Below are 144,179 nucleotides of genomic sequence, written 5' to 3'. Positions count from 1 at the left end.
TAACTCAGAACATAACCTGCCCCAGAGCAGGTTAGCTGTGCAGTGTAAGTTACTATGGCAATGAACGCAGCTAAAAGTCAAGCTACTTTCATGGTACCCAAAACCCAGAGTTGGTGCAAACTAAACTGAAACTTACCTGGCTAGCCAGCTAATCCGGCTTCATGGTACAGGCCCCAGGTTGAGCTGACAGAATGATAATAATAGGAAAGCTCTTAGCATCCACTCAGAAATATGTTTGTTTTTTTTCTTAGAAACAATACACAAGTTGAAATAAACTTGTATAAAAAGAGACTATATTTGATGCAAATAATCCTAAACTATGCTACTAACACTGACAAACTTCTGTTTTCCTCTCACATACTGTACGTCTGATATTTCTCAACATTAGTGGCTGTGTTTTTGCCAGTCGGCCCATTAGCAGGATAATGAGAGGAAGAGAGCTGGCTCTGTGCAGCTCGTTTCGTAATGCTGCATCTGTGACTCATAGCTCAAACACTACAAACACACATACAAATCTCATACTCCAGCATCATACTTCCATCAGTCTGTTTGACAAGCCTGACACCACTTGTTTACGTCTACAAACAGGAATTAATATCATGCAATAAAAATGAGAGGAGGGAGATGTTAGAGTGAAAGATTTGGATAGATGAAGCGTTTTTTTCTCCTCGTCAGAGGTCCAGGGTCAAGTTTCCGATAGAGAAGTCATATCTTAATGTCTACCGTTTAATGTGACGGGTTCTGCGTTTATACATGTGTGCGTTTGCTCCCATATTCACTCCCCACACTGTCTTATCACCAAAAATTAGTCCGAAAACAGTGCCTGTCAAACAATGTTAAGGTAATGAGCGGTTCTGAGGTTGGTTCTGACCCACTCCCAGGAAGCCTTGATATCAGTATGGCTCAGATGGAGCTCTCTTGGGCATCTGCAGCATTGAGCTCACGGCGTGGAGCTGATAACCAGGCAGAGAGGCAGACTGGAGTCCACCGAGTGTCTGCCCAGAAGAGGGAGAAGCCCTATCGCAGCAGTGATAGCGAGGACATGGTGACTGCCTCTAATGCAATATGTCTCATACTCCTACGTTATGATACCAAACATGACCGCCTCCCTATTCTCACACAAAAACGCACATGGCTTTCTCACTTTTCTATAGATTTCCATCCACAGAGAGGCCTATCAGTTCAGATATGGAGTCCCTATTAAACAGTGTCATTTTACAAATCTTTAATATCTGAGTTCTAAAGAAATCCACCATGTGCTGGTGTTAAAGAATGGTAAAATTGTTCACTTTTTTTCCTCTAAAAACCTAGAACCAACACACATCTCTAAAAAACAAACAAATAAAAACTATAATGTAACATCAAAAACAATGAGCCAAATTAAGAAAACAATATACTCCAAAAACCAAATTTAAGTTGCCATTCACTGAAAATTTCAATATCAGCCCTATTTCACTATGGTATGTTTATGAGAGTTTGTGAGAGAAGTGAGTGAATCATTCATGAATTAATTGTTAGTAAATGAATTTTTGTTGATTGAACTGTTTCTAAATGAATGATTCATAAATGAATTGTTTGTAAATGTGCTGTTTTAAAATTAATTAGTAAACGAATCATTCATAAGTCAATTGTTCTTTTGATTCAAAACGGTTCGATGGATTCATAACTTTTCAAACTGGAAGATGCACTTCACTAATCAGACTAACCTGGCCCTCTTTTTTTTTTTTTTTTTGGAAAAAGATGGCTTCTACACTTTGAGTATAGAAGCCATTGTCACCAATGCTCTCTGTGATCTATTTAGGCTTACACTGCTTTTGGTAAATGCAGCCCTGGTTCTCAAATTCAACATGAACATCTGCAACAGACTGCTGGAAAGGACAATTATCAGTGATTAGAAACTTAAATTTCAGTCTGTTCTTCACATATAGCTAATGTTTTTTTCTTCACAAGAATTGGAATATATTACACAAATCACATATGATACTTTAATGGTGCTTTTGTGAGCTTGAAAGCTCCAGTCCTCATTCATACGATAGTAACCGCATGTAAGAAAAGTAATTCTTCAAAAAACTTCTTTTGTGTTCCACAGGAGAAAGAAAGCCATGTGGGTTTGAAGTAACATGAGGGTGAAATGATGACAAAATATTAATTTTGGGCTGAATTATTCCTTTAAAATGCCATTTAAAATGGTCTGATCTGAATCTGTGGCTTAGAGTTCTTGCCCATGGACTGCAGTATTTGTAAATCTTGGAGGGAAATGAATTGAGTTTCAGAGCAGAGACTGAACCCCCAGAACTGCCACTTCAAAATCCTTCATCGCTCTGTCAGATGGGGTTGGTCTAATGTGCTCTAATGTCTTCCAAAAGGATGTTACTACAGGAAGGAAAACGAGGAGAGAGAAGTGGTCCCTGGGGTGGGTGTGTGTGTGTGTGAACCTTAAACGTGTGCATCAAAGCAGGCAATGGTTCAAGGAGATGTTGCAGTAAGCACCGAAGTCTATCAATCAATAACATACTTCATTACATACTACACACATTTACCTAAGATAATCGTTCAAAAGTTTGAGGTTGGTAAGATTTGTAATGTTTTTGAAAGACATCTCTTTTGTTCAAGAGTATTGGTATTTGATCATATATACAGTAAAAACAGTAGTATTGTGAAATATTACTGCAATTTAAAATTACTTTTCTATTTGAATATATTTTAAAATGTAATTTATTTCTGTGATGGCAAAACTGAATTTTCAGCAGCCATTGCTTCAGTCTTCAGTGTCACATGATCCTTCAGAAATCATTTTGATATGCTGATTTGGCGCTCAAGTAGCATTTATTATTATTATCAATGTTGAAAACAGTTGTGCTTTTGTTCTCTCCAGTATTTCTTTATCTCCATCTGTTCTTACCATGGAATGCAATATCAATAACAGTGACCCTGAAAAGCTAAACTGCTAGATATTTTTCTTCCTTTGAACATATCTGTTACCATTTTGTTTAGTTGGCGGTATTTACGTTTTTATATTTGTTTATTGTCTGTCTAGCACAGTGGTAAGTGCGCGTCTGCTTCTCAAGAGACCAGCTGCAGGCGTTCTACGACACTTCCCATGTTCACAAACGCTCTCTCTATGGAGCTGAAGCTTCATTAGGTATTTAAGCTCTGTTGTACAGAGATGAGGTGAACAATGACTGATGATTGAGGCGTTTTATTTAACGCCAACACTTGGGGATAGTCAAGACTGAGTGATTCATGTATAATGAGTCTTTCTCTCACTCACTCACACATACACTCACATAGACACACACACACGGATACATATAAACACCTTATACATTTTCCGATTCCTCCCCATGGTCCTTTCATCCTTCTCTCGCTCTGTAAACATGACAGAATTTAGTAGATGAACGAAGTTGAACTCATACAGTGTGGAGTAACACTCATGCTAATGACATTCCTGTACACATACACACCTAGATAGTTACTGCTGTCTCTCAAAGCAACAGTTCACATAAAATTAATACATTTTGCCATTCACTCACTCTGCTGTCATTCCAAACCCACCTGACATTCTTCACTGTACAAATGTTGTTGCAATTAGTTACAACTTAAAGGTGCAGTAGGAGATCTTGGAAAACGCTAACTTTAGCCTGAGAGCACTGAAAGCGAACGTCCCACCCTCCCTGCAATTGCCGTCCAAAGCCACGCCCCCTGAAGACATGTATGCACACAGATCAGACGACCAGAGACAACATTACTACAATACATCATGTGTTATTCACCAGTGAGAAAACTTCACAGTACAGTTAGTAAAAGTACTACAATACCCGGAAAGAAGATCAGGTTGTTGATGTTTGCCTGGAATTCTCGCTCTGTCTGCGTAGCGTACGTGAACGCACTGATGACGTATCCTGTCTGCGCAAACCAGAGGTATGCAAAATCACATGTTGACAGGCAGTAGGAAAGCCAATCAAAATGCTCGGAACAAGCATTTTGATTGGACGAACATTTCTTGGTCCTACACCTTCCACAGAATATATAAACACATATAAATATATTTAGACCACTTAACTTAATGATTGCTATCGGGATGTGAAGAGACTTTCAACCAGCATAACAAAAAATGTTTCTGAAGACAATCACCAATTGCACCTTTAAATATCCAACGTAACTACACTTATAATTTTAAGTCAAGCATGAACACTTTAAGTTGAAACAACACATTATTACTTACGCTAATGTTAAATTTTAAGTTGTGATAACTAAATCACAGCTTTTGTTAAATATATTTTGTAGACTGTCCATGCTGCTTTTTTCCTTAACTGTATTTATATTAGTGAAAACGAATCGAATCACGAATCAGACAGCGCCATGTCCGACGTCATCCGCCGGAAGGGCTTCTGCTTATGACAGTTAGATCAAGTGAGAGAGATGTGTTTATTACATTTGAAATATGGATATTTTTCTCACAAAAACGCATGGATTCGCAACAGGAGGCCTTTATTCATCCCCCAGAGCCGTGTGAGGCACGGTTTTTTATGGATTTGTGCACTTTATTTGACGTGTTTTGGACTGTTGAACAGAAACACCCGCTGACTGCAATGATAGAGCTTTGAAGAGCCAGGACAATATTTAATATAACTCCGATTGGATTCATCTGAAAGAAGAAAGTCATATACACCTAGGATGGCTTGAGGGTGAGTAAATAACAGGATAATTTTCATTTTTGGGTGAACTAACCCTTTAAAATCACTATAATACCTTTGTATTAGCAAATCTCTAAAATATTCACTCTTTCATTTGCTTCTGTGTTCAATTCAAACATGACATCTAGACACAACTAAGAATTATATCCTTTTTCCTTAAATAAAAATTTTAATTAGAAACAAAATGCCAACTGCACCAAAAGCAAAGGAAGTCCTCTTTAAAACCCTTAACAGAATATATCCTTCCAGAGATTCTTTAAAATTTGGTCTAGATTTTAACAATTGCTCTTTTTGTGATGAATGGATTGAAACAACAGAACATTTTTTTTATGATTGTAAATTTGCTTATGCTGTTTGGGAGGATTTGCATTATACTGGTTATACGTTCATCAATTCCTCTGAATTAAAAAAGGAAAATGTGATCTTTGGTATATTTGTGCAAGATGAAACCCATGATTTAGCAAGTAACAGTTATTATCCTTAGAAAAGTATTTTTACATAAGAATAGATTTCTGAAAACTTTACCAAATTTTTATTGGTATTTTAGATCATTATTTCTCATTGTTGAAACTAATGAAGAAGAACGCTTTGAATTACTGTAATTTAATAGAGGAACTAGCATAAAAATTCATCTCGACACGACTATTGCACCAGGTTGAAGCCAATGACTTAACTTCATTGGTTCTCAAGTCTTGTAACCAGTCAGCATTGATTTAAACTAATTTGCATTAAACTCAAACTCAATGGAGATTCAAGAGCGACAACCTGCTCCATTCCAAACATAAACTTGAAATGAAAAAACTGGTCAAATATCTTGCCAACACGTGAATTTTTCCCCTTAAACATCACTCCAGTTTCTCTTCAGTGTAACCTCAGTATCCACTACACGCTCCAGCCAAATATTTTGATAACTGTCAGCGAATAACTTGCGCAGTAAATCTGCATCATGGCCAGATTTCAAACTTAGTTTATCTGATTCATCCACATATTCGCTCACGGTGCAGCCGGTCAGAGTTTTTCCAAACAAGCACAAAAATGCTTAATGTCTCCAAAATGCATCAAGTCTTCCTGTCAAGATGGTGGACAGAGTTCAGTCCGAGTGTCTGTGGCGGAAAGAAAACAAGTTGAGTGTTTGAGCTACACTTCTTAGGAAACCTCCTCGGGTCAAAGTTCAAACTATCTCTCAGAGCATGTATCTATTCCAGTCCCTCTGTACAAGTTCTCTGCATCTTTTGCTTTGTTCTTTTTAGTTGCTCATGTTTATCTTGAAATAATGAAATATTAGCTATTTTAATCTCATTGAATGCCTCATAGATTTGTATAGATGGATTTGGCACACAAGACCTGTTTGACACACAAGAGAAGTGTTTGAAAGGAAATAAGGAGTGTTATACAGTTGGAGTGGATGTGGTGTGTGTCTGCATGCACGTGTATTTGTGTAAGAAAGCTTTCAATCTATCATTTTACTAACAGTATGATGGTTCTTATCTCTTTTCCTCGTGATTAAAGATAATAAACGCATATGCGCTTCCCTTGTGTCTTTTTCCTTACAGTCTCTCATTCATCTATCTGGTCTACACACACACAGGTGTCTGAGAGGGGTTAATGCATATGTGCAGTCTCTCATCCATACACAGCTGCGCAGATAACTTTTAACCCACACTCTACACACACACGTTCAGCATGATGGATCAGTTATCAGAGGCGGTTGGCGGATGAAAGTGCAGTTCTTCTCATTTTAAAGACGACGAAAACTTAAATATGAGAGAGAATGTAAAAACAAGGATATGCTGGATAGGATGACTGCTTAGGCAAGCACAAATCTGGCTTTGATTGAGGCCAAATTGGAAAATTCAACTTTTATAATCATCTTTTCCCATTCATTGCTTTCTAAACATCTTGTTCTCATTGAGAAAGAGTTTCTAAGGGATGCAGAGAACATGAATCATTTATTTAGCCTATTTTAGTCACCTAAAACAAAACCATTTTCTCTTCTCTTGTAACAGAGAAGAGAAAAAAATGGTATTGTATCAAGGCTTGTAAAAATCTTTTAATGACATTCACATAGGTGCAATAATCCAGCACAAAGATAAAACAAAACAGTTGCTCAAAATAAAAGTTATTTACCCTGATTCTGTAATGCAAACGTTTGCACTTGTATATTGTTTAATATGCCATTCAATGTAGAACCAAGGAGGATCATTAGGATTACATTCAAAGCCTTTGCAGTTATTGACAATGTTTAAATACGTCAAAATACTGACGGAGTAAAAGAAACAATTTCTTATACAGTTTCAAACATTTATATTACAGCATAACTATGGGATGCTCTACATACACAAACACTATATCTATATTTTTAGAACAGTAATTTATTAAATATACTTTAATAACAAATATATTGTTTAATAACTATATTTCATAACTTTAATTTATGCAGTTCATGTATATAATATACACTACCTTTATGTAAATTAGTACTGTAATAATTGTAAATAAATAACAGTATAAAAATGATGTATATTGTTTTATATATATATTAGTGCTGTCAAACGAATCCAAAATAAAAGTTTTTGTTTACATAATATATGAGTGTGTACTCTGTATATTTATTATGTATATATACATACAAACACATGCATGTATATATTTAAGAAATATATGCTGCTTATTTATTAAATATATTTATATATAATATAAAATATAATAATGTAAATATATAAATGTATATACATGTAAATATTTTCAAAATATATACATGCATGTATGTGTATTTATATATACATAATAAATAAACAGTACACATATATATATATTATGTAAACAAAAATCTTTTATTTTGGATGCGATTAATCACGGTTAATCGCTTGACAGCACTAATATATATAGATAGATAGATATATAGATAGATAGATAGATAGATAGATAGATAGATAGATAGATAGATAGATAGATAATTAACATTTTATATTTTTAAATAATTTATTAAAATGTCTGTGTATAATTTATAATAAAAGTATAATAAATTTAAATTATTTAATAAATACTTCATACCCATTTTATATCTATTAAAATGTCATTTTAAAGAAATAATTGTATAAAATTTGTATATTGTTATATATAAAATAAATACATTTTAATAAAATTATTATTTAAAATATATATGAAGATATTCAAAGTTTAGAATTAAATAATTTCCAGTTGATGAAAAGATTTGTAATACATTGGCTAATTCATGCAAATACAGTGAGAGAGAGAAAGAAAGAGGGTTCCTGAACTCATGCAGTCACCCACGCATTGTAACAGGATATGAAACTTAAGAGGAGAAATATAACTCTCATGTGAATGAGTCTGATGATTAATCTCTCTCTGTTGGGGTCACTCACATATTTGAAAGATTTTTATTGGTTATGGTTTTGAGTTTTAATAACATCCTCAGATCTAAGAGGTGAATTGTTGTGTCATCTGACCGTTACGTTCATTATGCTCTGGATCGTTATGATTCCAAATGAGGGCTGCCATGACAATGATGAAGGATTCTTTTCTAGGAATTCTTTTTCTAAAAGGGTCCAGCCTTTGGCTGACTTACACAGGCCAACATTAACACACACACACAAATACAAAACACACAAACAAGCACAGAGAGAATATAAAGGTCATACACTGGAACAAAAGCTAAAAATAATCTTTCAGAAATTAACCAAGTATCAACAGCATAAACTGCATTATAACTTGTGTTGGATAAAACTTCAACGCACTACCCCCTGTAAACATAACACACTCTCGTTACGTGTGCACTTTACTGCAGCAGACAGTGACGTATGTGTCTGAGGTCAAACAGTCATTCACCGTCTTATCTGTACTGTCTCACCACCTCAGTCACTCACTGGGGTTCACCAGACCACAGATATTTTGGTACTTCCAGTGCAAAGAAAACAAAATCTTGTACAATCCCAGCCAGGGATCGCTTACACTTCATATGCGTGGTCACTGACTGGCAACTTGTATTATGTCATGCCATACAAACCACCTTATCTTTAATAGTGATTAAAACAGAGGTTGCACACTGGGCACATACACACTATACTACCAAATACAGTCATCACTCTTCTTCTGACTGCTTAATCACAATCTGTACACACAAACATTTTTCACACTACATTTAACCTAACATTCAGATAAAGACCAGGGTTAACGCAGGGTAACTACCACTTTACCATGGGTTCTTAAGCATAACAGTGTAAAACAATGAGGCGCGAGACTATTACAGCGAGTCATTTAGCAAAAAACAACTAATCATAAACTGCCTTTTTACTACCATTTATTTTTTAATATTTTTAAAAGAAGTCTCTTATGCTCAATAATGCTGCATTTATTTGCTCAAAAATACAGTAGAACTGTAATACTGTTACTGTAAAATATTATAGCAATTTAAAATATCTATGTACATTTTATTCTATGTTTTAAAATGTAATTTATTCCTGTGATGGCAAAGCTTAATTAGTATTTGACAAAATACAATAAAAACATATGCATTATGAATATTTTACAAACTACCTGTTAAGCTACACATTTAAAATACCATATTATTAAAAATACTGGCCAAATCGATTATGGGTTTATCTCTACTACTAACTAACTAACATCGAATAAGATAACCCAGGATACAATACATTTAACAATTTAAGATGCAAAAGCCCAATAGACTGACAACAAAATTGTATACCCGAATTTACTCCTGGAAAAAAAAAAAAAAAAAAATAGATACTGACAGCCAATTCAACACAAAATTTATTAAATGTCTACAGAACAAGACTGAATAACTAGCTCATAAAAACAGTGATTTCACTCTTTTTTGGGCAATGATTGTTCTCTTGAGGCACGGTCCTATAAAATATTAAACAAACAGCCAAAACTTTGCGAGTTTGGGAAAGTAGGAGTGACTCCTGCAGTCCATCCACACACATGCAGCATTAACTAATGCTTTTGTCACTCGCAAAATTTGCAGTGCATACGTGGCACAAACTCATGTTTAGTTCCACAGTGCAAGATGTAGTAGATTTACAAAAAGTGTCCAGCTTTGTTATTTTTTGAGCAGTTGAACTCAGAGGAGTTTTTACTCACATAAAAACACTCGAGCCTGAGTGACAGCAGAGGTCAGGGAGAGCTGTGACATCACTCACAGTTTTAGGGGCCCGACTGACGTCATGGCCTTTCCCTCCCGCTTTTTATCAGTTTATTTATCTCAAGGAGAGGATGAGAGAAAGATAGAGAGGCAGAGAGGAGAAGAGAGAGGTGTTTGTGATGAGAGAGGCTCGTCTTTATAAACACATCTTCATTGCCTTTCTGGCTCAGTCCAAACACAGCCAGAGCACCACACCCAAGCACTCCATCGCCATTGAAACCAGCTGACCTCTGACCTCCATCTTCACCTGTGCCAGCTCCTCGACCAAGCCTGAACTTCCTGTTTATGAGCATTTAACAGAAATGCCACAGAGAAGCAGGTAGGTGAGGAGTCAATGGCTTTTAAATGGCTTACAAAATAGCTTAAAAATATTCAGTAGTTACTGAATGTTAAAATACTTTCTTCTATCCTATCTTAATGTGGCAAGACAAATATAAGTAAGCAATTCAAAGGGTGATATCCCAAAACGTGTAAATACTTTGGCGCTATAAAAACACTGCTCTGTTTGTCTGAACATCCAAAACAAACCAACAACAGCAACACTGGCTTAACCAATGGCGTGAGTTTGGGGGAGGTACCATCTGATTAGTCAACCAATAGCAGAAACCGGTTTGAAAACGCATGCCTTATCCAAATGCCCACACTTGCAGTCTTGGACACTTGAGAGCGCGTGCACACAACAGGAAGTAAGTGCGCAAGACTGTCCCAGGTCTTAAAAGCACCAAAGCGCAGTGCCCTAAACACACTCTAAATCCACACATCTTGAATACCGCTCCAGAGTGCTATTCAAAGCTTAGCGTATCCCATCATGCATCATGATCTGGAAATAAATTGTGAGACTTTTTGCAGAGATCTCACAAAAGGTCACGGAAACCTTTCCAATGTAAGTTAAAAAATTAGATATTACAAATAATTTGGTAGTAACACACAGTGTGCAAAGATAAATATATTTATTTTTGTACAACATCTGCTTTTTAATTATTTAATTAGAAGCACCACAAATTAAATTGTGCCATTTGTTATAGAGACTACGGAACAGACATTTAGAAGTTTATTTTAAAATGAAAAGTATTGAAACTAAAAATAAATCTCTGTAAAAACTTGTATTTTTACAACACTTCAAGTGTGTCTCATCAGGTAATGAAAAGACACACACTTCTGGTCTTCATGCTCACTTGAACATTTGGGCCCAAATACAGGAAATACGTCAAGTTGTGAAGTGGTCATGTGCAAAGACCGCAATTGTGGGTATTTGGACAGGGCATAAGTCACTATTTTCCCATTTCACCAATCCCATTCCATTTGATTTATTTTAATTATTTTACATATTTTGGGATTTAATAGAGTAAGAAGCTGATTCTTATGTAAATGATTGAACTACATTTAAGCACTGATCAGCAAACTTGTGGTAGAAGTAAGCAGTATGTGTCGATGGTCGTGTGTGATTTAGCTGGTAAGAATGGATGATGTAAACACATGGAAGTTCCCAGATCTGTGTTTATGGCTGAGACAGAGTCTGTTCTCTCACACTCAGATCCTACGTCTGCTCTCTTTTTACGGCTTAGTGCTGAAACACCAGACACTCCAGTGTGCATAAATCTACTGCCTTTAAATCACTTGTAGAAAATAAACCAGTGCATAGAGCAGGTGTGTGTATCTTTCTCTCTGACTGTGGTTGTCTCTCTTTCTTTTTTATATCACTTTATCTTCCTCAGTCCTGCGCTCTCTTCCTGCTCTCTTTTCTGCTTTGCCAGATGTGATAAAGATGCAGAGATCTGAGAAGTCTCGCTCTCTATGAGTTTACGGCACAACTGCTCACAAAGCTGGGAAGTTTTTCCATAAATTGCTTCTTTATTTACAAGCTATCAGGAAACATCACATGTTGGCTGATTTATATTGCACAAAGTCAAGGAAAGAGGAAAAAGTAGTAGGAAATGATCAAACTGTTAAAAACAAATGAAAAAAAATAATGTTAGATTAAGGTGAACGGCACTTTTTCAAGTGACGTAGGAATGTATAATTTGTAATTACTGTATATAGAAAATGCATGCATAATAAATTATATTAGTATAATGTAAAAAGTGTATATTCTAATTATTGCATCCAAAAAATAATTTCACATCCAGAAAAATAACAACATACACATTCATTGCAACCTCTATGCCACAGTTTGAGAAGCTATAAAATAATAAAATAATGTCACATAAAATAATTTAACATTGAAAGAATTCGATCGGTTTGGGGAAAAACACGGCCTAGAAATAAAATAAAATAAAAAATTAAGTCCCCAAAGTAACGGCGCATTAAGTGTCTGATTAGTAACATTACCTTTACGTTATCGTATGTTTACGTATATCACCACTCACTTTATCTAAATATGTGAAACCGCACTACGCCCATTCCTGTTCTGGTGGCCTGAGGAAGACCTGATTACTGGAAGTGGTTTTATGCACATTACTTCATTTATTTACCTGAAAGCCCTTGAGATAAAGCTGTAAAAACAAGGCCAAAAGCATTTTCATCTGTAAAGAAGAGAATCTCTGAGATGGCTGCTGCCCAACGCATATCATTACCCAGAATGCATTACTGTAGCACAGCAATCCCAGTGTTTGGTTCCTGTGATTTCTGCCCAATGTAAACATGGAGTGGAGGGTCATGCTCCACCCCTCCTTGTTTACAAATCGCCCTCATTACCTCAGCAACACATCCAACAGTACAAACAATGTTTAATATGACATGGCGTTTCAGCATCTCTGTCTTCAAACTAGACAAAGAGGCGTCCAGATGCATTTGATTTTACTTTTACAAGGGTTCTAAAGGGTTCCAGAACTCACATCCTCCTGCAAGCTTACGCTGTCCAATGCCCCTCATCTAACCCCAGACACTCTCCAACGAAACCGACCCTTTCTTAACCTGCGCGACCTTTAATGTCCTCTGTACTAGTGCAATATGCAAATGGTGCGTCATGCTGGTATTAAGCCATGGAGCTGTGTTTATGCTGTTTGGCAGAGTAGATAACAGCGATAGCACTTCCTTTTTCTGACCTCCAGAGCGGTAAACAAGAATGATGGCTCTGGAATCGACTGGAGTAAAAGCAATGGTTATTTTTTTCCCCATCCAAAAGATGAGCGGATAGGAGAACAGAAGATCCGAGAGGATCTTGGTGGTCGGGGCCGGGCAGGGCTCCTAGAGGAGCAAGGGAGTGATGGAGAATGTGTTTACTCTGCCTGTTCTGTCTGTTTATGTATCTTCTATCTTAATGAACAACGTATTATTTCTCTCAGGAAGAGAATTTCAGTGATGCTAAGGTCTATTTTATAGTCTATAAACACACTTAAGTCTCTGAAGTTGCAGTGCGGCAGGGGGCGCGGCAGACGTCGCTTGTGGTCTGACACTGCACTAACCTGCTTTAAATCTCAAGCTTTATAGTAAACAGCTCTGGACATCTCTACAGGGCTTTCCACACACAATTTATTTTATTTACTTCAGTATATTTCTGCCAGAGAGGCCCTTGAGATTTCACAAAGCCTATCTGGTAACCAAGGAGGAACCAAACAACAGCACTGAATCACTCTAAAGCTATTGTGCTGTTTTGCTTGGAAAACATCCAGTTTGGACAGAGAGTCAAGGGTCTTGGAGTGCAACAGAGTTCAGGCGAGCCCAAATTAGTAAAATCAGAATGACTCGGTAAACACTTTGGAATGAAAAATTAGGGAAGGATGAAAGTAAAATTGCCTTTCGTGTTTAATCGACATTTAAAGGAATAGTTCACTTAAAAATGGAAATATGCTTAAAATGTACTCACCCTCAGGCTATCCAAGATGTAGATGAGTTTGTTTCTGAATCAGAACACATTTGGAGAAATTTAGCATCACATCACTTGCTCACCAATGAATCCTCAGCAGTGAATGGGTGCCGTCAGAATGAGCTGGTAAAAACATTAATCCACAATTAATCCGCACTCCAGTCCATCAATTAACATCTTGTGAAGCAATAAACTGTGTGTTTGTAATAAACAAATCCATCATTAAGATGTTTTTAACTGTTGCTTCTGGACGAAATATGAGCACATAGTCCATAATAATGCTTTCTCAAAAAGTCCACCCCCCTATTGTTCTCCCACATCTAAATCCACAGACACATTTGTTTAGAACTGTTTTCAATTGTAAACAGCTTGTTCTGTGCATATTTCTTTCTTGATTCAGACGAGACAATTTTTCACTGCAGAAAATAATATTATGGATAGTTCACTCATATTTTTAGCTGGAAACAGTGGTTTGAAGTTAAAAATGTCTTAATGGTGGATTTGTTTCTTATAAACACACAGCTTTTCACAAGATGTTAAATGATGGACTTTTACTGCACTGGACATTAACTGCAGAGGATCCATTGGTGAGCAAGTGATTAAATGCTAAATTTCTCTAATCATTATTGATTCTGTTATCTCCTGTTTATCACTGTGAGTCTGCTTTGAAATAATCTGTATTGTTTAAAGCACTATAAAAATGAAGGTAACTTGCCTTTCGTGCAGGGACTTTACTGTTAGTATCATATTATGTAAATTAGATTTATCTGAGGCTGGTTCAGCGCATAATCTAGGTGTCACAAGTTTATTCACTGAAAGTGCCGAAGGTCCATTCAGACAGCTGAAAACCCTCAATTATATCCTTTTCTCCTAGTCATGCAAGAGTGGCTACTTCAATTTTGCTGTCACCTTTCCAGAAACCACAAAACCACTAACAATGCTTTCTGTCCAGATGTGTCCACTTCGGACGAAAAATGCTGACCCCCTTAAACCTGGACCTGAGACAGGACAAAATAAACACAGCCGTGGAAAGCTGTGAATAATATCTTGGAAAAAAAGTGTCGGACACAATGCCGTACTGGACGATACCGTCGGACTCATGGACAGATGGCCAATGTACAATTTTTACTAAGTATGGGGGAGATTGTAACAGCAATTGTTTAAGTGTTAAGTAATTACTTTGGAGTTCAACATATTCAGAGGTATTCACTTATGCTGGAGTGCAAACTTTTCTTACAAAATGTGTTTCTCCTTGTCAATCACTTGATTGGTTCAACTTGGTTTAACAACTTCGGGTACAAAAGAAGTGTAAAATATTTAATATACCCAAATAGCATTTACTTCAGTTGACGCATGAAATCATACTACACTTCAAACTGATAGTCAGCTTCGTCTAGTGAACTCTCGACGTCTGCAAATGTGTTTACAACAAAACCATATTTCATAGTATGTTACCCATATTCATATATTAAATGCAGCAGCCCTATTGTTTTCTAGAGTAATTATATAATAAAAATAAAAATCCAAGTGAGATGGAATTCATGTACCAAGATTGTGACAGAAAATAAGCACAGTGAGTTAAAATGAAAAAAAAAACAAAAGAAAACTTTAATACCCTCTGGCCCTCTTTGTTTAGGAGTCACACTTGCTTCCTTCGCGGTCAAAAGTGACCGAAACCTTGGAAAGTAACTTTTGTTTTTTTTTTCAGGAAAATCAATGTAATATGTTTTTGTTCAATAATATTTTTTGATTATTATTTATGATTTTGAGGGAATTTTATGATACTATGCAATATTTATACAATTTTAATGAGCTATTTTCTCCAATAGAATTAATATATATTTTTTAATTCTTTATTTATTTACTATTTTTTAATAAATGCAATATTTCACATTAAAATAGAGTGAAGGCATTTAAAATCAATTTTTTTGAACTGAGAATTTTTTGATTGGGCCATCTGGAGGCATTAAAAAAAGAAAAACTTTTGTAATGTTGCGTAACCTCTTGTATTAGCACCCTATATAAATATATATAGAGGCTTTTGGATTCCTGTTGTTTTTTTAGACAACATTTATTCTTTTTTTTTTAGGATTTGCTATTAGATATTTATCTAGACATTCTAAAAGACTACTTTTTGTCAAGGTTTATATATATATTTATATATTTTGATTAGATAAGTATCAGGTTTTACATTTACGTTTTAAAATCTTGTTAGAAGGGGAACACATAGAAATCATTTTTGTTACTCAGTATTTCATAATTAACAACAAAACAAAATAAGGAATAGATAGTGATAATTCAAAACACTTTATACAAACATTTTGTAACTAATTGATATTTTATTCAATGTAATTCAATAAATGTTAACATATTTTCAAAATTTGCTCTGTTGCAGTCTTACCAGTTCATTTCTGTGTATATATGTATGTGTGTGTGTGTGTGTGGCTGTCTATTTTGCACTCCTAATATTCTAGATAGTCACCCCTTGATTGCTGCACACTTTTTTCTGACCAGATTTGTAGTTTTTAACACCAAAAGATTTGGTGTTCACATTTTTTCGTATTTCCCATTCATTTCCTATTTCGGTCATTGTTGACCACGAAGAAGTCAAGTGTGACTATTTTTTTTTTTTACCCTTTAACATATCCGAATCATGTCCGTGATTTTTGTGTGTGTTCATATTGCTAATGTGACAAAAGTCACCAAGTGTCATCTCATTCCGATGAAACTAAGATTTTTAAAATTTCTAAATTCTTCAGTCAAAAATGACCGAAGAGGGCCAGAAGGTTAAGACTCACCTGTGTCTTTGTAATGCTGTTTATCTCCTAGTAGGTGAAATGGAAAGAGGGCCTTTAGGATGAAGGCTGACTTTGATACGGCTTGATTAAAAAAAAAAAAGAAAAGTAAATTGTGTGTCTGGACAAAATGTGCTGACAAAACATAAAACATTATTTTAAAAAGTCTTATAGAAATGACCTATATGTTTTGTTATTTTTTTTAAGGATTCATATTTATTTTCTGTTTATTTAAGTCTACCTTCTAATTCAATAAATTTGAATTTACATGAAATATAGTTTTTCCGCCAGGAATGTTGCCATTTTAACTAATGGCAGGTAAAGTTGTGGGACATATTTGGCCCATGAGAGGGATATTTTAACATTCTGATTATTACATTCAATATCATTATCCAATTTTAAAATATGCAAAGTATATTATTATTATTGGCACAGATGAAGGTTTCTTGTACCAAAAGCTGGCACTAGTAGGCAGTCAGTTGTGAAGGAAAATGTGTGTTCTACATTAAAACTTGTGTCGCGTATTTCCTCCCATCCGTGTGGAGGCGCTGTAGTGTGTTTGAACGGACAGTTTCTCATCTCGCGCAGGAACTGAGGCATCCTTGACAACAATCGCCGGTTGTCTGCTGTTTATGTGTTGACGCTTTTGTTTACTTTTGATGTTTCTCCGACCGTAACTTTTATTCATATATATTTTAAAACATTTAAACACGCGTTTTAAGATCGTCTAACCACGTTTTATAATAATAAGATTCTCTCGGACGCACCGTTTGACTCCCCATATCAGTCAAGTAAGGGAAAGTTTATTAGCTCAGTGTGTTTGCTAGTCATTTAGTTATTAACTAAACCTTTCTGTGTTGTTTAAACTAATTTATGGTCGCTTTTGCATGCATATTGACATTTATCTCTAACGGTGCAGCTGTTATTTAGTGTTTGAGCTGAAATAGCTAGCATGCACTTTTAATGTTATTGTCTCCTGCTGATGCCCGTGTTGCTTTAATTTGTGATGAAATTAAATATTTTACAATGAAACGTAAATCAATTTCTTAGGAGTTGCTGCGTTGTTGTTTTGTAATTTGATCTGTTCAAAATTTGTGGACACAGCTTGTTTGCTAAAATAGAGTATGTAAAATAATGGCTGCTTTGGTATTTTTCAAGTAGGCACCTCAGCAGCTAAACTTAAGAGCTTTTTCACTTTAGTACATATTAGTCATTTTAACAGATGCTTTTATTCAATGTGACTTCGAGGATCATTCCCCATTGAAACGCTGGGGTTAAGTGCCTTTGTTTGAAGCACAATGGTCATAGTTAATGAATCACCACCTATTGTGGGTATTAAACCTAGATAACATTTGGTTACCAGTCATTTAAGACAGGTACAACTTAGCTTTAGCTAACATCAAAATGTAATGTAACACCACCCCAGTACCTGGAGAAAAATTCTTACATTTATGTGTTTTGCAGGTTTTGTTTTGTAACGTGACATGCATCTGTAAAAGGATTGTCAAGCTTAAAACATCTACAGCGGCTCCATGGAACCCAGTAATGATGTGGCGCTTGATATCATCATTACCAATGTCGTATCTGTCTTCAGAACCAGGTGCCATCTAAACCTGCGTACCATCGGCCTAGAGGGGACTAATGTCATCTACAAGCCTGAAGTGGGAGTAAGTCTAGACAATTAGACCTTTGGAGATGAGTTGTTACACTGAAGCACCTATATGCTGGATTTATATATGTTAGCATCATGGAAAGATTAGTTTTATTACAGTTTTATTATGGCCTTAAACACTTAAAAAATGAACTCATTTCGTCATCACTAATCATCACTCAAATGATGTATAAATGTTATTGTCTCAAAACCTACTTGCCAAAATTTAAGTCATGTCTAAATGCAATTTAAAACCCTGTTTAAATCTTTTCCAAAAATGTAAAATGCATAAAGTTATCAACTTTCAAACAGATGTTTGTTTGATCATTTTTATTAAAATAGGTAACAGAGTTGAATGGTTAAGCCTGATGAATGTGGCTAACATATGTGACCCTGGACCACAAAACCGGTCATAAGGGTCAGTTTATTGAAACTGAGATTCATACATCATCTGAAAGCTGTATAAATAAGCTTTTCATTGATGTATGTTTTTTTTTTTTAAAATTTTATGATAGGACAATATTTGGCCGAGATACGATTATTTGAAAATCTGGAATCTGAGGGTGCAAAAAAATTTAAATATTGAGAAAATCGCCTTTAAAGTTATCCAAATAAAGTCCTTAGCAATGCATATTACTAATCAAAAATTAAGTTTTGATTTGTTTATGGTAGGAAATACACAAAATATCTTCATGAAACAAGATCTTTTCTTAATATCCAAAGAAAAATCGATAATTTTGACCCATACAATGTATTGTTGGCTATTGCTACAAATATACCCGTGCTACTTATGACTAGTTTTGTAGTCCAGGGTCACATATTTGAGAAACAAAATGAGAAGATTTGCAGGAGAAAGGGTCCAGTTGATGTTATTTATTTATTGAAGACTTGCAACTTTTCCTGCTATGTCAGTTGTGTTACATAATCATTTAACATGTCTAGTGTTTTTATTACAAAACATGCATTTTGTCCCTTACAGCTTAAAAATAATGTAATGGGACACCAACATGTACACAATTCATGGAAAGTGCCATCATGTTTTCACCTTTTGCTCAAAATCATCAGTTTCAGCAGTATTAATCAGTATATGGCCAATCATTAACGCATGTTGTTGCTTATGTTTTGTGGATGTTTTTCCAGAAAGTCCTGATGAAGCTGCGGAAACCACGGATCACTGCCTCTATATGGTCATCAGGGAAAATTATTTGCACTGGAGCAACAAGGTCTTACTAAAATCTGCTTTTCAATTCTCAGAATACTAATAAGCCAAGAGTTGTTTGTGCTACTGAAATTATCAATGTCTTCTAAAATCCTATCTTTTTTCTGTCTGGTGAATTTCATGCATGTTTATTTTTGTTTAGTGAGGAAGAAGCCAAACTAGGTGCTCGACGGTTGGCCCGCTGCCTGCAGAAGATTGGATTCAAGGTGTCTAAATTGATTAATAGCTATTGTAAACAGCTTTGTAGAACTTCTGAATGGTGTATTAGTGTTATAATCTCATCTGCAGGTGAGATTCTCGGACTTTAAGGTTGTCAATGTGTTGGCGGTGTGCTCCTTGCCTTTTCAAATCCGTCTCATTGAGTTCACTAAGAATAACCGACCTATTGCCAGGTAAGACGTTATATTTGCTCTCATGGTGTTCTCAAACTCCACAGAAATTTCATTATACCTAATGCATTTTAATAGTATGTGCATTTGTGTTGTGGATGGCTAGTATTAATGAAAGCAATTAAGAGACAATGGAGTGGCTTTGTAAACATACAATTTGTGCTCGTGCTCGTTTACATTTGGTATCAACATCCGTTTTGGGCCAATATGACAACTGGTCAGTGGTAAATACAGGTTTAAACAGTTAGTGATTGATGTAGTGGTGAAATCAGAGACCTTCCCTTCAATGAAATCCAGCCACAAGTGGTCACAGGAGGCACATTTGAGATGCATGTTAATACCAGCTGTGAACAGTAATGTGCCTCGCCTGACCACTTGTGATCGGATTGCCAGAGACGGATGTTAACACCGGCTCCAAAGGAACCTTAAGGGTCTATAAAAGGGGAACAGTGTTCTCTAGTGGTGAAACGGTGAATTGAGCAATCTCAAAACATGCCAAGGAACATGTTCTCCTACAGCCGTACTGCAGGTCTCAACACTATATTTGTGTCCGTGTGTATCTTTAGCTATGAACCCGAGATCCATCCTGCTGCGTCATACAGAATTAAAAACCTCAGGAGTACAGTGCAGGTGTTTTCCACAGGCAATATCACTGTTACAGGTAAATCACTCACACAGCATTCGCTCAGTATCATTTTCACTACCATTATCTGGGATGTACTGCAAACATCTGGACAGTTGAAGAACCTTTGAATACAATGCCAGTCTGTAATATTTAATGAATTCATATTAAAACTACCAATAAACATGACTTCAGTGTCAAGTTACGTAAAATTTTTAAATGACCAAGACTTCAGTGCTTGCCTCTATAGAGCTCATACAGATTACTGCGTTAATAAGAATTATTCCCAGATTATTTAGCCACATTACATTAAAGGCAGCCCACAGGACTCCAGCTGTGTAAATCATGAAGGTCTGGATATGAGCAAATATAATATAGTAAGCTACAATGAGGCTCTGGAGTCTTTTTATTTGTTTAAGATTTAAATGTTTTTATTCATCCGAGATATTAATTAATAATTGCCTTAATGTTATTATATGTGCAGAAAAAATTAAATAATATTGTAGCATATTTTACTTAATATAATAATAGATCAAACATTTCAGCTTAACCTTTCTAGGTCTAATTTCAAAACAAATCTTAATTTTTTTTTTTTTTTTTACTTTATTTTTACTTTTTTACTTATTTTTATTTTTGCATGGTTTGAGTTGGATCAATTGTATTTTATATTAAAGTGTAAACCTATTTAAGAATCCTTTCATGATTTCTGCATGAAAACATTTTCACAAATATAACCATGAATAATTAATGCAACCCACTGTTTAGTACCTGTTTTCTTGTAAAATGAAAAGCTGAACTAATGTTAGATCTTATCTTATCAATGACCGTCTTTCCCTCTCTCTAGGACCAAATGTGCAGAGCGTGGCATCCGCTGTGGAGCAGATTTATCCTCTGCTGTTTGAGTGTCAGAAAACACTGTCATAAGCCACACACACACACACACACACGTAGGCACCGGTTTGAAATTAAAAGCACCTTATCATTGAATGTTTTAAGGCTTGTAACTGTTGTACTGTATGTGTCTCCAAGGCAGCTTTTGCCATTTCACGTCCAAGCGGGTCTGGGTCGTGTGTTTTCAGAGTCATGCCTTTGAACCTTGACTTTGGTGTTCGGACCCCATGTTGATTAATGACAACCTCTTAACGCTCAGAAGAGGACCATTAGTGCATTGACATTGTGTTGCTGACATTGTGTAGTTTATAAACACTTGAATTAACTGTATTATATAATGCATGGACACCAAAGTAAAACCTTGTCAAGCAGTGACATTTAAGGATCGCGTTTTACTGAAACTTCTTGGAAATTTTAGCTAATTTGATTCTAGTAACATCTTTGGAGCTCTTTTATTGATACTATATAAGCCGGAAGCAAGAAGTTAAAGGGCAAACACTTCACATTTAAACAGCAGGTGATGTATATATCTGGTGTATACTGTGGACAAGAACACTCTGGGTTGTGAAGGAGTTGTTGGTTCATATGTTTATGTAGTATGTGAAAACTTTTGTATTTTATAATAAACAAAATAAAATAATCCCTATATTAAATCATCGCGTCTGTGTCTGTGCAAGAGGAATACTCATATTTAGGGCCAAAGGTCATTCACAAAGTACTGCATGTCCACTGCCTCACTTAATAGTTTTGTAACTATTTTATGTTTAATTTGATTATTCTTTCATATTTAATGCTTTTATCATGTTTAAATTCAGTCTTTGATTTTACCGTTTAAATTTCATCCGCACAAACAAGTTTAGGCCATCCATATTCTAACTCTATGCATATTAATCACAATGGGCTGTTTGAAAAGCGGTTATAAGCAAAGTGAAGGAAAAAAAAAAGTTATTTACGTAGTACTCATTTTTCCATGTGTGTTTTTTGTTTTTGTTTTGTTTTTTTGACGCTCTTCTGTGGCGTGACAGATCGTGTAGACGCCTCAGCGGAAATTAAAATATTTGGTGCGAGTAAATCAATCATCTTTTCATCTGTACTAAATATACTGCGGGAAAAAACATGGATAAACTTTAGAAGGTCATAAAAGATAAAATACAACTTACTGAAACGTATCATGCCTCATGTATTCGCTCAATGAGTGTTTGAGCCACCGTCGATAAAACAGCTTGTGAACAACATTTCACGTGACATTACATTTACCTCAGGGAAGTCATTTAATTTACATAATTCGCTGGCTAACGGAGGGAAAAATCTATAGAAAAGCATATAGCTGCAATCTTAACTTTATTTTTGTTTTATAATCACCAAATGTGTTTTTAATTAATTCTGTCAAAAATTTCAATGCAAAAAAAAAAAAAAAAAACACAACGTGTTTTTAAGACAAAACGAGCAAGAGACAAAATCACATATTTTTTATTCATAAAATTTAATTTTGTAATATTACATATTACATTGCCGATTTGCAATTGTGTAACCTGATTACATGAAGGCATCTCCTGCCAGAGAGACACCTTCACATGTTGTCTATATAGTAGTGCTCAGCACACAAACACTGACATGTGGCTGGGCCATAGAACTTGGCTTTGACTTGTCATGGCATGTTTATGGTCATGATTGCACAATTTCCAAAGTGTTTCATAACAGTAAGCGGTACATTTTCCATTTAAATCTCATCATCTCTCAATCAGTACCAAAACTACTTAAAATGCATTTTTAAAAAAGAATACAAATAAATCAGATTGGCATAGGCCTATAAACTCTTCTCAACTGACCCATCATGCCATGGGAAGGTTTATTAAGCTACATTATAGCCATGACAACATCAATCAGTTTATATCTCTTCAATACTTTGAAAAGTGCAGTCACAGGTTTGTCTGTCCTGTAAATTGTCAGACGGCACCAAGAACAATCAGTTGTTTGCAATACCCTTGTGCTCTTCCACTCTTCATCTAGGTAAAAAGTCAAACATTTGCGAGGGCTTTTTCCTCCTGTGAGGGTTGTGCTGTAGCCTCGTGTTTTCTTCTATCACACAGCAGTCTGCTGCTCAGGTGATTCCTGCAGAACAAGACCCGTGTCTGATCATTACGATGATGCACTTTAAAACAAATATCCCGGAGGCAAGTGCCAAGTATATGTAAAATGTGGGTGTATGAATGTTTTTAACCCTCACACCACTATTATAAAGTAAGTTTTAGCCGAATGGGGTGTGTAACTGTTGTAGAATAGGTTGCTGAAAAAACAGTTTATCATCCCAAGTCTCTATGCTATTCTATATTCTGTAGGCATAAGTCTCTCCCTCATTGTAAATCTGTAGGACTTTTTTAACCATATATATTAAAAATGTAATAAATTAAAATTAACATTAAAACATTCGCAAATAAATAAAATCATTTAATAAATATAATAACTTATTTTAATTAATAAAATCATCTTCCATGCCAAATAATACATTTAATAAGCATTGATGCCTTAACAAACACTATTAATTTAGGGTGACCAGATGCCCTCTTTTTACTGGACATGTCCAGGCTGGGATTTCAAAATCACACAAAATATGTAGGTTTTGACCTTGTTTTCCAATTAACATGCTTTTTACAGTTCTCATACATTATATACTTGTTTTTTGCATTGTTTGATCCATTCTCTGTTTGGTTGATAATGTACAATGCCTAACTACTTTTTAGTCACCCACTTCAGCAAGTTTGAGGATAACAAAGCCAAAACTCAGACATTTTAGGCAATTTAGAAATCTTTCAGGACATGAAAAAGAGGATGTATGGCCATCCTAACTAACTGACTTAATATGAGAACAACACAAGTCAATGGGTCAGTGTGTGTGTGTGTGCGCTTACTTCATGGCAAGCTCCTTAGATATCTGTTCCAGTGATCTGCCTTTTGTCTCTGGCACAAATACAATCACAAACACCACCAACACGAAGCTCATAGCAGCGTAGGAGAAGATCACGGTGGGCAGGCCGATCCTCTCTACAACCACAACACATTTCAGTAAATGACTTCTGAAAAACACTCCTTTCTGCTTTCTGCTGTCCGTTTATTGTTCTGTGCAAAACTTTGTAAGTTTGTTTTTCTTTGTGTTTGCATTCCATCTCTGCAGGAACATCCCCACAGGTGGCAAATGAATGTTTGGCAGACTGCCTCTAAACACAATCCTAACTCCATCCACACTTGGCGATCATTTTCTGAGAACAAAACATTGCTTATATTGTGTTTTGGATACTGATATTGCTATTTACCTGTTTCAGTGTTATGTTATTTGCTTGTTTTTAGGTTAATGCAATATATGCTTGAGTATAAAAATGCTTGAATGCTATGGAAAGTACTTGAAATACTTCCTTTGTTTACTTCAAGATAGGATGAATAAGCAGTTGTGAAAGTTAGGTTCCTGAGTTTGATGCTTTGTAATCAACCAGAGGATAACAAGAGGGTACAAAGAGGTGAAGACAGCGAGCAGCTAATCATCTGATATGTAATGTAAATACATATGATAATATATATGAAAAATAAAAACATTGTATTAAGCCTATCTTTCTTTTTTCTACCATTATGTCATGTTAATTTGTAGTGACCTTTTCACAACAAATATTATTCCAGAGAAGATTTATAGTTAACACAGACAGGCTTAATTTTTTACTTTTTAAATTTTCCACAGACCCCATTGTGGACCCTCTGGTAACCCTCTTGCAAGCCCCTTGAGGTACCTGGACCTGTTTGAAAACCTTTGATTTAAATCATTTTGGCTAGCTATAGAGCAACGCTTGTAGGCTATGGGAACAACATGCTGGGTTAAATTCCAACATTAATAATCATTCCACTGTTTTTCCAGAATAGTAATTGAATCAAAACAACTCATCCTTTTTACCTTGTTAGTTAATGATCTATGGCAAAATTAACTGCGCTCTTACATAACTCCTGAAGGGACATTATGGTGTCTGGCTTTGTCAGACTCTTTTTAGAAATTTAATGACATTCGTGTCTGTAGCACAAACAGTAAGAGAGATTTTGTACTTAGGCTTAGGAGTTTACCACTAACCTTAAGTTTGAGAAAAAGTAACAGTGATGCTCACTTATTATAATATTTTCCTCCTAAAAGTGTCAGATCAAGGACCCAGAGTACAAAAGTGTCAAATCAGCAGTTGCTTACCCCATGAGAAAACACAAATTAACTACTTATCTAAATAGAGACAGCCTCAATGTTCTTGGTTTTATTAGATGACCTTCAGAACCCAGATACTGATAAATACACTGACTGCATCCTGCAATACAACTGGGTCACCATGATCTACTGATCTCATAGCTGTAAATAACCCTTCACTCTGTGTTTGTGTGTGTGTTACCTGTCAGAGTAAGGAAGGTCATCGATATGAGCAAATTTGTGGCCCAGTTAAAGGCAGAGATGACGGACACAGCCTTTCCACGGATGCCAGTCGGGAAGATCGCACTCAAAACCACATGAACCACTGCAGATTGATGATTACACAAAGACAGAAATAAATTTAGTTAAAAAAAACAGCTTATAAAGCTTTTCACAGAAATGCAACGTTACAAGAATAGTTCACCTTAAAAAAAAACAGTTTAATCAACCTCATGTTGTTGCAAATCTGAATGACTTTCTTTCTTCTATAAAACACAAAATTATTATTATTTTAAGATTATCCTGGCTACTCTTTTCATTATTTCATTATTATTTCAACAATTTCATGATAAATTCATTCTTTTGAGCCTGATAGTTTCAATGAATCGTTTGAATGATTTGTACATAAAAAGTCCCTATTTATTGCAACTGCATGGCAAAGTTCTAAAATAACTACATTATTTAAAACCTTTCTTTTATGATCCAAAGAAGAAACTGGTGATTAACTGATGACAGAATTTTATTTCGGATGGACCACTGCTTTAAAGGAACAGCTCATCCTAAAATGACAATTTGCTCACCCTCAGGCCATTCAATATTAGTTTGTTTCTTCATCGGAGAGAGCAATATTATGAATAGAGGACTCATATTTTAGCCAGAAGCAACAGTATGAAGTTAAAAATGTTTTAATGGTGGATTTATTTATTACAAACATGCAGCATTCTGCTTTACAAGATGTTAAGTGATGGACTGGAGTCGTGTGGATTTACTTATGGATTATTGTGAGGTTTTTATAAGCTGTTTGGACTCTCATTCTGACGGCACCCATTCACTGAAGAAGACGCAGTGGTGAGCAAGTAATGTAATGCTAAATTTCTCCAGATCTGTTCCGATGAAGAAACAAACTCGTCAACATCTGGCCTGAGAGTGAGTACATTTTCAACTGATTTTCATTTTTGGGTAAACTATTCCTTTAACAGGACGTTTTTGTTTTATGTGACAGTATGAACAGTGACTGAATCTTACTTGGTCCCAAGCTGATGGAAAATCCAGCTACGTATACCAGCAAGCTGACCAGAGAGATCCATTTCAGAGAAGGTGACTCTTCATTAACATGAAGAGATTGAAGTGCAATTTTGGAACTGTCTTTTTCAGAACCCTCAGCCAGTTCCATTAATGCTGTCCTATAATCAGGAGTGTAGTTTAAAATCCAGTGGTCCTTAGTGTCATTAATGCTGGTGAGGAAAGCATTTGTTTTGTGCTTGTTTTGAAGTTCATGGTAAGAAGACTGGTACAAACCCAGTGGAGTGTTTGTCTGGAAATCAGTCTCTTCTCCCGTCCCAAAAACTGTGAGGTTTGCTTTATTAACGGGGCCTCTGCATAGGCTAGAAACATGTGTACGGCTTTGCATAGTAACAGCCCCCAGTGTTGCTGCTGACAATGTCATAACAACGGCGCCAACACATAGTAAGGCTTTAGGCCCCACTTTATCCACTAGAAAGACTGCAGGAATGGTCCCGCCCACTTTAACCACACCAAACCTGTGGATGCAAGAGTCGCTGCCTCATTCCCATGGAAGCCCACGCTGCTGAGAACAGTCGATGCATATGCTAAAATGTTGGGCTGTCCCGTAGCCTGCTGCAAGAAAACCAGTGCAGCACCAACAAGCAGTCTCTGAAGCATATTGTCACGAGAACGGAAGAGGTCCAGGAAGCCGTGCAGGCGCTCCGCCCCCAATGCCATGCGTATCGCCCGAAGTTCATCCTCCACCGCTTCTACTCCTTTGATTCCTGCACGAAGACGGAGGAGAGTTGCGTGAGCCTCTTTCTCACGCTGCTGGGCCAGCAAAAAGCGCGGACTTTGTGGCAAAAGTGGCATGATGCCAGCTTGCAGCAAAGCAGGGAGCAGCACACCACCAAATGTAAACCTCCATCCATCCGGGACCCCTGCGAATGCCCAGCTCAGTCCAAAACCCAACAGCATCCCTAAAACTACCATCAACTCATAAACACACACGCACCTCCCGCGCCAGGTGGCTGGTGCCACTTCTGCAGCGTAAAGACACGACGCTGTGCCTGACAGCGCAACTGCCATGCCGACAAGCATCCGCCCGACTACTAGCGCCCAAAATGACACCACACACACGCTCAGAAGTGTACCCAACACACACAGCAGCGCCGTGAGGATGATGGAGAACCGCCGTCCGTAGCGGTCCAGGATGGTGCCACCACCCAGGGAGAGGAGGAAGGCTCCAAACAGAAGAGAGCCAACGACTTGCTCCTGCTGCGGGCAGGAGAGAGTCAAAACATCCCTGAGTTGAAGCAATGCTCCTGATATCAGACTCATCTCATAGCCCATCATCAACCCACTCAGGCAGGCCACAGACACAGAACACAACACCAGCGCTGCACCATTGCCTACAGAGATAGAGAGAGAGAGAGAGAGAGAGAGAGGAGAGTACAATATAAGACATTTTATATTGAAAATAATATTATAAAATACAATATTATATAATTACATGATAATACATGTATAATACATGCCATGCAAGCACCATAACAAAGTATGTAAATACATTAATAAGATTCTCAAACTACTACAGTACAGTATAACTAAAATAGCTAATGAATATGGAATGTTAGTCAAATCAGTCATCACAGAATCGCTTGGTTCATTGTGTTCACAGCAATTATTGCACACACAATCTCACATGGCTTTGTTTTTCAAGGTCTGTTTCATACTGTAAAAACAAATCTGTAAAATAGCGCACATAGGGCACATATTTTGAATTTTGCACTGCACTGCATTGTGTTTTATGATTAACAGCTATGTCCTCCGAAAATTACCAGTACATTTTCCTTTTTTTCTTTCAGCGTACAAACAATTTCACATTAAGCACTGGCAAGCGTTTGAATTGCTTTATTGCAGACCTTATAATCATCCCAGATAAATGATAAAACAGTCGGCACACAAATCACCTTTATCTCCAATATACCTGACTATATATGACTGCTTAATTACAGCATCACAGCTGTCACAAGAAATTTACAATATTAATAAAAGGGTTCCATTAAGTTATGATTTGTATTACATAACTGTTACACAACTAAAGCAGCATGTTTTAGATTACCTTTATCATTTCTAACCAAGTTGTGAAAAACACACCACACCACACACACAATAGATTTAATTTTTGAGTTATAATAATCAGAAAAATTGTCAGTCATAGTCATTACTAGATCATTTGAATATTTGCATTGAAATTTTACAACAGAAAGAGCTTCTAATTTTAATTTATTACCACACAAATGATTACTTATGAAAATAAAAGGAAAATCTATACTTTACTTCAAAGATTTTCTATCAAGTGACAAATCTGTTTTAGTCAAGTTTGACTGGACACAGATTTTGACATCAAAAAATAAAAATATGGGAAGGTTTTTCTGTTGCCTGTGTGATGGAGTACCTACCTGATTTTGCAGATGGGCTTTTCTCTTGATATTTTTGTGTGTCCTGATTCTGTAGACATGTTTTGCTCTGAGTATCAGAAGTTATTCTTATGGACTCTTCAGATGTGTCCATGTTCTTCAAGGGTTGTGGTACAACTAGAGTAGGTGGACATTAAACAACAATTACTTAAGAAGAGGTTCTTAATACCCGATCAGTTGATCATGCATTTCACCAGCAATAATATTAGCAATGAAAAGAACACAGATATGACAGAACACATTTGTAAGGAAACTTCAGAGCTCTCCTAGATCTCGACCACAACACTGAAGGTATTCACTGAGATTAAACCAATAGAAAAACTTTTCAAAGCATAGTCTGCTTCTTAATAAGAAGATCATCATTCAAGCATAACTCTAATAAGCACTCAAGTAACCACTGAACACTGGTTCTCCAGTTCATGGAAGCTCATACTTACTAACAAAGCCACAATGGGAACACCACAACATGCATAAACAACTTTATTTGCTGCTGTTAACACACAAGTATAACATTATGTCCCAATTAGGAATGCACAGCCATTGACCATCTTGGATTTCTCAGTGCCATTACTGTAGGCGCGGATCAACTAGTAGAACCGTTTTTAACTATTAAGAGCATTCAAACAGATCGTCCGCGTTTTGATGCCAACATTACCTTTTTAATGTCAATAACGGGGAATGCTGTCTATGAAATCATCGCAGCTCTTCGACTCTCTCCTCCCGGTGGCAGTAACTTATCTGTCCTTGTGTCGACACACACACGTTCCTTGTTTTGGAAGGCACTGTGACTTAAACTCCGCCTACACTGACCAATGCAAAACAACGAGACTGAAAGTGTCAAGTAAGCAGAAGGGGTTGAAGAACTAAGCGGAACTAAGCAGCTCTTACTGAACTGTGTTCATAAATTAATATGTATTATTACACTAGGAAATTCAGCGTCTTTCGTGTTTGGACTGAAGGAAATAGGAAATAATGCAGTGGTAAAAACTTTCTGTTTAGTGAAGAAGACTCCAGAATATGAACGTATAGAATGTTGTCAGCTGTTGCGGTGTATGATTCATTCAGGAGTCGATAGTTCGGTTCTTTTGATTTGAATCGTGGAGTCAGTTCTTTTCGATGAATCATTGAACCGGTTCGGACTGAACGAGTCAAATCGGGTCGACCGATTAAAAACTTGATTCCTTGAACACTGAGGGAGTTAAGAACATGGTGAACTGAGGGAACTGGCACCCAGCAAACACAGAACACAGTTCTCCTAACGTTTTGGGAAAATTCTTTGTAGTTTTTTTTCTCTGCAAAAGAAAAGAAAGAATGTTCTGGAAACCAGAAATTGTTAGCTGAGATTGTCTTTTTCAAGTCAAATACTGTCATGGCGGAGCAACAGTTTTAAGAAAATATTGTCAAATAGTTATGCTTACAAAACCTACCTGAATATTAACACATCACGGTTTAATTTCAGAGACATCTGAATGTAACTATATCGCCCGCTTGAGTAACGTTAGTGATTTATTCCTGGTCTAACGCACAGCTATGTTTCGGCAGAAGAAATGTAAATAAAACGTTCTGTAAGTGGTGTGTTTGTGACTTGTATATTGCACAGCCGAATCAACACGCATACAAACAATTGTCATGGTTGGACCACTTTATTGAGTTCTTTGAAACGAACTGTTCAAAAGATTCGTGGAAACGAGTCGGACTGATCGGACTGGTGCATGACTCGCTGAGTTATGCAAGTGATTTTCCTTACTTCAAATACCACACCCACAAATGTCGACAACACCGGGACAAAGCATGTATTTGAATAAGAAAACTGACTGCATCTTAATTTGTTCAGGTGACACAAATAGCTGGTACACAAACACTTCCGTTGCAGCTTCATATAGCTGTTCTTGAGGGTAGAGTTCACAACCCACCGCGAGAATTTACAATGAGCATTAAAGCCAGACTTTTCTTTTCCATTCATACATAGTCGAGAAGTTTTGCTTCTCATCTTATATTTTTTCTTGCTTTTTCATGTTACCCATTTTGTACTGCAATGGGCGAGTGATATCAGACTTATATAGCCTAATGGAATATAAAAACTTTGATAACAGATTCGCATTCATGATCATTTGGGTGCAAAATCCATTCAAGTGTATAATGTACACTACTACACATTAAAATAGAGACCTACCATGAGATGTAGCTATCTTCAGTAGGGTGAATTAGGGTACCTACATTTAGACCAGGAGTAGGCAAGGGGGTCCTGGAGTGCTGCTGTCCTGTAGAGTTTAGCTCCAACCCTAATCAAACACACCTGAACAAACTAATCGAGGTCTTCAGAATGACTAGGGCTACAGGCAGGAGAGGGTTTTTTTTTCAGGGTTGGAGCTAAACTCTGCAGGACATCAGCACTCCAGGACCGACATTGCCTACCCCTGATCAGTGGTCTCAAACTCAATTCCTGGAGGGCCACAGCTCTGCAGAGTTTAGCTCCAACCAGCTCCAAATCACACCTGCTTGGAAGTTTCTAGTGATCCTGAAGAACTTGATTAGCTGGATCAGATGTGTTGGAGCAAAACTGTGCAGAGCTGTGGTCCTCCAGGAATTGAGTTTGAGACCAATGGTTTTAGACAGTCATCAAATGGACAAATTTACTTAAGTTCACCACATAATTTAATTGCATAAGTAATTAATAGATTGTAACAATATATAAACATATGTACTATAATATAACTTTTAACCTGATTGAAAGTTAACTTATGGTTGTGATAATGTAGCAGAAATGCAATATGGCGGTCTGCTGTGTCACAGATGCAGTCTTTGGTTTGAGTCATCAGACACTGTGTAAACTGCTGCGGTGTGTAATACTTGAGTAGCTGAAGCTGTGGCCTTTCCGTTGCCTACATATATAGACATAACCATAGACAGACAGACGTACTGTACTGTCTCTAAAATAATCATTGTAAAAAAAAAAAAAAAAAAGAAGACCACCGTGTTTGTTATTTCCAGAATATCTGCTATTGCAGTGGTTCCCAAACCTGTCTTGGAGGACCCCTAGCCCTGCACATTTTGTATGTCTCCCTTATCTAACACACCTGACTCAATTCATCAGCTCGTTAGTAGAGACTGCAAGACATGAATTGGGTGTGTCTGATAAGGGAGACATAAAAAATGTGCAGGGCTAGGGGTCCTCCAGGACAGGTTTGGGAAGCACTGTTCTATTGTAATATAGTGCCATCTACTGGCCAGATAATTGTAATTACATTGTAATTACATTACAATTAAAAGTTCTACGGCAAAGACTGTACGTGGCTCAGTTTGACAAGGTTTTTTCTTCAAAATCTTCATAAACCACCACAACTATTTTCGGCAAACAAAAGAAAAAAGAAAGAAAAAAAAAATATTTTGTCACACCAAACAAAGTGAACAGAAATGAAATTATATATACGTACTTTGGTTTATAATAACTTCATTACATATACATTTGCATGTATTTACTGTAGCAGCACATTTTACTGCATTTTCTTGAAGGTTTGATCATGTTCAGGAGAAAAATATGTGTCCAATCGTTTCAAAAACAACATTGGGGGGCGCTAGTGGATAAGAGATCTGAGATTGTAACTCACTCCGTTCTATTTATCAGCACTCTTTTTATTGCAATACAGCATAGTCCCTTATAAAACAAACATATTTAAATTGTGAGATTTTATGACACCACATCACATATCTGTAGGTTATTGATAAGTGTTATATTTAGAAACCTTTTATTATCCTTTACATAGCCATGTTGGCCAGTTGAGCAAAAGTATCTTTACAGCTAGTAATTAATTCCCTGTGTGTGTATCCTGCATAGCATGTCTCTGAAATCTCTTAAAAGCAATGCTCAGGTTTACCTTTAACAAATTACCAGTCATTTCACAGATGCGTGACCTAGTTTAAGGCCTCAAGTGCCTCAATTTGTAGTGAACTTGCTCAGACCATTACACCGGGTCTCAGAAAAGCAGTTCCAGGAGCTGCAGTTAATACATACAAACATTGACAGCTGCCAGAGAAATTAAAATTATGGCTGGTTAAAGATGGGGTTCAATGTGCAGGGATGGCGTGTGTACTGGGTTGGGAAAGTAAAATGACGCACAACACTGTACTAAAAGCAACCTTTGGCTAGCTGAGGAAACTGATGACGTTGTTTCATGGCATGTGATGTTTGTCCGTTTCTGAAATGATGTTTGTTACATTATATGACCTAATGATTTAGTTTCATCTACAGACAAAAAGAAAACGGATGCAAAAGTTGTTTTGGGGAAAAATATCCATAAAGTTTTATTGCGAACCAAACAAGGTCACATGATTCAAACATTTTACAATTTTACAGTACATTTATAGTTACATATAAGCATACCTTAAGTTTTTGTTCCATATACATTAAAACTAATACATAGACCTTAAAATATACAAACAAACTTAAATAACCATACAGTCATATTCCATGGAATGTGATGTTCAGACAAACTGGCCCATTTCTGAGCTGTACGATTACTGTACATCCTAGGAGGCTGGAAGACTAAGGTAAAACAGAGGCGTCTGATTCCTTGGTCCAAATGCGTATCTACACACATTAGCAGCACATCCCTCTAGCACCTTCCGCTTGAGTCAAAAGAACAAGAAAAACACAAAAAAGGAACTGCTCTTTAAATTAGGAAGATAAATGTGCAACTTGATCCCAGATGCGCAACTCAAAGATCACAAAAACATCAGATGCTGACATATTTTAGTGGTTTTAGCGTCACGTTGACTGTATTTATATCCGACACAGACTGACGTGCCAGATCACATGATTTAGATTAAACAAACATGTGTGAAGGGGTGTTAAACCGAAGGCACGTACACACACGCACACACACATCCAATCCATCCAAAACAATGAAGTCTAGCACTGACAATCCTATAAAAGTAAAGAAGCTGGAAATAAATCTCAAGAAAAGAAAAGTACATAATCGTCCATCAGCATCAATCTTCTCTCTCTCTTTTTCCCCATCTGTCTCTCTGACACAACCCGGGGTGAAAGCGGAGGAGAAATCGTGCATTTGGATGCAGTCAATGAAGATGACAAGTCTTTTTTTAATGTGTAAAACTCAGGCCTTTTAACAAAGGCCTTTTGAGCTGCCGTACGCCATGTGCAAATGCCCCCCAACTGGAGGCAGGGAAATGAGACAGGGTTTGCTTTTCTCATAGTGATGCACTACAGGTGTGATTCCATGGGAAAGCGTTTCCATGGTAATGAGCTACAGGTAAGAGTCTATGGGATGGCGTTTCTGCGTCGATGGGCTACAGGTAGGAATCCATGGCAGGGGCATAAGAGAAGCCTAGGAAAGCCTCGGCCGCCTCAGTGATGCTGGCTGTGGCTAGAGCGCTGTCTGGGGAGCAGCCAATTGAATTTGGCACCGGCTCGTCAGTGAACTCGGGGTCGAAGTGCCGCAAGTCATTAGGCCCCGTCTGAAACAAAACACATCAAAATTACACGATTGAAATCATTCTCTGCATTCTCTCATCACAAATCAGGTCCTTTTTATCCATAACACCCAGTGCTATGTGGTAATAACTCAAAGTCAACACAGAAGAGCAGTGAAACGTACCACGTTGGGGTTGAAGGGTGGCGTGAGCTTCTTTGCATTTAGATCATCCCAGTTTATTGGAGAGAAGAACACGTGGTTCTTGATCTCAGTCTACAAAAGAGAAATAGAAGATACATTAGATACAAGAGCAACAAAACTGCTATTTAATAGGATATGGCTAATATATTTAATAGCAAAAACTATATACATGTATAAAAATTCCACTCACAAAGTCATCAGTGAAGCCCAGTCTCTTGGTTCTGTCTTTTTGCAGCAGGCCCTCCAGCAGGTGTCTGGCAGCGTTAGATATGTTGGGTTTGAGCTGCAGTGGCTTGTTCAGAATGTTATCATACATTTCTGCTGTGTTACGGCTGTAGAATGGAGGCTGTGGAGAAACCATAAAAAGCAATCAGCAATCATGTGAAAAGCCAAGTACTCAAGGCAATTTCAATTCAATTAAACTAATTAGTTAAATACATTCAATTAAAGGCATGAAATCAATTCATTTTGCTGGAATAACTCACCAGGCCATATAACATTTCATACAGCACTGCTCCCAAACACCACCAGTCCACCGTCCTGTCATACGGCTGCTTGTGTAACACCTCTGGTGCCAAATACTGCAAGACAGAAGGAGAAACATCAAGATGAGTTAGCTTACTGACTGCAAATGCAATGGCACTGTTTGAAAGCAACCACTTAAAAGTGAATGTTATTTACCTCTGGTGTTCCACAGAAAGTTGATGTCGTTCCATTGGGTTCTATGTTCTCTTTGCACAGGCCGAAGTCGGTCAGGATGATGTGTCCTTGAGAATCCAAGAGAATGTTCTCAGGCTTCAAGTCTCGGTACACTATGTTCAGTGAGTGCAGGTACCCCAAGGCGCTCGCAATCTCGGCTGCATAGAACCGCGCACGCGGCTCCAGAAAGCATCGCTCCCGTTGCAAATGATAGAACAGCTATGGAAAGACACAGAGAGAGAGGAGAGCGATTAGGATGTGAATTCCATATCCTGAATGGCATACTTAATCAAGGCTTTCTAGACTCCACAATCCTGAACAATGGCAGGAAATGAGAACATACCCCCCTACGCAGCCCCTCAGAGACGTCTATCGAGTTAGACCGAGTCTAAACCATCATAGCTGCTAAATCGGGCTCCCCTACCTCACACACTTTCCCCTCCCAGCCATTTCCTGAGGAGAGTTTCCTATTCAGAGCCCAGCCGCTCCTCTTTGCTTCTCATGACAGGATATCCTTTTTCTGTCTGCATCTACCTCACTGTCTCCAACATCTTTGACTATTTTATTGTCTCTTTTGTAAATATTGTTTTACTCCCTACTGTGTGTAACTTAAAAAAAATGCAAATGAAATAACGCACCTCTCCACCATTGATGTAGTCCAGTACAAAGTAGAGTTTATCAGCAGTCTGAAAGGAGTAATGCAGGCCCACCAAGAAAGGATGCTTGACATTCTTCAGTAACACGTTGCGCTCAGACATGATGTGTTTCTCCTGAGGTCAGAGGTTAGAGGTCAGGATAAGAGGTCAACCAGCCATCTAGAACTACTATGTTGTTATTAAACACATGCATTCTCCAAAGCCCAAAGCAACTGTCACTAAGGAGTGAATTCCATACCTCTTTCTTCTTCAAGATGGCTTTCTTTTGCAGCACCTTGACTGCATAGAACTTCTCATCGCTCCGGTGGCGGGCCAGAAGAACCTTTCCAAAGCTGCCTTTTCCGATGACCTTGAGGAAGTCGAAGTCTGATGGTTTGGCGGTGGGGTTGGAGGAAGGGCCGAGGTTTATCTGTTGAGAAGGACTTGGCTGGAGAGGAGAGAAAGATGATTAGGCAAATATGATTCACATATTGTTTTGTAGAAAGATGCATGATGCATAAACGCACACATGCTTTCGTGACATAAATAAACGCAGATTTACCGGTGGCGAAGGGTTGCTGTTCATCAGCTCAGCATCTTGTGGAGGTGTCAAGTTCAAAATGGACTGAACCTCAGGACTGCAGGAAGAAAAGACCACTGATGATTAGATGCATGGTTTTAACAAGAACAACTTGGCAAACAAACAAAGAGAAATGTCTGAATATGAGTACTTATTATTATAGTTATATTATTCTAGTTACAATTTTATATTACTGCAATAATTATTTTAACAACAATAAAATGTCAAAAAAGTAAATAAAAACAAAACATTTTTTATACCTATGTTCTATTTTGTAAATAAACACATATTTGGAATAAGTTTGCAAATACATACATTTTCTTTATACATGAATGCATATTTGAAATAAATATGTAAACGTTTACATTTTCTTTACAGATTTGCATAAAATAAACTTACTGCTTGCATGCATAAGAGTTTGTGGAAAGCTTCTGGATAAAGTCATTCAATCCCATCTTTCTCTGTTTCATAAAGGCTGCACATAAAAGAAAAAGCAAAGAGAGAGAGAGAGAGAAAAAAAAAGTCCATTAAAAAGCTAGATCACTTAATATTCTTCCCATTCAGTGCTAAAGTTGGCTCAGGAGATTCCATTCATCTGAAAAACAAAGCCTACCACTGAGATTAGCTACTAGTCCTCTTGTTTTAGAGTAGGTCAAGTCTGGAGCTGGGACGCCCGTCTCCGTTTGGATTGTCATTGCTGTAGTTTTCCACTCCGGGCCCGTAACCAGAACGACACAAAGCGCTACTGAACTCCTACACTACTGTTCCAACTATTTAAAAGGCAAGGGGAGGAGGCTAGATTGTGTTCCGCTAAGAGGCGTGGCTTGGCGTGCGTTCTTAGAGAGGAGGCGTGTCCTGACGCAAGTCTCTGTATGCGGGGGCGTGGCCTGGCGTATACACCGCAGGTTATAGCGGAGTCAGCTGTGACGTCTATGAGGGGCCAGCTGTGAGTGAAGGGCACACGAGAACGTTACGCCCCAAAATCTGATGTTATGTTACATACAGTTGAAAACAAGATCTCCCCGGATATAACAAGCTGAGCAGGACTACATGTTCTGTTGACAGGAACGTCAAAAGGATTCAAAATTGAGTCACTGTATTTCTTTCATAAACAAACCTGCCTGCCTTAGAACACAGTCTTAATACAAACAGTCTTGCTACACATTCTCTTTGCTACTTTATCGCAAGTGTAAACAATGTACTCAGAATGTAAGTGTACACGTGCAAAGATAAAGCAGAAAAGATTCGGTTGATTCATCACACCTGTTCAAAAGACCTCCTAAAACAATTCCCATCCACGTGTGCACAACAGTCAATGAGTCCCACTGAGTCCCCCTTTTTTTTTTTTTTTTTCTTCTCAAAGCCCCATTTTAACCGTCGTGACAGATGACGCATGAATGAGACAAAAGCAAAGGGACTCGAGCCAAACTTCAGCACTCACTGGAAAAGTACTGACTGGATTAACGGTGAATAAACCGTTCCTTTGTGTGGGGTCTTTTTAATGAATCGGCTGAACTTGTTCACTAAATAGTCAGAACGAGTCAGTCGGAGCCGTTATCGAGTCTACTCACAACTAACTCACTGAACGAATAACGTTATTAAAATGTAGTAAACGTTAAATACGCGGCCACATATGATGCATTTTAAGTAAATTTGCACACCGCGATGTCAGGGTATTACTGCATCATGACATTCGAATTGAACTGTTCGAAAGAACCGATTCTCGGAAATGAGCCGAACTTCAAGTAATTATTTGTTTCTAGGAAAATTCAAGCATTCTTCTGTTTTCTTCCCTTCTGTCATTTTAGAGCCCGTATCAGTAAATTTACATAAGATCATGAAACGCCCTAGTCTGCCACAGTTATGCAACTCTATAGCCTGCCACAGCAGACTATTAATTAACGTCATTTAAAGTTACTCATTCAACTCATTAAGTTATAATAAAAGCTCAGAACTTAAGCCTCAAAAAGATTTAAACTCATAAATGGTTGGGTTGTGGCAAAAACCATTTTGATGTTAACCGCTTAGTTTAAGATGTAATGCATGTAATTACAATGCATCACATTTTGCAGCAGATTTTTTTTATATACAGTACTTCGTGACACTTAACTCTGTAGAAATTTATTTAAAAAAAAAACACATTGGAGTCATCAGCTGTTACTAGTAACCGAACAACACTGAGTACTAAATATATCATGCATACATCCCAAAAAAGTTGTGAAAGTTGTTTCACATGGTTCATGATTCAGTACATGTAAAGCATTAAATAATACAACATGAAAACTACAATAAATAACATGCATTTTTTTTTTTTTTGGTTCTGCTTACAACATGTTGCTCAAACATGTAAATAATTGAGTAATACTGTTAAATAACCATTTTATCCTAGAAAAAGATTGAACGCACCTTCCAGATGTTTAAATAAACCGCTAGGCCTATATAAACTATATATATAGACCTATTGTGTATTTTATACATATCACTGGTTTATTATGATTAATGGGTTTTTGAGAAAAGTACAAACCTTTAAGTTCCGCTGAAGTTCTCATTGTGCTGTAAATCCTGATAAGTCTCCTATGAGAGCCGAGACTGACTAGCGTTCCTTATGTTTGGCAAAGGTAGAGCCAAGTGCCTTTATCAGACTAAATAAATATGGTGGTAAAACCGGGTCACTGCCCCTACGGTAACACACCTACAGATGTCTCCAGTGCACCCTAATTATAAGCGGACACCTCCAGTGGAACGTCATTTAAATAAAAACAGTTCCATAACACACTTTTTCCGCGATAAATTCGGCGAGATTCAACTTACATGACAGCGGAGACGTTTTGTCTTTCATAGGGTCAGGAAAGCGCGTAAAGTGCCGCAGACAAGCTTGATGAGGAAGTTTGGAGGTGCAAGAATTTTCTCAATCCGCCGCATTCCATCAGGGCTGATCTGACACCGGATATCTGCGGGGCGGAGTCTCTCCAGCCCTCCAACAACGTGCTGCACTATTCATGAGAAGCTGAAGCTAAATGAACATAGGGGCTGTCGGTCAAAACTCTACCTGAACACAGTTTTTGGACATCATTGGCGAGTGCAACTCAATTGAGACCGATAAAGAGACTTTTAATGTGTCCTGCAACTGTTTTTTTTCTTTGTTGTTGGCAAAAAGGTTTTGTATTCTTTATGTACTAATTAAGAGAGTTTAGATAAAGCAAACACCCCCTATAATTATCCACACCTCTGCAACACTAATTACACTTTAGAAAAGCATGAAAATGATCACACACAAAATACTCAAACACACAATCTTAAGACTGGGGTAAGTTGTCACACTGTATGAGGTAAGTCATAATGGAAACTATCCTTTACAGTTGGTTGGAAATTATTAAAGAAATTATTACAATAGTTTTAATATAATATAATATAATATAACAAAAAACATCAAAGCATTGTTTTGGCCAAAAGATACTTTGTTGTGTATGTAATTTCAATTTATCAAAGCATGAAATTAAAATTATATTATATTATAATAAAGGTTTAATTTTATAAAATAAAATAATGTATGTCGTCGCTGTCATACACTACACTAACTTGCAGTTCTGTATATTTCACAACAGTTTTACGAAATGTTTTGAAACTTTTCAACTTTAAGTTCTCAGTTCAATACTCCTAATTTAGATTCTCTTCCCCTTGTCTCCTTGTGCTCATCATATCATCCAGATTCTGGTCTTTTCTCATTCTTTGTGTAAATAGGAAGTGAATAGAGGTCTCGGAGAGGATAGAGAGACAGAGAGAGCACACAGAGATCAACAGGGCTTCAGTCCTAAGTGTCCAAACACTTTGTTTATTTATGTTGGAAGATGGGGATTACGTAAAATCTTATTTAAATGCTGCTAAGCACTCAACACAGGACCCAAACATTATGCATACTAATGTGATCTTGGATCATACTCTGGTTTCAAGAGCATTATGCAATTTCCTTCACACACACACACACACACACACATTCACATGAATGCATACAAATATGTGTGTACACTAACACACCTGCAGTGACTCCGTCAAGAGAAACTCTGGAGCTTATGAGATCATTTAGACAAATTTAAACTATGAGTAATATAATATGAACACAAACAAATATATTAAAGATGCAGCCACTGTAGTTACAGATTCTTGTGCCTTCATAGGGATTGTACTACATTACTTAATTATGAGACAGCTGAATGTCAGTGATTGCAAAGTCCCTCATCTCCAGAGTGCTCCGTATTTTGGCATGTTTGGTTAAATGGGAAAGCACATTTTATCCAGCTGACCAGTTCCAAGACACGTCTGACTCCTCAGGACACTGTCCTCTCTGTACCTGTCCTGGGTTCAGTGTTAAGTTATGATAGGACGAAAAGGAAAAAACTTTCCACGGAAATAAGATAAAAGTATTTTTTGCATTTGCCCTTTTTCAGATAAGCTTATCACCCTAACCTTTAAATGACTGGTAATATACATTCATGTCATTGCAAAGGAATTTTTTTCAAAATCTTCTATCCACAGCATTAGCAACAGACCATTTATGAGTGAGTCATTAATTATGGGCTGTTTGGTCTACTTGAAATCATGAAAAATAAAAAACAGCTCACTTCTCATCAAACAGAAACTGATTTTATTCTTATTTTTTCACCAAGGATGCATTTATTTGATAAAAAATATAGTAAAACAGCAACATTATGAAATATTATTACAATTTAAAATAACTTTTTTCTATTTTAAAATGTAATTTATATCTGTGATTGATTTCTGATAAATAGAAAGTTCATAAGAACAACATTTATTTGAAAAGAAAAAGAAATTAAACTGACCCCAAACTTTTGATCAGTAGTATTAACTGTTCTTTAAAATGGTTGGTCTAACATTAAAACTTTGTTATGAAAATTTACACCTAAATTCCAAATGATATATGAAAACAATTTTATGTACATTTTATATTTTTGTTTAATATACAATATTTTAAATATAATATTATATATTTTCATTCAATTCTTATGAAGTGCAAAATAAAAAAAATCTTATATTTAGAGTTTTTATAAATACCTTGATGAGAAATGTTAAACAAGCCCAAAATAGAGAAATCATTGCAAATTATGTTCTATCCTTTAAAACTAAAATTATTTAGTTTTCTTTAAAAACAAAAAGGAAAAGAAAAATTCCTCTAGTAAAAAAATAAATTACCCATATACATAAAATCATAATTCGTTATCAGTGTTGGGTAGTTTAGCACATACAATGCATGTTAAGAAGCACTTGATAAATATTCGTGGTGCGTTTCTACCGTTATCGGGTGGCATTGGATGTCTGTAATTGAATAGTGTAGGAGTGTTTTGTTCACAGAAGTGCTGTTTTGAGCACTTGCCTAAAAATAGTTATTAAAGGTTCAACTCTAAGCCTACATGGATCAAGGTGATTATGGGTTATGCTTATACCAGCAAGAGAGAAAAAAACAGGTGGAAGAAACAAAACAACTCAAAAAGAAAGAGAAGGAAGTGCAACGACATTAAGCAGAAAGATCCTGAAAGAGTTATAAAGGTGAATGAATGAGAAAAGATATACAAAATAGAGGGAGAGAGTACGGAAATAAGGCAATGAATGAAAGAAAAGACTGGTGGAGGAAAAAAAGACAGAACTTACTGGTGTCAGAGGGACAGCAATAATCAGACTCCGGGTCTCCATGGTAGTAAAGGTCCATTGCCTGGGAAAAAAGAAGTAATGTAGGTCAGCGCAATGTGTCTCCAATGAAAACACTCTTTTGTTGTCTTAGTACCGCATGTCTCTTTTGACCTATACACAAGTTTAATGACAGAACGAGGCCTTGGTCCTTGAAAGTGATAACGCTGAATATTAGAATTAGGACTTTGGTTCATTAATAATGTGCTTTAGATTAGTCACAACATGGAAGATTTTAAAACAGTTTTATCATGCGTGCACACTCATCAGAGTTAAATTATGACTTTCAGATATACTGTCAAATCTGTCTTAATCTACAGCTTGCAAAAAATGAAATCATGTGACATCTGGCCAACAGTTTTGCACCCAAGCTGCAAGCTTTCTGCATGAAGTGAGCGAGAGAGGATGAGCGAGAGCTTGGGAGAGAGAGAAAGACAGAAAGAGCAATTTCCCAAATCCACTTCTTTAATAACCTCCCTGGAGAGCCGGCTAACAGAATACTGAAATATGTGAGGGACAGTATTAACATTTTTGCACGTGCACCTACGCTAAACTTTCCCATCCCATGTGTCTCACTGCTCTTTTATCTTGTGTAAACAGCTAAGTGGCTAAAATTAATTTCAGGCAACAAAGAATGAAGAAGAATGAGAAATGAGCACAAAATTCAACAAACAATGCTTCCAGAAATGTGTTTTCTATTTTTGACAACCAGAAAGCTTTAATAACTTATTTTTGTGAAATATTGCACTTGAAAAGTGAGCTTTGTGCTGTAATTGTATGGTGTATTTTGTTATCTAATGCAATGATACTTATACATTTTTGCATGAGACATTTGTTTGTGTGCTGACCTGTGTGCGCTGACGTGGTTGCCATGCCTCCTCGTGCCCGTAAGTGATGAAGGGTCCATTGCAGATGCAACATTCCAGCAGTACGGGGCTTCCCAGCAGTGGTGACATTGTCCAGGGGCAGATCACATGCCCCTCTGATTCGGCCTCCTTTACCTTACTATCATTGTGATGTCGACTGAGCATCTTCCATTTTCTCACCTGTTGAAAAACACAAATGAGGTAAGCTATTGGACTGACATGACCTAGTAGTAGTAATAAGTCATTTAGTTGAGAGGATTCCAAACTTTCAATGACAAGGACCCTCAAATATAATAAAAATATATCCCCTTGCAAATTCTATATTTAAGACCTGTGTATATTGTGAGAGAAATATAGCATCAAACTATAAAGAAAACATTACTTCTTTATATATAATTTGCGTTATATTGTTATTGCATTGAAGCCAAAAGAAATGATTATATATTGCTGTTCAAGTTCAAGTTTGGGGTCGGTAAGATTTATTCAAATATTAAAGAAAACAAATACTTTTTATTCAGAAAATATGCATAAAATTGATCAAAAGTGACAGTAAAAACTTTTACATAGTTACATAAATTTCTATTTAAAAAACTGCTGTTTTTTCAGAGTGAACTTCAACTTCAATCATCAAAAGTTTCCTCACAAATATATTAAGCAGGAGCATATGAATGGAGCATATGAGACATGTTTCAGAAGTGAGTACACCCCTCACATTTTTGTAAATATTTTATTACAACACACAGCCATTAATGTCTAACCCGCTGGCCACAAAAGTGAGTACACCCCTAAGTGAAAATGTCCAAATTGGGCCCTATTAGCCATTTTCTCTCCCCAGTGTCATGTGACTCGTTAGTGTTACAAGGTCTCAGGTGTGAATGGAGAGCAGGTGTGTTAAATTTGGTGTTATCGCTCTCACTCTCTCATACTGGTCACTGGAAGTTCAACATGGCACCTCATGGCAAAGAACTCTCTGAGGATCTGAAAAAAAAGAATTGTTGCTCTACATAAAGATGGCAATAAGAAGAATATAAGAAGATTGCCAAGACCCTGAAACTGAGCTGCAGCACGGTGGCCAAGACCATTGGTTTAACAGGACAGGTTCCACTCAGAACAGGCCTCGCCATGGTCGACCAAAGAAGTTGAGTGCACGTGCTCAGCGTCATATCCAGAGGTTGTGTTTGGGAAATAGACGTATGAGTGCTGCCAGCATTGCTGCAGAGGTTGAAGGGGTGGGGGGTCAGCCTGTCAGTGCTCAGACCATACGCCGCACACTGCATCAAATTGGTCTGCATGGCTGTCGTCCCAGAAGGAAGCCTCTTCTAAAGATGATGCACAAGAAAGCCCGCACACAGTTTGTTGAAGACAAGCAGAAGCTCTGCTTTCAGCTCTGGTGAACTCCATGCCAAAGAGGGTTAAGGCAGTGCTGGAAAATAATGGTGGCCACACAAAATATTGACACTTTGGGCCCAATTTGGACATTTTCACTTAGCGGTGTACTCACTTTTGTGGCCAGCGGTTTAGACATTAATGGCTGTGTGTTAAGTTATTTTGAGGGGACAGCAAATTTACACTGCTATACAAGCTGTACACTCACTACGTTACATTGTAGCAAAGTGTCATTTCTTCAGTGTTGTCACATGAAAAGATATAATAAAATATTTACAAAAATGTGAGGGGTGTACTCACTTCTGTGAGATACTGTATATATATATATATATATATATATATATATTGCAGAAATTGTCTGTGAACCCCCTATAATTTAGCTCATGTTTTTACCAAGAAAGTGATCTCTCTAAAGTAATCTCAATCTTGTTCAAGGCCATAATGACAATATAGAGAATGGATTCTCTATATTGCAGGGTTCAAAAAAAAAAAAAATGTTTAGTTACCAGCTAAAGTAGTAACCAGACTTTAACCACTAGGTCACCAGTGTTGGGTAAGTTATATAAAAAAGTAATCCTCTACAAATTACTAATTACTTGTTTAAAATTGTAATTTGATTAAATTACTGATTACTGCATTTAAAAAGTAATCAGATTACTAATTACTTTACTTTCAAGTTACTTTCAAGTTTACTTTACTTTTCAAGTTATCAAACCTAAAAAATACACTACAAAGAGAAACTCATAGTTCTTTCATTAATTTCATATTGACTGAAAAAAATACGTAAGTAGGCCTATTATTTGTATACCCTGATTCACTCTTAATATCAAATATATTGTAAAATAAAGAAAACAAACAGGGTGCGCTTTCTGCATTCTCGGTCTCCGTGAATATCTTCCTGAAACGAGTCAATAGAATGAACGAAAATGACATGAGAAATACAGTATATCTAAAGAAAGCTTGAAGTGTCAATTATTAAATGAAGTCATGTCGAAAACAAATATTCTCTGCTAAAATAATCCGTATGAAACCAACGCGAGGTCCAGTCTTTCCCATCTGAGCTCACCTATAATGTGATCATGCCCACGCACATCGCATGCTATAAGATAATCATCCGCGCGAAACCAAGCTTGAGACGCTCAAGTCACCTCTGTAGAAAGATTCAAGTTCATCTCGGCTACTTTTCGTTTTTGGAAGAAGACGCGGCTGTGAGGAATACGCCTTGAATTGTGATGCCGACGCGGTTTAATCCAGCGGTTGATCTCATTCTGATGAGTCATTTAGTTTTTTACTTTGTGTTACTGTGAAATAAACTTGTACACATTCACTTGTTGAACTTTTCTCAAACTATAATGCCAGACTAAATGTCGAGTGCAACATTTTAAATATGATAGGCAACCTTTCATTGCATCTATATGTTGTAGGACGCTCATTTTAGCTCGCATTCTCCGGTGATTTATTAAAAGGCATACTAACGTGCAAAACATGATTTTTACTTCATTTAAAAAAAACTGCATTTGTAACTTAAGTAACGTAATTTTATTGACATAAGTAACTGTAATCAAATTACATTAATTTAAAATGTAACTCATTACTTTACTGCGTTACCAGGAAAAGTAATTAGATTACAGTAACTGAGTTACTGAGTAATGCGTTATACCCAACTTTACATGTCACAATACCCCATGAGTAAGCCTGATGTGCAAAAACAGCACAATAAGTGGCACAGTAAAGTATAAATAGAAGCATTTTGTCATCAATGCTGTAACTCTTGTCATACGCTTTTTTCAGTAAATAAATAATCAAGTAAATCGAAAAATAAATCATCTCAAATCAAGGTTTTAGGGGTGAAATTACCCTAATAGCTAATAGTTCATTTTCATGATCTGACCGTGTTGGTTTAGCACCTGATTCACAGGATAAAATACCTATTTTTTGATAAAAAAAAAAAAAAAAACCTATTGAAAAGTGTCTGTTTAGCAAATTTTCCTCTAAAGGTCATAGGACTAGATCTGAATTTGACTCAAAGACACAGCTGAAAATGAAGTGTGCTGATAAAAGCTCAAGGGTCAGTGAAAGACGTCACTGCAGCGACTCAAGCTTATTCTATAATCCATAATAATCAGAAAGACACGCACACACTTTGCTCTTTAGCCTTTGATGCCAGGAATGAAGCACAGATTCCAGGGAAAGGTGATCTTGGAACTGTAACTAGCCTTTCTTAAGGGCCTAGTCTTGTGCACACACTCAGCCTGACCCAAATATTTCAACATCAAAAGCTGCCGATTATGTAAGTGCACTTACAGGAAAATGTTAAGATAAAAAAATGGTTAATCAGCAACTCTTCCCTCCCCTGTCCTCCAAACAGTGTGTGAGTTGGCATTTCGCATGCAAGGCTTTGCACTGCTATTGTAATCTAAAATCTCTCTGACAGTATTTACCAGGCAGAGATTTTCTAGTCAATACAAAGTCATTATATTTTCGAAGCCCTGAGGTGTGTTTGTGTCTGTTTATGTGTGTAGCCAGGGAGGTTAAATCGCACACTATAACTCTGTTTGAGGAGATTAGACCCAAACTCTTGTGTCTATGTGGAATTCCCAAAAGGCTTCCTCCCTCTGCATCCCATCACGAAACCCAGCTGGGAACAAACGCTACTGAAAGTCCCATTTCCTTAGCCTTCTTGACATGAAATACTTTTGGAAAGCTGTCCTGCACAGATGTCCTGTGATGTATAAAATATTCCTGGCAAAAGTATTATTTAAATATTATAAAAGTATTTATATATTTATATAAAAAATAAACATGTTTATCTGTACTAAGCATAAAATATTTTCAAATAATACCAAAGTAAATGTAGTCGCTTTGCCATTTGCCATATTTTAAACAATTTAGGTTTCATATTTTTCATACTTGATAGTTAATTAATTAATTTTACTAAAATACTTTTTTACATTTACTATGAATTCATAATATGAACACAATTTAAAGATTACACACTTTAATGACAGTAAAAACAGTAATATTGAAAAATATTACTACAATTTAAAATATCTCCTTTAAATGTTATATTATTAATTATTTACATTAATATTTTAAAATTTATTTCTGTGAAGGAAAAACAGAATTTTCAGGAGCCATTCAGTTTTGATCTTGCATGACTTTTATTATTTTCAATTTTGAAAACAGTGGTTCTGCTTAATATTTTATTGTGGATACATTTTTCTTTTTCAGGACTCTTTGGTGAATTTAAAGAAGAACAGCAGTTATTAGATTTAAAATTTCAAATGTATGAGCCTTTACTGACACGTTTGATCAATTTAATGCATCTTTGCTGAATAAAAGTACTGATACTTAACAGTTATATGCATATTTTATACAACATACTACATTAAAATACATAATATTTAAGTGTATACATCAAACTAAATCTATTATAACATTTTTAGAATGCAGTTGTTACTGAAAAATGAACTCTCAGAGGCAAAACATGGTTAAAAACTGTGGAAAAGAGAAATTGTGACCAATCCCAGCACCTAAGATTCAGACGTTCTCTTATTAATACAAAATTTAACTTGACATTGTGATGTTGATTTAAAAAAACAAAACAATCAACCATTGTCAACCATTTATCAATTTCTATAAAGGCTAAAAATATTTTTTATGGGCGTTTTAGCGTGCGAGTCTTGTCTGTCCAACCCAAGTTATCTAAATCATGACATACCATAAAGCTAAGTTGTTTTCCCATTAAGCTATTTTAATAAATGCAGACAAACCCTGCAATTAAAAGAAAATAGGTAAAAAAAACATTTTTAATTGTGAATCATTTTTACCTTTGAAAGGTTTAGCTCAATACAGTGGTCATTGTTGTCCCTGAAGTATAGCAAAGTAAAGCCCTATACACACTAAATCCAGTAAGCATAATTAAACCCGCTCTGAACCAGGAAAATATTCCATTCCCACAGAATAAGTATTACTTCCCTCCTAAAATCTATTAGACCGCTGTGCTTCTTTGTAGGAGGATTGCAGAACGATTCAGGAAAGATTACAGAATGATTCAGGCCTTTTCTGCACCAGTACAAAGCCCTCTAAATATAATCGCTCCTTCATCACGATAGCGGAAAATATATAAAGTAGGTGAAGGTCATGAACTTCCTTAGAAGAACTTCTACCCAGCTGACACCACTGGCCCGCGCTTGGAAGGTGAGAGGAAATTTGGCCCGGTGCCACCCTCGACTGGCACAGCACCAGAGTTCGCATGCAACAGCATAGTTAAGGGCCGGGCGAAAGTCAAGGTGTCCAAAACAGAGATAAAGAATCACCTGAACCTGACTGGAACTGACGCTGATGTTGCCATTTTAAGGCCTCTGGTGACAGCACTTCTGTGTGGCGTGTTTTCCCCTGAAACCTAGTAACCATTAGCCTCATTAACCCCAACTAGAGATTCATAGGGGACAAAGGGTTATAGTGCCAGAGACAAGACGCGTGAACAAACAGATAAAAATAGTACTTTGCTAATTGGCTGACAGTCCAGAAGCCATTATTGTATAATCCTGATGCCTGTTTTGTACTGAAAAAAGTTATAATAATAACTATCCAGAGTTATTATTAAAAACTGTTGCTTAAAATAAATGTTAACTGAAATAAAATAAAATATAACAAATCAAAAAAGCTAGTTTCCAAAACAGCATTCTCATTTTCATTTAGTTTAATTTGACGTACTAAAATAACTGAAATAAAAATGAATGAAAACTTCAGACATATTTAAGTTAAAAAAAAACAAAAAACACTACAACAGAATCTCAGTGATTCTAAAATTACACTAACAAACTCCGCAGCATCTCAGCAGGGTTAGGAAAATCGTTGCTTGATCTGTTTGTTTACGCGACGAGTGAAAGCTCTGAAATTCCAGTCACTGACATTAAAACAACTTTGAATTTACGAGAACTAATGACACATGCTCTGGATTGTGGACAGATGATGGCAGAAGTGTGTGTTTTTGTGGTTGTGTTTGCCCAGGGAAACATTTTACAGCTTAAAAATTGCTCTTTCGTGGTTCAGGAGACATTTGTTTAAGTATTATTGTTGTCTCAGATGTTTCTCTTTAGGTAAAATAGAAATAGAAGAGAATAAAGCAATAAAATTAGAATAATAACATATGTCAGGTCACTAAGTTTTGGGAGAACGTAATGAGAAATGAGTTCATTTTGACTTTAGATGAAATCGGACCTTTAGAGGAGACATGTATCCCTTTCTCAGGGGATAAATCTAAAAAAGGAGACTTGAGCAAATTTCTTTTTGTGCTCCATTTAATCCCATTTCCATATAGGAGAGGCAATTGAGAAATGAACAGGACCACATGTCATTCTTTGTTTTTCAGAACCCAAAAGATGATATTTTGATATTTTTTGTCTATACAATGAATGTCAATGGAGTCCAGTGTTGTTTTGGACTCTACTGAATTTCATTGTATGCACAAAAAACAGATAAATACTTTCTAAAAAAAAATTTATTATTGTTTTTCAGCAGAAGAAATAAATTCATAGAGGTTTGGAACGACATGAGGAGGGTGAGTACATGATGCCAGAACTGACATTTTTGGACAAACTGTTCCTTTAAACAAAAGTTTCTGATTATATTACTGTCTAAAAGAAACAAATGAGATATTGAAAATGTCTAATTTTGTCAGCTGACTTCACTTTAAACCCTCTACTTTGAAGCAATCAGACAAGTTAATATAATCATCATGACAGGAACAGTCTGCGTCATTACTTTGTTTTGTATTTTAATATGAAATATTACATTTGCATAAATTCTTTGTATTAAATATTCTTTCTCATAAAAAAGACTTGTGTTTTATATCTTATATATTACAGAAACAGTTTCAGTTCAATTAATTTATCTGTATTTATCACTTTTTTTTCATTTGTTGCTTATTTTTGTCAACTGTTATAAAAATCCTTTATTTTCTCTCAAATTTTTAAAAGCGTGTCTGTCGAACAAGACTTGAGACGCTTGAAATCTCAGAATCACTACTGAAGGATGAATAGATGCATGAATAAACATTTGACAGATGACCGAAAAGTTAATAAACAGACATGAGGAGGCTTTCTACACTGAAGAGTTTAATCAGTCATAACCAATCAAGCACTTAATATAATCATCACGACGGGAACAATCTGCTTCATACAATAATAATTCAGCAGATCCTCCAAATAAATCAAACACGATCTCATCACAGGCTCACTGAAGCACTGAAAGCCAGCGCAATGTGGTCAATCAAACTTTATGCTCATTTCAACCCGGCGAAACCTGGCACTATAAAAACTGTCCCTGCGTGTGTGCGTTTGTGTGATCCGCAGACCTCATGAGCAATGAGTCATCGGCGCAACCCCCCGCTCCTTGCATCTTTCTGCCACATTAATTCCACAAACACACACAAACACAAACAAGCACACAAACCCACATGCAGAGCGAGAAGGAGCCCCACTGCTCTCCATATTTTCACAGGGCGTGAAATAAAAATCCTTCCAGGCAACATCTACTGTAAAACACGATCATGTTCCTCCTAAAGAGTCAATAAAACAAAACAAAGGAAACATAATACAGATCCATCACCAGCCTGGGTTACCGGGGGAGAGTTCGGAAGGACTATAACTATCAAATCAATCCTCAGCTGTTGCTTTAGCATAATAATAATTAAAAGGATGACTGATTAGCAATAGATCTGAGCTGACAGTGATGATGAAGGCAGGTAATGAGGATGAACAGAATTTGATATTACTCTCAGGTTGCTGAATGAATTCAGTCATTCATAGATGCTGATGCCGCTGCAGCTCCTGCGATTCCGTCATTCGCACCCTGATACACGTTACATAACTTCAGCCTCGAGACCGACTGGACACAAAACGATGTGTCATCGCTCTCGCTTTTTCACTCTCCCGTAATATTTCCTCTTCTCCTCTCCCATTCTCCCTGTCAGGACACATATATTTTTAACCCAACCTAACCTTGATATACAAGCCGCCCATTGTAGCTCCTACACAGAATTCATGAATAAAACAGCTCAGGCATTAGTTCTCTGGTTATTTGAGAACTGTTTGTGGCAAAGCAGAGGAGAAGTAGGCAAGAGGTTATCAAATCAATCAAACACAAAATTCAACCAACCTCAGATGGCTACAAGTTTAGCCTTTGTTATGTAATCAACACTGTCCGTCTATCAGTCTGTCTATCTATAGTGCTGCAAATACACCAACATATAAGTGAAAGCAAGATATAACACAGCTAGGTTAATAGCTTGCATAAAATAATACATTTAATATTTTAAAGATGGAAATCATATTAATTAGTTCAGGGGTTTTCCAAATTAAATATGATGTCCACTTTTAAGGGACCCCTTTACTAAAAAAAAATCTGCTCTGTAAAAAAATAGTGTCATATTATAAAACTAAAAGTAAAACGCATTATTAAAAAATACATTATTAAAATATAAATGTAGACTTATTTACTTTGTATTAAATATTAATATGAAAACATTCAATAAATGTGTCAAAAAATCTTTGTATTTTTGTATAAAGTATTGTATATTTGTGTTCTATATCTTATAAATTACAGAAACAATTTCAGTTTAATTAAAATTTATATGTATAGCACTTTTCACATTTTTTATTGTGCTTGTGTGTTTCATAAAATCCATTTTCTGAAATTTTCAACGTACACTCTCAAACCCCCTTGCAACTCCTGAATTAGTTTATTTATCACAATATCAGATTAAGTGAACCTTAAATTTAAAATATTTTCAAAAATATTTTCAGTGCAAGTAAGCATTTTGCCATGTAAAATTAAAAACTTGCAATTTATAAAAAGAATATTTCAGGTGTTACTTCAGGTTTTCCTTTCTCTGTTCAAAAATGTTTCACATATTTGTTTTTGTTTTTTTGAAAATAATGTTTTACATGTCAGTTTGGTGCACAATTTATAGATTTATGCTGTGTCCTCATCACATTCCATAAGTCTTTTGCAATGTCCAAACAAAAGCCTGTTACTTCCTGATTTAGCTGATTTAGCAATGGATAAAATGAATTATGTGATGTTTTGCAATGTTAGTTGGTTTGTGTCACTGTAAAACATTCCATCATGTTTGATAAAATGACAGAAATCAGTATGACATAAAAATTTCAAATTGACACCTTATGCAAGCTAACATTATTCCTCACTGAGCAATGCCTAAGTTTAGCTCTTAATTTCCATTCTGTTAGCTTCCAACCTATTAATTTTCATGCCATTGTGTAATTAATCAAATTATATGCTTCTGCATTTAAAGTACCACAGCACATTTCTGAAGGTTTGCAATACAAATACTTCCCTAAATAACAACACGTACAATACAATGTATTTCAAACTGCCTGTCTGTTACATAAACTGAGGGCACATATAGCGAGCAGTGATGCTGTCACATGTAATCTCTCTCTCTGCAGGGACGACTGAGATACAGACTCCCCCTGAGCCCTGTGTCATCTCTCTAATACTCACTGTCTCTGAGAGCCAATCAAACGGTCAGGGGAGCAACTGTGGAAGAAAGTGAGAGAGCGCTCAATTCAGCTAACCTAGTCCAACCCTGGGAAGCTGTTTAGCATTGCTAAATGGAAAGACAACATGCTCAGCCTCTTATGCATCCCTACGGCACGCTAAGATTAAAAGCTTGCACCGCAAGAGATCAGAACAAACAAGCAAAACGGGGGAAAAAAATGATATTAAGAGCATTTTTTTAGGTCCTGAAGTATGGATGGCATAGAAATGGTTAGACCCTGTTTATGATTGCGATTCTCTTCACATCTGCTGTAAAAGGTTATTTCAATCTGAATCCTACCCTTAGCAGTCACTACAAAAAGTTAATTACATCAATTTCTTCCATTTTTATTTCTATAGCTCAATGTTTAACTTTTTTATTGTATTTTTTAAAAATTTATAAAATCTTTGTATTTTATATATTTGTATAGCACTTTTCATTTTTTGCTCATTTGTTCAATTGTTTCATGAAATCCTTTTATCTTCTCTCAAATTTTCTACAGACTGCCTAAAACCCTCTTGTGGGCCCTGGTTTGAAAACCTCCAAATTAGTTAATCACAAAGTCAGATTTAAGTGATTTTTTTTTAAGTGCAAGTGGGTATTTTGCCAAGTATCCAGGTAAAATTGGCAGTTTACAAAAGAATATCTCAAATGCTTTTTGTATGTTTTCCTTTCTCTCATTAAAATGTTTCAAACCAATGTTTTCTTGGGAATCATCTTTTAGTTGGTCTAAAAGTTTCTTCCATTTTTATCTGAAAGCTCTGTTGTCCGAAAACAAAAAATATATGCGACACTGTCTATTGACAAAAATTGCCATTTTTAATTATTATCAAGCAAGGCTCAAGATTGAAAGTTTAGAATCACTCCTGAAGAATGAATATATGCATGAATAAACAATTAACAGATGACCGAAAAGTTAATAAACAGTTGTCTGACCTTGCATGTCTTGTTCTTGTCTGTCTGGCAAGGTGTGCATGGGGCACAGGGCTGACAGAGAGGGCTGGGGGGGTGAGGGAGGTAATATCCTCCAGGACTGTAGTGGCAGCAGCCGTAAGGAGCTGGGAAGTGTGTGTGCCACAGTTCCTGGCCTTCCTGACATTTCGGACATGGAGACAGGAAGCCCTTAGCCTGGACCTTCTCCACATTCACCTTCGGATTCCTCATCCACCTGCGCACCTAGAGGCAAAACATGAAAGAGTTTTACATCTGTGCATTATATAATGGGTGGTGATGCAAGTTGATTCAAGGCCCAAGGGTTGGTTACCAGTAAGTTGGTGGTTAACTTGACCTGGAGCAGAAACCTAACACACTAAGTGCAGGAAACAAATTCCACTGGTCATGTGGTGATTGTAATAAATTTCCATGAAATGCTTGTACAACCATGTTATATTAACAACATCTAGGATAAGTATGTTGGGTGTAGATTTAAAATCTCAGAGGAAAGTGTTTATAGCTCAGGATATCTAATGGCATTCTCAGAAAGTTTCTCTTAAGAATCAGCTTTGAATTTGATATTCGTCTGAAAACTTCTTAGAATACCTGACTTTGAAAATAATGTAAAATACAGTAAAAGTGAAATAAAATAATTTATATTTATATAAATATATAATGCTCATTAGTACCAAGATAAAATAAAGTATTAAAATAGTATGACATAAAATGACATATTAAATAAATATATATATAAAATAAATAAATATATAAATATATAGCTAGTATAACTTATTATTTGGTATATTGGCAAATTTGAGCAGTTTTGTGATGTTAACATCTCTTCTGATACTGCAGATGAGACATGTGACGCTGCATAAGTGAAAGTTTCAATCTACACCCCATTTAATATTAAAAAGATCTTATATGTGAGTTTCCTTCATGTGGGATGGAGTATTTTTGTCAAACACCATATTCTTCAAAGTAGACAATTATAATATTTTTGATTGCCTCATTTGTAAGTTGCTTTGGATAAAAGCATCTGCTAAATTACTAAATGTAAATGTAATATTTCATCATGTGAAAACATCTTGAATCTGTGAATATGAATTTTGGATTGGTGCATTTGCTCCTGTATTAAACAGAACGAGGCATCTCAGGGCCGTGCCCGTGTATGTCTTTACAAGCTAAACAATGAAATCTGAAAGGCGTCCTCCAAATCACCAGCAGTGACTGACTAAAAGAGGCAGGGCACGGGGTCGTATGTCTTCTTTGTAGTTTACAATGTATTTAATGACTTCAATCCCTTGAGTGAAAAGCAATTTTCTAGGCCCCAGGAAATCCTGGAACTCACGGCGAGCACAGGCTGAGAGATTTTCACTTCTCACTTCATTTCATACAGCTGCCAAACAGCCAGATGAAAAAACAACCTCAAAGCTCTATACGATCAAACCTTGGTCTTTTTTTAGAATGAAGGAAACAATGGAAAAAAAATCCTGAAATGAATGAAAACAATGCTTCCCAATGTCTCACATACATAAACAGTTACAGCATATAGTCACAGATCCTAACAATTCACTGCTCTCTTCATGTCTCTCTTCTTTGATCGGATTTTCAAAGTTATGTCATCGTATGTTTTCACTGTGATGGTACGCTAGCATTCAGAGTCTCTTTGCATAAGCTTCAAAGACCTTAATCTTAAAATTTTAAAATATGAATAATAAAATTAAATCTTAGTTAAATTTAATCAATAATTTGCCATGTCATATTAATTACATTTAGTCACTTTTAGTGAAAAAAAAATATATATATATATTTTGGCTGACGAGAAATTGAAGCAAATTTATGTGTATATATATATATATATATATATATATATATAAAGATTTTATATATTAATCTTGTCTCATCTCATCTCATTTGGCATGCTGCCTTTTCTGTGCAGTAGCCATGTCAGTGTGTTATTGTTATGATCTGCATGTCAGGCACATGAATCATTCTTTACAGGAATCAAACACTGAAGCAATGGCAACTCAATAAACCACTCCAAATACAGGCTCTACTGATGACTCAGCAACCCACCAAACTTTAGTCACTAGAGAAAAACATCAGCGTGTGTGTGTGTGTGTGTGTGTGCGTGTGTGTTTGTGCGTTGCCCAGTGCACAGAGCAAGTTAACAAACCCACAAAAGTCAAAACACACAGCACCCTCCAGTTGTGTTAATGCAACACACGTACAAGACAACACTGCAAGCTGACCTACAAAAGACAAACATCAACCTTGGCACTCCAGAAGATTCTTTCTCTCTCAGTCTCGGTGTACACATAAATACATAATAATCCAACAAAACCATCTCACTGAGTCACTCTCTGACATTCCATCTGCTGTGTGTGTATGTAGGAGTCTGGACTCAGTCCCAAACCACACACACTTTCTTGCCTAAACCAAAACAAATACATTATATTTAAATAAATAATTCCAAACATGTTCAGATTGGTCATTACGACAGTCACAAATCAAGCTGGAATAGCAATTTTGTTTTTGTTAAATTGCAAACAAAAGAAATCCATAAATAATCTCAACACTAATGTCAAATGAGATTGAAAAACTTGCGTGCGTATTCATAACTGGCCGTCAATCTCACAGCCATGACACAAACAGCACATTATGTATATATACAATATATACCACAACCATATTGGCTTTTGGCTGATGTTAGAGATATTTTAATATTGATTGATATTGGATATTTAATTGGTTATGCTCATTTCCTCTATCTGTACATTTAGATTTCCATTTGTTGTCATCTAATGCTCACTTAATATTTAAAAGCAGTACTAATTGAATAAAATACTAAAAAAAAGCAGTAAAAAAAAAAGCAGTAATAATTGAACAAAAATGTCAAAATGAATATGCATGTTTCATAGTGCACATTATAATGCTGTGATGCCTAAATGAATTTCAAGCATTTAAAACGATTCACTGTAATTTGTAGTGTTTTATTATATATTTTTGCATTTAATATTTTTTTAATCTATTTTATTATTTATTTAGATAAACATATTTATTTTATTTTAATAATATTTATTTTATTTCAATATTTATTTGTTTACATTTTTTTATTTACTTACTTACCTACTTATATAAGATACTATATAATTTTAATATTGCTCATAACATGAAAATAATTATTGACTTATTGACATACATGCATATATTTTATATCCATAAACACAGATAAATATACATACTTCTCTTCCTCCATAGAGAAAAATACTTTTAAACCCTTAAAATATTTCTACGGAAATGACTTGAGCCCGATTCAAACTAAATTTGTCCACTGTGCAACATGTCAGAGCATGTGCATTACCCACCAGGCCACGTCTCCAACTGAACAGCACTTTTAAGTCTCCACAAGCCACAGAAGTTCTGCACCCAGCATTCTCACACACTCACCTTCCTCTTGACAAACTGGAAGGCAGAGCACTTCTTAAAGGAGAAAGACTGTTTCTCTGCATTATGGACCAGCCTCATGGCCTCTGGCCGGCCCGCGCACTCTGCGGACCCCAGCGTGATGCCTTTGAGAGGGACGAGAAGGTGAAAACACCATTATGAGCTCTTCCGTGTTGCCTGAAGCAATTATGACAGTGTAAATCTGTGATATCTGTTGCCTGACAAGCACATGTGTGTGTGTGTGCATGCCTGTGGCTGTACCTGTGTTGTCGTCCTCCTCGGTCCAGGTTGTTATGATTGTCACTGCTGACCGATGATATCAGCGCTGCGCTGATGCCGCGAGTCCGTCCCGATGATGCTGCTGGATTTCACAGCATGTCTCTGCAGCACCACCACTGTGTGTGTGAGAGAGAGACAGACAGAACGAGATGGAGCTGAACAGACACCTTGTCAATGTGACAGAGAGAGTGTTGCAATCAGAGAGAAGCGCACCTTCCTCCCTGCCCTCTCTCTCTCTCTGTAGCTCTTCGTTCTTCTCCGATGGCACGATACACTCTCTCTCCTCCTCCTCCTCCTCCTCCGCCCCTTCCCCCCTGCATTTCTGCAGAAGCAGATGCTCTCTCTATCGCAGCGTCTCTCTCTCCTGCCCACCATCCCCGCTGCTTTGATTGTGTGAATGGAAGGATGGGCGAAGGATGAATGAAGGCTGATGGATTGGATGGGTGTGTTTAGCCTGACCAGTGCCGTTACAGGAACCGCTGCAGTGCTGCAACCCTCTTCTGACTCACACACACAGCATCTCTCAGGCTCTTTTTCTCTCAGTCCTACCTGTCTGTTTTTCTGGATTCTCTTGGTCAAGAACCATTTATGAATGAGCGGAGGTGAATGAGTCAACAGGTTCGTCATCCTGCGAGCAGCAGATGTCACACATCTGCAGGGAGAGGGAATGAAAGATAATGAGGGGAGAATCGATATACTGAGTTAAAGACATAATGACAGAGATCCATCAGCTCCTTGTTCTTCTGAGTCTGTGGTAAGTTAATCAGGATGTTGACAAAATTTAAAAAAAACGATTCAAAATGGCAGCATTTAGGGACCTTATTTTTGGGTAAATATGTTCATTTGCTTTTACAAAATAAACCAAACCAAGTAAGAATGGACATTTAGGATTTCCCCTCAATAGATGTTTATAATATATATATTTGATTCCCAGCGAAAGCATGAACTGATTAAATATTTACACTGAATGCAATTTAGTGCATAAATGTATTATGTAAATGTAATATAAATAGCAATTAATAAAAAAGACAAAAAAATAAGGCAAAAGAGTTAATAAAAAATATATATATAGAAATAGACTATAACAGATATGATAAACAGGAAAGCAAAATTAGCATCTAAACTGTCATATTTTATGAATTGACAGTTTCAAGTAGCCTGGCACTGTGTGTAGTGACTAATTTTTATTCATCATGCAAACACAGCTGGCAAATAATTTAGTGGAATCTCAGTGGTCATTTACTTGATTTGTGTGGATGACAAACCTTGTGTAGCCTATATGACTCATTGCTCTAAACCTACATCAAAGAAATCTGAATCCCCCCCACACACAAAAGAAAAATATTTTCTTCTTTTTGGAGATGACAGAAAGATAAAATGCCATACAAAGGCAATTTCACAAATTACAGATAAGGAGAAAATGCATTTCCCATCTTGACTGTGAGAGCTGTCTGATTCACTATAACAGACTGGATCCTTTTATTCGAGAGCCAACCTGAGAAAGAAAGAAAAACGTCTTTCATCCTGGACAAAAGAGGTATTCATTTTATGCATATGACTGATCTTGCTGTCTGCTCTGCCCAATCAAACCCAAAATACCCTGCAAAGAGCAAGAAGCCACCAAAGAATAAATTGCTGTTGGAAAATATGATTATTATATGCGTTTCATGGCTCACGCTCTTCATTTTTCATAAAAAAAAAAAAAAAAAAATGGTGTTGCATCAGTTTGAGCAGTGAAATGAGTCTCATATAATCTGTCTGATATAATCAGTTGCTCCGTGAAATATGAAATGTACGAAAAGCGAGCGATTTCAGATATCCATACGTCAAATAAATATGCATCATTTCCTGGTGTGTTATTTGGAGAAACAGCTGCTTCACATTGTATAAGAATGACCCATAGACCACAGTATTTTCTTAGACACCAACCTAGGTTGGATTATTTATATTTTTGAGGACAGACAATTAGTTAAAACGTTTGAAAGTGCACACGCAATCTGGGTCGACTTTACCCATTAAAATGCAGATTTGAGAGTGAGAGCACATCTTTAAAGTATTTATAAATATCATTGGAATTGGATTGTACCTTTAATCGATCAACATCTGTATACATACATTTAGTAATCAAAGCACAGTGTAGCAGAGGGTATCTATTATTCATCAGCACACTGTCCAATGAATTGAGTCTCTCAGGCACACATATACAACCCAAACAACTCCAGCTAAAGAAATGTTTTTCTTCTTGTAAGTATGCAAAATAAGACATTAAAACTCATCATTTTGACATAAATTGACACATAGACCAGACAGAACCTCTATTTCTCTCTCTTGTGCCTTCATATCTCTTTGAAGTGGGTTTCTCACTAGTCTCAAGTTGTTATTCTGAGATACAAATCTGAAGATCAAAACTATACAGAGCAACAGGAGAGAGAAAAATGGAAATGTAGGGAACTGTAGTGTGAATGTATCACGAAATGGAAAGGAATTCTGCAATTAATCTTGAGGACATTTTGCTCGATCGATGTCTGTTCGTAGCTCAAGAGACTGAAAAGGAGCTTTCTGCATTTACATTCTAGTCACTTATGCTGCATTTATTTGATCAAAAATAACAGTAATATTGTGACATTTTTTAAGTTTGTGAAGTTTTTTCTCTCAGAAATCATTCTGATATGTGACCCTGGACCACAAAACCAGTCTTAAGTCGCTGGGGTATATTTGTAGCAATAGCAAAAAATACATTGTATGGGTCAAAATTATCCATTTTTCTTTTATGCCAAAAATCATTAGGACATTAAGTGAAGATATTTTGTAAATTTCTCAACATAAATATATCAAAACTTCATTTTTGATTAGTAATATGCATTGCTAAGAACTTCATTTGGACAACCTTAAAGGCGATTTTCTCAATATTTAGATTTTTTTCACCCTCAGATTCCAGATTTTCAAATAGTTGTATCTCGGCGAAATATTGTCCGATCCTAACAAACCATACATCAATGGAAAGCTTATTTATTCAGCTTTCAGATGATGTATAAATCTCAATTTCGAAAAATTGACACTTAAGACTGGTTTTGTGGTCCAGGGTCACATACAGTGAGGAAAATAAGTATTTGAACACCCTGCTATTTTGCAAGTTCTCCCACTTAGAAATCATGGAGGGGTCTGAAATTGTCATCGTATGTGCATGTCCACTGTGAGAGACATAATCTAAAAAAAAAAATCCAGAAATCACAATGTATGATTTTTTAACTATTTATTTGTATGATACAGCTGCAAATAAGTATTTGAACACCTGTCTATCAGCTAGAATTCTGACCCTCAAAGACCTGTTAGTCTGCCTTTAAAATGTCCACCTCCACTCCATTTATTATCCTAAATTAGATGCATCCGTTTGAGGTCGTTAGCTGCATAAAGACACCTGTCCACCCCATACAATCAGTAAGAATCCAACTACTAACATGGCCAAGACCAAAGAGCTGTCCAAAGACACTAGAGACAAAATTGTACACCTCCACAAGGCTGGAAAGGGCTACGGGAAATTGCCAAGCAGCTTGGTGAAAAAGGTCCACTGTTGGAGCAATCATTAGAAAATGGAAGAAGCTAAACATGACTGTCAATCTCCCTCGGACTGGGGCTCCATGCAAGATCTCACCTCGTGGGGTCTCAATGATCCTAAGAAAGGTGAGAAATCAGCCCAGAACTACACGGGAGGAGCTGGTCAATGACCTGAAAAGAGCTGGGACCACCGTTTCCAAGGTTACTGTTGGTAATACACTAAGGCGTCATGGTTTGAAATCATGCATGGCACGGAAGGTTCCCCTGCTTAAACCAGCACATGTCCAGGCCCGACTTAAGTTTGCCAATGACCATTTGGATGATCCAGAGGAGTCATGGGAGAAAGTCATGTGGTCAGATGAGACCAAAATAGAACTTTTGGTCATAATTCCACTAAACGTGTTTGGAGGAAGAAGAATGATGAGTACCATCCCAAGAACACCATCCCTACTGTGAAGCATGGGGTGGTAGCATCATGCTTTGGGGTTGTTTTTCTGCACATGGGACAGGGCGACTGCACTGTATTAAGGAGAGGATGACCAGGGCCATGTATTGCGAGATTTTGGGGAACAACCTCCTTCCCTCAGTTAGAGCATTGAAGATGGGTCGAGGCTGGGTCTTCCAACATGACAATGACCAAGCACACAGCCAGGATAACCAAGGAGTGGCTCTGTAAGAAGCATATCAAGGTTCTGGCGTGGCCTAGCCAGTCTCCAGACCTAAACCCAATACAGAATCTTTGGAGGGAGCTCAAACTCCGTGTTTCTCAGCGACAGGCCTGACTGATCTAGAGAAGATCTGTGTGGAGGAGTGGGCCAAAATCCCTCCTGCAGTGTGTGCAAACCTGGTGAAAAACTACAGGAAACGTTTGACCTCTGTAATTGCAAACAAAGGCTACTGTACCAAATATTTACATTGATTTTCTCAGGTGTTCAAATACTTATTTGCAGCTGTGTCATACAAATAAATAGTTAAAAAAATCATACATTGCGATTTCTGGATTTTTTTTTTTTAGATTATGTCTCTCACAGTGGACATGCACCTACGATGACAATTTCAGACTCCTCCATGATTTCTAAGTGGGAGAACTTGCAAAATTGCAGGGTGTTCAAATACTTATTTTCCTCACTGTATGTAGATTTGGTGCTCAAGAAACATTTCTTATTATCAATGTTGAAATCAGTAGTGCTGCTTACTAATTTTTTTATTTTTGTGATACATTTTTTCAGGATTCTTTGATGAATAGAAGAACATAATTTATTTTACATATAAATCTTTTGTAACATTATAAATTTCTTTACTGTAAATTTTGATCAAATTAATGCATCATTGCTGAATAGCATTTTGAAAATGGTAGTGACCCCAAACTATTGAACGGTGGTGTAGGTATCAACAGATGTTACTCCTAAAATCGTTTGTTTTAATACAGTAAAAGTATAGAGATAATTTAGTCTCTGAAGAATCTGATGGGACATGTTTGAGTTCATCTCAGGCTTTTGATTGAAGATCTGGGCATACCACTTTGAGATCTGGTTGAGATCTCTACTAAAAGACTATCTCTCAGAAGAAAAATTCAAGCAACAAAAGACTCAGTTTGCTCTCTATTTAAACCCATTGAGGCAATTAAAATATTCAGGAGATCACATCTGCAAGCTTTCTTTGATGGGAAAGTATCTGGAAATGAAAACGACAGACTCATGACTAGTCATAGTTATTTCCAATAAGGTGTTCTGGAGATAAATGTCCCCCTCTTCCTCACATCACTTCATATAAATGTTGAGTCATCCTCTGCCGTATCTGTGTGTGTGTGTGTGTGTGTGTGTGTAGTGTAATTTGAGCTGTGTTTTGAGGAAAAGATTAGATCATTGTTGGAGCATTTTAGCCTTCAGTACCTCAGTCCAAAAAAAACACAGGAACCATGATACCAACAACATCATCTGCCTTCTTCTCCTCTCCTCTCCTTCCAAATGCTCAGCTTCTTTTCAAAGTTACTATCTCTCTAACACAAACACACACACATAAAAGAGAGAGCGTGAGCCTTATAAAATAAACATGATCCTCTGCTCATCTCTCTCTATGCTACAGGGAAGGCAAGATATCTTTGGGGACACAGTCTCTCACTCTTTTCTTTTTTCTCTCTCTTCCCATTCTCAGAATAGCTTCTTTCCCCTCACGTGCTGATAATGCTTCAGAGCCAAACCGAATAAGTTACACGTGAGAGCGTGAAATCTCACTTTAGCAAACCTGAGATGTAAAATGCATGACATGAAATCAGGCCAGACAGACGGGAGTATCGAATCGGATACTTAGATTGGCATCCAAAAAGGGAAAGACGTACAATTTTGCTCCAGTTTTCCATTTAAAAAGTTTATAAGGTAGTGGCGCATATGCTAATATAGCACTCAGACTGAAAGAAACAGAGAGAGAGATGGAGAGATGGCAAGGCTGGAAGGTTGACAGGTGGAGTGGGAGGAGTAGCTGTGACTGATGCATTGGCTCATCTTGGTACTAAGTGTGTGTGTGTGTGTCTGTGTCAATGCAGGATAAAAATGACTGCAATGGCTGATATTCAAGGCTGCTAACAGGAAGGTAAATTAGAAATGTAATCTCCGCAACACAATATGCACATTTTTGTTCATTTATACGCAAGCATTGGCACTTCTCAAAGAAGGCAATCGCCAAATGTGGTCTAGAGCAGCTAGAGAGATAAAACCGATGTCGCCGACATCTTTAGCTGAACAGCCAGTATGTGTCAGCGTGTCAGATTTTCAAACATGATGAGTCATTAAGATTCTGAATCTCCCAGGATTCAGTGTTTCTCAGACTTCTGCGGCGAGAACGAGACGAGTGTGGGAGTGAAAAGAGCAGAGACATATTGTGATGCTTCAGCAGGGGCATCCGTGAAAGGAGTGTGTGTTTGTGTGTGTCGTGTCTGTGCATTAGAGGTGTGTATGGAAGCACCGACTCTCTCTCTCACACACATATACACATTTTATGCTCATATAATCTTCAAGGGTGGTGAAGATGAAAAGGTTTGAGTTGCTGTTCAAAATACAGGGACGCAAGACTTGACCTCTAAATTTTCCTGCTTGACCGTTTACAATGGCTAGAAAATGAATTTTAAAAATCCACAGTTAAAATGTTTACATTTCATTGTGTTAGATAACAAAATTAAAACTAAAACTAAAACACTAACTACAGTGAAGTTATTTAAAAGAGCAATATGTTTTTACAAATATAAAAACAAAATTATTCAGTGATTGAGGTTGGTGTATGAATAACTGAATCATCCAAATTGGAGTGACAGTATCAAACTCAGAGGTAAATTATAAATAAAGGTACCCTAATTTATGAAAACAATAATTTTTTCCCTGTTCATTTACATCTGAATGAATTGATTCACTGAACTTTCCACCGCTGCATATGGGAAAGAAGACCATTTAGGACAAACTGATTCACTAAAATGAATTTTCAGCTCTACATAAGAGAGAACCAAATGAATCAGTTCACTTTCTAAAGGTACATGAGAGGACTGTCAAAACAAACCGATTCACTAGTATGAATCAGACTTCTCCAATGCTACATTATTTTTTAACTACAACTATTAAAAACGGTAAATGACATAAACATGAAATAAAACAAAATATAAATATTAAATGAAAAATGAAAAATGTAAAAAATAATATGTTAAATATTCCCTTGGCAGCTAACTAAAATAAAGTTTCAATGAAGTTTAAGTAATAAAATTACTAAAAATATACCTGAAATGAAAATAATTATAGATAAATAGAAATATTCAGAAAAAAATACTAATGTAAATAACAAAAGCACATACATTTCTAAAATGACTACTAATAAAATACTAACATTTAAATTAAACCATAACTAAAATCTAAAATAAAGTTACTTCAAAATATTAATATGCAAGTATACTATGATAGTATATAAATAATATTAAAATAACACTGCACAAGATATAAAAATGCAAACTGTCCGAACAAACTGATTCAGTACAATGAATCAAGCTTAAATGAACAGACCGATGCAATGTCCAAGCATGTCCAAACACTTATTGTGAAAACTGCATATTTTTGCATTATATGCTAAATTAGATGCACCTCTCAAACATATATTTACAACCTCTCAATTTCTATATACACTTATTAAAACCCGTTATAAACTGAATGTAACCTGCTGGACTGGCTTAAATGACAGCATATGTGTACAACAGCTGTTTTATCTTAGTGAGCATCAGGAGGATTATATATCTGATGGTCTTTCACCTTCTCTGCACATAGAGACAACGATTGAGGGACAGATTGATTATGCCCTGACTGACAGGACAACAGACTGGATGCATGGTATGTGTTTGAGTGCATTTCATGCTTAAGACTGTGAAAGTGACTATGTCAAACATGACATGAGGTTAAGCCATAGACATATGCTGCTGCACAGACACTCTCTCTCCCACACACACACACACACACACACACGGCACTCAGGGCATGTGTGTATTTTCTATAAGACCTTAAACTACTCTGCATTTCTTAAAAGGTCAAAGGTCAAAGCTCAAGATGAGTGAGATAAGACTTGAGATAAGAAACTATGAATGATTTTAAGAAGCAGGGTAGAGTGAGGAGAATCCCATTATTCTGGTAGTCTATATTAAGCTCTTGTCACAGTTATAATGTCTTTAAGTAAATACAAAACTGCACTGAGGATTTTTCATAGTTGCACAACTGTTTTGTTCTTGTTCTCAACAGTCATCTAAACAAATTTCTCACTATTTATTATACCTTCTTTTTTATACATCATTATACATTCTTTTATACATTTTAAAACTATTTAGTTCAATTATTTAATAAAAAAATGATAATAAAATGGAATAGATTATAATTATTAAATGGATAATTCCATTTCTGGATGCTGATTGGCCAATACAGCATTTAAAAGTGTTAAAACACTCTATATTCTAAAACCGCATAACTGGATGGAAATGGTATAAGCCAAATATATGACGAAAACATGTTTACATAGATACTATTAACTATATTTAAGAAGATTCATGCTTAAAATAAGTAAAAATAGTGAATAGTTCCCTGGTTCCCATCCAATTTTAGTGCATGGAGAAAAATAAGTATTTTTCGGTGAACTATTTCCTTAATATCTCATGCAGTTTTGCTTCTCAGATACATTTATCCTGCTAAATTTTTACTTGAAAACATTGCAATGTGATATTGAGTGTACTCTGTATGCAGTGAATGTGCAACTCTTGTAAACTAGATAACAGCAGTGGACTTTAGAGGATTGCAGCTGGACAGCGTTTCATCGCTCATTTGTGGAAATGCCTCCACTGACTTAAAACTAATGACAAGGAGTCACTCACAACCCAGACAAGACCATACAAAGAGAATATTTAACCAAGATAGAAAGGAAAAGAGAAGGATAGAGAGAGAGATGAGTCAGAGAGATGAAAACAATAAATTTGACACAGAGCAGAAAGGACGGCTTGTGTTAAAGTGAATTGGATATGAGCAGAGAGATCCCAAAGGACTCGGCCTGGATTCTCACTGTTGAGAAAAAAAGAAAAAAAGAAAAGAGAAACACACCTCACCCTCACAGCTGATTGGTCCAAAGTCACCCCCAATTTATATCGGCATTGTCCGAAATGCTAAACCGTTCAATATTGAGAAGAGTTAAGATAGAGAGAATGCTAATGACCCAAAGAATGACAGAAGTGAGCATCTTCTCAACAACTCTCTCACACAGGCATATGCAGGCAAGCCATTCTCACAGTTCCCTGAAACCTGTCAGATCTGTAGATTTTATAGACAGCCTGAAGTGGAATCTTAACCTAGTTTCACTTCTCTGCTGCAGTTTTGTGGCATCAGGTTAAAAATGCAGAGGATATCACATATGCATACACAGTACACACACACACACCCTGCATTGTTTCCGAGAGGCTTAGTGGTCATTTATTGTCCAGTGTGTGGAATGCCATTGTACAACGTTACATAACTCAAAAACTCTTCCTGGCATTAGAACCAGCTCTGATAACATTCCACTGCCCTTCAAAATGACCTTCAACACACACAAACTCAGACTTCTACTCTTTTCCGATCTAACATCCTTCTTTATATTACCCAGCTATGAGGTTACTTGAACATGGTCTGAATGTGTGTTTGAATGGATTTGTGTGAATATTGTGTTCATGTGTTTTTACACACTATGTGTTGTATGTGCACAACTGAGTAATTCTGAAACTGAGGAAATGCAGTGAAGCATGCACATCCAAACATGACTAATACAGGTACGCAGCAAAAAATATAAAGCAAAATCAAAACATGATGTTGCTTTTAAAAATATTTATTCATTTCCTCATCAAACAGATGTTTCAAGCCATATGCTCTTCATCAGATTTTGGCACGAAATTCAGCAAAATGGTGAAAAGAATAAATATTTATTCATTTTTTGTTGGCAGGAACAGTGTGAACAGTCAATTCTTAATCTGAAAATCTTAGAAAATAATTCAACTTAAAATCTTGCTGCAAACAAGTAATTATATTATAATATGTATTATAATATTCTTCAATCTCCAATAACACTACAGTTGGAAAGTTTGGGGTTGGTATGATATTTTAATGTTTTTTTATTGCTCACCAAGGCTGCATTCATTTGATCAAAAATACAGTAAAACAGCAATATTTTGAAACATAATTACTATTTAAAAAACAGTTTTCTGTTTTAATATAATGAAAAATGACAAAGCTGAATTTTCAGCATCATTACTCCAGTCTCCAGTTACACATGATCCTTCAGAAATCATTCTGATATACTGGTGCTCAAGAAACATTTATTATTATCAATGCTGTGATGTGGAAACATTTTCAAGATTATTTGATTGATGAATATAATATTAAAAAGAAAAGCCTTTATTTGAAATAGAAATCTTTGGTAACAAAAAGTCAAAGTCTTTACTGTAACTTCTGATCAATTTAATGCATCCTTGCTGCATAAAATTACTCATTTCTGATGAACTTTTAAAAGCTCAAAAGCATAATTATTTGTTGAATCATTTACAGTGTGTGCAAAACGTGGGTTGCGCACCTCACGAAAATCATCTAGCTTTATCACTCTGTCCATCAGACAAGTATGTGAGCTGCTGTAGAGGTCCAACAGGATGACTCACAAATTTCCTGAAGCATCAGTAAAGATCCGGTACCCTTGACTTCCTTGATACCATCCGGAGTTCTAGCTTCAGGCTGCACAGAGCTCTGTAGTGAGAAAACAATCATGATCAAACTTCCTGAACCCCTCAAAAGCGGCGTGAGTCATCAATCAAAAGACACATTGGACCCCATTTGCACCCATATTAAATGTAAGCTGAAACTTGCAATCAGATCACCCCAAAACAGATATTCCCATACAAAACAAAATATTACAATTATTTGAGCTCTTTCTTGGCTCACTATCATAGCTAATATGAAAGCAATTAGTTTAACAGATGTCAGGAGTGTTGTCAGCCAAGTGTTTTAGGAGTTTGCGGCATGGGAAGTGTATTGTACGGTTTTCAAGTCGGCAGTGCTTTGAGCTTGTGAGTTGTTTGTTTTTGATGAGTGACTGAAGTGTGTTAAAGGCTTGAATGGTTATTCATGTGCTAATGAAGATGTGAGTGAATTTCTCTCTCAACCACACACACACACATAATTAGAAGTCAAGGTTTGTATGAATGAAAACTAATTAGTTAATTTCGTTCTTTTGTTAAAACTGGAAACATTTCTAATTCAGTGCAGCACTGTTGTTTGTGTGTTGGCTGATCAGTATTCAGACTGTGTGTGTGCGCTAAGATCATTTGTATGCGCGCTGTGTGCTCTTACCACTTACGCAAGCACCCCTCAGCTCATCCTGCATGCTGATTGGCTAGAACTTGACGTCACACAATTGTAAGGGTCTCATCTGACCACAGAATGATACAGGCCACACATGGAAACAATGGTATCCAGGCAACAGTATCCCAGCAACAGCATCCGCCTCTCACGGGACAGAGTGAAACAGACAACTTTTGTGGAGAAGTTTCTGTTTCTACATTCACATTCTAGTGAGTTTTTGATGTATTAAAGCGAAGAAAATTCTGTGATTATTTACTCACCCTCATGTCGCTCCAAAGCCGCATTTAATCTGTGAAAAACATAAAAGAGAATTTTTAAAGAATCTTCAAGTAGTTTTTTCAATAAAACGACCATGAGCTGTCAAATACATCAATAACATCAAACATTATTGATTCATCATTTCACCAAACCTGCATCATCAGAACTATATTTGATCTGAGAGCTGAATATATCTAAAAATACAGACTTTAATTTTGGGTAAGTTCATGGTGCCGAACTGTCATATGGCTTCGGAAGACTTGGAATATAAGGACTGAGTTATATGGACTGCTTTTATAGAGCTTTTTTGGAGCCTGTGTTGTTTATGAACTCTTGTTTGGAACAGCATTAGGGTGAGTAAATAACAGCAGCATTTTTATTTTTGGCATTTCATGCTTGATAAAGCCACATAATGGAATAAAATGGCATTCTGGTGGCCAGCATTAAGACCAAAAAGCATATTACCTCTAAAAATCGCCCTGAGCAATGAACTTCCTCAATTCTGAGCCCCAATTTTCAACAGCAGCTGTATAAATGTGTGTTCTTGGTACTTGAAGAAAAAACTGATCTGAACTGATCTGCTGAGAAACACATCTCTGGAATATATTTCAACAAGGTAGCACAAATAATTCACATAAATTGATCTGAAATTGCAATGTGTCACACTGCTAACCAAATTCCCCCCCCCAAAAAAACAAAAAAAACTAAAACTAGATTAGAGGCAATTACCTGTGATAAAATGAATGTTTTGTTTGTTTATCACTTATTCCAGATGCATTCATTGCCGGTGACAGCATCATTTAATTATCTCCCATCTTCAGTGTTCAGCATGCAAATTCACAGAACATTTCAGAACGTACAAAGAGTAAGGAAAACTTCAGCAAAGAACATCACCAACAGCTATCTGTTAAGAATAACTGTCTATTGCAGGAGCTCTATTTGTTAGGCCATCTTCTATTTTATTCCTCCCTTCCTCTTCTTTTTTTTTTTTGACTGCCTTCATATATTTTAATCTGCAGAATTTCATCTATATAAACAAAATAAGCTAGTAAAATAAATAAAAATGATGGTAAGACAGTTAAATTCTAATATCACATCCAGTCCCAGACATTCAGGGCTTAAGGCTTATCCTAAAAACATAGACAAATTACCACTGTGAATCACTGCTGGTGAAGATCCTCGTGTAACCTGCGTTTGGGGGGGATGCTGTGCTTGTTAAGGGGGCTGAAGAGACGGTAAGTCAGCCGGTTCCCTCCACCCTGAGGGCCAAAGGCAGGAGGAGACTGCTGTCCTCTCTCTCTCTCTCTCAGCCTGGCTTATGTAAGACTGACAATCAGCATCTTCTTTATCTGATGCTGGTAGAATGTGGCATGTGTGAGTATCTCAATTCTATCTTGTAGATTCTGCAATAATTGGTCTTTCTGAAATTATTTTTTGCACATAGTTTTTCTTTGTACTTACCCTTGAAAAATCTAACTGCACTTTTTTGGGCTCAAGTGGTATCCATGATTTCCATGTTGTGTTTTTTTCTCTTTTTTGTTGGTTTGGGGCAGATTCCTGTGGTGAATTTGATTACAATGTCTGGTTTAGTCCACATTGACGGCCAATGGCCTCTTAGACTCTGTGTACATGAATGAGACCACTAATGCAATCATCTCTCCACAACCATATTACACAACAGCAAGGTCGCTGCCTCTCTTGTCAAAATATTTGTGCATGTCAACATTTAGGTAGAAAGTGTTGGACATGATGAAACATCTCGTTTAACATTACAATGATATGTCTATTGTCCATGTGCATATGATTTCGGGTTACAGTTCTTATTTGTATATATATTTTGCTGTGCTTCTGCTCATTTTCTGGAAAAAAGTCATTTTAATTTTAGAGGGATTTTTTTGTGTGGTCTTTTAGCTTGCACAATGGTGGTTTGTAGGGCACCAATTATACTCTCAGTAAAACTGCACTGGACACATTTGTATTGTGAAAAGTTCTATACAAACCTTTTTGGATCAAAATTTAAGATTCACAATTCTTTCAAATGTAATATGGGTACAAACATGAACATTTTCTAATGAATTATCTTGAAATGCATGTTGAATATATATCACTTCAAACATGAAGTAACTTTATACCCATCAGCCCTGACAAACAGCTTTAATCCCACGTTAAGGGGAAAGTTACAAAACTTCTGACATATTCTTCCTGTTCAGAAAAATACACTGCATTTCCCTTTGCATTTTATTGTGAAATCACCGGCTTGCAAACTGACTCTGTTTGTCATCACACTTCATCATTTCTACATTCTGTACATTCCTTTCTGACTGATCTTTTCAAAAAGATCATGTGATGCATGAGTGTGTTTGTTTTGTCAGTGTGCAAAGCATGATGGTGCTAATGTCAACCACTTGCTTCTGGCCTTCTCAACCTTAGTAAACAAAATAAACCCACTTTACTTCACTAAGCTACTAGGAAAAGAACAAAATCTTTTCAGAAGTCAGCTTCTCTATGAACGCTTATCTCTCCACAAAAGCTATTGAACCATTTACCATTATTGCCCAGGAAATAAGATAAGGATAATTTAACACAAACTTATCTTATATATATAGAAAACCAAGTTTAATATTTTTAGTCAAAATGTATAGTGATCATTGTATAGCTGACACTTACCTTAATGTATGTCTGTGTGATTTTATTGTGTCCACTATGTTTGTTGCTTCTGATGTTTCTGTGGCACTGCAGTTTTCTTCATTCATTAATATTCTAAAGCAGAAAAAACAGTTTAAAGGAGTGAATAATGGTTTTATAATTAGTCATTTTTATTTATGTCTTTAAGATAATAAAATTACTATTAGCAAATCCAAGGTAAAACTAGGTCATTCTACAGTTGGTTAATTTAGGTCTTTGTCTTCGTAATCAGCTCTCTCATATCAACAAATTACAAAAATAATCTTTTGAAAAAAACTGTAATTTCCTTATTATAAGAGGATTGAGGAAGAACAGTGAGGTCATTGTTCTCGTCCTCTCCTGATTTCCTCAATCATCACAGCCATAAAGCTGATAGAATCCTTCCTCTCTTACACACACACACACACACACACAGTCAGCAGTCAGTATGTCTCCACTCTTGGCTTCTTTTATGCCATTCCAGGCCTTCACTGGCTTTAAAATAGCTTCACTCTATGGACAGGAAGAGGGGTGTGTATGGACAGGAAGTAGCTGAGAAGAGCTGGAGACGGCCGTCTGCACAGCACAGCTCAGGGTCAAGAGTCACACACAACTCTACTCACAATGCACAGCTCCGCAGGAAAAAGACATACAGTGGGGTCTAAAAGTCTGAGGCCATCAGTGGAAATGCTTTTATTTTCCTTTTTTTTAATTCAGCACTTTTTTTTGGACAAATTATATAATCAGCAGAATCATTTTTAATAGTAAAACACTTTCATTGTACATCATAACTTCTATTTGGTTCATTTTTTTAATCCTAAACTATTTTATTAAATAGTTTATTTCCAGATTTTATATAGATTTTCAATCCCAGATTTTCATGCGATCTGAAACTTTTTGACCTCACCATATGCTCACACACACACACACAAGGGTATACACACAATTTGTATTTAAATGACAAACACAGTAGCTCAAACACTGACTTCAGTGTATCCAGTGGTAAGCACAAAACAAACTCTCACAAGGCTCTCACAAGTGGAGTGTCATCTCTTTCCTTTTTCTCTTTCACTTGCAGATTGTTGGTATTTTAAGTGCCTCTTTATTGTTGGACACAGAGAGAGGTTGACAGTGCAATCCTGGTATCTTTTTTGTTGGGAATATGCTGGGAATTATCCCGGAAAGCGGGCTCTGACATCTGAATGTCTGTTGGCAGATTTATGAGAGCTCTGATGACCCCATATATGTGCAAGGTCAGGCTTCTGTGTATGATGAGTCAAAAACCATCATGGGTCATTTAGCGGTGGGGTGAATCTTACAAAGAAATATCCTGAAAGGTCATGATTCAGCCCAAAATCAAAAAATACATATTTTGCATAAAGACAATGTAATCTATTTTAGGACCGATACGTTTTTTGCACTTTGACATTACTGTCAAGACAATTATGTAAATTTAGCCCTAAAATTCTCATGACTTTAAAGTGGAAAAAATGTAATACAGTAATATAAACCATCCTATTTATGAACAAGTAATTATTCTTTTTTAATTAAAATAGACCCACAAATACTACAATGATGTATAAATAATTTACAATTTAAACAATGTCTTTATTTCATTATTATTATTATCTAGTTTTATTGATAATCTTCAATATGAAAATAATTGATTTAATGTACAGTAAGGACAATTTGGGGGAAAGGTGGTGAAAATAGTGTCACAGTACAAAAAACATCTTAAAATATGCATTGTTTTCTGCATACAAAACAAAATTTCACATTCTTCTTTTGATGTTGGGGTGAAATATGTTTTTCCAACTGGATAATGACCTCATTAGCAAATAAAGCATCCTGCATAATTTTTTTTTCTTTTTTCTAACCAACCACACCACTCTCTCTCTTTCTCTGCCCAAAACTATGTGATTGGTTACCTCAGTGGCGTGCACAGACCTCCGGAGGGGCAGGGGCTAAGCGACGTTGCTAGGGCACAATCGCAGTCTGGGGACACATAGACAGTGGCGGAGCTAGAGTTTTATACATGGTGTGGCCAGGGGGTGTCCAAGGGTAATCCAGGGGGTCCATAGACCATGACAGAAAATCAGTGTATAACTCCAACCTGGCATGAAAAAGCATGAATAAATCATATGATTGCTGATTACTTCACATTACCCCACATTAGCTATTCATTCCTACCATAACTTCAAATGTTAGTATAATGAAACTGATTTATCTTACTTCTATCACCTCATTAACCAGTGGTTGGAGCAAAAGATCTAACATTAACTTGTAGGCTACAGTGAATTTTGTAAATGTTGTTCAGTGAACCTAAACCTTCAACTTACTTCAAACGGGGCTGCCAGCTTTTGAGTTCAACCTGGATTGAGAATTATTCAGGAATAATTAACAAGTCTGCTATTAAGTACACTACCAGTCAAAAGTTTTTGAACAGTAATATTTTTAATGTTTTTTGAAGAATTATCTTCTGCTCACAAAGCCTGCATTTATTTGATCCAAAATACAGCAAAAGCAGTAATATTGTGAAATAGGCCTATTTTTACTATTTAAAATAGCTGCTTTCTATTTGAATATATTTTAAAATGTAATTTATTCCTGTGATTTCAAAGCTGAATATTTAGCATTATTAGCCTACTGCAGTCACACAATCCTTCAGAAATCATTCTAATATTCTGATTTGCTGCTCAAAAAACATTTATTATTATTGTTATTATGTTGAAAACAGCTGAGTAAAATTTTTTCAGGTTTCTTTGTTGAATAGAAAGTTCAGAAGAACAGCATTTATCTGAAATAGAAATCCTTTGTAACATTATAAATGTCTTTATCATCACTTTTGATCAATTTAAAGCATCCTTGCTAAATAAAAGTATTATTTTATATAATTTCTTCCCCCAAGCTTTTGAATGGTGTAGTGTATAATGTTACAAAAGCTTTTTATTTCAGATAAATGCTGATCTTTGGATCTTTATATTCATTAAATGAATACTGAAAAAATGTACTCAACTGTTTTAAATATTTATAATAATAATAATAATAATAAAATGTTTCTTGAGCAGCAAATCAGCATATTAGAATGATTTCTGAAGGATCATGTGACACTGAATGATGCTGAAAATTCAGCTGTAAAATCACAGGAATAAATTACATTTTAAAATATATTCAAATAAAAGCAATTATTTTAAATAGTAAAAATAGGCCTATTTTACTATTTAAAATAGCTGCTTTCTATTTGAATATATTTTAAAATGTAATTTATTCCTGTGATTTCAAAGCTGAATATTTAGCATTATTAGCCTACTGCAGTCACACAATCCTTCAGAAATCATTCTAATATTCTGATTTGCTGCTCAAAAACATTTATTATTATTGTTATTATGTTGAAAACAGCTGAGTAAAATTTTTTCAGGTTTCTTTGTTGAATAGAAAGTTCAGAAGAACAGCATTTATCTGAAATAGAAATCTTTGTAACATTATAAATGTCTTTTGATCAATTTAAAGCATCCTTGCTAAATAAAAGTATTATTTTATATAATTTCTTCCCCAAGCTTTTGAATGGTGTAGTGTATAATGTTACAAAAGCTTTTTATTTCAGATAAATGCTGATCTTTGGATCTTTATATTCATTAAATGAATACTGAAAAAAATGTACTCAACTGTTTTAAATATTTATAATAATAATAATAATAATAAAATGTTTCTTGAGCAGCAAATCAGCATATTAGAATGATTTCTGAAGGATCATGTGACACTGAATGATGCTGAAAATTCAGCTGTAAAATCACAGGAATAAATTACATTTTAAAATATATTCAAATAAAAAGCAATTATTTTAAATAGTAAAAATAGGCCTATTTCACAATATTACTGCTTTTGCTGTATTTTGGATTAAATAAACACAGGCTTGGTGAGCAGAAGAGAATTCTTAAAACAAAAAAAAACTAAAAAACTGTTTTTGACTGGTAATGTACTTTTTTTCTTTTTTGTTCTAAACTAAACTTTACAGGGAACCCTATTGATAGGGTTAAAAGTACCAATTGTTTTGTATACAAGTTCATATTAGACCATTTTTTATAATGTTATATCCATACATTTTTATTAATTATAATAAAAAAAGAGCAATTATGAATAAATATATAAATGTAATTTTTGCAAAATTCTCTCTAGTGTACATTTTTCTCACTAGTTTATGGACACTGAATGGATTTTCTGCTGTTAATGTTTTCTAGCTGCTGTCTTTCTGGGTTTGAAACACTCATTGAAGGATTGTGTAAATTGTAGTGTATCTTTCAACATGGATCAGATGGGCATTCAATATTTACTTCATGCTAATAAGAATGCACACTTGCTTCACTTGAACTGAGTGCACATGATCCGTCACGCCACTAAAAAGCTCCAAAACTGTATTTAACGTTTGAAATTCTTAATAAAGCTAACAGAATTTGAATGCTGAGACTCCTGGTTGACCTGCACTGTCTTGTCTGTAAACTCTGTGTCCTCTCTGCCCCCCCCATCCCCCACCTGGCCCATAACCTCTAATAATCCCTTCACAAACATGTACTTTTCAGACATAACTACAAAGTGTGTATAGGGGTAAGTATGTACATTTGCTCACGTGATGGTGTAACATACCCATCCAAACACAGAAACCAAAACAACATCTGGATGGAGACGACGTGTCTGTGTGCTCCTGTGACGCACACCATTCAAAATACTCCCAAACACTGGAAACGTAAGAAGAGAATTAATGATTATTAGAGGATCAATGAAGAATTTTAGAGGAGGAGAGAGAAGGTTGGCTTCAAAACAACAGTAGAAATCACTGTGTCATGCTGATGGCCTGCTAGACAACAAGAAAGCATAATACATTACATACACCACACATATAAAGAATAAAGCCATCGCAGCCTTGCAAATCAATCATCAAATGGGTGTCGTTGGGTGGCACTTGAGAGCTTTAGGGAGCTTGTGCCAGTCTAAATTGACGTTTGCTTGTAGGAGGCCCTCTGAGATGCCCACTCATGCTCATGGGTCAGCTGACTAGGGTGGAACAGAGTCTCTTTTGTTCACTGTTTCTTTTGTTTATTAGAACCACCTCCGTTTACCGAGGAAACGAACAACAAAAGCAAAACCTGTTTTTTCTGGGGGGTTTTTTTATGTGGCATACACACACACATTTTGGCTATGTCCAGTGTGTTGGTGATGGGTACGCTCTGTACCCTCAGCAGTTTCCGGAGAAAGCATTCTGGAGGCAATATTTAGTTCTTGTCTTCGCTGTAAAATTTAATTGGTTGGCCTTACCTAAAAGCATGCAAAATTACTGCCTTAAAAAAGTAAACATACTTATAAGGAATCTTAATGAAAGTACTCGACTGAATACAGGTTCACCTAATGATCATCTCATAGTACTTAGACATTTCAAGTTAACTAGTTTCAGGTAGCCATTGCTAGCATAAATGATTAAAATATAATTGTTTTACACAATTCGACACGTTTTGTCGGTTTGGCGTAATTTTACCTTTCAAGCAAAGTCGGACAAAAGTTTTTTTTGGTCTTTTTATGTTCCTTCTCATTTACTGTCTTTCTATTCCTTTAAGAACGTTTGACTGTGTAACCCGCTGATGACAGATGAAAAATCGCAAATATTAAATATATAAAGTGCATGTACCACGCGCTCAGCTACAGGCTGACCATATATGGAGTTCCTGCTGTGAACACGAAAAATGATTGACTGGCAGATGCGCCGTATACATGACCTGCGTCCAAAAAACAAAACAAACCAACAATATATGTATATATATGTATATATATATATGTATATATATATTTAAAAAATAATTTGTAAGTATGTTTTAATAATTTGTCAATGTCATTTAAAATTGGAAGCAAAAATAGGCTATATACTGTACAGTACTGTGCAAAAGCCTGATGCCAGTATTATTTTCGTATTTTCACCGACAAAAAATTCAGGTTGTAATTGAGGTTTTAGAATTTAGAAGAACTGTGGCAACGTCTCCAAGATGCTTCAAGAAACCTACCTGCAAAGCTAAAGTACTGTAAAAATTTGTTATGGTTTACAGTGTCACATAACTTGATTAAATCTAGATAAGTTAATTAACACTTTTGTTTCAAAATTAAAATCAGTCAGCTAGCTCTTTCTTTCTCTCTCGGGGTGGAGTGAGGTATGGTGTAAATTCATCTATCTGTCTTTTTTCATGATATTATAAGACATCGAACCATTTTTGTTTTAAAAGTCAGTCTAACTGGCTATGATGTTTCAACAAAGTGACTATAAACGTGAATTTTCTCTCTCTTCTTGTCTGTGGCGTTTGAGTAAGCTTTTGAAATCTTCCCTGCAGTGTATCTGCGTCATATTCATTTACCTGCTCTCGTGTGTCTGTGTGTGTGTGTGTGCATGTGTTGAAGGGACAATGTGGGCTGAGAAGAATCCAAGGAAATGCTGCTTTCTCTACACGCTTTGTTCAAGTCAGGAAATCAGCTGCAGCATGCTCACTGAATACAGTAATAACACAGATACACAGACATATGGACTCACACACTTTTGATACACTCCCTGAATGGCTGACAGAGACGCCTGTCTGAGGCGGAAGGAGTATAATAGACTGAAAGAGACGGTAACACAAAGTATCTAAACACACGCATAGGGGAAACACAGTTGTAGTCTTCCGCGTCAAGACGTCTCCCTTGTGTCTTATGAACGGCACACCTAAACACTCCCTTCCAGCAGTGGAGTCAAGACGTCTGTCTCTCTTAATAGGGTCCTTTATCTGACACATCTGCAAAATTAAGATGCCTTCAATCAATCAATGAGGCCAAAAAGAGCAGAAAAATTTGTTTTTTTATGAAGTGAAATCCGTACATCAAACCGAGGTACAGATATTCTGGAGATTGAACTTTCAGCCTTTGTGTTTGCAGCCTAAATCGCAACACATCTAGCTACAGAACATTTGATATATCCATGGATTTGTGTGTCATCCCCTCCATACTAATCTTCTCTGTGCAGATTAAATATTGGTACATGTGCTACCAAAGTAAGCACAATGCTTTCGAGCCTTTTATATATATATATATATATATATATATATATAAATGCTATTTCAGTTCTGTGGCTATCTAAACTTATATTTTAAAAATTAGTGCAATTAGCCGACAAGAAAAACCTATAGTAAAGAAATATTATACATTTTAATACCTCAGATGTTTGATTTAGACATCAGACAAAATAGTGAGCATGATAATGAACGTTTTTAATATAAAAGTAATATTTAAAACTTAAACATTTGTATAATTTAATGTCAAATGTTCTGAGCTATACCATGCACATTAACTTTATAGTGTTTACTCTATAATTATTTCAATTGTTTCTATTTTTTATATAATAAAATGAAACAGAGACCTGTTATAACTATGAACTTCTGAACTATAAAAGAGCAACATATAAATTAGCAATACAAAAAAATAAAAATTTTATAAAACCAAAAAATAAGGATAAGCCATTTGAGCACTTTTCTCTATAGGGAATTTGACCTTAAACTGATTATTTCTAATATTTGGAATTACTGTTTCTAGCAACCTATTCTTATCATTTGATCATCTAAATAACAAACCACATTGACAAGAAGTAAAATGATCATTTACAACAGGGTTTAACAAACTGGGGTTCACAAGTTGGTGAAAAGATAACAATGAATTAAATCATAATGTCAAATTAAAAAATTAAAAAAAAAAACATTTAAAATAAAAAAAAGATATTTTATTTGTTTACCTTTGTCTTTCAACCATTAACTGACACAAGAGAACTGTGAGCATGCGAACGTGTTATTAAATTATTAAAATATTAACTTAAAATCGCTACTTCAAGTAAATACTTGACATCAAAGGGGTTCGGCTGAAAAAAGGTTTGAGAATATCTTATTTACAGTAACAAACTTAAAGGAGACCTTAAGATGGATTTTGTGTAATTGATAGTGTTCTAATGCATTGAAGAATTAGAAAGTCAACGAGAACGCATCCGAACATTTAAAACTGGTAAAGTCGAATGTAACGATTTAAGAATGCACCATTGGAAAACCCATATTGATCGACCACTATTTTTAATATTGGGGGACGTGTTCCCCTCTAAGTCTATGGTGAATATGGCCCTGATGAGAATGTAAATAAAAGCAATGACGCACTCAGTATCCAGGACAAGGTCAGCCAGTCACCTTTGTGTTTGCAGTGGGTGGGTGTGTGTCCGTGTGTGTGAGGGGAATGTTAAGGGAGGTGTGCCACTGTCCACCAATTCAGAGAGAGATCTAGCTGTCTGCCTGTATTTCATCACAAACATTTATTTGCAAGACATAAAAAATTGCACTTGTGTTTAATCCATTCTGTGAATATTCTTTGAAGGGTCACAAACTCCCTAAATCGCCACAATGACTTCCCCTGTCAACAATGGGAATTACGTACAAGCTGTTATCGTTTCATCATAATTGCCTGTATTGTTTATACATCCAGACAAATATTCATTCATCACAAGTATGTAAGCGGTCCAGTGAGTTTGGAATCAATCAAGTGTATTCAAGATGACGACTGACCGCCTCTTCTCTCGGCTGATTCACTATGACGCAAGACTGTGATAGATGGATTTAAATGTAATCGCATGTGATAAACCCTGTGCAAGTGTCTTCATGTCACATGACTAAATGTTTGTGTGAAACTGGTTGAATTGCATGGGACATTTCTGGCTGACACACTTGGAGAAGGACGCAATCAAACTACAATCTAAATGACAAAGTTGACCAATGGTGAATCAAGTTATCATGGTTTGGGTCAGATGGAGGTCAGTAACATAAGGGAATTATTATCTAAAAATTGATTCTGTCGTTTCTCCTAAAAAAAACAGTGAGATTAAAAGGAATCAAATTGAGACTTTTAAGTCTTCCACTTCTCAGATTTGTCTCCTGTGATCAAAGGTCACAGATTTCAAAATTAATTTAAACATTTCTCTCGTAAATTCATTTTATAGACTTTATTCTGTATACAGTCTACAATTGTCTGGAGAATCATCTGAGACATAGTTCATGCTGAGAAGTCTTCAAACTACAACCTTGGAATAATAAAAATTTCCTCTGGACTGTTATGAGACCAAATAAATCTCTTCTTTGGTATTTCTGTTAGCTTCCTTTCCTTCCATATCTCACTTCCAAAAAATAATTGTGTGCTCACATTCTGTACATCTCTTATCTTACAAAATCATATCAGATACAAACAGAAGAACACTGAGCATGATTTCATCATCATACACAAACATGTTTGTGTGTAATTGTCATTTGTGTTGCTGTGTGTGTGTGTAGTTTATGTTGTTTCCATGGAGTGAGACCATCTGGTTAAACGGTGAAACACTAGTCAGCAGAAAGTGATCCAACACTTGGATTCATTTGAGCATCGACACCACAGTGTATGTTGCAAGACCCGCGGTCGTGTTGAGGAGGACTGGGAACTACGGCTCCCACATGACTGACATGAAGGAGGATGTCCGAATTGGGACATATAAATCACTCTTATATAAACACAGAGAGAGTTCAATGTGCCCTGACACAGCATTATGGAAAACATCATTTTAAAAGCCCATGTTTGCACAGACTAAATCCACACACACGTTCAAACACACAATCTTTAATGTTTGACTTGTTTGACCCAAATCTCACTATTTTTTGGCATTTAATTTGTGTCACAAAGCTTAAACTTTAGTCAGCAGATACACAATTATGCATGTCCCCAGTCATGTGATGACCCAGCACACTTTATTCACAATTTCTGTGCTAATTGTGGTATGAAATATTGTTGGGCTGGAATTAAATGTGTTAAATTTATCTGGAGGTCACAGCTGGTTATCATCAACATGCTCAAACTAGGAAAACAGACTGGTGAGGGACATATTTAGAGTTTTATGAATGGAAAGCTACAGAGCTTTTTGTGGAATGCTGTGGGCACAGATTCCGTACAGACCTAGTCATGAGTTTCATAACAGTGAGTCCAACTGCTTCCAGAAGCTGGACAGTAAGTGTCTATATCCCTCAATGACTAAACAACCAGTGTTTTGTTTTTAACAATGATCTTCTATGGTAACCCCGCATCAGACAAGCTTTCAATGCGCCATAACGTCATGTCTGATGACCTAAAAGAAACTCGAGAGAGCTTTTGAGATAAAAACGTGAATATTTAGTGACTACAATAATCATGCCCGTTTCTGTCTCTGAGTGAAAATGCTTGTAAGAAAATATATGTAAAATCATTTTGAAATAAAGTCATATAGTTGGCACCGTTAGCTTCGCTGAGCAGTGTGCTGACATTTAGTGCTGTTGCGCTTCGGCGTCCTGAGTTCATCAACCTTTCCTGATCCTGTCCCTCTCTCTCTCTCTACTATGCTATCATAATAAAGGCAGAAATGCCAAAAATAAATCTTAAAAAATTAAAAATGTCACATTGCAAGATATAAAGCTGTAGTTGTGAGAAATGAAGATATGGGAAATAAAGTGGCAAATTGTCATGTTGTGAGAAATGAAAGTCACAACTATGAGAAATAAAAGCAAAAACATTGAGACATTGTGACATACAAAGGTATGAGTTTGATAAGAGTAATTCAGTTTTTCCTGTCCTCCACCATCTCTAGAACATCTACACCTGTTCCTTGCAGAGGTCATTAGCAAGCTCTCTCCAGTCCAGTCTCTTTCTCTCCCGCCTCTCTCCACTCTTCTGTTGGCAAGAAGGGTGGATTGGGTGGGTGGTACAGACATAAACATATTCCATACTTTTTTTTCCTTTTGAAGGAAGTTTTCCAAGCTACGTGATCTTCCGCCATTTTCTTCCTGGGTCACGCACACCAGAGACAAGCTAATGAATGGGGAGAGACAGAAAGAGAAGGAGAGGGCTTTCTCCTTGTGTTTCCCGGAGTTTATTTAACCTGATTACACTTGAGATTTTTCTCACAAGTTGGCAATTTTCATCAGAGCATTAGATGTCCTCCACCCACCGAGGGCCTCAACGGAAAATTGCCCTGATATGACCTGCTGTTCTGTTCACAGAACATTTTTACACGCACATTTATCTGGATACTTAATGGAAACATGCATAGATGTCTGTTTTTGTTTTTATTTTTTTTAGACTAACCAACACACTACTGCTATGAAAACTTACTATGTACCTCTTTTCCAGATTTAGCTTTTGTTTTGCATTTTAAGTTTTTTGATCTGATTTGACCTGGGCCACAACAATGGTTTCTGAACAGGTAGAATTGTGTTCATCAAAATAATAAAAAGCAATTATTTACTAAATTAATACATATACATTTTGTTAATAAAATTTGAAAAGAGGCTGTTCTTGGTTTTGAAATGCCAAGAAACCTGTACTAAATGTATCAGACCCTAGATCCATGGTATTATGGGTGGCATCCTCAAGATATGCGTGTGTGCATGCGTGTACGTGTGCATGTGTGTGTGTGTGTGTGTGTTGGGTGGTACAGGGCATCGCCTGTGGCCAAGACAAAATAAAAACTGGCAGTGAGGGCTCTGCCCTTTGAGCACGGATGGTGTGCGAGCACGCAGAGACGTGACTGAACACATTCACAAGTTTCCTTTAGTTTTCTTACACAAACGTGCACACACCCCTCATTAACTGAGAAAACCTTTCAATATAGATGCACGATATCACTGCTTTCCGGCACCATGCAGACACGTAGGCTGCTCTTTGGTTTTTGTATCTTTTTCAGGCCACTTTAAGGAATACATTTTAGATGCAATCTACAGAAAATTATATCCTTTGGAACTGGAACTAAATGTATATAAAATGAATTTTCCATGCCTTTTTAAGATTTTATTTACTCACATGACTTCACCTGGCCTAGAAATCACATTTTTGGTTTTCCATGCTTCTGTTTGTTAGTGTCCATTTTTTAAGGTCTGAAAGATACAGAGTGATACAGAGATTTGCCCTAAAGACCAAAGAGGACTGAACAGAGATGAAAAACATCATGTGTCCATCACTTCAGCTGCTGTTCTGATTCATGTGAAACATTCCAAAGCACGGAACAGTTGTGGGTTTTTGCAGAAATTAAATGTGTATGTGTGAGTTATGTGTGCTACAGTATGTGTAGATAGACACTTCCCACACTCTGATAAAACTCACACTCTGATAATTCTTGGAAACAGCACATTAATCCATGCACCCAGCTGCGGGAAGCTAACACACAAGAGTCTGCCAACCTAACAGCAATATTTGCTCACATATGTTGTTCTGATAGGATATAAAACCCAAATAAGGTCTCTTTAATGTCACAAGACAGCAAGATGAGATTTAATGAAGAGCAAATGAAGTTTTAAAGTTTAACAGACGGCGTTCATCACTTTTCCACTAGGAGTGCTATTTGAAAATAAAACAAATGAGTTATCTATTTATTAATTCAAAAAATAAAATAAAAGTAAAAATACATTTAAAATGTTTATTGTTTATTCTACAAAATGTAAACTTTATTATATGTGACCCTGCACCACAAAACCATTCATAAGGGTCCATTTTTTTTTAATTGGGATTTTCTACATCATCTAAAAGCGGAATAATTAAGCTTTCCACTGATGTATGGTTTGTTAGGATCGGACAATTTTTGGCTGAGAAACAACTATTTGAACATCTGGAATCTGAGGGTGCAAAAAATCCAATTATTGAGAAAATCATCTTTAAAGTTGTCCAAATGAAGTTCTTAGCAATGCATATTACTAATCAAAAATTAAGTTTTGATATATTTATGGTAGGGTATTAACAAATTATCTTAAAGGAACATGATTTTTACTTAACATCCTAATGATTTTTGGCAAATCGATAATTTTGACCCATACAATGTATTGTTGGCTATTGCAACTGGTTTTGTAGTCCAGGGTCACATATGCATTTTAAAAGTTTTAAATTGCATTTAAAAAAGCATTGGCTAATTGTTTCTCTTAATCCTTTTGTTCTATGAATCAACAAATGTAATGTAAACATTGCAATTTAAATGATTAATTTGGTTAAAATGATTTTTAAACTGTTACATTTCTTGAAAATACATTTTAAACATGAATTAACTTTAGTTTTAAATGTCAATTCATTGTCATTTTGAAAGTGATCAATCATTTATCCTTTCCTCTTTGAATTAATATATTATATTTTACAGTATTTTTAAGTGCCACTCCAAGATATCAAAATCCGCAATCAAAACTCACAGATTTGATCATTTTTTTCATCAAATTCTTCCAAAATCTTAAAAGTTAAGATCTGCCCCTTCATTTAACAGCTATATATTTTTTAGCATCTTTATTGTTTTTTTGTTTGTTTGTTTTTTAGGAATTTTAGGAACAACAAAGTTAATTAAATAAAAAATAAGATGAGAACTTCATTCTGTTTCTAAACTATGAAACAGCAACTTCTGAGCAATAAAATTGAAGACTGGTATGTCTTAAAATGAAATATGCTAAATATGACAGTTTAAGACCACCGAGATGATTCACCCACATTCAATCACCAAAAACAGTATGAAGCACTTGGATTTTCTCTTGGACTTTATTCCCAATCATATTAAGTCTTGCTTCCTCTATATAATTTGTACACAGATTTGAAATGACACATGAAGCACACAGTGACTCATATACTGCTTCATTCTGTGTCAGTGTTTGATGGTGATGGACTTAACCTCAGTGAAGAAGTGGTACGAGTCTTTTCCTCCCTCTCGACCAATGCCCGAGTTTTTCATGCCACCGAACGGGAGGTTTAAATCTCTGACCAGCCAGCAGTTGGTCCACACCAACCCAGCCTGTAGTTTCCTAGCAACCCTGTGCACGCGCCCCACATCTCGGGACCACACCGTGGCGGATAAGCCATAACGGACGCCGTTGGCCCGTGATATCACTTCCTCCTCCTCATCGAAAGGTGTCACACAGGTTACGGGACCAAAAATCTCTTCCTGCATCAATGCGGAAGAGTCTTTCACTCCAGAGATGACAGTGGGCAACATGAAATAGCCGCCTGCATTTTGTTGTGGAAGGATAAGTTTGTCCACACCCTCCCCACAATGCACCTGGGCACCTTCTTCCAGCGCCAAAGCAACATAACCTTTAACCTGTAGGAGGCAGTTTAAAATTGTCTATTTGTAAACATAGTAATTTCATTTTATATGAAGATACAGACTGTATTTTTCATATATCCACTTTCTAATCCCACATTGTCTGACACTTAACATTGAAAACGCTGCTTGTTTTATCAACAGAAACACATCTGTGATTATCATCAGACCTTCTGTAGATGCTCTTTGCTGATGAGCGCTCCATTGTCGTTGGAGGGGTCAGAGGGCACTCCTGTTTTCCACCGACGAGCCGCCTCCACGAAACGACCAAGGAATTCTGGGTAAACGCTGCGCTCAACGAAGATTCTGCTGGTACACAGACAGATCTCTCCCTGAGAGAGAAGAGAAAAAGATGCAATTAAGTTCTTAAGTAAATCTCACAATTATCACTGGGCTGTGTAAACTAATTATATACAGACACTGCAAATATTAGCATAGAGATGATGTGTTTGTGTGTGTGATGTGAAGGCCCAAGTGAGAGAAAAAGAGAAAGAGAGGGAAAGAGTGTGAGAGAACACAATGTACAATGCTGTATTACCAATTTGTTTGTTCTGAGCACCACAGTGTGGCAGAAAACTGAACTACATGGTGTCATCCCATTAAAAAGAAAGGTTTGAGACAGTGTAATATAATTTCATAGTTAACCCAATATGTTGTTTAATTCTGCTAATGGAGTCAGGCTATCATCTGTGTTGTTACTGTTAACTAAAATTGAATCATTTTTAAAATAATTTTCCCTAAAAAAAAAAAAAACAGAAAAAATAAGACAAATGAAAAACTTGCACCTAAAAAAACTGATTAGACATGTTGCCTTAGCAGCTAACTGAAATAAAATTGAATTACTAAAATTACTGTAACTAAAAAATAAATTAAAGTAAATATGGAATAAATTATAAATATGGAAAAAACTAAATTGCTAAACAAAAAATGAAAAATTAAAGTTAATTTAAAATATACTACAATAGTATATAAATAATACTACAATAACAGATTATCATATATTATATTTTACTTAGAAGTCGCATTTTAGTAGTATGCAATTCTGCACAAAGCTAGTCTTGAATAGAGAAACCTGCAGGATTTTGACTGGCTGAGCTCAGTACTATAGTACATTTCTGCAAAAATGTAAATTCAATCTGATTGGTTAAGCTCTGCATGAGCTAACCTGATTGGAGAAGCTGGATTGTACAGTAGTGCTGATGCACTGCTCCATGTCAGCATCAGCAAATATAATAGCTGGGTTTTTCCCGCCAAGCTCCAGTGAAAGCCTCTTACAGTACGGTGCACTGCGCTCTGTTATCAGTCTTGCTGTAGCTGTGCTCCCCGTAAATGAGATCAACGGCACGTCAGGGTGGGACACCAGTGCATCCCCTGCTCGTGGGCCCGTACCAAAGACAATGTTGATCACTCCGGGTGGAAAGCCTAGAAAAAGCACACATGGATTATACAGAAATATTCACTCAATTCGGATGTCACATAAAGTGCATGCCTGTAATAAAAGAAAAACACAGCTACTAACCACATGCTATCCAAAGATGTAGATGAGTTTGTTTCTTGATTTGGAAAAATTTAGCATTTTATTACTTGCTCACCAATGGACCCTCTGCAGTGAATGGGCGCTGTCAGTCCAAACAGCTAAAAACATCACAATAATACACAAGTAATCCAGTCCATCAATTAATGTCTTGTGAAATGAAAAGCTGCATGTTTGTAATAAACAAATTCATCTTGTGGAATATTGTGATGTTTTTATCAGATTTTCAGACTCTCGTTCTGACGGCATACATTCACTGAAAAGGATCAACTGGTGAACAAGTGATAGAAAGCTAAATTTCTCCAAATCTGTTCTGATAAACAAACAAACTCATCAACATCTTGGATGGCCTGAGAGTGAGCACATTTTTAGCAAATTTTCATTTTTGGGTGAACTATTCCTTTTTAAAATCTGACATGGATAAACACACAAATTCCTCACCAGCTTCCTCCAACAGCCGACACATCATCCAGGCAGTAACGGAGGTCATTTCACTGGGTTTTGCCACCACAGTATTGCCTGCAGCAACAGCCGGGGCGATCTTCCAGGTCAGGAGGTACAATGGCAGGTTCCATGGGCTTATAAGACCAGCTATAGACAGAGAAATTTAACACAAACAGACCATATGAAAGTGAGTGATGTACTAATGTGAATAATAGTATAGTATGTATAGACAGACACATACCCACTCCTACAGGACTGCGTACTGTGTAGTTGAGACAGCCCATGTGATCCATCTGACTGCAGTCATTAGTGTGATGCAGGACAGATGAAGCAAAAAAACGGAAGTTGTATGCTGATCGTGGAACGTCCACATTTCGGGCAAAAGTTGTAGTCTTTCCTGGAAAAAAAGAAGTGGAAATGAGTCCATTTAATGGTTTAAGAGACCTCCAAAACAATTTGAATGAAAGTGAATGAAAATGTTCAATGACAAAGTACAAAGTAATAGTGACATATCTACAGGTGCTGGTCATATAATTAGAATATCATCAAAAAGTTGATTTATTTCACTAATTCTATTCAAAAAGTGAAACTTGTATATTATATTCATTCATTACACACAGACTTATATATTTCAAATGTTTATTTCTTTTAATTTTGATGATTAGAGCTTACAGCTCATGAAAGTCAAAAATCAGTATCTCAAAATATTAGAATATTTACATTTGAGTTTGAATAAATGACCATCCCTACAGTATAAATTCTGGGTATCTCTTGTTCTTTGAAACCACAATAATGGGGAAGACTGCTGACTTGGCAATGATCCAGAAGACGAACATTGACACCCTCCACAAAGAGGGTAAGTCACAGAAGGTCATTACTGAAAGGTGTGGCTGTTTACAGAGTGCTGTATCAAAGCATATTAAATGCAAAGTTGACTGGAAGGAAGAATTTGGGTAGGAAAAGGTGCACAAGCAACAGGGATGACTGCAAGCTTGAGAATACAGTCAAGCAAAGCTGATTCAAACACTTGGGAGAGCTTCACAAGGAGTGGACTGAAGCTGGAGTCAGTGCATCAAGAGTCACCACGCTCAGACGTCTTCAGGAAAAGGGCTACCAAGCCACTTCTGAACCAGAGACAACATCAGAAGCATCTTAACTGGGCTGTGGAGAAAAAGAACTGGACTGTTGCTCAGTGGTCCAAAGTCCTCTTTTCAGATGAAAGTAAATTTTACATTTCATTTGGAAATCAAGGTCCCAGAGTCTGAAGGAAGAGTGGAGAGGCACAGAATCCATGTTGCTTGAAGTCCAGTGTTAAGTTTCCACAGTCTGTGATGATTTGTGCTGCCATGTCATCTGCTGGTGTTGGTCCACTGTGTTTTCTGATGTCCACAGTCAACGCAGCCATCTACCAGGAAATTTTAGAGCATTTCATGCTTCCTTCTGTTGACAAGCTTTATGGAGATGCTGATTTCATTTTCCAGCAGGATTTGGCACCTGCCCACACTGCCAAAGGTACCAAAAGCTGGTTCAATGACCATAGTGTTACTGTGCTTGATTGGCCAGCAAACTCGCCTGACCTGAACCCCATAGAGAATCTATGGGGTATTGTGAAGAGGAAGATGAGAGACACCAGACCCAACAATGCAGATGAGCTGAAGGCCACTATCAGAGCAACCTGGGCTCTCATAACACCTGAGCAGTGCCACAGACTGATCGACTCCATGCCACGCCGCATTGCTGCAGTAATTCAGGCAAAAGGTGTATTGAGTGCTGTACATGCTCATACTTTTCATTTTCATACTTTTCAGTTGGCCAAGATTTCTAAAAATCCTTTCTTTGTATTGGTCTTAAGTAATATTCTAATTTTCTGAGATACTGAATTTGGGATTTTCCTTAGTTGTCAGTTATAATCATCAAAATTAAAAGAAATAAACATTTGAAATATCTCAGTCTGTGTGTATACAAGTTTCACTTTTTGAATGGAATTAGTGAAATAAATCAACTTTTTGATGATATTCTAATTATATGACCAGCACCTGTATCTATCCATCTACAACCTGAATTCCGGAAATGTTGGTACATTTTTTAAATGTGAATAAAATGAAAACTAAAAGACTTTCAAATCACACGAACCAATATTTTATTCACAATAGAACATAGAGAACATCATAAATGTTTAAACAGAGAAATTTGACATTTTTATCCACTAAATGAGCTCATTTCAAATTTGATGCCTGCTACAGGTCTCAAAAAAGTTGGCACGGTGGCAACAGAGGGTTGAAAAAGCAAGAAATTTTGAAAAGATTCAGCTGAGAGAACATCTAGCAACTAATGAAGTTAATTGACATCAGGTCTGTAACATGATTAGCTATAAAAGGGATGTCTTAGAATCTCTCAGAAGTAAAGATGGGCAGAGGCTCTCCAATCTGTGAAAGAGTGCGTAAAAAGACTGGAATAAGTTAAAAACAACGTTCCTCAACGTCAAATTGCAAAGGCTTTGCAAATCTCATCATCTACAGTGCATAACATCATCAAAAGATTCAGAGAAACTGGAGAAATCTCTGTGCGTAAGGGACAAGGCTGAAGACCTTTGTTGGATGCCCGTGGTCTTCAGGCCCTCAGATGACATTGCATCACTCATCGGCATGATTCTGTCACTGACATTACTAAATGGGCCCAGGAATACTTCCAGAAACCACTGTCGGTAAACACAATCGGCCGTGCCATATGGAAGCCATATGTGAACATGGTCCAGAAGCGCCGTTGTGTCCTGTGGGCCAAGGCTCATTTAAAATGGACTGTTTCAAAGTGGAAGTGTTCTTTGGTCAGACGAGTCCAAATTTGACATTCTTGTTGGAAATCACGGACGCCGTGTCCTCCGGGCTAAAGAGGAGGGAGAACTTCCTGCGTGTTATCAGCATTCAGTTCAAAAGCCAGCATCTCTGATGGTATGGGGGTGCATAAGTGCATACGGTATGGGCAGCTTGCATGTTTTGGAAGGCACTATGAATTCTGAAAGGTATATAAAGGTTTTAGAGCAACATATGCTCCCCTCCAGATGACGTGTATTTCAGCAGGACAGTGCAAAACCACATACTGCAGCTATTACAACAGCATGGTTTCGTAGTAGAAGAGTCCGGTGCTGAATTGGCCTGCCTGCAGTCCAGATCTTTCACCTATAGAGAACATCTGGCGCATCATTAAACGAAAAATACATCAAAGACGACCACGAACTCTTCAGCAGCTGGAAACCTATATCAGGCAAGAATGGGATCAAATTCCAACACCAAAACTCCAGAAACTCATAACCTCGATGCCCAGACGTCTTCAAACTGTTTTGAAAAGATTTCAACTATTTTGAGACCTGTAGCAGGCATCAAATTTGAAATGAGCTCATTTGTGCATAAAATTGTATAATTTATCAGTTTAAACATTTATGTTATCTATGTTCTATTGTGAATAAAATATTGGCTCATGTGATTTGAAAGTCTTTCAGTTTTCATTTTATTCAATTTTTTTTTTTTAAACGTCGAATTGTAGCTGTTAATTAAGCTAGATGATAAAAGAAAAAAAATGTAAAAGCTATTTCAAAATATTAATAGACACTATAGTAGTATATAAATGCTATTAAATAACAGCCATATATGTGGCCATTCCGCTCTCTAGATGTTATATAAACCACTGAAAAACACCATATCTGTTGACCATTAGAAAAAGTACATTGCTGACTCACTTAAATTCTGTCTACCTTTGGTCTATTGTGTGCTAGTAAGTCCTTTGAACTTATTTAGTGTAAGCGGTTTAGTGTGTCCTGTATTATGGTACTGTATCACAGTGCAGATTCTAGTGTTTTACCCTGGTCTTTAGACTCCGCCTGGACAAACTCCTCCAGTCGAGCCTCTATCAGGTCTGCTAGTTTATTCAGTACTTTGGATCTCTCTGCTGGACTCTTGGCTGACCAATCAGGAAAGGCCTCTTTGGCTGCCCTCACTGCAGCATCCACCTATAAGCAGTGGGAAAAGGGTTAACTTACGTGAATTGGGTATATCTTCCTTTGTACAGACATTGGCCCATTTTAGGATATAATAGTGTTATGTAATGCCATCATTTCAGTATTAAAACTCTTTATTAAGTATAAAGTATAAGTGCATAAAAATGGACTCTACTGATTATAAAATATATTTAAAAAATTAAGTGAATCTATAATATAATCTAGCACAAAACAGTCCAAACTCTTTTCTGTTCCACTGACCCAGACAATTTCTTCTGGTCTGAGCTATAATAGTTACTAATTAAACACTGGACCTTGAGCGTCGCCCACCTGATTATGACCAGTGTTTACTGTGAGAAGTATATGAGACCAAAGGTACATCACCCTGACTCAGTAAGTATCATTACACTTGCCTTCCTTGGAACTTGTCTTTAGCCAAATAATCTTGTGACTAGTTACATATTATTAAAGGTGAAACTAAAATGATTTTTTTACACTAGAAACAAGTGCAAATGTTCAACTCATGAAATACGCATTCAGAGAAATGTTCGAGACAGTATATCTATAGCGACACAGAACATAATTGTTCAAGCACAACTGACATCTTCAAATATTAAAAAGAAATTGAGAACAATAAGAAAAAGATCAAGAAATCTCTTGCCTCCTCAGGTCCACTGTCTGGAATTTTGCAATAAACCTCTCCAGTCGATGGGTTGAAAGAGTCTATTAGCTTGAAACATGGCACAAACTTCCCACCAATATAGTTTTCCAGTACTAGGTATTTGTCTTTTGACATTGTAGAAAAATGAGATTAAAAATCAGTTTTGCAGACAAAAGAAAAACCTGAAATGTCTGCGCACCAGTCAGCACACTGTTACATATGAGCTTTCACTGGACTCTTTTGCAATCTGTTTACTCAAGTAAGTGAGAGGTTGTATAGTAAACTAAATGGCTCCTCCAGCAGATATGACACTCATTAATAAGAGCATGAGTTGGACATTAAAAGCCCTTAACTTGCTGGAGGTTTTGAGATATTATTCACATTTCTGTGAAAAGGGAATTGTCTCGAGTTGAATATTAAACACTGCTTATTGATGACTGACCAATAAATTTACAATTTATTTTATTAAAATCAATACAAAACTATATAAACTAAGACTAATCCTCAGCACATTTAAAAGGATTATTTTAGAGACAAACGTGTTTATAATATACTGAAATGCTCATTTGGGCAAATGGAGTGGGTGCTTTTATCCTGTAGTGTGCACAGAAATAGCACCCAATGCTGATAAGGTATTTGGGGAACACGTTTTGAGGAAGCGCGCTCTGGAAAGAAATGACAAGCAAAATATGTACAGGTGTGGGGGAGGCTGATAGATGTGTCACAGTATTAAGAGGTTACATTGGGACTGTTTGTGTTGCTGTGTTTCTGAGTGCAGTACTTCAGGCCTGAAATACCCCGGGATGCGGAGGATGAGGCAGAGATCAGTCACAAGAAGAAAGCTGCAAAGATAGCAAAATACACAACACCACCGTTACTGGTAAGGCATGTGATGGTTATGTTCACACACAGGCTAACAATGTTTCCCCTCTGGTTCCTTAAAATATTTATATATTAAAATATCTCAAACTGAAAACGCACTCTTTTGAGGATATGTGTAACACCGGTAACTTAACGTTGTATTGTGACTAGTAAACATATCGACAACAATTTACCTTTTTCAGTAGCTCAAAATACTGTAGCTTTTCCAGTAACAAGCTACTTTTTCCATATTGGAGTGGCACGACGAAACAACTTCGCAGTTTCTCAAAACTGATGAAATTATGCAAACGCCATACTCGAGAAGATTCGGGTGCGGTGAAGTGATTCGTTAAATGAACAGATTAAAAAAAAAATCCCTTTAATTTCCTGTACGGATTTTCAGGTCTTTTTAAAGCTAAATATTCAGTTACATGCTGATATTCATTGTTATATGTTCGATTTATGCAATTATGTGTACACAATATTATACAAATTATAATTAATTCTAGTTTTTGTTTTAAAAACACTAGATTTCTACAAGAAAAAAAATGGCTTTGATAATTATATCCATAAAAAGATAAAGCATTTAGCTACAGAAATTTACTGACTTAAATTACGAGTAAATAGTTTGGAAAATTTAGTGACTTATTTTAGGCTAACAGTAACCAGGTCTCCAACAGAAACCACGGACATGTGATAAACGTTTTAAGAGATCTTAAATAACATCAAAGAGAGACAGGCCACACTTAAACCAAGATGGCTGGTGGATGTCTGCCATCTTCTTACTTTGCAGAAGATGGTACTGCTGGCGGAAATCCAATCACACTTAATTTCACACTCACTTTATCTGACTCAGGTTCTTAATGCAACACTAGGCCTCGATTTCCATTTCATGAGATAACTCCTCTTCACTGAGAGACTAATGAAAGAGTCTCTTGAGGCATATTTGTCAGTTTGAAGTTTAGAGCAAGATATTACACCAATTCAGAACAGGAAACTTAGAAAAAGCTTCCAGAATATTGATAACAAGAGAGTCAAAGCAAATGAAAGTGTGAATCGGAATATGGAAAGACAAAAAAAAAAAAGAACTGTTGTATATACATCACTGCTTTATACATGTCACTGAGAAGATTAATTAGAAAGATTTTATAATTTTATAAATCACTTTAATGTTTCAAGCAGCAGCATTAGAACAAAACATTAAAGTTTTATGGAGAGACTTTGCTCATTCCAAATCAAAAGACCAGCCCCAGAGAAAAAGTGGGTGGATATTGAAATTTCATTCCTCAAGAAAAAGATATAAACCACCATGCCGTGAAAAATAACATCTATAAGGAGAATTAACAAGCACAAAAAAAAGACAACTCTTACTGTCAAAATGCCATTGTATGCAGTGATACAGAAAATTAGAGGAAGGAAACGATCATTAGACAATTATTTTGGATGATTTAAAAAGAGGATCAAAGAGAACAATGAGATGAAATTAGAGAAAGACAGCATTAAAAAGTTGCTATTGTCAAAAATGTTCCTTGTGGGTAATTCACAAAACTCTTTGATGCTTTTAAGCAGAGCTAATGTCAGAATCTCTTGAGACTATGATTACTGCACTTGTAATTGGCCTAAGTCTGTAGCACCGAGCATACATTTAATATCCCAATTCTCAGTTGAGAAGAAGTCATTTGTTACGCTGATTGAACCACTTCAGCAACCCCAGTGCTATAAAACTAAAAGGTCAAATCCCTCATTTTTCACTTTTGATGGTAATTATTCTTATTAATTACAATCTTGTGTGGTGGATAAGGTCTTAAGCAGTATATTTCTCTTCAATTTCAGTATATTTTCTTTGTGCCTACCAGTAGAAACATACTATTAAATCTTTCAGTGTATTTCTCTACAATCAAGAGGCAGAGACGAATTGATTAAAGCCAGTTTCACTGAATCAATGTGTCATCATCTTCGAGTCTGTATCTATTCTGAACAAGCTGCGTTTGTGAAATCTTTTGATTATCAGGCCATGAAGTGGAAAATTACAGCAGCACATTCTCACACAAGAAAACAACTTATTAGCTACATCTGTTAGCATTTGAGCACATATAATGAGCATCTGTCAGAGTGAGCACTTTCTGGAATAAGTGGGAAATTACATGATTTGCATAACTCGCATTATACTGCAATAATAAAGTGTGTTCACAAAACATCAATGCACTGAGATTCATGTCATTCGACATCAGGCCAAAAGGTGGTAAAAGCCGAAACAAGAATTCATGAAAATTGTAAGGATGAAAACAAACAGCTTGCATGCAGGAAAAACATACATTCCTGTCCAGAGAATAATCAATGCTTTTGTAAATGTTGAGCAGGGTCATAAAGTATGAAGCCAATTTTAACAGAATAAAAAAATGAAAAAATGGTAATTGCAACTTTCCATCTCACAATTCTGACTTTTCTGAGTTTCTCTCTCACAGTTGAACTTTGTTTCTCGTAATTCTAAGAAAAAAGTCAGAATTGCGAGATATATACTCAAAATGAAGTGAAATATAAACTGCTTTTTTTTTTCAATTCACTATTGCAATCTCACAATGCAGACTTTTTCTCGGAATTCTGAGTTTACATCTTGCAATTCTGTGTTTTTTTTTTCCCCAACCATGGAATAAATTTTTTTTTTTAAAGTTAACAGCAACTTTTTCTCACTTTTGTTTTTTAATTATGTGGTGGAAACAGGCTTCCATGATAAAACCAACAAACACTTTCCAAAATGGGAAAATAAATGTAAGACTGAATAAATACTATATTTAATGGCCCAACAATACACACACACACATTTTCCATAGTGATCAATATTTTTATTTTTCTGATGAAGAAGCTTTTCCCCAACTGAACAACTTCAGCTTCGATACACCCAAACAAAACGTTCTTTAAATTAAAACAACTTAATAATCAAGTCAAGATGAGTAAGAGTCATGTCCGTTAGGTCCTTTAAGTGATTACTGTTAGATTATAGACATGCGGATGAGTTTCTCCACAGCATATCCATTTGCCCACTGGTTCTCGATCCTTCTGTTTTCTCATAGAGTAGCAGCAATGGAAGGGCAGGCTTCATTCACACTGTCCCGCTCACATGAGAAACTGATGGAGGAGATGAGAGCTGCCAGCTGTGTTGCTTAATCTATTTTCCCTTTTACAAATGTACACATCCATAACTAATTTGATTAACCTTAAAAACCTTCCATTTGAAAATGGAAACTAAATGTCCATTATATGCTGCCATCTTATAGTCAAAAATGATGCGCTTTACAATAATCTAAATAAAATATCAAATAATAAAACAATGAGTTCAGTTAATGATGCAATCAATGAATGGAAGCAAACCAAATTAAATTACAGGTAAATGATCCGTGTGTGTTTGAGCTGAAATTTTGGATGAATTATTACACAAATCAATTGTATGCTGCAAGTTGAGAGGCAGGACAAAATGCAGTCTCTCTCTAGCACACACACACTCATTCTAGGGCCTTTAATAAGGTGAAATGTGAACTGTGGCTAGATGTTGCCTTGTGGGCATCTGTGTGTATTCACTTTATGTTTGTGTTACGGTAGCTTTGAGGGGGAATTGCACTTCTGTCCAGTTTTTTTCTGGAGGATCCAGTTCCAACTGGTTCTTACTCTTTGATCTAGAACAGTATAAACATTAGCAGTATTAACAAGCATCACATTCTCGTGATGCAATATCAAAAAATGCTGATTAATACAAAACGGGAATGTTTCGTGAGAAAAGGTGAATATGTACTGCCTTTTACCTCTGTGACAACTCCAGCAGCAATGGTCGAGCCCACATATCTCAGCATGAACCGCCCCAGTTCTTTATAGTCCTTATAGAGCTCCAGAGCCACAGGCCTCTGTGTTTGAATCTCCACCACAGCATTCTGTCCTTTACTCAAACACCTGCACAACATTCATACACCATCAACAACAAGCTGACAATGATTCTTCTGCAGAAACTTTTAACACTCATTAAAGAATCAATTCACCCAAAGATGATACCAGAAACTGTCAATAGCAATCACAAACTTGGAATATAGGGAAGAGTTTTATCTTAGGTTGTATTTTTATTCATACTAAAATTTTAATAAATAATATTTTAGCGTCTATTAACTTTGATTTTTTTCTTTTTTTATAGGATTTTTAAAAACATTTCTATTTAACTTCAATTGATTTTTATTTCTGCTTTAGTTATTAATTTTAGTTTCTCAGCATTAAACTTTTTAGTTGGTTTTCAAGGAAAGTTTTTAAAATTCAATTGTTTTCATTTAATATTTACATTTTATTTTACCTCAGCTTTATTTATGTTACCAAAATTTCTTTTTAATAGTTTTATTTTTAATTAACAATAACAACACTGATGTGGAAACACAAATTAGATTTGAGAGCTAGTGCAAATTGTTTTTTTTGTTTTTTTAAATATGACAGTCACTGTTCACTTTTCATAGTCCACTGGGCTACTAACGAAAGAAAGTTAGGAAGTTTGGAACAACATGAGGTTGAATAAAATTATATTAAATGATCATGTGCACAAATATGACTCCATATCATTCATCCACTTACTTTGGTTTCTTCTTGAGAACTTCTCCACTGCTCTTGTGTAATACACTGACTAACTTCCTAATAGTGGCCGGTTCGCTTACGGTCTGATAATGTAACAGTACCTGACAATCAAACACAAAAAAACAAGTAAATGTTAACAAATGCACTTGCACATCCCTAGAAGTCTAAACAAAGAAAAGGCGTTTTCTTACGGGGAAGCCTTGCGTGACGGGAAATTCTATATTAAAGAGGAGAATTCTTGCTCGGAATCTTGTACAGGTTCTGATGGGCTCTTTGGGATCACAGAATATACATCCAACACTAGAAGAGAAGAGAATGTGACGAGAAAACATACATGATTACAGAATCAACAGTGCCCAGAGTTTTTCACACTAGTGTTTCTTTGCACACTCACTTTATTTTGATGATGTCCATGCCAGTTACAGTTAGACTGACATGATCACCAGCAGCTGCCCAGTCTAAAGCTTCATCATGGAGAGTGATCCCTAGAGAGAGACAGATGCATCAATTTAGAAAAAATAATGAAATAAATAAAAATAACTGCCATAATTTATGACAATTAGGGCTAGGCGATACACTACCATTCAAAAGTTTGAAGCTGGTAAAATCTTTGAAAGAAGTCTTTTATACTCAACTAGGCTTCTTTTTTTATTATTTTTTAAAAAGAAACTATAAAAACAGTAACATTGTGATTTTTTTTTTTGTTACAATTTAAAAATCACTCTTTTCTATTTTAATACTATTTAAAATGTAGTTTATTCCTGTGATGGCAAAGTAGTATTAAAAAAGTATTAATTACCGACCCGAAAATTATGAACTATAGTGCATATTTTCATAATATTCATGATGTATATGAAATGATTTTGATGGCAAAACAAAATTATGCAATATCATAACTACTGCAATGATATTAGTAATACACTTTTTTCTATCATTACACTAGTTTTGCTATCTTTTCTTGTCTCAGTAGGACAGATATAAAAGTCAGTAACAGAAGAGTTAATAGTTTGAATCATTACTGTGACTCAGTTCAAACTATCTATTTGAATGAATCAACTGACACCTTATGCAATGACTTGTCAAAAATGTTTTATATAGTGTTCCATAATTCATATTTATATGTTGCACAGTATTTCATGACAACACCAGAAGAGGGCACTGTTGCATGTACTCTTAAAGCAATGCCTGTCTCTCTAAGTTGATAAAGCTGCTGTGTGTTTACCTTTAACCGTGCAGGTCTCATTAGGAGGCATGGCCAGAACTTTATCTCCTGTCTGAATGAAGCCAGCCTCGATCTTCCCAGTCACACAGAACCCAGATCCCTGATCTGAAAACAGTGAGGCTGTTTAGGTGATCGTAAAGTAAAACGTCTCTTAACTGGCTATAATGAAAGAATAAAAATAATGGTGCGTTTCATTTTTAGGTTTCATTTTTTAAATAACAAGGGAATACATGCACAGAATCCACCTTGATATTTGTGCATTTAGGTTTTGTACATTTTGCTTTTATGGTGGTTCCCAAACTGACCTTTGAAGACATCTGAGACACAAAGCCTGAAAGGCTTCTCCACTGACCTCTGGGGTGGTTTAAATGCATCTGCAGATAGACAGAGAGAAAGAGATGAGGAAAGATGCAGTCGTCTGAAGGTTTTCTGTTTGCCTCATCAAATTTTGATGAGTCAGAGTAAAACTGCTGAGGATTCTCACAAGTCAGCCACCAATCAATTCACGGCATCAAGACACAAGAACTTCTGAGAAAATCACCACAGCAGAGGATTCTACTCTTACACACATCTCTGTACACGAAAACAGAAGCACTCATTCAAACATTTATGTGCCACATCAGATTTTTCAGCCAGGTGGATGTTTTTAATGCAACTTTAAGAAAAAAAAATTGATAATTAATTTGCATAAGTATTGGAGGGGAAAAACACTAAGGCACAAATAACCCTTTCACATGTCTAAATTTGGTAAATTTAGTCACAGTCAAACCTTCTGCAGACCATTTGATCATCTACTCACCCTCATTTTGTACAAAAGAGGATTTTCCCACCCAAAAACAGAAAAATAAAAAAGTTTCTTTAAATAATAAAATAACATTATATTGCATTTTTCTTTTTGCTCTATTCTATTTATGTGCATATATATATATATATATATATGTGCATGACATTTGCTTGAATGCAGTCCAAAACACACACCAAAAATGAAAATGGACAGACACACACCTATCTGTTCCAGTAGGCAAGGTCCAGTGTACCAGGCTGTAAGATCTGCAACTTTACTCCTAGTAGTCAGATTCTCTCCTGATAGACCGCTGGTAGGGATGTAAAACACATCAGAATCCTGCAAAGACAAGCACGTTTGTAACACATGGCACAGATCATTTCCATAGTGGAATGTGCTGTTGATGGATCAAATCAACAGGCTGAAAGGAACCATGAAATGTTGCTGTACATTTCCAAACTATTCACCACCCACGTTTTTACTGGCCACTGGATGTATCCAATTACTCTTTGTGCTAGTACATCATAGATGACATGCAGTGCGAAAAAAAATGATTTGATCCCCTGCTGATTTTGTATTTTTGCCCACTGACAAAGAAATAACCAGTCTATAATTTTAATGGTAGGTTTATTTTAACAGTGAGAAACCGAATAGCAACAAAAAGAATCCAGAAAAATGCATTTCAAAAAAGTTATAAATTGATTTGCATTTTAATGAGTAAAATAAGTATTTGACCCCTTCGCAAAACATGACTTAGTACTTGGTGGCAAAACCCTTGCAATCACAGAGGTCAGACGTTTCTTGTAGTTGGCCACCAGGTTTGCACACATCTCAGGAGGGATTTTGTCCCACTCCTCTTTGCAGATCCTCTCCAAGTCATTAAGGTTTCGAGGCTGACGTTTGGCAATTCGAACCTTCAGCTCCCTCCACAGATTTTCTATGGGATTAAGGTCTGGAGACTGGCTAGGCCACTGCAGGACCTTAATGTGCTTCTTCTTGAACCACTCCTTTGTTGCCTTGGCCGTGTGTTTTGGGTCATTGTCATGCTGTAATACACATCCACGACCCATTTTCAGTGCCCTGGCTGGCTTCAATGCCCTGGTCCTGACGGTACATGGCCCCGTCCATCGTCCCTTTGATGTGGTGCAGTTGTCCTGTCACCTTAGCAGAAAAACACCCCCAAAGCATGTTTCCACCTCCATGTCTGACGGTGGGGATGGTGTTCTTGGGGTCATAGGCAGCATTCCTCCTCCTCCAAACACGGTGAGCTGAGTTGATGCCAAAGAGCTCAATTTTGGTCTCATCTGACCACAACACTTTCACCCAGTTCTCCTCTGAATCATTGGCAAACTTCAGTCGGGTCTGTACATGTGCTTTCTTGAGCAGGGGGACCTTGCGGGCGCTGCAGGATTTCAGTCCTTCATGGCGTAGTGTATTACCAATTGTATTATTGGTGACTATTGTCCCAGCTGCCTTGAGATCGTTGACAAGATCCTCCCGTGTAGTTCTGGGCTGATTCCTCTCTGTTCTCATGAAACTCCACGAAGTGAGATCTTGCATGGAGCCCCAGTCTGAGGGAGATTGACAGTTATTTTGTGGTTCTTCTATTTGCGAATAATCGCAGCAACTGTTGTCACCTTCTCACCAAGCTGCTTGGCGATGGTCTTGTAGCCCATCCCAGCCTTGTGTAGGTCTACAATCTTGTCCCTGACATCCTTCGACAGCTCTTTGGTCTTGGCCATGGTGGAGAGTTTGGAATCTGATTGATTGATTGCTTCTGTGGACAGGTGTCTTTTATACAGGTATAAATAAGTTATACAAGCTGAGATTACTCCCTTTAAGAGAGTGCTCCTAATCTCAGCTCCTTATCTGAATAAAAAAAACACCTGGGAGCCAGAAATCTTGCTGATTGATACGGGATCAAATACTTATTCGACTCATTAAAATGCAAATCAATTTATAACTTTTTTTGAAATGCGTGTTATTCTGTCTCTCACTGTTCAAATAAACCTACCATTAAAATTATAGACTGATAATTTCTTTGTCAGTGGGCAAACTTACAAAATCAGCAGGGGATCAAATGTATACTGTATACAACATCAGTACAGTATCAATACAGTTAACTGCAAAAACATCTAATGAAGATCTATAAATTGTAATAAAAATAACAGAAATGCACAATAGCCTCCATTGTTGTGATAGTAGAGCTGCATTCACATTTTAAAAAATGTTAAGAATGTTAATTCTTGCCAAAATGAGACATCACACTCATAATATTTTAGAAACTAGACATACTAGAACCAAGTTGAGCAAAGGTGAAACTAGTAAAAAGCTGAGGCCTGCAGTCAGTTTCTCTTCCGTAGCTCATATTTCATTATTACAGTGTAAGAATTTTCTTCTATTCTTGTGTCATATGTATGGTTTTAAACAAAATTAAAAATTCTGTCATTTTTCACTAGTCCTTATTTTGTCACCATTCAAACAAAAATATTTTGTATTTTGCAAAATATCCACACTGCCTTATTGTACTAAGACTTTGTAAGCATTTTAACAAAGTCATTCATAATTCATATGATTTATGCAAAAGTGAAAATGTTCCTCTACAGCACAGCATCATCTGTGCTCAAACCAAAAATATATGGCATGTCAAAATGCACAGCAAACAGGTTTGATGTCAAATGTCATCAGTTCTTATATTTTCTACTAAAATATTTGATTTTCAACAAATGATTTTCAATCTAATTTTCACATAAAGCTATATTGTATCAAGTTCATAAAAACAGCACACTTGACATCTTGCAAAACATATTCAAGCAAAAGCAAATACATCATAAGGGGTTCATAAATGGAAATAGCAGCATTTGCAATAAATGAGTATGGAAAACCAGGTTGAAAAGACTGACAAGTATCGGCCGGTAAGCTGATATTGTGTTAGATTCAATCAGAAACATTTTTTAAATGCAGTTTCCGGATGTGTCATCAATCAGATAAAGTCTCACTTTATCCAGAAGCACTAACAGACAAAAGTTTGCAGACACACTCACACAAGAAAAAAATAATCACGCACATAAATGACAATAACACAAAATTTGGGGGAAAATTACTCAGGGACAACATGTAGAGGGGGAAAAACATATAAACATCCTCCATGCTCAAAGAATACATTACCTTAAAACCAGCCTGCTTCAGAAAGTGACCGAGCTTCGAGACGATTTCCTGGAATCTCTCCTGCTGCCAGTTCACCTGCAAACACACACACACAATGTGATGAGCAGGATTGGTGGGAGAGGGATTGAAGCGGAGTTCTCAGACATAAATAAAATTATGATTGACACTGCCGTGGTTACTGTACGCTGTTGTGGTCAGCATGGTTACCCACCTGGTCCATCTTGTTGACAGCAACGGCAAGCTGCGTGACTCCGAGGGATCGAACCAGCAGGCCGTGCTCGCGGGTCTGCCCCCCCGCCTCGAACCCGGCCTCAAACTCCCCACGACTGGCATCTACGACTAACACAGCCACATCTGCCTGCAAAAGACATACACACACTACCTCAGATGCTCTGACCAGAATCCACCACTAATGACACCTGCCAAGATGCCCAAACACTGAAGTCGCTCACAAAACGTTTTACTTTAGTATTGTGAATGTGATGTGTAATATTTACCCATTTTTTATTTGTATTTAATATGCGTGTGTGTGTGTGTTTGTCCGAGTAATTTTCCCCCAATTTTTTTTTTCATTTATGCGAGTGATTTTTCATGGGTGTTTGTGTGAGTGTGTCCGCAAACATATAAAAAAAATAAATATAAATAATATTACAGATTCTCAGATTCTTAAATCAGTATTGCTTCGTCATGTCAATTTCAGCTTCTGAAATCATACAGTAATAGTCTAGACCCAATACAAACCCACCCTCAATATACACACACACACACCCACTTGCCCCCAAAAACCCTTTCTCAGCAGACTGACAGGAGGAAATGAGTAAATCCGACCTGTATGTGTGACTAATTTCATTCAATGCATTTGTAGGTATCAGCCAAATCCAAACACACACACACTCATATACAGAGTAATAGTGGTGGTGGCACCCAAATCCACAAAGAACAAGACAAGACTTTCATTGAGACTTTGCTGTGCACAAGAAATTATGCACAGACATCAGTTGTTCCCTCGTCAACTTGTGTGCACAAAAAGGGTGTAGGCAAATAAAGAACAGGACTTCATTAAAAGATTAGTTCAACCAGAAATAAAAAATTAGGTCATTTACTCACTTCACTGTCACTCAGAATCTATAAGTCTTTCTTATGTGGAGAAATTCTGAATAAAGTGTCCATGCAATTACAATGAATGGGGACTGAAGTCTTCAAATTTCAAAAGACACTATGAAAGCAGCATAAAAGTGGTTCATATGACTTGTGCACTAATTTCCAAGTCCTCTTAAGCCATACGATAACTGTGTGTGAGAAACAGACCATAATTACATCACTATTCAAAGGTAATTTTCCCCTGAATTGAGCTGTTAACCACTGTGGCCAGACCATTGAGCCAGTAAGTTGAACTTTGAATCAGTCCAATGTGTCAATGCTTCATTCAGACCATTTTTGACCCGTATCAACTGCTTCATTAAAGATGAATCATGAACAAAATGATTAATTCATGAATCAGACAATGTTACTGCACTTCTTTCAAGAACACGCCAATCAGTTACAGTAGGGTAGAAGTCAAGGTTTTCAGTGCACCACTTTTTTAGTTGGAAATTTCTGGGTACTTCATAAACAAAGGTATTATATGGCTTCATAAGATTGGGAATATAGTGCACAAGTTGGACGGGTCACTTTTACGGTGCCTCTTAATCCTTTTTGAAAGCTTTACTTGCTTTCTGCTCATTGCAAATGGCTGAAAAAATTATTCAGTGTTGTGGGGAAGATTTAAAACAACATGATGTGAGAAAATGTTGGGGTAGACTAGGGAAAGTACCTGTGCAGCCCCTGTAATCATATTCGGAATGAAGTCTTTGTGTCCTGGTGCATCCATGAGAGTTATAACCTTCGAGTCGGTCTCAAACTTTGTCATGCCCACATCCATGGTCACTCCTCTATGAAACAGAACAGATGATAAACAAATAAATCTTGGTTTAGGTCACTTTTACCAAACAGAAATAACAGCTGAATGTGTTTGTATTAACCGTACCTGTCTCTCTCCTCTCCTGTCTCGTCCAGTACCCATGCATAAGCGAATGAGGCCTTGCCAGCTTTCTTGGCCTCCTGCTCATATTTATGCATGGTTCTCTTATTAACGTTCCCCAGCAGATATAACAGATGACCCATGAGAGTGCTCTTACCAGCATCTACATGACCTACACACACACAAAAACAAAGTTCAAGTTTCACATTTACAGCATGTATACTGTTTTTTTTTTAAATCTAACAGAGACATTAGGCATCCAAATACTTTAGGGAGTGACTTTATGGTAACTGGATTAATCAAAAGAATAAAACCAATTCAAATGCAACACCAAAATATTAAGTGGATGATAATGTGGCAGGATGAATAGTGAGAGAGAGCATATCATGCCTATGACCACCAGGTTGAGTAACGGTTTTCCTCCTTGTCTCTTCTCCAGTTCAGCACGGATGTTGAGCTGCTGTTTGCTCTTTCCAGCTGGTCGAGTCGGGGTCGGGGCGGCAGAGTCTTCATTCACAGCCGATGGTTTGGATGGGGTCTCTGTGGTTGGTGCAGCGGTGACCTCTGGACTCGGCCCTCTGCGAACTGACGGGGCAACAACGCCGTTTTCTTCCGCACTAAAAAGACACAAATCAAATATTACCTCAGAATTTTTAACATGACTTCTCTTGTATTATTGTTGTTCTTACAGTCAATAAAAATCTAATTTAGCTAATTTGCCTTGAACAAAAACAAGGCTGTGATAAACATACAATCCATTATGTCGTACTGTGTTACTGTCCTAGGTCTAATTTTCAAAAACCATGGGTTTTGGGGGGGGTTCAGTAACATTTGCATTTGCAAGAAGCTTTGCTCACCATTACAATACAGTAATATTGCGAAACATTACTACAATTAAAAAAAAAAGTTTTATTTCAATATATTTTAAAATGTAGCCATTACTCCAGCCTTCAGTTACATGATATTTCAGAAATAATTATCATATGCTGATTCGGAGCTTAAGAAACATTTTTATTCATATTTTTGTGGACATCGTGATGTTTTCAGGACTCTTTGATGAATAGAAAGTTAAAAAAAAAGAACAACTTACTGTATTTGACAAATATTTTGGGTTAAACTTTATTTTAAGGTGTCCTTGTTACAATGTAATTATACATTTCACAATTATACATATAAGTACTGAGTAATATTAATTAACTACATGCACTTATTATATGGTTAGGGTTAGGATTAGGGTTTGGCTTGGGTTATTTGCATGTAATTGTGCATAATTAATTGTTATTATAATAGTAGTACAGGTACCGTGTCACAAGGACACCTTAGAGTGTTAACATTATAAATGTCTTTACTGTCACTTTTGATTAATTTAATGCATAAAAAGTATTAATTTCTTTCAAACCAAAAAATAAATCTTACTAACTCCATAGTTTCTGAATGTTAATGTACCGAACTTTGTGTACTGAACAATCTACATTTCAACTTTTTAAACTCAAAATGCTGACATATTTTTAGTAAAAACGTACAAATTTCTGAAATGGAAGGATTACGTGGAAACTTTAGCACGAGTCCTCTAACAGCCATTTAAACAAACTGTTCTGAACAAACTTAACCTATTAAATAAAAGTACATTGGTTGTTCCACCTGCAGATACCCCAACACCCTTTTTACTGAGCTCGACGGGTGTGGTCTGTGGCTGAAGGAGTGGGAGTGATAGGCTGTGGGTTTGTGTTTGAGAGTGTGTGAGATTAATCTACAGGCACCAGCCATCTCTGTGGTTTTCTGCTATCCCAGAATGCAATGCAGGTAGAGAAACTTGGCCTGGTTTGGAGAATGAATTCTGTACCATCTGCTATTTTGTGGATAGCAGATGACCAAGAAGAATGTCTTTTTTGTACATTTCAAAAAAGCATGTTAACAAAGGATGCAAATTTCAATTCCACTACATCAAGACACAAGGTAAACCATCTAATTAGCAATTTATCTGACAATTTTATCCAAAGCGACCTACACATTCTATTACTGTGGCATCATGCTGCAAAATATTAAAAATAAAAAAAATGTAAAAACTAGAAACGTAATAAATTAAAACTAAATTAAATAAAAATTTGACATTTTGCTGAAATAAAAAATGTTAGTTTAAGTACTAAAATTAGTAAAAAATGCCTCTTAATAAAAAAATACTTACACAATAAGACAAAATACAAAAGCACATAATATTACTAAAACTAAAAAATGAAATCAGACAATATAAAAATAAAAGCTAATTCAAAATATTAATAAATATTATAATAGTATATAAATAATACTAAAATAACACTAGCCTGCAAATCAAAAATCTAATTCAAAACCCTGATAATTGTAACTGTATATAGAGCTAAAAAACTACAATCACATACTATGTACTATCTTATAAACATCTTATCCCTAGTGTTCACTCTAGACTGACGAATCACTGAAAACGTGACACATCTTGACTGATTAGGACATGGTGATACAGTGATACTTCTACAGGGACAGTCCCCATGGAGTTAACTGTGGTTAAATGCTTTGTTCAAGAGTGAAAGACGGTGAAAGATCACAGTTTATAGAGGACCCCTTATAAGGTTTGAACGTACTATGTTTGGGTTACAAGGGCAGATTTTTAAACCACTTTAAACCACTTCCATGTTACCTCGATTGGCTTACCTTCGCACATCAAAGCCCATGGTCTGCTTCTTGCCTGACACAGTCATGCGGGCAACCTTTGGGACAACCTCTGCTTCAACACGACTCTCTGAAGCCTCCCGTGCTTTAGCTAGAATGTAGAAAACAGCATGCATACACTAAATTTGGATTTTTTTACTAATATATATTATTGATTTTTAACTTTAATATTTCAAGAAAAGTTAAAATATTAATTCACCCAAAAGAAAATTTACTTACTCTCAGGCCATCCAAGATAAGTTTGTTCCTTTATCGGAACAGATTTGGATAAATTTAGCATTACATCACTTGTTCACCAATGAATCCTACGCAGTAAATGGGTGCCGTCAGAATAAGAGTCCAATTGCTGATAAAAACATCACAATAATCCACAAGTAATCCACACGACTCCAGTCCATCAATTAACATCTTGAGAAGCAAAAAGCTGCGTTTTTAATCGATTCAGAATGACGTTTTAACTTTAAACCATTTTTAAAGCTAAATACTAGTCCTCTATAATATTGCTTTCTCCTGTATAAAAAAAATTAAATTATCTAGAGAAATATGCGCAGATGACTTTTTCACTGGAGAAAGCGTTGGATTATATTTTGGTCAGAAGCTACAGTTTAAAGTTAAAATTCCTTAATGATGGATTTGTTTCATAATAGCTTTTCACTTCACAAGATGTTCATTGATGGACCGGAGTCACGTGGATTGATGTTTTTATCAGCTGTTTGGACTCTCATTCTGATGGCACCCATTCACTGCAAAGGATCTATTGGTGAGCAAATAATGTAATGTGATACAATTTTCTCCAAATCTGTTTCGATGAAGAAATACATCTCATCAAGAATGTCATTTACATCTCCAAGGGAGAGTAAATTTTTATTTTGGGTTAAAGAAAAAGACTTTTTTCAGCACAAAGCAAGCTTTTTGTGCTATACTACCTTCATAAAATGTATGACAGTGTACATTTTATGAAGGCAAGTTTCCTGTTTGGTACAGTATAAAGGGTTACTCATTTTCAGATGAGCAGATGTGTGTGTCAGTGCAATAGACATGTGCTGAGCCTTGTTTTCTCACTATCTTACTGAAATTCATGAGTCAACTCCTCCACGCTGCACCAAAACAGGCTCTCAGAGCCAGAGAGGGGGAAGGGATGAACAAAAACCGAGGATGAGAGAGTATATTTTTCTGTCCCTGTAAGGTAAATGGCTACAGCGAGTGCTGTGTCTCGTCATAGCAGTAGAGCCGTTTCAGTAGCAACGGCCACAGCCAGTCATCTCGCACTGAGCAGTGAACGCTCTGGCCAGGAAAGGGTTAACTCCGGCACGTCACTCGTACTCCCACACTGACTGTGCACTTCCAGCACACAGAGGGTTAATGTGCTAAAATAATGCAACCTCTAACTCCCAAGAACAAAATGAGAATAGAAGATGAGAAGACGAGTAGGTTAGGGGGATCTTATATTTCTTTTTCTTTTTTTAACTCAAGGGAAAAATGCTATGGGAAAAAAACACACTTTGAACTTCGGGAGAACTTGTGAGATGTCTGACTCACCTTAGGGAAAAAAAACATTGATCTTAATCATTTTTAAGGTATCATAACGTGGGAATTTACATGTATTTGCATTGTTACAGAAACTAACGTTAATAATTATATAAAAATAAACACCATACAAGTCCCCAGATGTGTTGGAGTTGGAATAGCCACACCACAAGGACCCTTTATGCATACAGAGCTCAAGATGACAACAAAACACCTGTTACAGGGACAGGAAGTGCTGGGGTATGTAGATATCAGTTCACCTGCTCTCTCGCGCACACTCGGCCACACCCACAAAATATCTCCCATCTGAACACACACACACACACTCAGCAACACTTTATACACAAACCACACCCACACAACATATCTCCACACACACAGCGGCCAGAACGCTCTGTGCTGCCAAGTTCAACTCAATTCTGACAAAGAGCTCACTACAAACATACAAAAAAGTAAACTAAATAAAAAAGATACAACCATAAAATACGGGGGGACACTGACTTTTGACATTTCCACTCTGAAAGTCATTAAAAAAAAAAATAATTCTGGATCAAGAAAATGAGCGAGTGTTAACATACATCAAACAATTATTACTTTAACAGCATTTATTATTAATACTTTCCATATGCCACATTCACTATTTAAATTCACTCCTGATGAACTCCATTTTTTATTTTTACTATTTCCTCTATATACGCAATTTATACATTTACCTTACTGAGTATCTATATTGTCTATATGAGCGCTATAAATATGCTTTGGAAATATTGTAAACGTTAGCTATCGTGTCAATAAAGCATTGCTGTCTCTGTGTCGGATGTTGTTCAAAAGAGCATTAACTCAACTGTGATGAGAATAAACATGTAGAAAAGTACTCTACAGGTAGTAGACAAAAAAAAAAAAAAAACTGAGACACACACCCTTCAGGATATGTAAATGTGCTCTTCCTAGAAAAACGGATCCAGGACTATTCAAACACAAGGGAGACATGATCCTACCTGATTATCTGTCATCTCATTTACTCACTGTCAGTCAGTGACTGTACACACATCTCTCACCTTGTACTTACTCCATCCTTCTAGATCTGTTAACTACCTGCTAGCCCTCGCACCTCCTGTTTGCTAGACATGCGAACCAAATTCAATTGAGCAATGGGGGTAGAATCACAGTAACAGAAATCAAGAAAATTTAACTAAATTTCAAATAATAATAAAAAAAGTAAACAAAAAAGTAAAAAATAAATAAAAATCCAAGTTGGATTCCATCAAAACACACAGTCTAACTAAAGAAGTCTGGAAAGTCCAATGTGTTGGGCATGTTTTTTTCCAGTAGGGTCCAGTAGGGGGCGCTAGTGTAACAACTCCTAGAAAGAACCAGGACAACAAACCCATGCAAAAACCCAAGGAACGGTTGTCTTTCCAAAACACTTACAGCCTACATTATCTTTTCTCCAGCTTATCTTTCATCCCCTTCTTTTCCATATCAGTTATTTTTATTGGGTCGAGTGTAGCACTGCTGTCCCATAACTATGGGGAATCCCCACACACTCACCTCAGTACTGCCATTCAGACATCCTCAATTCACAATGACATCTCACACACTATTACAGATTTTCTCACATACAGCCTTGCCCATGTGGTACACACCTGCTGAAAACAATACATGAACATGACAGATGTACTCGGATGCATCACAGACTGGTCTTATTTAATCTCTTTCATAAACAGGGAAGGGCAAAGGTTGACAAAGGCCTAAAAGTCTGCATGAATGGGACATTCTTCAACACCTCCATCTTTAAAACACTACTTAAAACTAGATTGTAAGAAAACTTTTGCAACAATGTAGCAACATTTTTGTAACCAACTTAGAACAACTGCATAGGAACCAATAAGATTCAGAACACCCTTAGCAGCGACCTAGTCGTGTCTTTTTTCAGTGACTGAAGAAAATGCGAGTGGCAATTGCCTCATGAAAAAATGCTAGGGGTAAAGCATTTGAGTGAAATGAGCGAAAGGCATTGAGAGTTAATTTTAGCATATTGCTATGTGATAGCACTGCAAAAAAATAAAAATAAATAAATAAATAAATCCGTAAAATTTACAGTGTAAAAAAAAAAAAAAACTGGCAGCTGCGGTTTCCAGAATTTTACCGTAAAAAACATGGTAGCAACAGTTTAGGTTTTACGGATTTAACTTAAATTTACATTTAATATTGTAATTTCATTAACTGATAAAATGTTAATATACCAACATATGGAAGTACTGAAATCTGTTTTGTACCTTTGTAATACACTGATAACCACCAAAAGCAGGTGGTGATGAGAAAGTCACATGATGAACCAAAGCCCATCACAAGCAGCTTTTAAACATTAACATATAGAAGGTGCACACAGTGTCATTCACACAAACACTAAACACCATGCAGGGAATTCTGGGAATGTCAATTTACGGTTATTCCCTGTATACATTCTTTTTCACTTCCAAAAACGGTATACTACCGTAAAATTACATTCACTATATATAGTAGGGGAATTTACCGTTAATCAATTAATAGGTTTTTACTGTAGCATTTTTACAGTCCTTTACCGTTAAATTCTGAACAGTAATTAGGTGGTTTCTAATATTTTTCAGTAATTCAGTGTTGTTACTTTAAACTAAAACTATTAAAAATGATTTTCTTCTATTAAGAAAAGTAAAAAACATTTTTTTAAATTAGACTTGAAAAAATTACCAAAAAAACTAAAATAAAAAATGCAAATAAACAAATAAAAAACTATTTAAAATTTAAATTAAAAATAAGAAATAAAAAAAGAGAAATGTTGACTTGGCATCTAAATTGATAAGCATTATTGAAATACTAAAATTATCAATTAGCAAAAAAAAAAAAAAAGACAAAACCGTGCATCAATGCATAGCAACTATGTTCGCAAAGTCTTAAAGTCTGTTGTTACCAAGAGAGTTCAACAGAACTGCCAGCCGTAGTTGGCTAATGATGCTTTTGGGAAACACGCCCCTGAATGGGTATTCTATGTAACCAAAAAGGCATTGCTAAGTGGTTGCGAAGGTTTCAGAATCTCAGCTCATTATCAAATCAGTTTTAGTTTTACTAATTAGTTTCTTACTTCATAGAAAAACCAACCATGCCTCTATAATATTCAGACCCTTCGAATTGGAATGAATTAGGTTCCTACTACTTGCATCTTATGGGACTGTATCAGTTATTTTACCATCTGCCAGATGAATAAATAAATCTTAGTAGCACAAACGGTTCAGGACGAGTTGATGCCAAACTTTAATTTCTAGCATTTAGGGTTTGTTCAAATCTGCAACTCCAACAATGATGCTTAACTTGGTAAACACCATTAATAAACCTAACCATCAATTCTTATTCTTACGTTTAGCTAAATTAAATGGGTATACAGATTACTGTATATGAAGCCTCTGCAGGTCTTCACAGTTTAATTTGGGTAAAATCATCTCTAGTTCTAATGACAGGATTTAGGGGAGAGCAAAGTATGAGAAAACAAGAAACAGTCTGACAAAGAAAGAGAAAACTAGCTACAAATGATCTTTATTGATGCTCTCAAATAGGGTCAATAACCTCTTTCGTTCTCACTCTCTGACCAATCTATGTAGTGCTGCACGTCTCGCAGCACAAGCACAATGACATATTACCATTTCTGCAAAAGCCACAAAGTGCAAAAAAGGGAGAAAACGTCAAAGAGCAGTAACACGGCCAGCTGTAAACCAGTCACTCTTTCCTGTGTGGGTGGCAAATGAAGGCAGAGAAAACAGGGGGGGAAAAAAGGGATAGATGACTTGAGGTGGTCAGATGGCAAAGAGATAGAATTTGCAAAACAGAGTGAAAGACAGCAAGTGTGAAAGGTGAGATGCACCATGCTCTTCAAACACAGGCCTTCACCCACGCTTGGCTCGGCAAACAGAGAGTTAACAAGAACACGTGAGAAAGAAAGATTAAAAGTCTGTGTAGTCAAAGCATCTTAACAGTAAAACGGGATTTTTACATTTTCTGACGAAAAGAGTGTCCAAGAGCTTGCCCATGCAAAACTCTAACACCATTGTCATGCTAGAGTTTTTCAGATGTTTGCCAGGGTGTTGCTAAGAACATTCAAAGAGGTTTTAAAGTTGCTGCTTACTGTTCCAAGCCAAAAGAGCCCATCAACAAGATATTCTGGTCTCTAGATACGGCACAGGTCCCTCCTTCCATTTCAGGCTAGGGGATTTTCACCAGTTTAATTATCCGCCAAATGCAAAATCATAACGGTGATTTCTTAGAAATGTAAAAACACCTTTGCTTAAACTACAAGATCTCATTCATGTGTGACCCAAAACTATGCAGGAAAGGTTACACGTCAAAGTTTATTAATTAAAGGTTTACACACATAAAAAAAAAAAATTGTCGTTTACTCACCCTCATGTTGTTCCAAACCTGTATGACACAAAATTTTGTTCATAAAATGAAAGACAGTGCTTGGACACCACTGACTATCATTGTATGGACAAAAACAGTTCTTCAAAAGGACTTATTTTGTGTTCTGCAGAGGAATGGAATTAAATGATGGCAGAATTTTTTAAGATTTTAACTCAATCTCTAAGTACGAACTAGAGTAATAGTGATCCTTGCTACATACAGCACCACTAGTCATTTTGTGTACATTTAGATTCCATGAACATTTAAACCCCAACAAGAACTGTCAGTGATTAAATGTTCAAAACTTTTTGTCTCTTAATGGATTCTTCTAGTTTATTTAGGCTTAACTAAGTCTAATTCACTAACAATCCCAATTAACACCCTTCTTTTCAAGTGATTATCAGGATTAAACTGGTTTTGGAGACCAGGTCAGTGTGCAATGAGGAAATAAAGTCGATCTGCATGTGCACAGGGTGTGTGTGTTGTGTTTGTGTGTGTGTGTTTTCAGACCATCTTCAGATCTGTGCATGTGTGTATCATCTCCCATGGTGGATGGTCTACCACAATGAAAGCAAAGCCTTTGTAAAAATCTCTTCCAATATGCTCTGGGCGTGTTAACACCTTTATGTGGCCACAAAGACTCTCTGTTTTATACGTACATATGCGCACACACACGCAGTCAAAGCAGACACACGTAAGTGATAAACACCACAAGTTAACACACCCTTTAAGGTGAGCAAAAAACAAGCTCAGCCTCAACACACACATCAAGTTCCCCTCCACCCCCACATATTCACACACACCTCAACATCAATCTCAGAAATGAAACTGGAAAATCTTTATTTCAGAATATATACAAAACGTCAGGCCCATGGCCACAGCAGTCACATATGTACATCAGTGCTTTAAAACAAATTAAAAAGGCAGCAAATAATCAAAACTGAATTGAAAAAAATATGAAAATGTGTATCGGACTTGTATTATAATAACTAAAATGCACTTTTACAGCGCTGAGTGTCAAACACGTAATAGAAAAAACTCCAGGTGTCCCCAAACCCAAATGTCTTCCCTCTTTCTGTGTTTGTGGTAAACCAGCACTGCACCTCATTTCAAAAGGCAGCAAAACAGATGTAGAGAGAATCTGTTGTTTTTTCCTTTATTTTTGCACTGTATCTGCTCCTGTATTTTCTTTTTTGCTAAGTAGAGCGACTTGTAGTGCATAATTTGTCAAAATGTCATAAAACTACATAATAAAGTACAAAAATATATATTTAGCTTAATGAACCATTTTTAAAATTCTGAAAATATGAAAATCCAATTGAAAAATTTAAAATATGTAAGACTTTAAAATTAATACTGAATTACTATCTGAGGTTGTGATGCTTCAGTCAAAGAAAAATAAATAAATAAGAGTCCTTTTTAACTTTCCAGTGTAATGGTTAACTGTAAATAAATATACAAAATTCAAATATACAAAAGTATGAAGTATTATTTGGGCAATGAAATAAAATAGCAGTCTTAGTTCTTTAAATAATTGCAGGGCTCAAATGTACAAATCATCTGAGTGCTGACTTCTGACTGCCATCTGAAAGTTCATATTTTCCTAAAATTACAAACGCTAATCTATTCAGTTCATTCTATATACACTACTATTCACCATTCAGTCTGACAACTTCTCGATATAGCCTTGCTCCTTTAAATTATGGCCAAAAATGTAAAACATAAAATGAACCTGAGCTGCAAAATACCCAGAGAGTTTTATGTTTGGGAGATGATAAAAATGTACGGAAAAAGGCGTTTCTCAAGTCAGTCTCGAGTAAAAGCTTTTCTCTGATTCGCTTTGACTACGTCATCCGGAGAGGGTGTGTCAAAACAAAACGGGGTGATGTGATGGAGAGGTGGACACTGCACTCGTTCTTTCACCCTCTCCATCTGTCTGCTGTATAAGAAAGCATTATGAGTCGCTCTATTGCACCGGCTCTTCTCGTTTCTCACACGCACACACATAGCTAATGCAAAAATCGATGGTTTAGCAAACACACGTTTTTTCTGACTGGCAGAGATACGAGTAAAACTCACTAGGGTTGGCGAACGACCGTCGGGAGACATTTGAGACATGAGTGCGCTAAGATCGACGCTCTGATTTAAGCTAAGTGGGCGGGGCTTATGTACAGCTGCTGCAGATTTGTTCGATGCTTGATGCTTAGATGCAATTTCACTCTTAAGCGATGCAGTGCATGTTGGGAATTGCAGACCAAGTGACGCTTGGTGTTGGGACATGAGATTGGGCAGGGATAGTGCCTCTGAAAAGCCAGGAGGAGCATTTGCAGCAGATGTTCGGACAGGCTTTTGATTGTTTTGAGGACAAGTTGTATGCGAATTATGACTGTTTTGCAGTCCTGGCAAACTGTCATAGAGTTTGGGACTGTTGTCCTGATGCTCCTGGATCAGCTCAGCCAATGAAAGGCTTCCAGAGCTCTTTGCTTGCCCCGGTACTCCCAACGGTCCACTGCTTTGTAGGACAGTGTTCAAACTTCCTAATGAGACAGGAAGAGGGACGGATGTCTTGGAATCCTGTAGCGCTAGACTACTGAGAGAGCTGGTTAAAAGAGATGAGGATGTCGCACCCAGACCAGCTGGGACAGATGTGCCCAAAGAGAGACCAGAAGAGAGTGTCGCACTTGAACCAACAGACAAACCAGACATAGTGGGGAGACTAGGACCTTGAGAGAACACTGCAGAAAGTGGGGCAGCAGGACCAAGAAAAGAACCAAAAGGACTGGTAGTGAGGGGAACCGTGTTATCCAATGAGAGACCAGTGGAGGGAATTAGAGGAGGAACATTTGTACACTTCTGTTCATGCGCAGCTATTAGTTGCGCCAGTGAATTTTGCCCTAAAGTGGACCGCCCACCATCACTACCTAAATTCTGAGACGAAACCACTTTTAAATGGTCTTTTCCCAAACTTCTCAGACCAGGGGGAGGATTTAGAGCAGCAGGTATGGACTTGTTTGGGTCAGGCATAGCTAACAGATCACTGAGATTGAAAGATTGTTCGCTGCCTCGTTTGCATGAATGTGCACTTGACACAGTCTTAGTACTATTGTGTGAGGGTGGAAATAAGGCTCCTTACCTTACGAGGGCCAATCGTAGTCAAAGAGTGCAACCGAGAGGATGAGGAAGGTGATCGAATTTCATTGGTTAGCCGAGACCACAGAGAAAGCAAGAAAAAGGCAATACGTTATACACAGTAAAATTAAGGACATCAGCGATTAAAAAAAAAAAAAAAGTGTTATCAATTTAAGCAGAGAAAAATTTGTATCTTACATTTTTATATTTTAGAATTATAAGTTAAAGAAGAAAGGCGTCCTTCTTTAACATTATAATTAATTTATACACAAAATAATTAATCATTAGTCATAGTATTTTTTTTAAATCAGTACTTTTTAAAATTATTTTAATGCATTATTTATTTATTTACAGCCTCCAACACTGAAAAAATTAGGTTCTCCCCAGTTTTGGAAAAACCCTGGAATTTAGTATTTTCCCCTGAGACCTCATGCCAACTTTTTTTCTATCTGTGGTCTTGTTGGAATGATTTTCATTTTCATTTTAGATTAAAATACATAACAGGGCACACTTTTAAGTGGAAGTGACACAGATGTATTCTGGGTAGCTAATGGGTGTGTAGGGTTTTTTTGGTGATGTTATTGGTTTTGGGTGGAAGGGCGTGTGTGTGTACCTTTCTGTGGTGCAGCTGTGGTGATAGGCTCGGGCTGTGGGTTGGTTCTGGCTGTAGGGGCGTGTGTATTGGTGTTCTCCTCAGTTAGAATAAAATCAAGGGCTCTGTGAGGGTCACAGTCATATTTCAGAGCTGCCTGAGTCAGTGTGGAGTCTGGAATTGAATCTCCCAGCACAGCTCTCATCTGATCCAAACAGGAATACAACCGACCTGTCCAAACAAAAACAAACAGGAAAATAAGGACAACTGATACAAATTATTCCCAATGCAATGTTAGCATTCCACAAAACTGAATCTGGATTTTGGACAGGCACAAAATATTATATGAATGATTATATCAGAACAAAAACACAATTGTTTATTCCACACAAAGCCCGGTTGGTAATACAAGATGCTTTTCTTTAAAACTTTCTATTCATCGAAAACCCCGAAAAATGTATCAAGGTTTCCACAAAACATATTAAGCGGCACAACTGATTTCAACATTGATAATAATAAGAAATGTTTCTTGAGCAGCAAATCAGCATAACAATGATTTTTGAGGATCATGTGACATTGAAGACTGGAGTAATGTCTGCTGAAAATTAAGTTTTGCCATCACAGGAATAATTACATTTTAAACATATTAAACTGTAATAATATTTAACTATTTTACTGTTCTATTTAACAAATAAATGCTGCCTTGGTGAGCATAAAGACTTCTTTCAAAAATACTTAAAAACTTTTGTTTTAAAAATCTGCTAGTTTTTAGGTTGTCTGAACAAACTAGTTGTTTAACCTGTCTTAAGGAAGCTGGTTAGGCTGATTTAGTCCACCAGACCTTGAACAGACGCATTTATTAGAGATACAACAGTGCAACACTTCAATAGGGCAACTGACAGAAACTCCCCAAATATACAAGTTAAATAACTATTTAATCTTCATTTCAACAACAACAAAAATCCATAATTCTCACAAAAAAGAGAGTAACAAACTTCTCTGGGTGTGTGTCCACGGTGTGTGTGTGTGTGTGTGTGTTCGTTCGTGTTCACTTGGATGGGTTAAAGGGTTAGGTTCACCCAAAAATGAAAATTCTGTCATTAATTACTCACCCTCATGTCGTTCCAAACCCGGAAGACCTTCATTCATTTTCAGAACACAAATTAAAATATTTTTGATGAAATCTCAGAGCTCTCTGACCCTCCATAGACAACATCGCAACTGCAGTGTTCCCAGGTCCAGGAAAGTAGCAAGGACATCGGTAAAATAGTCCATGTGACATCAATGGTTCAGTTGTAATTTTACGAATATACGAGAATACTTTTTGTGCACAAAAAAAACAATAATAACATGATTTATTTAACAATTCTTGTCCCGAGTTACCGTCTTCTGCCATTTTGGAGAGTACGCCAGAACGTAATCCGCGCATGCTGAACTTAACGCTGATTACATTCTGGGGTACTCTCCAAAATGGCAGAAGACGGTAACTAAATTAATATCTTAATTTGTGGTCCAAAGATGAACGAAGGTCTTCCGGGTTTGGAACGACATGAGGGTGAGTAATTAATGACAGAATTTTCATTTTTGGGTGAACTATCCCTTTAAATGCAGAGCACAAATTGATAGTATGGGTTACTACATTTCACGTCACAGTCACATCACATTTCATTTTAAATTACATATACTAACAGGAACTTTATACACAACAGAAAATATGCATGCAATTGTCCTGATGGCTATAAAATTTATATAAACTTCATTCTGAATGTCTATAGAAACAACAGCCCTAACTTTAAGACTATCTGCCCTCTGAAATCCTCTTTGAGAAGTTGCATCTCTACATTCAACCCCTTTAAAGGCTTCCTATTAAAAATATTAAAGCTAAAAGACTTACTAGCCAACTAGTCGACTAAGTGGCCATCTTAAACCATAAAGTCAGTGTGTACCTTGTTGTAGTGGGTCTAGTGTGCCTGCAATGGTGGGAGACGTTGGCATCTCCTCTTCCTCCACCTCATATTCTGCCTCTTCCAGGGTCTCTACATGTCGAGCCTGCCTTGAGTCTTGACGCGAGTAGATAAACTGTGCGGCTATGAAAAACATGAAACCACAAACATCTCCATGAGACAAAACTTAACTCCATTATTATACAGATATTCATTCAACATGTAAATGAAAAAAAAAAAAACGACAATGGCATGATAAATGGCATTGCAATGGGTCATAAAACCCAGTAAAAGTCATAGGTTACTGGGTTCAAACCAAATCTTTTTTATCAACTTAATCAAGCAAATATGGCCAAAATGATATCAAGATTATAATTGAATAAACAAACTTCAAACTAAAAATATAAATTACATTAGAAACGTTTTTTTAAATTGGGCTTTATGACTGATCTAAATGACTGGCACCCTCATAATAGGGAATTTATACATTTATTGAATACTAAACAAACCAGTGGCAGGAGAGATGCAGTAGTCATCTTCCACTGACTGCCCGTACATGTCATCTTCCTCAAAGTCTATGAACAAGGAAGAAATGGAGACAATTCTGTTATATTCCCAGTTATTTAAAGCAATCCCGCTACATCAACAAACAGAAAAGCATTGATGGGCCTAAAAAAGCTTTGCTTAGTCAGCTACTCCACCTGAAGCAATGCAAGAAAAGTTATGAGCAAAACTGACAGTCAAAAGGCACAAATACAGGGTTTAAATAAGAGTAAATTTATGAAACCTTAGAAGAAAAAGAAACCAGAGGTTATTTTGTCTTATATAAACTACAAAGCTGATTTGTGCTCACCAAAATATTAAAAAATAAATAAATAAATACAAAAGCCAGAGTAAAGTAGGCTGTGTTTACTATTACTAGAAACTACTATCTGAGTTTAAAAGCACAGAACTCGTTATCAGGTGAACAGTACAGCTGTTACCATCTGAAACAGTGACACGACAGCAGTCTGTCCTAATCTGCAGCACCGAACACTGCATAAATAAACTAGCTAACGTTAACTAGCAACCATACAGGCCTCTTTGCACAAAAGAGGTTAAATATCATATTCCTCCGATATACCTTCGTCGTAGTTATAACCTCGGACATTCCTGTGACGGGACATTTTTTGTTCGACGGCTTTCTTTCACGTAAACAAAGTACGCGAGGCAAGAAATCAATTGTCAGTGTAAAGTTTAGACATGCGTCTCCACTGCCGCCATGTTGACGGTCATCACAAACAGGAGAGACGCGCATGCGCAGTGAGAAAACACAGAATTCTGAAAGCCTCTAAAATTCTACGAAGGAGATTCGATATTAAACAATTGTGTTTTTAGTGAAAGCAGTAATTTCATAACTTGAATTTAGGCCGATGTTATAGTTAACATGGTAAGTTTTGTACATTTTCATTTTGTGTATCTGAAAATATTTAGACATGAGCTATAGATGTTTGCAGTTGAATTATTAACAAAAGTGTAAAAAGACTTTTTCAAACATGAATTTAAAAATGAAAACACTGACATGTATGACATTGTATAGCCTGTCAAACTAAATTTACGACAAGATTCATTTTAGTTGTGTGACAGTTGGGGAACCACTGTCAATGGATTTTCCAAATATAGGTAGCCTATCTATAATGCGTAAATGTTTCATATATTGTCATGTGTTTAATTGATCTTTTGACCTCCATACAGCTGCCCAAGTGGAGAAAAAATCCCCTGTAAAGTTTATCTGTCCTTGGAACACAAGACTCAGCAGCTGCAAAACCTACTCCTGGAAACCACCTTCAATCTTCCTCCTCCTCTCTGCTGTATCAGATTTTTTAGGATCTTGATTTTTCAGTTTCAGTACTTTACAATGACCCTAAAACTGGGGAGGAAAATCAGCTTAGTTCCCTGTTCATATCTCCTAAATTACCATTCATACTGGACTGTAGGAAACATCAGATGAATTATCTAAAATATAAAGGAGAGGATATAGGAGTTGGTTAATGGTAAATTAATTTGATTACCATTAATGTCTTACAACTGAGGTAATGTATGAATGAGTTGTTCTGTATCAGGTAGGTACAGAGACATAATGAGAGAGATTTAACCACAGTCACTAATCTCATACTGTTTGTGCTAAATAGGTCTCATTCACATCTGCATGACATTTAAAACTTTGAGTACATGTCTAAATTTAGCTTTAAAACACACTCAGCACTGCAGATATACAGATGCTTCATGCTTTCTTAGAGTGACCCAGATATATCAAGTCTACATAGGTTGCAAAGACGTGGGTGGGAGGGGTTCTTTCCATGTGCAAAAACAGCAAACCAATCTCAACTATTTCATGGGGTGGAGATTTTATATGAATTTGTTCAATGTAATTTTTTATTGGAAAAAATGTAAGCATGAAGGTCCACCCCTTAACCAAACTGCAGTGGGATATTAGCAGATTTTACAAAAATTGTATGAATGAGACTGTACGAATTCTTGCAAATTAGCCATCAATTAGCCAAAAATTAAAACAATTATGAATTGCATGAGAGTGTTTTGAAAAAAAGAGCCTCAATGCATGACATGAGTGGGAGGAGTTCTTTCCATGTGGAGAAAGATCAATCTGTTCTAATGAGGAAATGTAACTCTTATGAGGTCGCAATTTTGTATGAATTTGTACAAAGCGATTCATACGTATTTTTAGAAAAAAACGTAAGCATGAAGGTCCATTTGGAAAAAGATTCAATGCATGACCTGCATAACTACTTTGTGTTAGCTATTGTAAACTAAACTAAGGTAGCAACTAGTAGAAGACAAAACAGGAGATAAACATTTGACTGACCCATGATTCACCTCCGGTGGTATGTGTGTGCGGTAGGGGATGTTTCCTTCACTGCATCTTTCTAAAAAGTGTTACCCACAGGTTGTGTCGGTGGCTGGGTCTCATAGTGGGGGGTGGGGGGTGGGGTGGGGTGGGGTGGGGGGTGGGGGGGGGCAGAAATAACATTCATCATTTTAATTAGGCCTTAAACACAGGTCATTCTCACACATCATTAAGTCTGTAGTCTGTATGCGGTGTCTGTTTCCAGACTGACTCACAAATATTTTGAGGTCACAAACATGCTGCAATGGAAAACTGTGCACTTTAACATTATCATGCAGATGCACTCACATTAACAGATTCTCCTTGAGCATTTGATGTTTCTAGAAGTCTCAGACATGTGTTTGAGTGGGGGGCAAACAGGTTGGAGAGAGTGGTACAGTGAGATGAATCATCCAGAAACCTCACAGATTAATTCTCTTAATGCTATATTTCATAACTAACTGCAATAGTAGTGATAATATTAATAATAATGTTTTAATAATACATTATTCATTTTTCCAGAGCAGTTAACTCTGATTGGTCAATCTTGGCACTCTGCAGTCAAATATTTTGACTTATAATGTGAACAATATAAATTAAAACATTGTAAAGGTAGTTTTAGATTCTGCTGGGCTTGATATTAGGTTATCTACGCAATGCAATTCATACATTCTTATGTGTAGCTATTGCACCACAGCAAATAGTACACAGAAAACATGTTTTGATCTGTTGTGTATAGTCATAAATCACCTGCAACTTCATAGGGAAGTAGACTACTGAAATAAAATGGCGCTTGTGTAAGTGTTTTCTCTTATAATGAAGCACCCCCGCAATAACCCCTCCTTGTTCTGCAATGGAATGGATGGATGAGCGCTCTCAGCAAGCGGCAGACACTACGAGCTCTGCTGAGCACGTGAGCGTCAGTGGTCAGAAACAATGGCTCGAGCTGACCGATATGATAAGTGACGGTCACAATATGCCAACCAAGTGAGCGCAATGAGCAGATAACCTATAAAACAAAACATATAGACCACGAACCTCAAGAGTGTGTGACAGAGTGAGTTTGCTGGTTACCCTCCTCGATGATTATGCAATTACGCAGTCTATCACATGGCAACAGGTTGGACATGTCGGAGAACTTAAACAAGCTGCACTACTTTTCCATCCAGACAAATAACCTGACTGTGACTTTCAGTAACAAAATGTGCCATATGTATTGTGTAACGTGACGCAAAGTGAAATTATTAGCAACCCAGAGGTGGTACATTTCTGGAAAAGGAAAAGTGAAACTGTAACCCGATGAAAGCGAGAGAAGTGAAGAATTTTTTTAAATAATTCTAAGGAAATAACAGAACATCACATTTCGAACGAATAAAATATCAAGCTGTTTTCTGGGCAATTGGCTTTCCACAACTGAACACCTGAATCTTAGAATTGGGGACCTTAAAAAGTGCAATCTAATAACGTGAACTAAAACATCTAACTCTTTACTAAAATACTTTGTCATTACTAAAATGTATTACTTAAATATTCTCTCAGTGTTTTCTGCACTGATATTAAGCGCAACAGTACTTCTAAATTCACATTTCGAAACACACGGAGACGGTGCGGTCCAATTCCTAAACAAATGACTCTTATGAGTCGGTTCTTTTTAGTGAATCAAAACATACTCGCCGCCCTATGAAGTTCGATTCCTGAACGAATGACTCATATGGTCCTTTTTAGTGAATCAAAAACACTGAATCAGTTACTATAATCGTATCCCACTAAAGCATCGTAAAGCATCAATCAAACAATTAAATCAATCAATTAAATGTTGATTGTTCATATGATAACGTGTTGATACACATTCTACGTTTTGCTGTAATTAGTGGTTTTTATAGAAATTGATCAAATGTGATCACGTTTTTAGTATTTTTAATTATCATTTGTAGATTTGCATTTATGGTGCTTCTAGAATGTCTGGTAAAAGTCCCAAAAAATCTGGGTTTGCATTGAGCACGTTTTGAAAGAATGGTGTCATGTATTTATTTGTTATACTCTGTTAAACTATGATCTTATCATTTTGCAAATAAAATAAGAATCATTTTTAATTATATTTTTTTCACAGTGTTTCATCTTCAAGAGGACTCGCAAAATTTCGTTACGATTCCATCACTCGCTACAGTTCAGCCTCAGTACCGCAGGAACAGCGCTGGGTCGAGAGAGGATGCCCAGACCCCTCACGCTCTGTTTCCCCCTGTTTGCCAAACTTTCACTCCCACTCAGAGTCCACATTGTCCTCTAAGAAACCCGCTACCACCCCTCCCTGTCTTTTTACCTCGAAAAACACAATATAATTGTTCCAAAAGAACAACAGTGAACGATTAGCGCGGAGCTCTCCCTCAAAAGGCGCTCTAATGTCTGAATAGTAGAGCGGCTGTGCGCATGCGCAGAACCCGAGGCGCCAAATTTAGCGGGAGGGCGAGACAGCCCTAGCTTTGTCTGATGGATCTGTTTACAATATCGCACACTCCGTAGAGAGCTTAATATCGGCACTTCCTCCTCGAAGAGGAGCTGACAGCACTCCACTTCAGCACATTTGAGCCGAGCGCACTCACCATCACTTCTCTACCCTCCTCTTGAGCAGCGGGATGGCGAGGCGGCACAGACACAGGTGAGTTTTAAGAGTTACGCATTTTGATGAGAACTTTGATGAGCGCATGTATTTCCTTTATATTATGAGACTGCGCTCCACAGCTACACGCGGGCATTTAGACTCAAGACTAGCTAGACAGTTAGTGCTGACAGCATTACATTTACTAAATGCATGCTCAGAAGTGGAGCACTTGTATTTAGTTGCATTTTTACAAACGCACTCATCTCTCCGCGGAATAGTTGTTTCTTCTGGTTGCGCCGCGCCGCGCTGAACAGGTGGATGGCATGTGCGCTCTCCGCTCGCGCCAGCGCGGTGGTCTCGCGCTCGTGTTCATTTACATTTTCATTCATTAACCTGCGCGTGCAAATCCGCTGGACAGGTTACGGTGAGATCCGGTACTTCCCCAAAAAATACACACTCGTTATGATTCAGAAACAATGGACGAAAAGCACAATGTCAGCGGCGACGTAGTGTGACTGAAAAAATAGCGGGCGATTGCAGAAACATCTCGGCATGTTCGCGTGTAATTTTTTTAACTGTTCACCAGGTTTTTTTTTTTTCTTCTTTTTTTCATGGAGGTAGTCCAGCATATAACGTTTGGATTAATTTTGAGATTATATGTAAGCCGGATGGATTATATTCACTGAGTTTTCTAAATCCGCTTTACAGTTGTCGGATTTGGAATAACTAGTATTATAGTCTTAAAGGGATAGTTCACCCAAAAATGAAATATTGTCATCATTTATTCACCCTCATGTTGTTCCAAACTGCCATGACTTTCGTTTTTGCGTCGGACGAAAAAAGGAGATTTAGGGAGAGTGTGAGGATCTGACAGCTCGGTCACCGTTTACTTTTACTGCATCTTTTTTTTCCATACAATGAAAGTGAATGGTGACAGCGGCTGTCATGCTACGTAAAATTTCTGTTTGAAGAAATATTAGACAGGATGAAAAAAGAAAATAGCTTAACATGAGGGTGATTTTTGCATGCACTCTCCTTTAAGTTTTTTGTTTCAAATTTTCTATCATGCATGTGCTTTTGTCATAAATACAGACATTTTTAACAAGCTCAGACAACAGGTTAAAAATAAGGCATTTGTTGTATTGGTCACATGAGAAGATAATGGTAAACTCAGACTGATGTTTTTAAAAAATTCCTCTGAATACGGTTTCAGCCACAGCTTGACTATTTTGACAAATATTTAAATTCACATGTACAGTTAGTCAACAACCCTCAGTGCACACTAAAATGAAACTGTATCTATTTGACTAGTATTTTTTTTTTTTTTTATTTCAGTGAGCTAGGTGCGTTTTGAGTTTTACATTTCCAGTTAAATACTTGCAGTCAAGGAAGTAAGCAATCATTTTAATCTTTTGTTTTAAGCACTGGCATTAACTATAAACGTGAGGTTTAAAAGTACATAAACACACATACACCTGTGGCACAAAGGCCAGGAGAACATTGTTCTCCACTACTGCTTGTGCTCCAACCTGATTGGCCAAGATCCGGCCAGGTGAGATGGTTTTGACAGTACCTGTGCAGGTCTGAACACGCTCTCCATCATGAAACAGTGCCAGTCCACGCACACGCTCGCTGTTTCTGTGGAAACCAAAAACATGAGAACAGGTTTCTCTGAGCATGTCCCCCCTGCACCCTAACCTGCCGGCTGTACTGGTTCATCAACTCCAGTTTTGTGTTGACTGTGTTATCGCTTAATTTTTCTATAATGCGTGATAGACGTATGGGGGTGAAAGGGTGTTTTTTACATATGTCATCAAACACATCTATCATGTTCATAAGGATCTGCTCCTGTCTTACTTCTTGCCCCCCACTCCTTTATTTATTTTTTTCCACATCCTTCATGTTTGCTTTTGCTGTTTCACTATTTACCCCCACCCCTTGATACCCTGTTCTCTTTATCTCACAATCTATCTCTTCCCCCCCCCCCCCCACCTCCAGTGTTTACAGTAGCGACGAAGATGATGATGATGTGGAGATTTATGATCATGACTACGATGGTCCTCATGCCAAGACAGGAAAACGCCACCTTGGCAAGACACGCTGGACCCGTGAGGAGGTATGCTAAACTGTTGTCTGGCTTTGTTTGAGTGTTGTTATTTTTTTTGTTTAACCCTCTGATCCATACTTAAAAAACAAATACGTTTAAGTTCCAATTATTAATTATCTTTATTATTACAAATTAATTTTGATTTTATTATTATTATTATTGTATGTTATTAATTTTGATAAAATACAAAAAATACATACATGTATGAATTTATATTTAATTAACTTGTATATAATTCAAAGTGGGTCTTGCACCCACTAAGCTTTAGATTTTTTGCACCTTCTTGACATTTATATGTATTGGAGTGTTTTTGGCTGTTTTTGTTTGTTATTGTATCCTGTGTATTCAGTAACAAATTGAACACTGTATTTACATTTAGTTTGACTGACAACCCTTTTTTTTCATGTAGCTTTGTATTTATTATTTAATGTAAACATTATTTAATTATTGCTTATTTAACAATGCATTATTTATTTGATTATGTATTCAATGCTAAAGTGTTTTTTATTTTTACAGGATGAGAAGTTGAAGAGGCTGGTAGAGCATCATGGTTCTGAAGACTGGAAAGTCATTGCCAGCTTTCTGCCTGTGAGTGTGTGTTTGTGTCTATGATTGTTTAAGTGTGCGTCCATGTATGCAGCTTGTGTATTTAGGCTTTAGGGGGTTAGGTTAGGTTATGTTAGGTGTGGTGTTTTATATATGTGCATTTGCATATGAATAGCCAAAGGATCAGGTACTGTAGAAGTGTGTGCACGTTTTGGAGGATTTTGCATAATTGGGTATTCCTCATTGGTTGGCCTAGTTTGGAACAGAGTCAAGAGGGGGGGGTAAGGCAGGGTTTCAGAATCCACTGTGCACCTGCATACACACACGGATGTACAAACACACACACATAAATGTGCATTCAGGTAAAAACATATGTTCACATACAAATGTATAAACTTTCTCAGGCACAGTAACACACAGTACACATGAACACATAACTACGGGCTATATGCAGTCAAAAAACATTTACTTCTTTATATAGATTTCTTTTTGTCAATCTCAGAACATGAACAAGAATCAGAAACTAAAGCTGTTTCATTTCTGAATCACTCTGTGTGGGGTTTCCGAAACACCTGGGATCTCTTGCGCACAACATTGAACTCATATTAAACACAACAATTTACTTTAATTCAAAGTACACACCACATTGACAACCTAAAATTAGTTTCCATTCTCTATTACCTAACTGTAAGTGTGTGTGTGTGTGTCACAGAATCGCACAGATGTTCAGTGTCAGCATCGCTGGCAGAAAGTTCTCAACCCTGAACTTATAAAAGGACCGTGGACTAAAGAAGAAGACCAACGGGTAAGACATCTACAATTTGACACAAAATAACCATACCACAACCAATATGTTACCTCAGATAACCAAACTACAGCCACAGGATTGCAGTTACAAAACCAACTAATCCGCATGCAACCAGGAGAAAGTTAAGGGGGAAAATAAAATCCATTAAGTGGGTGTTGTGTTGTAATGATTAACTGGCAGGACCAGGTGTTTCTCTATTTATCATCATTTTTATGACCCAGCAGAAGTCATTAGCAGGTGTATTTTTGCAGATATTCAGCATAATACCACTATCTGTATCTGTGTGCAATCCTAAAACACTTATGCAATGTTAGTTCCCTTTCTCTATGGGTTTGTGCTGGGCTGTAATACACCCCCTCTTTCAATTCTACCCTCCTTTTCCTGCACTTCTAACTTTTTCTCTCTCTGTTTCAGGTGATCGAGCTGGTTCAGAAATATGGCCCCAAACGTTGGTCTGTGATTGCGAAGCACTTAAAGGGGCGGATTGGGAAGCAATGTAGAGAGCGCTGGCACAACCACTTGAACCCTGAGGTGAAGAAGACTTCCTGGACTGAGGAAGAAGATCAGATCATCTACCAGGCGCATGAGAAACTTGGAAACCGATGGGCTGAGATTGCCAAGCTACTTCCGGGCAGGTAAAGAAACGGTACTTACAAACTATATTCTATGCATTTGTATGTGATAATGACAGTCTAATATTATGTTCTTGTCATCAGAACCGATAATGCCATAAAGAACCACTGGAACTCCACGATGCGGCGGAAAGTCGAGCAGGAAGGCTACCTGCAGCACGCTGCTAAAGTCAGCTCCAGTCCGCTAAATAACGGCTACGCTAAATCTCACCTCCTGAACTACAATCAGACACCGACCAATACATCCCTGCCTGCCTCTTCCATGAGCAATCAGTATCCATACTACTCACTACTGTCTGACTCACAACGGGTACGAGTAACCTTATCTCACAAATGTTTACCTATTAAAATAACACCATTATTAGCCATAAAGTTAAAACAGTGTTTTGTATGAATGCTGTTTCTCAGTTGGTAATTTATACCTTTTTTTTTTTTTTTTTTCTTGTGTTCAGGTGCCATTTCCACTCGCTGTTCAATTGAACATCATGAACATTCCTCAACATGGCACTGCTGCTATCCAGGTAACCCAAGAGCAAATTACACTAAAATTACTTTTAATTCAGTGTGGAAGCATTAAATTAAAATAACAGTAAATATATGTGTGTGTGTATCTCATTGGTAGACTAATTCAAACCAGAGTATTTTGACAATCATAAAAAGAATCATTTCATTTATTTGTGAATCAAACTACACTTGTGCAGTATATGTTTTGGAATTGAATCCAGCTAACAATACAACATTTTATTTATTTTTTCAAATCTAATTGCATTCAGTTCAGTATCACAATAGAGGAAATAAGAGCAATAGATCGAGTTTTGTTCACTTTGCACTGTTTTGATTCCTGTGATATAGAGACACTACAGCGAAGAGGACCCCGAGAAAGAAAAGAGGGTGAAGGAGATTGAGATGCTCTTGATGTCAACAGAAAACGAGCTGAAGGGACAGCAGGCACTACCAGTAAGTATGTGTGTGTGTGTGTGTGTGTGTGTGTGTGTGTGATTAATTGGAGGAAGCATCTGGGGGTCTATTTCACATTCTAACTGCTTGGCTAAATGATGCAATTGTGCCTTATCACACCACAAGCTCTGTTTAACTCCTTGTGCAACTCCGAACCCCCTCCCAACACTTCACATCATTCAACTCAACAAGTTCCCTTTCTTTCTGACCGTTCTTCCTGCATGCATCCCTCTCTTTATTTTGCTTAATTTCTGTCCTACACCCACAGAGCTTCTCTCTAAATCTTTTTCTCGCCCTCTCTCACAGATCTCCATGAGCGGCTACGGTGGGTGGAACCGAGGCTCTTTGACGAACAGCTCGGTTGGTGTAGTGGTTTCAGTCCCGGCTCCATCCCTAGAGCAGGGATGCCTTCCAGAAGAAAGCGCTCATGGCAACACGAACACCTCAAACAATGACGCCAGCTCCACTTTACCGGAGTTTATTGACGCTATTGATTCGGTAAGAGACCATGAAAGTATCCTACGTTAGATCTAAAAGGAATGGTCAGCTGATAGCCAGCGTAACCCTCGCTGTCCTCACGTGATCTCATCTTCTCAGGCCCCGTCTATCTGGGCCAACATACACTCCGATAGGAGGTTTCCTAAAATGGAGGCTCAATCCAATCAGGGTTCGCCCGCCCACAGCGATGACAGCAGTGCCCTCACATTTCTTTGCTCTACGCCCAAACATTCAGCCTCCAGACACCTGCCTTTTTCTCCCTCTCAGGTAGCCTGAAAACGCTCTACTATAATCAACTAGTCACCCAATAACTCAATCATTGATTATCTGATCACCCTGAATCAGTCTCTTCACACTAATACATATCAATCTGCATTAGTCAACACGCATAGGACTCATTCAAAAGTCACATCACCAAACATAACCTATTTATAGCGCCCATGAGTGTTTTTAGGGTCATAAAGTGTGTGCTAAGAAAAAGATATTAGTGTATTACATCAGCATTACAATAGTGCTACACTTTTATGACGTCTTAACTCATTTTATCTCTTCAGAATGAGTGTTTAAACAGTGGCACTGTTGATTTTGCTTGTCTTCTGATTGGTTGTTTCAGTAAATTAGTTTCCTAGCGATGTCAAACACTACATAATTGTTACTTTAATATCAGAAATCGTTCGGGTTCAGCTCAGTATTGTGCATGAAGGAATGTTGTTGTTTTCTTGATTACCAGAGGGACATTGAAAGAAATCTTATTGATGTACGATTTTAAGCATGCAATCACTTTTTTAATTTTCTCTGACATTTATGTTGCACTTCACAATTTTATGCTTAGCAAATATTTGCAATGTTCTTCGTTAAATGTTTGTGATGCTCTGATTATACAGTACCATAACAACCATAATGCTTTTAGCCTAGAGACAGTATTGCTACTCACATGTGAAACTCAGTTTTTGAAATCAAATTTATGCTGATTCTGACCCCATTTAGAGGTCCTCCCACACCTCTGAATATTGAATATGTGGTTTTCAGTTCAATATCTGATTGTTGTCCTCTTTTTCTCTGTTGCAGTTCTTTAATGCATCAGTGAGCCCAGACTCAGACAGTCAAAACTTACCTGTCACGCCCTCGCCTGTCTGCTCCCAGAAAGCACTGCAGCAAGACCTTGCTCTTCGGCCTCAGAAGGAAAATGAGCTGTAAGGGTCCATTCCAGTATTCTCTGCATTTATAGTTGTATTCTTTATTATCTGATTTATAAAGAAGTTTCCCATACACATACGAAACAAGGTTAATGTGATTGTAATGAGACACTCACATACATGTGTGCATTCGGTTTCAGGTTCAGGACCCCAAACCTGAGGCGTTCCATCATGGAGTGCTCTCCTCGCACACCCACTCCATTCAAATCCACACTGACAATGCAAGACACCAAATACGGACCATTGAAGAGGGTGAGACTAAATTACATAAGTTTACATAAAAATGTAAATTACATAAATAATATATTAAATAAAAAATATAATTTATTTAAATATTTGTATTTTATATTATTCAGATTTATTTATTATTTTATTATTATATACACTTATTATATTATTATATTTCATGCTATGGTTGATTAAAAATTCTATAATACTTTATGTAAAATAAAACACTAAAAACAATATTACTGTACAGTATATTTTTAAGATTTGCTAAAGATTTAAAATTATTTATTTATTTATATTATGTTATTTAATATGGTGTTTTAAAAAATTAACTTAGTAATTAGAAGTAGAAGAAAATGAGCATGCACAATTAAATATAAGTTAAAAAGCCTTTAATATCGGACAGTAACCGTCGTGATACCGATATATGGTGCATCACTAGTTTGGAATATTTTATTCAAGACTCTGTTCTGGTTCCAGGCCCACAGTCCTTCACTGGACTCTGGAGTGGTTGGTGCTATTAAACAGGAGCCTCAGGAGTGTGAGATCAGTGTTGGGGGGGTGCACCTGGACCAGCCCCCCCTAAAGAAGATCAAACAGGAGGTCAGTTTGGGATAATGTAGGCCCCTTCATTTGAATACGTCTCAATGTGATATTCAAATAGCTGAAATGTAAGAGCTTCTTGTCTGTACGTTGCTATTTGAATTTGTTAGTAATATCAGTATGCAGTCGAACTTGTCTGATCATTCTGTGTAAGAGCAGGTGTGTGAATTAGAAATTAGATACTATATGCAGGATTATGGAAGTAATATACAGTAATTTATGCATGGTGTATTTGGGTGTTGTCAATTATGTAAATAGATTTTATGGATTGGGATCTATAGGTGGAGTCAGCTTGTCTGCAGTGGGAGGAGCAAGATCTCCACACCCAGCTGTTCCCTTCCAGTGGCTCTGCCCATGACATGCCTGTGAGTATTTTGATATCGCTTGTATATGTACATCAGAGTAAATGTTATTTCTCGGCATTAAGTTGACATTTGATTTGCTCTTTTTCTCTGTGGAACCTATAGGATCTATTGACTAGCTCTGTGCTGATGCTTCCAAACGCAGAGAAAACTGAGGACGGACACAAAGCCCAGCTGCCCCGCAGACCCATGGGAAGCCCTATGCAGGTACCATATCTACTATCAGGATGCCCTATATGTACTCGTCTAAAACATATTCGGACATGAATTTTAGTGGATGTATCAGAGTAACCAATATGTAAAAGTCAGAAAGCATCCAAATATAAATTTTGAAAACTAATGTTATTTAAAACTTTTTTTTTAATTAAATGTTTTGCTTAAATATGTATTGTTGGTTGGTAAAACTTTATAGCTCATTTTGTAGTAGCACACATTGACTTTATGACTCCAGGTGCTGAATTGCGCCATAAAATTGTGAAGTTATGATTTATTAGGCTATGCAAAACCTGACCAATCACCTTCATCTTTGACTTTTTCTACTTCTCTCCATCTTTACTTCCTCCCCCCCCCCCCTCTCTCTCTCTCTCTCTCAGCAGTTGAGCACATGGGAACAGGTGCTTTGTGGGAAGACGGAAGAGCAGACGATGCCCTCCGAAGCCACGCACAAATACCTCAGCAATTATTCTTCACGAGCACTGGTCATGTAAAGAGACAGATAGAATGAGACGGAGATAAATATAGAATGGGAAGAAGAGTGAAAGAAGACAATCATTCTGAAAGGAAGTAAAAGAGGAACACTCCTACACTTGTGGTACATTATTTGGGAGAGGCTAAAAGCCATTTTGTAGACTGCACAGTCGATGTTAGTCGCCAATGTTTAAGCTGTGCCGTCATTTGATTCAAGCAACCAAAGACATTTTTCATGTTGTGTTTTTCTACCTTTTTTGATTTCAATTTAATAATATTGTATTATATATTTTGTATTATATATGGGAAATGAATTCTCTATGTGGGTTCTAATTTTATGGATTTTAATATAAGGAACAATTTGCAGTAATTTATTATTATTTTGTATTAAGATAATAATTAACTACGGTGGGCGCCTTTGCCAGTGTTTGACCCCAGTATTGCTCACTTCTTAATCGCTAAATGTGTGTTAATTGTAAGGAGTGTGTGTCCTCCTAGCATTATCAAAATCATACACCCAAAACTAGACAAGATTTGTACTCCGTATCTGTGGGTGTCCGACAGAACTGCCCTTGCAGAGATCGTATGTATTTCAACCAAATGCCTAACAGCACTGCTACGTATTCCTGGCCAAAACAAACCGTGCCCAATGCCTAAAAATGACTTTGCCAAGTTTGAAAATTCAAGTTTGCCTAATGTAGATTTTAGGTGATATATTTAGTGTACAAAGGTACTCTGCCAGTTTAGTAGTATTGCCATTTCAAAAGCATTCAAGATCGAAACCACAACATCGAGCTTTCATTGTATTAGCACTATTTCAGGGTTTAGATCAACTATGCAGAGATTTCAACAGAACAAAAAGTGTTTTTTTTTTTTTTTTTGCAGTTTTTGTATTCGTTAAATAGGAAAAACAAGGTTTACCAAGCATTTTCAAATCAAGGGTTTAAATGGTCACAAACTTGCCTTTGAGATGATAAAACATTTCTTGATCATGTTTTCATAAACACTTTTGTATGTCAATTTGTAATCAGATTTACATTGGTATTTCTAGTTTTTGAAACACTGAAATGATTGTTGCTTTTATACCTAGTCGGCTTGTTTTTGATATTACAATCAGCCTTTGATACTAAGATTGCAGTGTCCAATCAAAAGCATTTAGCAATAACGTTTTTGTTATTCGCTGCCTTTTTGTATTAGCTTCAAGTACAAACACTTTTTTTACGCTGATTATGAACTTTTCATACATTTTTTTTTTTTATATTTTTTTATTATACAAACTTTTATAACTGCCTTGTAAATAAAGTGTGTTTTGGAAAAAATATCTCTGGCTTACTGGTTTCTTTTCCACTTTGAAAAATTCATTGCTAAAGCCAAAAGCGTGTTGCACAGATGTCAATAAGACCAAAATAAAACTACTGTCAGCATTTGAAGCCAATTTTATTTAAACAATTCATTTATTTGGTAACACTTTACAATAAGGTGTCATTTGTTAACATTAGTTAATGTATTAACTAACATGAACGAACAATGATCAACAAATTTATTACAGTATTTATTAATCTTTGTTAATGTTAGTTAATAAAAATACAGTCGTTCATTGTTAGTTCATGTTAGCTCACAGTGCATTAACTAATGTTAACAAGCACAATTTGTGATTTTAATAATGCATTAGTAAATGCTGAAATTAACATGAACTAAGATTAATAAATGCTGTAGAAGTATTGTTCATTCTTAGTTCATGTTAACTACTGTTAAGTAATGAACCTTATTGTAAAGTGTTACCATTTATTTTAATGAAGTGCTATACAGTGGCCCAAAAGAGTATTTGAGGACTTGAGACAAGTTTTTTTTTTTGAGTAATTTTAAGTGGAGAAAGTCAGTATGCAAATACATACATACAGTATCTCACAGAAGTGAGTACACCCTCACATTTTTGTCAATATTTTATTATATCTTTTCATGTGACAACACTGAAGAAATGACACTTGCTACATGCTACAATGTAAAGTAGTGAGTGTACAGCTTGTATAACAGTGTAAATTTGCTGTCCCCTCAAAATAACTCAACACACAGCCATTAATGTAAACCGCTGGCCACAAAAGTGAGTACACCGCTAAGTGAAAATGTCCAAATTGGGCCCAATTAGCCATTTTCTCTCCCCGATGTCATGTTACAAGGTCTCAGGTGTGAATGGGGAGCAGGTGTGTTAAATTTGGTGTTATCGCTCTCACTCTCTCATACTGGTCACTGGAAGTTCAACATGGCACCTCATGGCAAAGAACTCTCTGAGGATCTGAAAAAAGAATTGTTGCTCTACATAAAGATGGCAATAAGAAGAATATAAGAAGATTCCCAAGACCCTGAAACTGACCTGCAGCACGGTGGCCAAGACCATACAGCGGTTTAACAGGACATGTTCCACTCATGTTCCACTTTGGTCGACCAAAGAAGTTGAGTGCACGTGCTCAGCGTCATATCCAGAGGTTGTGTTTGGTAAATAGACGTATGAGTGCTGCCAGCATTGCTGCAGAGGTTGAAGGGGTGGGGGGTCAGCCTGTCAGTGCTCAGACCATACGCCGCACACTGCATCAAATTGGTCTGCATGGCTGTCGTCCCAGAAGGAAGCCTCTTCTAAAGATGATGCACAAGAAAGCCCGCAAACAGTTTGCTGAAGACAAGCAGACTAAGGACATGGATTACTGGAACCATGTCCTGTGGTCTGATGAGACCAAGATAAACTTATTTGGTTCAGATGGTGTCAAACGTGTGTGGCGGCAACCAGGTGAGGAGGAGTACAAAGACAAGTGTGTCTTGCCTACAGTCAAGCATGGTGTCATGGTCTGGGGCTGCATGAGTGCTGCGGGCACTGGGGAGCTACAGTTCATTGAGGGAACCATGAATGCCAACATGTACTGTGACATACTGAAGCAGAGCATGATCCCCTCCCTTCGGAGACTGGGCCGCAGGGCAGTATTCCAACATGATAACGACCCCAAACACACCTCCAAGATGACCACTGCCTTGCTAAAGAAGCTGAGGGTACAGGTGATGGACTGGCCAAGCATGTCTCCAGACCTAAACCCTACTGAGCATCTGTGGGGCATCCTCAAACAGAAGGTGGTGGAGTGCACGGTCTCTAACATCCACCAGCTCCGTGATGTCGACATGGAGGAGTGGAAGAGGACTACAGTGGCAACCTGTGAATCTCTGGTGAACCCCAAGAAGATTAAGGCAGTGCTGGCAAATAATGGTGGCCACACAAAATATTGACACCTTGGGCCCAATTTGGACATTTTCACTTAGGGGTGTACTCAATTTTGTGGCCAGCGGTTTAGACATTAATGGCTGTGTGTTGAGTTATTTTGAGGGGACAGCAAATTTACACTGTTATACAAGCTGTACACTCACTACTTTACTCGTGCTCGTGTATCCTACCTCTCTCATTCGGCACAAATACAAATATTCCATAATATTTCCATATTTGCAATGTAACATATCTGAATGCTAAACTATTATTTATTATGTAAATGATAGGCTTTGTACTTCAGACGCGTTCCAACGGTGACACAGAGGCGCGCGCGCTGTTGGGCTCACTGTATTTTATTTTGATAAAGTACCAACTGCACTGTCAAGTTAGCAATGCTGGAACTGATGTGTGTGTGTGTGTGTGTGTGTGTGTGTGTGTGTGCGCTCCGGTGCGATCACTTCAACTGTTTCCTTATACCAGCAGAATCGTCATATTAGTCATACTAGGGACTGCAGATGAAAAGTAGTTATTGTTACTAATTCTGGCATATTTACATGGTGTATTTTTTTATACAACAATGTTCATGAATATGCATGGTCCCTATTAAATAAACCAATAAATAAAAATAAAAAAGAATCAACTTTAAACACTTATTATTAATCACTGTATAAAGGTCTGCTTTTATTTGTGTACAATCACAATGTTCATTGACAGAAAAACACAGAATTGTTGACATTTTTGCAGATTTATTAAAAAAGAAAAACTGAAATATCACATGGTCCTAAGTATTCAGACCCTTTGCTGTGACACTCATATATTTAACTCAGGTGTCCATTTCTTCTGATCATCCTTGAGATGGTTCTACACCTTCATTTGAGTCCAGCTGTGTTTGATTATACTGATTGGACTTGATTAGGAAAGCCACACACCTGTCTATATAAGACCTTACAGCTCACAGTGCATGTCAGAGCAAATGAGAATCATGAGGTCAAAGGAACTGCCTGAAGAGCTCAGAGACAGAATTGTGGCAAGGCACAGTCACATCTGAGTTAAATATATGAGTGTCACAGCAAAGGGTCTGAATACTTAGGACCATGTGATATTTCAGTTTTTCTTTTTTAATAAATCTGCAAAAATGTCAACAATTCTGTGTTTTTCTGTCAATATGGGGTGCTGTGTGTACATTAATGAGGGAAAAAATTATTTTTGTCTTATTTATGAATAATATATCTTTTGTTTTAATGAAATATGTGATATTATTAAATGCTTAAAATCTTATTTTTTCAATAATGCAATTTTAATATTTCTTGTAATAACTTGCAACACAAAATTGTTTAAGCTATGTCTTTTTAAATAATTTTTTTAATAAAATTGATTCTATAAATAATAAAATCATTCATGCATTTTAAGTGCGGCCTACTTGAGCCAAAGTGTATCTAATTGCTTTTTGAGGCTACTGTAAGTATGATGGATAATTTTGACTTTTAATTCTCTTGAAGAAACAACACCACACACCACATAAGTGAAGGCAGCCATTTTCCATAGACCACTGAACCATCTCACCAAGTGCCATACTCAGTATTTACTCAAACACTTGTGGCAGTGAGATAACTACAATTGTATAGTATTCAAATGGTTCTGTATAGCTCGTAACATATGAAAGATATGATGAAGGCTGAATGTGAATGGAGAGAATCTGGAATGACCTATTAACTCTTTATCAGGGTTTGTAGTAGGAGATATGCAAATGCCACCAACTGTATTCTCTCAGGCTATCTTAGGAATGCTTTCCCTGAATGCCAACACACACCATCACACACACATTAGACCACATTAGATACACATTCTATTTGTTCATATGGGTGTGTTGACTGTTTTTGAGGGTGAATTTGAGATCTTTAAGCGAGGTGTTTTGTAGAGAGCTGTCAGTCCCCCAGGGCTTCACACTGATGGAAACACTTTCCAACTCGAGCCCTAACAGATGCTCCCCTACTGTGTATGTGTGTGTGTCGGTGTGGGTGAGAAAATGAAGTAAAAAATGAACATTATGGGTTGTATACTAGCAATTGAACATGTATATGTGCATGTTTGTGGTGAAGAAACTCTGCTCGAGTCCCTTGAGGATATTGCTTTTCCTGTGTGGCTGTTGAAGGCGGAGGCCCGGATCAGACCAGGGCCTAAATTTGCAGCTGCCCAGCTCTCACATCATCCTGACCACCTGCTCGCTGGCCTCCCCACACCAACATTAACCCAAAAACAAACCAGAGGTGCCAAATATACACACAAATGGTGCTAGAGAAGAGCTGGGGAGCTATTCATGGTTCAGTACACTAGAATAATATCACAACTTTCACCCACACATAATGTTGATGTACTGTAAGAAAGATATGTGTGTTCAAAATAGGGTGGTTTTCTGACAGAAAGATATGATGATGATCAAATATGAATTACACCGGAACTTATTATTTTCAAGCACCTAAAAGTTTTTTTGTTAAAATGATACAAGTTTGGAGAGGATGCTCAAAAGGGGAAAGGGAGGTAAAACGAGGGGCAAATGAGAGCAGAAACAGGGAATTATCGTCTGAAAAGAGTTCTGCTACTGTGTCAGCTGATGTTCTTTTGTGCAAGCATCTGTTCACTAAATGTGTGTGTTTGTGTGTGTGTGTGTGCGTGTGTGTGTGTGCTGTGGGTTACAGGAACGGAAAGGCCTGTCAATGAAGAGACATGAAGCAGACTTTCAGAACAGGAGCACAGCCCCCCAAAACCCCACACACCTGCTCTCTGTCTGAGTGAGAGAAAGAAAGAAAGAAAGAAAGAAAGAAAGAAAAATAAAATGATGTGATGGTGGTGCTGGTGGGGGGTGTATCACCACCCCAAAGTGACACAAAAAAACAAAAACACAGGTGCAAAGAGTTCCTTCCACTCATACACACACACACCCTCTGAGCGTGACCTTTGTGTTGGAAACACAGTGTGTGGAACGTTTCCGAGCTCAATAATGACATCACGAATGTCTCTGTAGCCGTCCAATTAGAACTAAGGGTGCGAATTGTACCGGGGGGTTGGAAGGGAGGATCTGACCCCCATAACTAACATTTTTTATGAAAATGTTTGGGGTGTTAATGTAAAAAGTATATATTAATGTAAAGAGTTTTGTTCATATCACACATTAAACATTTCAACAGCATTTCCAACTTTAGCATAACTACAACAGTTTATATGATTATATTATATTATATGATCAATTATTTTAAATATTGAAATATTTTATATATGCTGTTTTCCAAAAGATTTTTTTTAAGTAATTAATTAATACTTTAATTCAGCAAGGATGATCCAAAGTGACTTTAAAGACATTTATTACAAAAGTTACATAAGTTACATACATATTTCTGTTTCAAATAATCACTTCACAAAAAAAAACAAAAAAAAAAAAAAAAACGTTCCTATTCATCAAGTAATCCTGAAAAAAACATTCTTATGGTAGATCATGGAGATAATATCAACAATTACTGACTGTTAAATAGGAGTACATTTGAATATGTTTGAGGTTGTGACTGTGTGTGTGTGTGTGTGTGTGTGTGTGTGTATGTGTGTGTGTGTGTGTGTGTATTCGTATATGAAGAGTTCATTTGCAAAAACAGATAACTCTGTTTTTAACAATTTTCAAAAAATCATGTTCATGTTTTCATTGTGCATTCCAATTAATCTCAATCAAACTGCAGTTGGGTTATTTTGATTAGGTTAAAAAATTACAAAAATTATAGCTAACTAACACAATAAAACAATAAATACATGATAACATAATTAAAGTAATTAATTAATACTTTAATTCAGCAAGGATGCAATAAATTGATCCAAAGTGACTTTAAAGACATTTATTACAAAAGTTACATAAGTTACATACATATTTCTGTTTCAAATAATCACTTCACAAAAAAAAAAAAACCTTCCTATTCATCAAGTAATCCAGAACTGTTTTCAACATTAATAATAACAAGAAATGTTTCACCATATCAGCATATTAGAATGATTTCTGAAGGATCATGAGAGGATCATTTCAAAATATATATTAAAATTTCACAATATTAGTCTACTGTTTTGTTTTACTGTATTTTTGAACCAATAAATGCAGCCTTGGTAACATAAAAATCTCTTACAAATCCTAAAACTTTTGAAAATGTAGAATTAATTACAATTTTAAACAGATAAATATATAATTAAAGTGTATTTTCCACTGGCACCAAATAAACGCTTGCAAGCAAATGTCATGTTAGCCTGAGTACATAACCGCTGCATTGACATTTACTTGACATAACTGATTATTTATTTGCTTTAATATATTTACAAAGTATGACAAAAAAATGTTGTTTAAAATCTTTGTATAAAAACAAAAGTTTACTTTTTGCTAAGTGTTCTATAATAGACCTGAAAATATAATTTGGGTTGTGTGAGTAAACCTCAACATATAAATTACTTTACAATAGTTGGCCGGGAGTCAACTCAGAACATAAATAAATCAGAATTGATATCACACCACAATGATATCTTAAAGAAAACCCATTGCAGTTCCGTCACAAATATTACTAACCCAGACAGTAAGCAGTGTCGGCCCAGATCCGGCCCACAACTGGATTTCACACGGGCCAGATGTGGGCTGGATCTGGGCCAGAACTATGTTGCTGTCTGGGAAATTAACACTGCTAATGGCCCCAGTGTTGATTTTAACCAGGGTTAAAGGTGCAGCGTCATCAAGGCAGTTTGTGAGATTATGTGTCAGGATGGTCACTGCGGTTAAAGTCAGCTCTGACCAATTTACCTGTCAATGGTTAGTTTACATGATGACACAATCAAAGCAGACAAAAACATGCGCAGGCACCTCAATGCAAACTCCTCCTTCAGTGCGACTGACATACAAAACCACAGACTTTGCGCAAAGCAATTAGAAACTTGCATTCATTTATGTCTCCAATTTGAATTGATTTGTATGTGAGTCTATAGGAGACGAGATAGCAAGAATAACTCTTTCATTCTTTCATATCTCTCGGTTGAGTCAGAGCTCCTTTTCCTCTCTGTGTTCAACAAGGCATCTCTGTGTCGCAAGTAGATTGGCACATAAATTCAGTTTGTTCGACCTGTCACAATAAATTATTAGCCGGATGTTGCAGCAGCACCATTTTCCTTATTTTTTCACTCTCGCACTCTCTCTCATTCTCTGACTTACCCACCCACACGCACACACACACACATGCACATGTACCCACTGGGAAGATTACAATAGGCTGATTTCCTCTGTGGTCAGGCCTAGTAGCCACTCCCCGTTCCACTAGCAGGTACAATGTCTCTGAGCCACCATGATAAGTCTATGTGTGTGTGTTTGTGTGAAAGATCTAGAGGACTGACACAAAATTTGCAACACAAACATTAATTAAAAACATGGGGGGAAAAAACCCCATTCCTGTCGTTTTATGACGCTGCAGTAACGACAAATAATAAACATTATCAAACACAAAAATAATTTTTAAAAAATTTAAAAAAACAGTAGGAGGCATAGATAAACATGTTTGTCTGTTATTTAAACTTTCCATCATCCAAACCACAATACTCGCATACAAACGCCACAAACAGTTTTATGTGGGGAAAAAGGAAAAACATTCTTATGGTAGATCATGGAGATAATATCAACAATTACCGACTGTTAAATAGGAGTATATTTGAATATGTTTGAGGTTGTGACTGTGTGTGTATATGTGTGTGTGTGTGTGTGTGTGTGTGTGTGTATTCGTATATGAAGAGTTCATTTGCAAAAACAGATAACTCTGTTTTTAATAGTTTTCAAAAATCATGTTTTTTCATTGTGCATTCCAATTAATCTCAATCAAACTGCAGTTGGGTTATTTTGATTAGATTAAAAAATTACAAAAATTATAGCTAACTAACACAATAAAACAATAAAAACATGATAACATAATAAAAAACATGATTTTTGAACCTTTTTAAAAAGTAAAAAAAAAATGTAATTAAAATTTTAAAAAAGTTATACATATACATATATATATATATAATTCTTCCAACAAGTGTAAAACTTGAAATCCAATTACTTCATATGCAATATTCATATTACACTTGCAATATTATTATTTAATGTGCAAAAAGTGCTAAGTCACGGTCATGCAGGACCTTCCTCAGTGTTCACATTTTTAAAAAACAATATTTGTATATGCATTTTCTTACATGTCAACAACACACATGTTTTCAATTAATCTTTTATAGACCAGTTATCATCGTATAGATTTAACTCATTTCATAACCACAACTTGACCTACTACTGTAGCTATATATCCAAACATACCGTCAAGACTGTTCAGTTTCCAACTGTATTAATAAACAACACATTTGTTTATATTTATATGTATATGCAAAATTAATGTGTATTATTAAACAACACATTTGTTTATATTCATATGTATATGCCAAATTAATGTTATAGTACAATTTTAAAAAGCATTAAAGGGCAACATTAAGGGCAGTTCACTCAAAAGCATGCGATTCTTCATGCAAAATCTTAACATCCACCCTACATTAAGGTCATAAGAAAAGCAACAAATCGTGAACAAATCATTCTTTTGTACACTGTAAAAAATGATTGTGATTTTAACGGTAAAAACTGTGACAATGCTAGAGTAATGCCGAGTTCACACTGCACGATTTTCAAACTCGTCGGATCGCTGTTGTTTTCACACTGCGTGACTATCTGGGGTAGCATTCAGTCGCTGCTGTGTTCACAT

The 144,179-nt window shown here is 36.6% G+C and overlaps 6 protein-coding genes across 14 annotated transcripts; 2 read left to right on the top strand and 4 right to left on the bottom strand.

The window, feature by feature from the left end:
• Positions 1–17,008: 17,008 nt before the first annotated feature.
• Positions 17,009–25,654, top strand: tbpl1 (TBP-like 1). 2 transcript variants are annotated; one of them, XM_058763909.1, is made up of 7 exons: positions 17,014–17,273; positions 17,947–18,149; positions 19,274–19,356; positions 19,495–19,558; positions 19,641–19,744; positions 20,308–20,402; positions 21,208–21,520. In XM_058763909.1, the coding sequence occupies exons 2-7, from the start codon at positions 18,015–18,017 to the stop codon at positions 21,285–21,287; spliced, it is 561 nt and encodes a 186-aa protein (XP_058619892.1). In that variant the 5' UTR covers positions 17,014–17,273; positions 17,947–18,014; the 3' UTR covers positions 21,288–21,520. The 2 variants fall into 2 exon arrangements, with proteins under 2 accessions (XP_058619893.1, XP_058619892.1); XM_058763910.1 differs by lacking the exons at positions 20,308–20,402; positions 21,208–21,520 and adding an exon at positions 24,427–25,654 and having other exon boundaries at positions 17,009–17,273.
• Positions 22,709–30,262, bottom strand: slc2a12 (solute carrier family 2 member 12). Its single transcript, XM_058763907.1, is given in 7 exon segments — positions 22,709–23,366; positions 24,164–24,296; positions 25,667–25,789; positions 26,710–27,222; positions 27,225–28,100; positions 29,154–29,288; positions 29,827–30,262. Coding segments are annotated over 6 exon segments (1,851 nt in total). The 5' UTR covers positions 29,266–29,288; positions 29,827–30,262; the 3' UTR covers positions 22,709–23,272.
• Positions 30,263–33,444: 3,182 nt separating this feature from the next.
• sgk1 (serum/glucocorticoid regulated kinase 1) lies at positions 33,445–58,120 on the bottom strand. Of its 4 annotated transcripts, XM_058764056.1 has the most exons (14): positions 57,881–58,120; positions 57,623–57,744; positions 54,173–54,412; positions 43,267–43,464; positions 42,383–42,443; positions 37,118–37,193; positions 36,701–36,776; positions 36,398–36,586; positions 36,142–36,273; positions 35,486–35,722; positions 35,290–35,385; positions 34,995–35,150; positions 34,787–34,876; positions 33,445–34,646 (listed from the first exon to the last, which is right to left on the bottom strand). In XM_058764056.1, exons 2-14 carry the CDS (start codon positions 57,698–57,700, stop codon positions 34,479–34,481), a joined length of 1,797 nt encoding a protein of 598 aa, XP_058620039.1. In that variant the 5' UTR covers positions 57,701–57,744; positions 57,881–58,120; the 3' UTR covers positions 33,445–34,478. The 4 variants fall into 4 exon arrangements, with proteins under 4 accessions (XP_058620039.1, XP_058620041.1, XP_058620042.1 ...); XM_058764058.1 differs by lacking the exons at positions 42,383–42,443; positions 43,267–43,464; positions 54,173–54,412; positions 57,623–57,744; positions 57,881–58,120 and adding an exon at positions 39,530–39,676; XM_058764059.1 differs by lacking the exons at positions 42,383–42,443; positions 43,267–43,464; positions 54,173–54,412; positions 57,623–57,744; positions 57,881–58,120 and adding an exon at positions 39,243–39,476.
• Positions 58,121–85,847: 27,727 nt separating this feature from the next.
• aldh8a1 (aldehyde dehydrogenase 8 family, member A1) lies at positions 85,848–93,806 on the bottom strand. Its single transcript, XM_058762800.1, has 7 exons — positions 93,056–93,806; positions 92,259–92,406; positions 88,645–88,800; positions 88,401–88,550; positions 87,591–87,847; positions 86,596–86,757; positions 85,848–86,422 (listed from the first exon to the last, which is right to left on the bottom strand). Exons 1-7 carry the CDS (start codon positions 93,188–93,190, stop codon positions 85,970–85,972), a joined length of 1,461 nt encoding a protein of 486 aa, XP_058618783.1. The 5' UTR covers positions 93,191–93,806; the 3' UTR covers positions 85,848–85,969.
• Positions 93,807–95,060: 1,254 nt separating this feature from the next.
• On the bottom strand, positions 95,061–121,352 carry hbs1l (HBS1-like translational GTPase). 3 transcript variants are annotated; one of them, XM_058762796.1, is made up of 18 exons: positions 121,161–121,346; positions 120,547–120,612; positions 120,041–120,181; positions 118,116–118,325; positions 108,398–108,506; positions 106,103–106,329; positions 105,719–105,884; positions 105,506–105,623; positions 103,904–104,050; positions 103,693–103,767; positions 100,746–100,863; positions 100,046–100,114; positions 99,741–99,845; positions 98,913–99,003; positions 98,710–98,818; positions 98,519–98,619; positions 97,714–97,858; positions 95,061–97,587 (listed from the first exon to the last, which is right to left on the bottom strand). In XM_058762796.1, the coding sequence occupies exons 1-18, from the start codon at positions 121,201–121,203 to the stop codon at positions 97,576–97,578; spliced, it is 2,052 nt and encodes a 683-aa protein (XP_058618779.1). In that variant the 5' UTR covers positions 121,204–121,346; the 3' UTR covers positions 95,061–97,575. The 3 variants fall into 3 exon arrangements, with proteins under 3 accessions (XP_058618779.1, XP_058618781.1, XP_058618780.1); XM_058762798.1 differs by lacking the exons at positions 118,116–118,325; positions 120,041–120,181; positions 120,547–120,612; positions 121,161–121,346 and adding an exon at positions 117,507–117,530; XM_058762797.1 differs by lacking the exons at positions 95,061–97,587; positions 97,714–97,858; positions 98,519–98,619; ... (9 more) ...; positions 106,103–106,329; positions 108,398–108,506 and adding an exon at positions 115,197–117,501 and having other exon boundaries at positions 121,161–121,352.
• A 3,948-nt stretch (positions 121,353–125,300) lies between these two features.
• On the top strand, positions 125,301–135,454 carry myb (v-myb avian myeloblastosis viral oncogene homolog). 3 transcript variants are annotated; one of them, XM_058764554.1, is made up of 16 exons: positions 125,301–125,577; positions 127,519–127,636; positions 128,144–128,215; positions 128,886–128,978; positions 129,396–129,616; positions 129,698–129,923; positions 130,066–130,134; positions 130,466–130,570; positions 130,877–131,068; positions 131,168–131,335; positions 132,137–132,261; positions 132,405–132,516; positions 132,973–133,095; positions 133,377–133,460; positions 133,563–133,664; positions 134,051–135,454. In XM_058764554.1, exons 1-16 carry the CDS (start codon positions 125,555–125,557, stop codon positions 134,162–134,164), a joined length of 1,947 nt encoding a protein of 648 aa, XP_058620537.1. In that variant the 5' UTR covers positions 125,301–125,554; the 3' UTR covers positions 134,165–135,454. The 3 variants fall into 3 exon arrangements, with proteins under 3 accessions (XP_058620537.1, XP_058620538.1, XP_058620539.1); XM_058764555.1 differs by having other exon boundaries at positions 125,303–125,577; positions 134,054–135,454; XM_058764556.1 differs by lacking the exon at positions 131,168–131,335 and having other exon boundaries at positions 125,308–125,577.
• The last annotated feature ends 8,725 nt before the right edge of the window (positions 135,455–144,179 follow it).

Source organism: Onychostoma macrolepis, chromosome 23 (genome assembly GCF_012432095.1).
Source record: "Onychostoma macrolepis isolate SWU-2019 chromosome 23, ASM1243209v1, whole genome shotgun sequence".
Classification (NCBI taxonomy): Eukaryota; Metazoa; Chordata; class Actinopteri; order Cypriniformes; family Cyprinidae; genus Onychostoma; species Onychostoma macrolepis.
Note: the sequence above shows the minus strand (reverse complement) of the source record. Positions and strands in the feature narration are given on the sequence as shown.

Excerpts from the sequence above, each read along its gene's own strand:
- sgk1 (XM_058764056.1), bottom strand. The coding sequence starts at position 57,700 with ATGAGGCTGGTCCATAATGCAGAGAAACAGTCTTTCTCCTTTAAGAAG. Across the intron at positions 43,465-54,172 it reads ACAAGAACAAGACATGCAAG|GTGAGAAAATGGAAGATGCT; the intron begins GTCAGACAACTG and ends GTTTTTCAACAG. Across the intron at positions 35,151-35,289 it reads ATGAAATGTTATATGGCCTG|CCTCCATTCTACAGCCGTAA; the intron begins GTGAGTTATTCC and ends GTTTCTCCACAG.
- tbpl1 (XM_058763909.1), top strand. The coding sequence starts at position 18,015 with ATGGAACCCAGTAATGATGTGGCGCTTGATATCATCATTACCAATGTC. Across the intron at positions 19,559-19,640 it reads TGCAGAAGATTGGATTCAAG|GTGAGATTCTCGGACTTTAA; the intron begins GTGTCTAAATTG and ends TCTCATCTGCAG. Across the intron at positions 19,745-20,307 it reads AATAACCGACCTATTGCCAG|CTATGAACCCGAGATCCATC; the intron begins GTAAGACGTTAT and ends GTGTATCTTTAG.
- aldh8a1 (XM_058762800.1), bottom strand. The coding sequence starts at position 93,190 with ATGTCAAAAGACAAATACCTAGTACTGGAAAACTATATTGGTGGGAAG. Across the intron at positions 86,758-87,590 it reads AATCCAGCTTCTCCAATCAG|GGAGAGATCTGTCTGTGTAC; the intron begins GTTAGCTCATGC and ends CTTCTCTCTCAG. Across the intron at positions 86,423-86,595 it reads GCAAAGAGCATCTACAGAAG|GTTAAAGGTTATGTTGCTTT; the intron begins GTCTGATGATAA and ends TGCCTCCTACAG.
- hbs1l (XM_058762796.1), bottom strand. The coding sequence starts at position 121,203 with ATGTCCCGTCACAGGAATGTCCGAGGTTATAACTACGACGAAG. Across the intron at positions 106,330-108,397 it reads ATGGGCTTTGATGTGCGAAG|TGCGGAAGAAAACGGCGTTG; the intron begins GTAAGCCAATCG and ends GTGTCTTTTTAG. Across the intron at positions 105,624-105,718 it reads ACAGGAGAGGAGAGAGACAG|AGGAGTGACCATGGATGTGG; the intron begins GTACGGTTAATA and ends TCTGTTTCATAG.
- myb (XM_058764554.1), top strand. The coding sequence starts at position 125,555 with ATGGCGAGGCGGCACAGACACAG. Across the intron at positions 132,517-132,972 it reads AATACGGACCATTGAAGAGG|GCCCACAGTCCTTCACTGGA; the intron begins GTGAGACTAAAT and ends TTCTGGTTCCAG. Across the intron at positions 133,461-133,562 it reads GCTCTGCCCATGACATGCCT|GATCTATTGACTAGCTCTGT; the intron begins GTGAGTATTTTG and ends TGGAACCTATAG.